Raw genomic sequence first — 142,069 nt, forward strand, 5'->3', positions numbered from 1 at the left:
TTGTTTTCTTATTTAAACTATTTGACTTTGAGCTTACATTGAGAATAAAATCACTTTTGCAAGTAAAACCTGGCCAAGAAAGGAAGCAGCACTACAATAAAACAATACACAGAATACAAAGCAGTTCCTTCAAAAGTGAAAGTGATAAAGAGTGATGTCTGTCAGTAAATTACGTTGAGATACATATTGGTTATTTTGAATTAGGAGTCCAACTTCAATAACTTCTATTAACAAGCCAAAATACAGATCAGAATTACGGGTAATTGAAAATAATATGTAGCGCCTAGGTAAGCTTGGATGTGTTCAGAGAAACACTAAAAACGGACCTTCCTCACACCCGTCTTGTTGAGGTGGACGTGGTCATACAGGTGATGTGGCTGGATGTCTCAGTGGTGTGCCAGGTGGACGTTGGGGAGGAGGGCACATCTTCGGGATACTTCTGCGTTGATGGCCTGGATGATGTGCAGGGGCACGTCTGTGCGGGGCAGCAGTGTGGAGATGGTGATTTTGGCAGTTTGGAATTCCTCTGTGGCTTTCTTTGCCACCTGTCTCAGGGCTGAGGCCACATCGCCCCTGCGGGCACTCAGGTCGTTAGTGCCGGTGTGGATGAGGATGTGTTTGACCTGGCACAGCCTCCTCTTGGAGAGCAGCTCCAGGGCTCTCTGTGCTGTCGGGCACCAAAGCTTTTTCACTTTTCGCCCAGGGAAGAGGCGCCTCTCATCCAGGAACTTCCCATTGGAGTCGCTCAGAATGACCACCTCTGTGTTGACCTGCCACTCCGGGTTTTGCGTCGGGAGTGGTGGGGGCAGCGGGTGTGTTTTAGGGGAGTGGCGTTTCAGGGGTTTGTGTATTAGTGGCAGGTCTGGTGATAGTGGGGGTGTCAGGAGTGGTGGGGAGTGTGGGTGGATCAGTGGGTGCGTCAGTGGGTGCGTCAGGGGTTGTAGGTGTTGTGGGGTCAGTGCAGTGCAGTCTCTGTGCTCCTCTCTTAGCTTCTCCAGCTGGCTCTGCAGGCTCCTCAGCTGGCTGTGCTGGGGTGTCCTGGTCAGCTCCTCCCTCGCTCTGTGCAGCTCCGTCCTCAGGGTTTGGCTCTGCTCCTCCTGGTCTCTCACTGCTGCTCTCAGCTTATGAATCTCAGCCTTGTGGTGCATCTTTAGTCCCTGAACTCCGCAAACTTCAGCTCCAGCACTGATAGGCATTCCTTTAGTGTTTTAATGTTGCTGGAGAGTTTTGGGGAGACAGGGGGGCAGTCTGTGGGAGATGGGGCACTGTCTGGCTCCGTGTGGCTGGGGGCAGACTGCAGGGTGGTCGGCTCTGGCTCGTGTTTCTCTACCTCAGTCTGCTGCTTTGAGGTGTGGAAGCCGAGAGATAATTGGTCCAGGCTGCTCTCGCTGTCCTGCACCATGATGGTCCCGTTGTGGTATACATTAAAAGTGAGCATCACACTGTCTGTGTCTTTCTCTACCAGCACTGAGATCTGCCTGCCTCTGCTAATGCCCCTCTTGTTGTTATTGGGGTATGTCTGGCACAGGGTTTTGTGAAAGGCGGTGGGGTACTGAGTGTAGAACAGTAGATTGTTCTTGACCCTGTTTTCTCCTTTACCGGTGTAGTCTAGGATGAGGGTCTCAGGAGATGCTCTCATCACAGCTTGTTTGTAGTCCTTCTTAGCCTGTGCAGAGCGAATGTCTTCAGGGTATCGGATTTCAAAAGGCAGCTCTGCAGTCAGACTGCTGTTCGATAGATTTGTATCAGTCTCAGTGGCAGTTGGGCTCTCTCCTACTGTCACTCTATTCAAATTGGAGCTCTGCATTTTCATTGGCTGAGTCAACTACTGAGAATGCTTATTTATTTTATTAATACATATTTTTTTGTTTAATTATTTGTCTCTATAGGTGAAAGGTCTTACCTCCAATTCTTGTCTTCAGCTTTTCTTTTCTGACTTTTCTTCCTGAACTGTCTCTCTGCTTTCTTCTTTTTGTGTTTCTCTTAAAATTATTATTTTTTGAATACTTTTTCTTCTGAATTTCTATTCCATGTCTTCTGTGTATGTTTATAGTGCTATATATTCATTTGTAAATGACAAATTAAATCCGCTTATGTATAAAAACAAATGTTTTTTAGGAGCTCATATTCCTCTCTCTCTCTCTCTCTCTCTCTCTCTCTCCCTCTCAATTCAATTCATTTGTATTGTCAAAGCAATTGGACATACATACATATACATACATACATACATACATACATACATACATACATACATCTACACGGAAAATAAATAATAGAATTATGAATCACAATAAGATGTAATGAAGTACAGAAAATGAAAATGTAAAAAAATGTGATCTTTAATACATACAAATAAAGAAAATAGGTTTACTATTTCCAGATTCCTTTTTTGAAATACAATGACATGCATAACAAACAAGTATTTACATTATATTTACAGCCGGTGCTCGTGTGTCACTGTGTCCCTCAGGCTGTGGTAGGCGCTGACATATTGGGCAGCCAGGGTGGCTGTGTGTCCCTCCCCCAGGAGGACTGGCGTTTTTCTTTTTTCTCAGTTTTGTCACAGGTTGGGTGGGCATCCATTATGTTGTTACAGAATTTGTCCCTTATTTTGGGCTAAAGCTTTCCGTGGAGGGGAACGTGGATCAGTTTGTACCATTTTTGGGAGAATCTGCCTTGTTGGGGCGGAGCTGTGACCAGGTGAACAGCAGATCGGGCATAGGTGGGCATGTGGGCAGAGGAGTTGGAAGGCCGGTCAAGCAAATAAGCTTGCTAAGGTACGCAGCAGCAGCAAGCATCCCCCACATCCAGCCAGCCAGCCAGTCTGGCTGGCAGTGACTGAGTGGTTGTCAGACGGCAAGCAACGGAATGTACGTGCTCTGTGATGTCATAGCAGTCAGCTGAGAGAGGCTCGTGATGTCATCGCTGAGCTGGCTGGCTGGCTGGCTCTGTGTGTGTGTGTGTATGTCTGTGTGTGTGTGTGTGTGTCTGTTTGTCTGTTTTTCAGTCTGTCTGTCTCTCTCTCTCTCTCTCTCTCTCTCTCTCTCTCTCTCTCTCTCTCTCTCTCTCCTCTCAATTCAATTCATTTGTATTGTCAAAGCAATTGGACATACATACATGCATACATGCTAGAAAGTCATTACTATGTTATCTTAAAGGCTAACTAAGCAGAACATATATCATTATAGAACAGAGTCCATAGGTCTACACATGGTTTTAGGGAACAGGCACGTAGGTCATACCGTTTGACATTGTTTCCAAGGTTCTCATCGTAAATAACAAACAGAAATCAAACTAGCTTCTGGCCTGACCTTCTAGCTTGACTCTATCTTTCCGCCTTATATACTTGGTGAATAATTGAGGAAGTAGCACCAAGTGACCACATTAGGCTGCCTGAGGGTTTCTGGGGAGTGTAGTTGTCTAGGGTCGGTTTTCTTCCCTAGAGTGCAGACCTTGCAGCAGACCTGGCCTGACATGTCTGCCATGTATGACCCTGCCCCTTGGTTTGTCCCACATCCTCCCCCCCAGCTGCGACCCCATAGGTCGAGCGACAGCCGCAAAAAAGCATGCACCCGGGACAGCCCATCAACATTCCCCATGGCCTTCCCTGGCCTGTGCTGCAGTGTGAAATGAAAATGTTGGAGACTCAAAAACCACCTCATCACACGGGCATTCCTGTCTTTCGAACGATGCATCCAAGTGAGGGGGGCATGGTCAGTGATCAGGGTGAAGTGCCTGCCCAACAAATAGTATCGAAGACTGTCCAAAGCCCACTTCACTGCCAAACATTCTTCTTCAACTACCAAATAATTTATTTCATTGGATTCCAACTTTCTGCTAAGGAACAACACCGGGTGTTCGTGATCACCCATTCTTTGGGACAAAACCACTCCGATCCCCACCTCAGAGGCGTCCGTCTGGACTATAAATTTTTTCTGAAAGTCTGGTACCATTAAAACGGGGTTGCGGCAGAGCGCCTCCTGTAGGCTCCGGAAAGCCCGGTTTGCTGTATCACCCCATCTAACCATATTGGGTTCTGTAGCCTTAGTCATATCAGTCAGAGGGGCCGCTAAGGTAGCATAGTTGGGAATAAACCTCCGGTAATACCCAGTTAACCCTAAAAATGCCCTAACCTGCTTTTTATTGACAGGCCTAGGCCAAGAGTTTATGGCTTCAACCTTGGATATTTGGGGTTTCACCATACCCCTCCCTACTGTATAGCCCAAGTATTTGGCCTCTTCCAACCCCAAATTGCATTTGGTTGGATTAGCCATCAGGCCTGCTGCATGTATTGAATCCAATACCGCTTGGAGCTGAGACAAATGTGATTCCCAATCTGGACTGTGAATGACCACATCATCTAAATATGCTGCCGCATACGTCCTGTGTGGTCTAAGTATGTGGTCCATCAACCTTTGAAAGGTGGCAGGAGCACCATGCAGGCCAAAGGGCATCACTGTGTAGTGAAACAGACCATCTGGGGTTGCAAAGGCTGTTTTTTCTTTGGCACCCGGGGTCAAGGGAATCTGCCAGTAGCCCTTGGCTAAGTCAATAGTTGAAATATAGCGAGCATTCCCAATATTCTCTAACAATTCATCTACTCGGGGCATTGGGTATGCATCAAACTTTGAAATTTCATTAACCTTTCTAAAATCATTACAGAATCTCCAGGAGCCATCAGGTTTGGAAACCATGACTATAGGGCTGGACCACTCACTGTGGGATTCTTCAATAACCCCTGCCTCCAGCATTTCCTTAACCTCATTTCTAATAGTGTTCCTGCGAGCTTCTGGTACCCTGTAAGGCCTCATATTTACCTTCTTTCCTGGGAGAGACACAATGTTGTGAGAGACTAAATGGGTACGCCCCGGTATGCCTGAGAAAACTTCCCTATTACGTATTATCAAGTCGTTCACCTCCTTCAACTGGTCAGGTGACAAGGCAGCTGCAATATTCACCTTCGGTGTCCCTAGTGGCTGAGGGGGGTAAGTCAACATCAACACTTCCCTGTCCTTCCAGGCTTTTATTAAGTTGACATGATATATTTGTTCTGGGGGTCGGCGGCCGGGTTGCTGAACCTTATAGTTCACTTCCCGTATTCGCTCTATAATCTCATAAGGTCCCATCCACGTAGCCAGAAATTTACATTCTACAGTGGGAACCAACACCAACACCCTATCACCAGGCTGGAACACCCTCAGTGTAGCCTGACGATTATAGGCGAATTGTTGGTGTTCCTGTGCCTGCCTTAGGTGCTCTCTCACAATGGGAGTGACTGTGGCTATTCTCTCTTGCATAGCATTGATGTGCTCGACTACACTCCGGAAAGGAGTGGACTCGTGTTCCCACGTTTCACGGGCTATGTCTAATATCCCCCTGGGGTGCCTCCCATATAACAGTTCAAAAGGCGAAAAGCCCAGGGAAGCCTGTGGGACTTCCCTAATGGCAGACATCAAGTAGGGCAGCATGAATTCCCAATTTTTCCCATCCTTATCGATTACCTTTCTTAGCATGGACTTCAGGGTCCTATTAAATCTCTCAACCAACCCATCTGTTTGTGGGTGGTAGACTGATGTTCTCAACTGCTTAACCTGCAACAATTTACACAGATCGGTCATAACCTTAGACATAAAGGGTGTGCCCTGATCTGTTAATATCTCCCTCGGTATCCCCACCCTACAACACATCAACATTAGCTCTTTTGCAATACCTTTTGAAGCCATGGTCCGCAGTGGAATGGCTTCTGGGTACCTGGTGGCATAATCCAAAATAACCAGTATATACTGATGCCCTCTGGCTGATTTCGGGAGAGGTCCCACCACATCCATAGCTATCCTAGCAAAGGGGGTCTCTATGATGGGCAAAGGGACCAGTGGGCTTCTGAAGGCTGGTTTAGGAGCATGTAGTTGACATTCAGGACATGAGCTACAATGTTCTGTCACGTCTGCATGTACGCCTGGCCAGTAAAACCTCCTCAGGAGTCTATCCTTGGTTTTGTCCATCCCCAGATGTCCCCCCAGGATATGCCCATGTGCCAGATTGAGAACTGTTCGTCTGAATGGGGTGGGAACTAGCAATTGCTCCACAATGTCCACCCCTATCTTATTTACACGGTACAATAGGTCATTTTTTACCATAAAATAAGGATAAGCTGTTGGCGGGTCTGCAGTAGTCATAGGGGTCCCATTTACTACCTTCACATTTTCTTTAGCATAGTGTAGAGTGAGATCTCGCACCTGTGCGCTGCCAAAATCAGTGGGGAGTCCCTCTAACACTGACACTTCTACATTGTCAGCTTCAGGGGTCTCTATGAATGGATTCTCACCCACCCTGCTAGTGCTGGGTTCCTCACCCTCCATAGGGTCATCTACGTCACTACATTCCACCCCTATGTTTTCAGTTTAATTTTCCCCAACCAAAACCTTCACTGTCGACTCAACTGGAACCAGGTCTACTTTTAGCTCTAGTTGTGGGATCGAGGCAACTTCTGGCTTACAGTTTTCAGTGTGCATTTCCAATTTACTATGTTTTCTATCTAGTTTTCCAAAATTAGGAAAATATCGTCCCAGTATCACATCATATGGCATGTTGGGTACCACACCGACTTCGTAATCTAGTTTCCCGGCCTCTGTCTGTATGTTTACAAGGGCTGTGGGATAGGGGCGTGTGTCACCATGTGTGCATGTGATACTGAGCTCCTGATGTCTATCCAGCTTGTTGGTCGCTACTAATTTTTCTGTGACCAGTGTAACCATACTGCCAGAGTCGAGTAGAGCAGCCACTTCTTTCTCATCGACTATCACTGTACACATGTGTTTTGGATTAGGTACTCCGCCTATGAAAACATCCATCCCAACAGGGCAGGCATAAAATACCGGTTTCTCTTTCCCCATATCACACACATTACATTGCATTGGTTCCTCTCTACCTGGGCAGTGGGCCGCAATATGTCCTACTTTGTCACAATTGTAGCAGACAATTGGTTGTGATGGTGACCCCCTATAACCCTTAGTCTCGGCTTTAGGCCCCACCTTTGCCCCCCCCAGTCTTGCTCTTTTCTTCCAATCCAGCGCGTCATGTTTCCCAGAGTACTTTGGAACCATCTTACCCGGTCCGCTGGTTCGTCATGGCCTGGGGAACGAGTTTTTAACCTCCGGTACATGCTCTGCTGCTCCGGCTGTATAGAACCGCTCTACAATGGCCACCAAGGTGTCAGCGGACAGCACCTCATTCTGGCCAACCCAGCGTCGAACGTCCTTGGGCAAACAGCGTTGGTAGTTGTCAAGGACTATGGCCTCCACCACCTCGGCTGATGAATGGACCTCTGGCTGTAGCCATTTCCTGGCCAGATGGATCAGATCAAACATCTGCGTTCGGATTGGTTGTCCTGGTTGGTAGGCCCACTGCTGAAACCGATGTGCCCTCACTGCGGTGGTCACGCCCAATCGGGTCATTATCTCCGCTTTCAATTTATCATAGACCTGGGCGTCCTTCAGCTCCAGATCAAAGTACGCTTTCTGTGCATCCCCTGCCAGATAAGGTGCCACAAGCCCTGCCCAGGAATCTTTTGGCCATCCCTCTCCCTGCTGTCCTCTCAAAGGTCATAAGGAAGGCCTCAACATCGTCCTGTTTTGTCATTTTCTGCAGAAAGTGATTGGTGCGGGGAGTGGAATGGGTTGCAGCCCCCTGTGGCCAAATCCTGGTTGCAAGTGCTTCAACACTCTCTTTCAGCTCTTTAGTCACCTTTTCCTGCTCTTCTCTAAACATTTTATTTGTATCATGCTGGACCTGCAGTGCTTCCTGATGCATCCGCATAGCATCCTGGTGAGCCACCTGCTGCACCCTGGTCGCTTCCTGTTGGGCTATTACAGCCTGTAGTTTTTTTTTTTTTGGATAAAAAAATTCACTCAGCCAGTCTGGGTTTCATGAGGTGCTGCCCGCATTCTACACCAAATGTGACAAAACGCCTTGGCTGTACACATGTGCGGGTCTTCTCTGTGATCTTCTTAGGAGTAAAAACCAGTCATGACCCAGGGAGGAGGTTGCAAATATAGGGCTGTGCCTGTATGTTTACTTCAAACAAAACAAATCTGAAAACAAAACCTAACTCACACTGGAGTTGTAACTAATCTTACATAATCATTCTATTTTAAACAAAGTCTGGAATAAATAAGTCTTGGCTTTCTCCTTATGAGCTACCTCTGTTTTCCAGATAACTCACCCTATTGTCTCTCACTTCTCTCTCTCTCAGGCCCGCCTTATATACCTGGTGAATAATTGAGGAAGTAACACCAAGTGACCACATTAGGTGCTAGAATGGCTGCCTGAGGGTTTCTGGGGAGTGTAGTTGCCTAGGGTCGGTATTCTACCCTAGAGTACACACCTTGCAGCAGACCTGGCCTGACATATCTGCCATGTATGACCCTGCCCCTTGGTTTGTCACAATACATACATACATACATATACACGGAAAATAAATAATAGAATTATGAATCACAATAAGATGTAATGAAGTACAGAAAAAGAAAATGTAATAAAATGTGATCTTTAATACATACAAATAAAGAAAATAGGTATACCATTTCCAGATTCCTTTTTTGAAATACAATGACATGCATTACAAACGAGTATTTACATTATATTTACAGCCGGTGCTCGTGTGTCACTGTGTCCCTCAGGCTGTGGTTGGCGCTGACATATTGGGCAGAATGTGTCCCTTATTTTGGGCTAAAGCTTTCTGTGGAGGGGAACGTGGGTGAGTTTGTACCATTCTTGGGGGGCTTTGTCAGTGGGCAAACGTACAAAATCAGCAGGGGATCAATTACTTTTTTCCCCCACTGTACATACATATATATGGAAAAGAAACATTACAAGTATAAATCACAATAAGATGTAATAAGGTACAGATAAACAAAGTGTAATAAAATGTGATCTGTTTGAAAATGCAGGGACGTCACTGGAAAAGATGATGTCTGGATGGCAGCATATGTTGCTCCAAAATGTGTACATCTCTTCTGCAAAAATGGTGCCCTCACAGATGTGCGAGTTACATGACAGACAGACAGACAGACACTCACACACACTGTCACACCCACACACACACTTTCACAGAGAGACATATACACACACACACACACACACACACACACACATACATACATACATATGGAAAAGAAACAATACTTTTATAAATCACAATAAGATGTAATAAAGTACAGAAAAACTAAATGTAAGAAAATGTGATCTTTAATACACACAAATATGTATGGCTGGTCGGATGCGTCTTGGACTCGGGTTCCTCTTCATTACGTATAACGCTTTTGCCTTTTGCTAAAGCTTTCCGTGGAGGGGATCGTGGGTGAGTTTGTACCATTCTTGGGGGGCTCTGCCTTGTTGGGGCGGAGCTGTGATCCAGGTGAACAGCAGATCGGGCATAGGTGGGCATGTGGGCAGAGGAGTAGGAAGGCCGGTCAAGCAAATAAGCTTGCTAAGGTACGCAGCAGCAGCAAGCAGCCCCCCCATCCAGCCAGCCAGCCAGTCTGGCTGGCAGTGACTGAGTGGTTGACAGACGGCAAGCAACGGAATGTACGTGCTCTGTGATGTCAAAGCAGTCAGCTGAGAGAGGCTCGTGATGTCATGGCTGAGCTGGCTGGCTGTCTGGCTGGCTGGCTCTGTGTGTGTGTGTGTGTGTGTGTGTGTGTGTGTGCGTGTGTCTGTCTGTCTGTCAATTCATTTCAATTCAATTCAAAGGTGCTTTATTGGCATGATCTATCACAATATTGCCAAAGCAGATACAAATGTTCTATCAATCAAGACAAAACATTGCAATACAAGATTCAGTGGAACAAATATAGTACACATTGAAATAAAATTAAGTAGGATATAAACCATATTTGTTGTTTGTATCAAAATTTGTGTCATGACATCAGAAAAATCACTGTTTTTATTTTGTTTTGCAAATGGAGTGCCACAGGCTGGTGTCTACACACTGTCTCGCAGGCTGTGGCAGGTGGATACATATTGCGCTGCTAAGAAGGCAGTGCGCTCCTCCTCTCCCAGCAGGACGGGGAGTTTGCAGCAATCGGGGATCATGCTGAACTCAGGGATATGCATTTTTAATATTTTAAAGTATGTCTCCCTGATTTTTGTGTATTTAGGGCAGGACAGCAGGAAATGCGCCTGTGTTTCGACCTCCCCTAGGTCACACTAGCTGCACAGCCGCTCTTCTCTGGCAACCCAGAATTTTCTGTAGCGGCCTTTTTCAATGGCGAGGCTGTGGTCACTGAGCCTGTATTTAGTTAGATTTTGTCTCTCTTTTATATTTTGGATTTTTAAGTATTCAGCCAATGTAATGTTTCTATTCAGGGCCCGGTAGCATTCCAATTTGTTTTGTAATTCTAATTCGTGTCTCTAATCTTTTGTGTATTTGCTTTTCAGGTACATGTCAATTTTCCCAATTGTTGTTGTTTTGGTCATTGTGTGTTCGGGCTCTGTGAGCCTCAGAGCCGTGGGGGCGTTTCTGTGTACGTGTAAGATGTTTTTATTAAATTCTAGGTGGAATATTTCCATGGGGCTTTTGTCCCAATTGTTGTTATTGAGGTTCATGAGGGGACCCCACACTTCGCTCCCATATAGCAGGATTGGTTGGATGATGGAGTTTAATATTTTAATCCAAATAGTTATTGGTATTGTTGTTTTCCCAAATTGTGTCTTTATGGCATAAAATGCCCGGCGTGCCTTGTCTTTTAATGCGTTTATAGCCAGGCTGAAGCTCCCTGACGCACTGATGGTCAGGCCAAGGTAGTTGTATCTGGTGCAGTGCTCTAATCCAGTGCTGCCCAGAGTGAAGCGGTACCTGTTTCCCTGAGATGGGGCTTTTTTCTGGAAAACCATAACTCTGGTCTTGTCCAGATTGACTGCCAGGGCCCATTTCTGACAGTACTGCTCTAGCAGCGCCAGGTTCTGCTGAAGCCCCTGCTCTGTGGGCGACAGCAGCACCAGGTCGTCTGCATAGAGCAGGAACTTGATCTCTGTGTCATGGAGAGTTAGGCTGCGGGCGTCAGACTGCTCCAACACTGTGGCCAACTCGATGATGTAGATGTTGAACAGTGTTGGACTCAGACTGCAGCCCTGTCTCACTCCCCGCCCCTGAGTGAAGAACTCTGTTCTTGAGTTGCCAATTTGAACTCCGCATTTGTTTTCAGAATACATTGATTTAATGATGTCATAAACTTTACCCCCTACACCACTCTGTAGAAGTTTATAAAATAATCCCTTGTGCCAGATTGAGTCAAATGCCTTTCTAAAGTCTACAAAACAGGCAAATATTTTTCCTTTATTGTTTTGGGTATATTTATTTTTGAGGGTGTGTAGAGTGTAAATATGATCGGTTGTGCTGTGTTTTGGTAGGAAGCCAATCTGACTCTTATTCAGGACACTGTGCTTGGTAAGGAAGGCCAGTATCTGGGCGTTGATGATACTGCAGAACACCTTCCCCAGGTTACTTCTCACACAGCTGCCCCAGTAGTTATTGGGGTCTAATTTGTCTCCACTTTTAAAAATCGGGGTGATCAATCCTTGATTCCCGACCTCAGGGAAACACCCGGCTCTCAGCACCAGGTTAAAGAGTTTGAGCAGAGCCTCCTGTGCTTCAGCATCTCAGGGCTGATGCTGTCGGGGCCGCTGGCTTTCCTGGGTTTGAGGATTTTGAGTTGATGTTTTAGTTCCTGTATTGTAAATGGGTTATTCAGTCATTCAGTGTTTTGGTGGCTGAGTTTATTCCGTTTTGGTTTATTTGATAGTGTGAGGATTGATATCTGTCTAACATGTTTTCAATCTCATCACTATTCAGGGCTCTTGTGTAGTTCTCTGTGCTGGGCTCTGACCATCTCTAACTGGGTGGCAGGGAGACCAGTTTTGTGGGAAGTTTGGCTCTGACTTGTGGCTGCGCTGATCTTTTTAGGTAAAGTGTTATTTGGCTGTGGTCTGATAGTGGAGATTGTTGTCTGACTATAAACGCATTGTTGGCTTGTGGGTCCAGGTCAGTTATGGCGTAGTCCACCACACTGCTGCCCAGAGCCGAGCAGTATGTGAATCTCCCCAGAGAGTACCCCCTGGTCCTGCCATTGATGATATATAGACCCAGGCTTTTACATAGGCGCACTACCTGCTTCCTGCTCTTGTTTACCACGCTGTCGTGGCTGTGTCAGTGTGGAGGTGTGTGTGTGGCACAGCGGGGAGTCTCCGAACAGGTGTGTGTTCCCCTCTGTATTGATGTAGTCCATCTCTCTGCCAGTCCTGGCATTGAGATCGCCACACAGCAGTACAGAGCCCAGGGTCTGGAAGTGGCAGATTTCGTTTTGAAGCTCATGAAAGCCTTCCTCATTATAGTAGGGGGAGTCTGCGGGTGGCATATAAATTGCACATAGGTATATATCTGTGTTATTTTGTAGGGTGTCTTTTCTGATTTTCATCCACAGGTGTGTGTCTCCTCTCTGTACTGGGCATAGGGCTGCTCGGAGCTCCTCCCTGTACCACACGATAATCCCCCACGAGGCCCTGCCACACCTGACTTTGGGTTTTTTATAGGAGGGCACAATCAGCTCCCTGTATCCATTGTATCCATCCAGTGTATAGACATATCTGCACAGCACCAAGTCTCTACAAGAATGAAAACATCTGAACTATTTACAGTGTTGATCAGTTCAGGGCCTGTGCTCTTCATTCCAAAAGTTGAGGAGCGTAAACCCTGCATATTCCAACTGCTTATTTTAAAGGACATGTTAATATATTTTATTATACTTGTCTCTTCTACATAAGAAAGTTTAATTTGTGGTCTACAACTGATATTATATTACTATTAATAATTATATATGGATATACATAATAATCACTCAAAGATTTTATCTTTGCATCAAAATATCAGAATAATTAAATCACATTTTTTCTTACTCTCCATCTCCACAACCATATATATGTGTGTTGAGGCTCAGTTAACTCAGCAGTGTGGTACAGATGACACTGAGGAGTTGCCTTATCTGGGCCAGCTGGGCAGCATCGGGCCTCCAGGCTCTGGAAGCCGCTGCTGCGTGGCTGTGTGGCTGTGCTGGTCCCCGGCTGTCCGCTCTGCTGTGCTGGACGGGCCCTCTGGGGATGGGGGGGTGGGGAATGGGGCCGCGGGGTCTCAGGGGCTGGGGCTGGGGTGGAGCCGGTGGCTGGGGATGTGGCCGGGGGCTGGGGGGTTTGCTCCTGGTCTCGAGGTGGGGGTGTGTGGGGTTTCGGCCCAGGGTTGTGTCCTTGAGGACCTTTGAGATGATCCTCACACCCGTCTTGTTGAGGTGGACGTGGTCATACAGGTGATGTGGCTGGATGTCTCAGTGGTGTGCCAGGTGGACGTTGGGGAGGAGGGCACATCTTCGGGACACTTCTGCGTTGATGGCCTGGATGATGTGCAGGGGCACGTCTGTGCGGGGCAGCAGTGTGGAGATGGAAATTTTGGCAGTTGGGAATTCCTCTGTGGCTTTCGTTGCCACCTGTCTCAGGGCTGAGGCCACATCGCCCCTGCGGGCACTCAGGTCGTTAGTGCCGGTGTGGATGAGGATGTGTTTGACTTGGCAAAGCCTCCTCTTGGAGAGCAGCTCCAGGGCTCTCTGTGCTGTGGAGCACCAAAGCTTTTTCACTTTTCGCCCAGGGAAGAGGCGCCTCTCAACCAGGAACTTCCCATTGGATTCGCTCAGAATGACCACCTCTGCGTTGACCTGCCACTCCGGGTTTGCGTCGGGAGTGGTGGGGGCAGCGGGTGTGTTTTGGGGGAGTGGCGTTTCAGGGGGTTGTGTATTAGTGGCAGGTCTGGTGATAGTGGGTGTGTCAGGAGTGGTGGGGAGTGTGGGTGGATCAGTGGGTGCGTCAGGGGTTGGAGGTGTTGTGGGGTCAGTGCAGTGCAGTCTCTGTGCTCCAGTGATGTGTAGCTCCTCTCTTAGCTCCTCCAGCTGGCTCTGCAGGCTCCTTAGCTGGCTGTGCTGGGGTGTCCTGGTCAGCTCCTCCCTCGCTCTGCGCAGCTCCGTCCTCAGGGTTTGGCTCTGCTCCTCCAGGTCTCTCACTGCTGCTCTCAGCTCATGGATCTCAGCCTTGTGCTGCATCTTTAGTCTGTGCATCTCATCCCGGAGCTGATCGCACAAGGAGGTCTGGGCCAGGGTGCTCAAGGTCTGCTCCCTGAACTCCGCAAACTCCAGCTCCAGCACTGATAGGCATTCCTTTAGTGTTTTAATGTTGCTGGAGAGTTTTGGGGAGACAGGGGGGCAGTCTGTGGGAGATGGGGCACTGTCTGGCTCCGTGTGGCTGGGGGCAGACTGCAGGGTGGCCGGCTCTGGCTCTTGTTTCTCTACCTCAGTCTGCTGCTTTGAGGTGTGGAAGCCGAGAGCTAATTGGTCCAGGCTGCTCTCGCTGCCCTGCACCATGATGGTCCCGTTGTGGTATACATTAAAAGTGAGCATCACACTGTCTGTGTCTTTCTCTACCAGCACTGAGATCTGCCTGCCTCTGCTAATGCCCCTCTTGTTGTTATTGGGGTATGTCTGGCACAGGGTTTTGTGAAAGGCGGTGTAGAACAGTAGATTGTTCTTGACCCTGTTTTCTCCTTTACCGGTGTAGTCTAGGATGAGGGTCTCAGGAGATGCTCTCATCACAGCTTGTTTGTAGTCCTTCTTAGCCTGTGCAGAGCGAATGTCTTCAGGGTATCGGATTTCAAAAGGCAGCTCTGCAGTCAGACTGCTGTTCGATAGATTTCTATCAGTCTCAGTGGCAGTTGGGCTCTCTCCTACTGTCACTCTATTCAAATCGGAGCTCTGCATTTTCATTGGCTGAGTCAACTACTGAGAATGCTTATTTATTTTATTAATACATATTTTTTTGTTTAATTATTTGTCTCTTACCTCCAATTCTTGTCTTCAGCTTTTCTTTTCTGACTTTTCTTCCTGAACTGTCTCTCTGCTTTCTTCTTTTTGTGTTTCTCTTAAAATTATTATTTTTTGAATACTTTTTCTTCTGAATTTCTATTCCATGTCTTCTGTGTATGTTTATAGTGCTATATATTCATTTGTAAATCACAAATTAAATCCGCTTATGTATAAAAACAAATGTTTTTTAGGAGCTCATATTCCTCCCTCTCTCTCTCTCTCTCTCTCTCTCTCTCTCTCTCAATTCATTTCATTTGTATTGTCAAAGCAATTGGACATACATACACATACATACATATACACTCACCTAAAGGATTATTAGGAACACCTGTTCAATTTCTCATTAATGCAATTATCTAATCAACCAATCACATGGCAGTTGCTTCAATGCATTTAGGGGTGTGGTCCTGGTCAAGACAATCTCCTGAACTCCAAACTGAATGTCTGAATGGGAATGAAAGGTGATTTAAGCAATTTTGAGCGTGGCATGGTTGTTGGTGCCAGACGGGCCGGTCTGAGTATTTCACAATCTGCTCAGTTACTGGGATTTTCACGCACAACCATTTCTAGGGTTTACAAAGAATGGTGTGAAAAGGGAAAAACATCCAGTATGCGGCAGTCCTGTGGGCGACAATGCCTTGTTGATGCTAGAGCTCAGAGGAGAATGGGCCGACTCGATTCAAGCTGATAGAAGAGCAACTTTGACTGAAATAACCACTCGCTACAACCGAGGTATGCAGCAAAGCATTTGTGATGCCACAACACGTACAACCTTGAGGCGGATGGGCTACAACAGCAGAAGACCCCACTGGGTACCACTCATCTCCACTACAAATAGGAAAAAGAGGTGAGACATTCAGATGGTAGAGTCAGAATTTGGCGTAAACAGAATGAGAACATGGATCCATCATGTCTTGTTACCACTGTGCAGGCTGGTGATGGTGGTGTAATGGTGTGGGGGATGTCTTCTTGGCACACTTTAGGCCCCTTAGTGCCAATTGGGCATCGTTTAAATGCAACGGCCTACCTGAGCATTGTTTCTGACCATGTCCATCCCTTTTTGACCACCATGTACCCATCCTCTGATGGCTACTTCCAGCAGGATAATGCACCATGTCACAAAGGTCGAATCATTTCAAATTGGTTTCTTGAACATGACAATGAGTTCACTGTACTAAACTGGCCCCCACAGTCACCAGATCTCAACCCAATAGAGCATCTTTGGGATGTGGTGGAACGGGAGCTTCGTGCCCTGGATGTGCATCCCACAAATCTCCATTAACTGCAAGATGCTATCCTATCAATATGGGCCAACATTTCTAAAGAATGCTTTCAGCACCTTGTTGAATCAATGCCACGTAGAATTAAAGCAGTTCTGAAGGCGAAAGGGGGTCAAACACAGTATTAGTATGGTGTTCCTAATAATCCTTTAGGTGAGTTCATCGTAGCTCTTAATACTCTCTTTCTGTCTGGAGGAGATATAATTGAAGTATTGTACACGTACCCGGCTACTTTCAACACCCTTTGCTGCACTGATATTTTTCCCTCCATTTTTTTTTTTTTTTTTTTTTTTTTTGCTGGAAGTTCCGTCAATACCCACCAGCCTTTAAGAGACATCATGCAGCCAGGCTTTTTGGCTTGCAGCCACACCGTCCTGAACGCGCCCGATCTCGTCAGATCTCGGAAGCTAAACGGGGCAGGGCCTGGTCAGTACTTGGATGGGTGACCTCCTGGAAATACCAGGTGCAGCAAGCTCTTTCGTCTCCTGGGTAACTTCATCGTAGCTCTTAGTACTCTCTTTCAGTATGGAGGAGATATTATTGAAGAATTCTACACGTACCCGGCTACTTTCAACACCTTTTGCTGCACTGATATTTTTCCCTCCATTTTTCTTTTTTCTTTTTTATTTTGCTGGAAGTTCCATCAATACCCTCCAGCCTTTAAGAGACATCATGCAGCCAGGCCTCTCGGCTTGTGGCCACACTGTCCTGAATGCGCCCGATCTCGTCTGATCTCGGAAGCTAAACGGGGCAGGGCCTGGTCAGTACTTTGATGGGAGACCTCCTAGAAATACCAGGTGCTGCCAGCTTTTTACGTCTCCTGGGTAACTTCATCGTAGCTCTTAATACTCTCTTTCAGTCTGCAGGAGATATAATTGAAGAATTGTACATGTACCCGGCTACTTTCAACACCCATTGCTGCACTGATATTTTTCCATCCATTTTTCTTTTTTTTTTTTTTGCTGGAAATTCCGTCAACACCCGCCAGCCTTTAAGAGACATCATGCAGCCAGACATCTCGGCTTGCGGCCACACCGTCCTGAACACGCCCGATCTCGTCAGATCTCGGAAGCTAAACGGGGCAGGACCTGGTCAGTACTTGAATGTGAGACCTCCTGGAAATACCTGGTGCTGCAAGCTTTTACGTCTCCTGGGTAACTTTATTGTAGCTCTTAATACTCTCTATCTGTCTGGAGGAGATATAATTGAAGGATTGTACACGTACCCGGCTACCTTCAACACGCTTTGCTGCACTGATATTTTTCCCTCCATTTTTCTTTTTTCTTTTGTTTTTTGCTGGAAGTTCCATCAATACCCTCCAGCCTTTAAGAGACATCATGCAGCCAGGCCTCTTGGCTTGAGGCCACACCGTCCTGAAGACGCAAGATCTCGTCAGATCTCGGAAGAAAAACTGGGCAGGGCCTGGTCAGTAATTGGATGGGTGACCTCCTGGAAATACCAGGTGCTGCAAGCCTTTTACATCTCCTGGGTAACTTCAGCGTAGCTCTTAATACTCTCATTCAGTCTGGAGGAGATATAATTGAAGAATTGTACATGTACCCGGCTACTTTCAACACCCTGTCCTGCACTGATATTTTTCCCTCCATTTTTCTATTTATTTATTTTTTATTTCTTGCTGGAAGTTCCGTCATTACCCGCCAGCCTTTAAGAGACATCATGCAGCCAGGCCTCTTGGCTTGCGGCCACACCGTCCTGAACACGCCCGATCTCGTCAGATCTCGGAAGCTAAACGGGGCAGTGCCTGGTCAGTACTTGGATGGAAGACCTCCTGGAAATACCTGGTGCTGCAAGCTTTTTACGTCTCCTGGGAATCTTCATCGTAGCTCTTAATACTCTCTATCTGTCTGGAGGAGATATAATTGAAGTATTGTACACGTACCCAGCTACTTTCAACAGCCTTTGCTGCACTGATATTTTTCCCTCCATTTTCCATTTTTTTTTTTTTTTTTTTTGCTGGAAGTTCCGTCAATACCCGCCAGCCTTAAAGAGACATCATGCAGCCGGGCCTCTCGGCTTTCGGCCACACCGTCCTGAACGCGCATGATATCGTCAGATCTCGGAAGCAAAACGGGGCAGGACCTGGTCAGTACTTGAATGTGAGACCTCCTGGAAATACCAGGTGCTGCAAGCTTTTACGTCTCCTGGGTAACTTTATCGTAGCTCTTAATACTCTCTTTCAGTCTGCAGGAGATATAATTGAAGAATTGTACACGTACCCGGCTACTTTCAACACCCTTTCCTGCACTGATATTTTTCCCTCCATTTTTCTATTTTTTTTTTATTTTTTTTTTTGCTGGAAGTTCCGTCAATACCCGCCAACCTTTAAGGGACATCATGCAGGCAGGCCTTTCGGCTTGTGGCCACACCGTCCTGAATGCGCCCGATCTCGTCAGATCTTGGAAGTTAAACGGGGCAGGGCCTGGTCAGTACTTGGATGGGAGACCTCCTAGAAATACCAGGTGCTGCAAGCTTTTTACGTCTCCTGGGTAACTTCATCGTAGCTCTTAATACTCTCTTTCTGTCTCCAGGAGATATAATTGAAGAATTAAACACATACCCGGATACTTTCAACACCCTTTCCTGCACTGATATTTTTCCCTCCATTTTTCTATTTTTTTTTTTTTTTTTTGCTGGAAATTCCGTCAATACCCGCCAGCCCTTAAGAGACATCATGCAGCCAGGCATCTCGGCTTGCGGCCACACCATCCTGAACGCGCCCGATCTCGTCAGATCTCGGAAGCTAAACGGGGCAGGACCTGGTCAGTACATGAATGTGAGACCTCCTGGAAATACCTGGTGCTGCAAGCTTTTATGTCTCCTGGGTAACTTTATCGTAGCTCTTAATACTCTATATCTGTCTGGAGGAGATATAATTGAAGTATTGTACACGTACCCAGCTACTGTCAACACCATTTGCTGCACTGATATTTTTCCATCCATTTTTCTTTTTTTTTTTTTTTTTTGCTGGAAGTTCCGTCAATACCCGCCAACCTTTAAGAGACATCATGCAGCCAGGCCTCTCGGCTTGCGGCCACACCGTCCTGAATGCGCCCGATCTCGTCAGATCTCGGAAGCGAAACGGGGCAGGGCCTGGTCAGTACTTGGATGGGAGACCTCCTAGAAATACCAGGTGCTGCAAGCTTTTTACGTCTCCTGGGTAACTTCATCGTAGCTCTTAATACTCTCTTTCTGTCTCCAGGAGATATAATTGAAGAATTGTACACGTACCCGGCTACTTTCAACACCCTTTGCTGCACTGGTATATTTCCCTCTATTTTTCTTTTTTTTTTTGCTGGCAGTTCCGTCAATACCCGCCAGCCTTTAAGAGACATCATGCAGCCAGGCATCTCGGCTTGCGGCCACACCATCCTGAACGCGCCCGATCTCGTCAGATCTCGGAAGCTAAACGGGGCAGGACCTGGTAAGTACATGAAAGTGAGACCTCCTGGAAATACCTAGTGCTGCAAGCTTTTACGTCTCATGGGTAACTTTATCGTAGCTCTTAATACTCTCTCTCTGTCTGGAGGAGATATAATTGAAGTATTGTACACGTATCCAGCTACTATCAACACCCTTTGCTGCACTGATATTTTTCCATCCATTTTTCTTTTTTCTTTTTTTATTTTTATTTTTTGCTGGAAGTTCCGTCAATACCCGCCAACCTTTAAGAGACGTCATGCAGCCAGGCCTTTCGGCTTGTGGCCACACCGTCCTGAATGCGCCCGATCTCGTCAGATCTCGGAAGCTAAACGGGGCAGGGCCTGGTCAGTACTTGGATGGGAGACCTCCTAGAAATACCAGGTGCTGCAAGCTTTTTACGTCTCCTGGGTAACTTCATCGTAGCTCTTAATACTCTCTTTCTGTCTCCAGGAGATATAATTGAAGAATTGTACACGTACCCGGCTACTTTCAACACCCTTTGCTGCACTGGTATATTTCCCTCTATTTTTCTTTTTTTTTTTTGCTGGCATTTCCGTCAATACCCACCAGCCTAAGGAGACATCATGCAGCCGGCCCTCTTGGCTTTCGGCCACACCGTCCTGAACGCGCACGATATCGTCAGATCTCTGAAGCTAAACGGGGCAGGGCCTGGTCAGTACTTAGATGGGAGACCTCCTGGAAATACCTGGTGCTGCAAGCTTTTTACGTCTCCTGTGAAACTTCATCGTAGCTCTTAATACTCTCTATCTGTCTGGAGCAGATATAATTGAAGTATTGTACACGTACCCGGCTACTTTCAACACCCTTTCCTGAACTGATATTTTTCCCTGCATTTTCCTTTTTTTTTTGTTTTTTTTTTGCTGGAAGTTCCGTCAATACCCGCCAGCCTTTAAGAGACATCATGCAGCCAGGCCTCTTGGCTTGCGGCCACACCATCCTGAACGCGCCCGATCTCGTCAGATCTCGGAAGGTAAAAGGGGCAAGGCCTGGTCAGTACTTGGATGGGTGACCTCCAGGAAATACCTGGTGCTGCAAGCTTTTTTGTCTCCTGGGTAACTTCATCGTAGCTCTTAGTACTCTCTTTCTGTCTGGAGGAGATATAATTGAAGTATTGTACACGTACACGGCTACTTTCAACAGCCTTTGCTGCACTGATATTTTTCCTTCCATTTATCTTATTTTTTTTTTTTTTTTGCTGGAAGTTCCGTCAATACCCACCAGCCTTTAAGAGACATCATGCAGCCAGGCCTCTTGGCTTGCGGCCACACCGTCCTGAATGCGCCCGATCTCGTCAGATCTCGGAAGCTAAACGGGGCAGAGCCTGGTCAGTACTTGGGTGGGAGACCTCCTAGAAATACCAGGTGCTGCAAGCCTTTTACGTCTCCTGGGTAACTTTATCGTAGCTCTTAATACTCTCATTCAGTCTGGAGGAGATATAATTGAAGAATTGTACATGTACCCGGCTACTTTCAACACCCTGTCCTGCACTGATATTTTTCCATCCATTTTTCTTTTTTCTTTTTTTTTTTTTTTTTTTTGCTGGAAGTTCCGTCAATACCCGCCAACCTTTAAGAGACATCATGCAGCCAGGCCTTTCGGCTTGTGGCCACACCGTCCTGAATGCGCCCGATCTCGTCAGATCTCGGAAGCTAAACGGGGCAGGGCCTGGTCAGTACTTGGATGGGAGACCTCCTAGAAATACCAGGTGCTGCAAGCTTTTTACGTCTCCTGGGTAACTTCATCGTAGCTCTTAATACTCTCTTTTTTTCTCCAGGAGATATAATTGAAGAATTGTACACGTACCCGGCTACTTTCAACACCCTTTGCTGCACTGGTATATTTCCCTCTATTTTTCTTTTTTTTTTTTGCTGGCAGTTCCGTCAATACCCGACAGCCTTTAAGAGACGTCATGCAGCCAGGCATCTCGGCTTGCGGCCACACCATCCTGAACGCGCCCGATCTCGTCAGATCTCGGAAGCTAACGGGGCAGGGCCTGGTCAGTACTTGGATGGGAGACCTCCTAGAAATACCAGGTGCTGCAAGCTTTTTACATCTCCTGGGTAACTTCATCATAGCTCTTAATACTCTATTTCAGTCTGTAGGAGATATTATTGAAGAATTGTACACGTACCCGGCTACTTTCAAAACCCTTTGCTGCACTGATATTTTTCCCTACATTTTTCTTTTTTCTTTTTTTTTTTTGCTGGAAGTTCCGTCAATACCCGCCAGCCTTAAAGAGACATCATGCAGCTGGGCCTCTCGGCTTGCGGCCACACCGTCCTGAATGCGCCCGATCTCGTCGGATCTCGGAAGCTAAACGGGGCAGGGCCTGGTCAGTAGTTGGATGGGAGACCTCCTAGAAATACCAGGTGCTGCAAGCCTTTTACGTCTCCTGGGTAACTTCATCGTAGCTCTTAATACTCTCTTTCTGTCTGGAGGAGATATAATTGAAGAATTGTACACGTACTAGGCTACTTTCAACACCCTTTGCTGCACTGATATTTTTCCATCCATTTTTTTTTTTTTTTGCTGGAAGTTCCGTCAATACCCGCCAACCTTTAAGAGACATCATGCAGCCAGACATCTCGGCTTGCGGCCACACCGTCCTGAACGCGCCAGATCTTGTCAGATCTCGGAAGCTAAACGGGGCAGGATCTGGTCAGTACATGAATGTGAGACCTCCTGGAAATACCTCGTGCTGCAAGCTTTTACGTCTCCTGGGTAACTTTATCGTAGCTCTTAATACTCTCTATCTGTCTGGAGGAGATATAATTGAAGTATTGTACACGTACCCAGCTACTGTCAACACCCTTTGCTGCACTGATATTTTTCCATCCATTTTTTTTTTTTTTTGCTGGAAGTTCCGTAAATACCCGCCAACCTTTAGGAGACATCATGCAGCCAGGCCTTTCGGCTTGTGGCCACACCGTCCTGAACGCGCCCGATCTCGTCAGATCTCGGAAGCTAAACGGGGCAGGGCCTGGTCAGTACTTGGATGGGTGACCTCCTAGAAATACCAGGTGCTGCAAGCTTTTTACGTCTCCTGGGTAACTTCATCCTAGCTCTTAATATTCTCTTTCTGTCTCCAGGAGATATAATTGAAGAGTTGTACACGTACCCGGCTACTTTCAACACCCTTTCCTGCACTGATATTTTTCCCTCCATTTTTCGTTTTTTTTTTTTTTTTTTTTGCTGGAAAGTCCGTCAATACCCGCCAGCCTTTAAGAGACATCATGCAGCCAGGCATCTCGGCTTGCGGCCACACCATCCTGAACTCGCCCGATCTCGTCAGATCTTGGAAGCTAAACGGGGCAGAACCTGGTCGGTACATGAATGTGAGACCTCCTGGAAATACCTGGTGCTGCAAGCTTTTACGTCTCCTGGGTAACTTTATCGTAGCTCTTAATACTCTCTATCTGTCTGGAGGAGATATAATTGAAGTATTGTACACGTACCCAGCTACTGTCAACACCCTTTTCTGCACTGATATTTTTCCATCCATTTTTCTTTTTTTTTTTTTTTTTTTTTGCTGGAAGTTCCGTCAATACCCGCCAACCTTTAAGAGACATCATGCAGCCAGGCCTCTCGGCTTGCGGCCACACCGTCCTGAATGCGCCCGATCTCGTCAGATCTCGGAAGCTAAACGGGGCAGGGCCTGGTCAGTACTTGGATGGGAGACCTCCTAGAAATACCAGGTGCTGCAAGCCTTTTACGTCTCCTGGGTAACTTCATCGTAGCTCTTAATACTCTCTTTCTGTCTCCAGGAGATATAATTGAAGAATTGTACACGTACTAGGCTACTTTCAACACCCTTTGCTGCACTGATATTTTTCCCTCCGTTTTTCTTTTTATTTTATTTTTTTGCTGGAAGTTCCGTCAATACCCGCCAGCCTTAAAGAGACATCATGCAGCCGGGCCTCTCGGCTTCCAGCCACACCGTCCTGAACGCGCATGATATCGTCAGATCTCGGAAGCTTAACGGGGCAGGACCTGGTCAGTACTTGAATGTGAGACCTCCTGGAAATACCAGGTGCTGCAAGCTTTTACGTCTCCTGGGTAACTTTATCGTTGCTCTTAATACTCTCTTTCAGTCTGCAGGAGATATAATTGAAGAATTGTACACGTACCCGGCTACTTTCAACACCCTTTCCTGCACTGATATTTTTCCCTCCATCTTTATATTTTTTTTTTTTTTTTTTTTTTGCTGGAAGTTCCGTCAATACCCGCCAACCTTTAAGAGACATCATGCAGCCAGGCCTTTCGGCTTGTGGCCACACCGTCCTGAATGCGCCCGATCTCGTCAGATCTCAGAAGCTAAACGGGGCAGGGCCTGGTCAGTACTTGGATGGGAGACCTCCTAGAAATACCAGGTGCTGCAAGCTTTTTACGTCTCCTGGGTAACTTCATGGTAGCTTTTAATACTCTCTTTCTGTCTCCAGGAGATATATTTGAAGAATTGTACACGTACCCGGCTACTTTCAACACCCTTTGCTGCACTGGTATATTTCCCTCTATTTTTCTTTTTTTTTTTGCTGGCAGTTCCGTCAATACCCGCCAGCCTTTAAGAGACATCATTCAGCCAGGCATCTTGGCTTGGGCCCACACCATCCTGAACGCGCCCGATCTCGTCAGATCTCGGAAGCTAAACGGGACAGGGCCTGGTCAGTACTTGGATGGGAGACCTCCTAGAAATACCAGGTGCTGCAAGCTTTTTACGTCTCCTGGGTAACTTCATCGTAGCTCTTAATACTCTCTTTCTGTCTCCAGGAGATATAATTGAAGAATTGTACACGTACCCGGCTACTTTCAACACCCTTTGCTGCACTGGTATATTTCCCTCTATTTTTCTTTTTTTTTTTTGCTGGCAGTTCCGTCAATACCCGCCAGCCTTTAAGAGACATCATGCAGCCAGGCATCTCGGCTTGCGGCCACACCATCCTGAACGCGCCCGATCTCGTCAGATCTCGGAAGCTAAACGGGGCAGGACCTGGTCAGTACATGAAAGTGAGACCTCCTGGAAATACCTAGTTCTGCAAGCTTTTACGTCTCCTGGGTAACTTTATCGTAGCTCTTAATACTCTCTCTCTGTCTGGAGGAGATATAATTGAAGTATTGTACACGTATCCAGCTACTGTCAGCACCCTTTGCTGCACTGATATTTTTCCATCCATTTTTCTTTTTTCTTTTTTTATTTTTTATTTTTGCTGGAAGTTCCGTCAATACCCGCCAACCTTTAAGAGACATCATGCAGCCAGGCCTTTCGGCTTGTGGCCACACCGTCCTGAATGCGCCCGATCTCGTCAGATCTCGGAAGCTAAACGGGGCAGGGCCTGGTCAGTACTTGGATGGGAGACCTCCTAGAAATACCAGGTGCTGCAAGCTTTTTACGTCTCCTGGGAAACTTCATCGTAGCTCTTAATACTCTCTTTTTTTCTCCAGGAGATATAATTGAAGAATTGTACACGTACCCGGCTACTTTCAACACCCTTTGCTGCACTGGTATATTTCCCTCTATTTTTCTTTTTTTTTTTTGCTGGCAGTTCCGTCAATACCCACCAGCCTTTAAGAGACGTCATGCAGCCAGGCATCTTGGCTTGCGGCCACACCATCCTGAACGCGCCCGATCTCGTCAGATCTCGGAAGCTAACGGGTCAGGGCCTGGTCAGTACTTGGATGGGAGACCTCCTAGAAATACCAGGTGCTGCAAGCTTTTTACGTCTCCTGGGTAACTTCATCATAGCTCTTAATACTCTCTTTCAGTCTGTAGGAGATATAATTGAAGAATTGTACACGTACCCGGCTACTTTCAACACCCTTTCCTGCACTGATATTTTTCCCTCCATCTTTATATTTTTTTTTTTTTTTTTTTTTTGCTGGAAGTTCCGTCAATACCCGCCAACCTTTAAGAGACATCATGCAGCCAGGCCTTTCGGCTTGTGGCCACACCGTCCTGAATGCGCCCGATCTCGTCAGATCTCAGAAGCTAAACGGGGCAGGGCCTGGTCAGTACTTGGATGGGAGACCTCCTAGAAATACCAGGTGCTGCAAGCTTTTTACGTCTCCTGGGTAACTTCATGGTAGCTTTTAATACTCTCTTTCTGTCTCCAGGAGATATATTTGAAGAATTGTACACGTACCCGGCTACTTTCAACACCCTTTGCTGCACTGGTATATTTCCCTCTATTTTTCTTTTTTTTTTTGCTGGCAGTTCCGTCAATACCCGCCAGCCTTTAAGAGACATCATTCAGCCAGGCATCTTGGCTTGGGCCCACACCATCCTGAACGCGCCCGATCTCGTCAGATCTCGGAAGCTAAACGGGACAGGGCCTGGTCAGTACTTGGATGGGAGACCTCCTAGAAATACCAGGTGCTGCAAGCTTTTTACGTCTCCTGGGTAACTTCATCGTAGCTCTTAATACTCTCTTTCTGTCTCCAGGAGATATAATTGAAGAATTGTACACGTACCCGGCTACTTTCAACACCCTTTGCTGCACTGGTATATTTCCCTCTATTTTTCTTTTTTTTTTTTGCTGGCAGTTCCGTCAATACCCGCCAGCCTTTAAGAGACATCATGCAGCCAGGCATCTCGGCTTGCGGCCACACCATCCTGAACGCGCCCGATCTCGTCAGATCTCGGAAGCTAAACGGGGCAGGACCTGGTCAGTACATGAAAGTGAGACCTCCTGGAAATACCTAGTTCTGCAAGCTTTTACGTCTCCTGGGTAACTTTATCGTAGCTCTTAATACTCTCTCTCTGTCTGGAGGAGATATAATTGAAGTATTGTACACGTATCCAGCTACTGTCAGCACCCTTTGCTGCACTGATATTTTTCCATCCATTTTTCTTTTTTCTTTTTTTATTTTTTATTTTTGCTGGAAGTTCCGTCAATACCCGCCAACCTTTAAGAGACATCATGCAGCCAGGCCTTTCGGCTTGTGGCCACACCGTCCTGAATGCGCCCGATCTCGTCAGATCTCGGAAGCTAAACGGGGCAGGGCCTGGTCAGTACTTGGATGGGAGACCTCCTAGAAATACCAGGTGCTGCAAGCTTTTTACGTCTCCTGGGAAACTTCATCGTAGCTCTTAATACTCTCTTTTTTTCTCCAGGAGATATAATTGAAGAATTGTACACGTACCCGGCTACTTTCAACACCCTTTGCTGCACTGGTATATTTCCCTCTATTTTTCTTTTTTTTTTTTGCTGGCAGTTCCGTCAATACCCACCAGCCTTTAAGAGACGTCATGCAGCCAGGCATCTTGGCTTGCGGCCACACCATCCTGAACGCGCCCGATCTCGTCAGATCTCGGAAGCTAACGGGTCAGGGCCTGGTCAGTACTTGGATGGGAGACCTCCTAGAAATACCAGGTGCTGCAAGCTTTTTACGTCTCCTGGGTAACTTCATCATAGCTCTTAATACTCTCTTTCAGTCTGTAGGAGATATTATTGAAGAATTGTACACGTACCCGGCTACTTTCAAAACCCTTTGCTGCACTGATATTTTTCCCTACATTTTTCTTTTTTCTTTTTTTTTTTGCTGGAAGTTCCGTCAATACCCGCCAGCCTTAAAGAGACATCATGCAGCTGGGCCTCTCGGCTTGCGGCCACACCGTCCTGAATGCGCCCGATCTTGTCAGATCTCGGAAGCTAAACGGGGCAGGGCCTGGTCAGTAGTTGGATGGGAGTCCTCCTAGAAATACCAGGTGCTGCAAGCCTTTTACGTCTCCTGGGTAACTTCATCGTAGCTCTTAATACTCTCTTTCTGTCTGGAGGAGATATAATTGAAGAATTGTACACGTACTAGGCTACTTTCAACACCCTTTGCTGCACTGATATTTTTCCATCCATTTTTTTTTTTTTTTGCTGGAAGTTCCGTCAATACCCGCCAACCTTTAGGAGACATCATGCAGCCAGGCCTCTCGGCTTGTGGCCACACCGTCCTGAATGCGCCCGATCTCGTCAGATCTCGGAAGCTAAACGGGGCAGGGCCTCGTCAGTACTTGGATGGGAGACCTCCTAGAAATACCAGGTGCTGCAAGCTTTTTACGTCTCCTGGGTAACTTCATGGTAGCTCTTAATACTCTCTATCTGTCTGGAGGAGATATAATTGAAGTATTGTACACGTACCCAGCTACTTTCAACACCCTTTGCTGCACTGATATTTTTCCCTCCATTTTTCTTTTTATTTTATTTTTTGCTGGAAGTTCCGTCAATACCCGCCAACCTTTAAGAGACATCATGCAGCCAGGCCTCTCGGCTTGTGGCCACACCGTCCTGAATGCGCCCGATCTCGTAAGATCTCGGAAGCTAAACGGGGCAGGGCCTGGTCAGTACTTGGATGGCTGACCTCCTAGAAATACCAGGTGCTGCAAGCTTTTTACGTCTCCTGGGTAACTTCATCGTAGCTCTTAATACTCTCTTTCTGTCTGCAGGAGATTTAATTGAAGAATTGTACACGTACCCGGCTACTTTCAACACCCTTTGCTGCACTGGTATTTCTCCCTCCATTTCTCTTTTTTTTTTTTGCTGGATGTTCCGTCAAAACCCGCCAACCATTAAGAGACATCATGCAGCCCAGCCTCTTGGCTTGCAGCCACACCGTCCTGAGCGCCCCCGATCTCATCAGATCTTGGAATTTAAACGGGGCAGGGCCTGGTCAGTACTTGGATGGGTGACCTCCTGGAAATGCCAGGTGCTGCAAGCTTTTTACGTCTCCTGGGTAACTTCATCGTAGCTCTAAATACTCTCTTTCTGTCTCCAGGAGATATAATTGAAGAATTGTACACGTACTAGGCTACTTTCAACACCCTTTGCTGCACTGATATTTTTCCCTCCATTTTTCTTTTTATTTTATTTTTTTTCTGGAAGTTCCGTCAATATCCGCCAGCCTTTAAGAGACATCATGCAGCCAGGCCTCCTGGCTTGTAGTCACACCGTCCTGAACGCGCCCGATCATATCAGATTTCGGAAGCTAAACGGGGCAGGGCCTGGTCAGTACTTGGATGTGTGACCTCCTGGAAATACCAGGTGCTGCAAGCTTTTTACGTCTCCTGGGTAACTTCATCGTAGCTCTTAAAACTCTCTTTCTGTCTCCAGGAGATATAATTGAAGTACTGTACACGTACCCAGCTACTGTCAACATCCTTTGCTGCACTGATATTTTTCCATCCATTTTTCTTTTTTTTTTTTTTTGCTGGAAATTCCGTCATTACCCGCCATCCTTTAAGAGACATCATGCAGCCTGGTCTCTTGGCTTGCGGCCACACCGTCCTGAACGCGCCTGATCTCATCATATCTCGGAAGCTAAACGGGGCAGGGTCTGGCCAGTACTTGGTTGGGTGACCTCCTGGAAATACCAGGTGCTGCAAGCTTTTTACGTCTCCTGGGTAACTTCATCGTAGCTCTTAATACTCTCTTTCAGTCTGGAGGAGATATTATTGAAGAATTGTACACGTACACGGCTACTTTCAACAGCCTTTGCTGCACTGATATTTTTCCCTCCATTTTTCTTTTTTTTTTTTGCTGGAAGTTCGTCAATATCCGCCAACCTTTAAGAGACATCATGCAGCCAGGCCTCTTGGCTTGTGGCCACACCGTCCTGAATGCGCCCGATCTCGTAAGATCTCGGAAGGTAAAAGGGGCAGGGCCTGGTCAGTACTTGGATGGGTGACCTCCTGGAAATGCCTGGTGCTGCAAGCTTTTTTGTCTCCTGGGTAACTTCATCGTAGCTCTTAATACTCTCTTTCTGTCTGGAGGAGACATAATTGAAGTATTGTACACGTACCCAGCTACTGTCAACACCCTTTGCTGCACTGATATTTTTCCCTCCATTTTTCTTTTTATTTTATTTTTTTGCTGGAAGTTCCGTCAATATCCGCCAGCCTTTAAGAGACATCATGCAGCCAGGCCTCTTGGCTTGTAGTCACACCGTCCTGAACGCGCCCGATCATATCAGATTTCGGAAGCTAAACGGGGCAGGGCCTGGTCAGTACTTGGATGTGTGACCTCCTGGAAATACCAGGTGCTGCAAGCTTTTACGTCTCCTGGGTAACTTCATCGTAGCTCTTAAAACTCTCTTTCTGTCTCCGGGAGATATAATTGAAGAATTGTACACGTACCCGGCTACTTTCAACACCCTTTGCTGCACTGGTATATTTCCCTCTATTTTTCTTTTTTTTTTTTGCTGGCAGTTCCGTCAATACCCGCCAGCCTTTAAGAGACATCATGCAGCCAGGCATCTTGGCTTGCGGCCACACCATCCTGAACGCGCCCGATCTCGTCAGATCTCGGAAGCTAAACGGGGCAGGACCTGGTCAGTACATGAATGTGAGACCTCCTTGAAATACCTCGTGCTGCAAGCTTTTACGTCTCCTGGGTAACTTTATCGTAGCTCTTAATACTCTCTATCTGTCTGGAGGAGATATAATTGAAGAATTGTACATGTACCCGGCTACTTTCAACACCCTTTGCTGCACTGATATTTTTCTCTCCCTTTTTCTATTTTTTTTTTTTTTTTTTTTTGCTGGAAGTTCCGTCAATACTTGCCAGCCTTTAAGAGACATCATGCAGCCAGGTCTCTTGGCTTGCGGCCACACCGTCCTGAACGCGCCTGATCTCATCATATCTCGGAAGCTAAACGGGGCAGGGTCTGGCCAGTACTTGGTTGGGTGACCTCCTGGAAATACCAGGTGCTGCAAGCTTTTTACGTCTCCTGGTTAACTTCATCGTAGCTCTTAATACTCTCTTTCAGTCTGGAGGAGATATTATTGAAGAATTGTACACGTACCCGGCTACTTTCAACAGCCTTTGCTGCTCTGATATTTCTCCCTCCATTTTTCTTTTTTTTTTTTTTTTTTTTTGCTGGAAGTTCCGTCAATACCCACCAGCCTAAAGAGACATCATGCAGCAGGGCCTCTTGGCTTTCGGCCACACCGTCCTGAACGCGCCCGATATCGTCAGATCTCGGAAGGTAAAAGGGGCAGGGCCTGGTCAGTACTTGGATGGGTGACCTCCTGGAAATACCTGGTGCTGCAAGCTTTTTTGTCTCCTGGGTAACTTCATCGTAGCTCTTTGTACTCTCTTTCTGTCTGGAGGAGATATAATTGAAGTATTGTACACGTACACGGCTACTTTCAACAGCCTTTGCTGCACTGATATTTTTCCCTCCATTTTTCTTTTTTTTTTTTGCTGGAAGTTCGTCAATATCCGCCAACCTTTAAGAGACATCATGCAGCCAGGCCTCTCGGCTTGCAGCCAAACCGTCCTGAACGCCCCCGATCTCATCAGATCTTGGAATTTAAACGGGGCAGGGCCTGGTCAGTACTTGGATGGGTGACCTCCTGGAAATGCCAGGTGCTGCAAGCTTTTTACGTCTCCTGGGTAACTTCATCGTAGCTCTTAATACTCTCTTTCTGTCTGGAGGAGATATAATTGAAGAATTGTACACGTACCCGGCTACTTTCAAAACCCATTACTGCACTGATATTTTTCCCTCCATTTTTCTTTTTCTTTTTTTTTTTTTTTTTTTTGCTGGAAGTTCCGTCAATACCCGCCAGCCATTAAGAGACATCATGCAGCCAGGCGTCTCGGCTTGCGGCCACACCATCCTGAACGCGCCCGATCTCGTCAGATCTCGGAAGCTAAACGGGGCAGGACCTGGTCAGTACTTGAATGTGAGACCTCCTGGAAATACCTGGTGCTGCAAGCTTTTACGTCTCCTGGGTAACTTCATCGTAGCTCTTAATACTCTCTTTCTGTCTGGAGGAGATATAATTCAAGTATTGTACATGTACCCGGCTACTTTCAACACCCTTTGCTGCACTGGTATTTCTCCCTCCATTTCTATTTTTTTTTATTGCTGGCAGTTCCGTCAATACCCGCCAGCCTTTAAGAGACATCATGCAGCCAGGCATCTCGGCTTGCGGCCACACCGTCCTGAACGCGTCCGATCTCGTAAGATCTCGGAAACTGAGTGGGGCAGGACCTGGTCAGTACTTGGATGGGAGACCTCCTGGAAATACCAGGTGCTGCAAGCTTCTTACGTCTGCTGGGTAAGTTCATCGTAGCTCTTAATACTCTCTTTCTGTCTGGAGGAGATATAATTGAAGTATTGTACACGTTCCCGGCTACTTTCAACACCCATTGCTGCACTGATATTTTTCCCTCCATTTTTCTATTTTTTTTTTATTTTTTTTTCTTGGATGTTCCGTCAATACCCGCCAGCCTTTTAGAGACATCATGCAGCCAGGCCTCTAGGTTTGCGGCCACACCGTCCTGAACGCGCCCGATCTCATCAGATCTCGGAAGCTAAACGGGGCAAGACCTGGTCAGTACTTGAATGTGAGACCTCCTGGAAATACCTGGTGCTGCAAGCTTTTACGTCTCCTGGGTAACTTTATCGTAGCTCTTAATACTCTCTTTCTGTCTGGAGGAGATATAATTGAAGTATTGTACACGTACCCAGCTACTGTCAACACCCTTTGCTGCACTGATATTTTTCCATCAATTTTTTTATTTTTATTATTATTTATTTTTTCTGCTGGAAGTTCCGTCAATACCCGCCAGCCTTTAAGAGACATCATGCAGCCAGGTCTCTCGGCTTGCGGCCACACCATCCTGAATGCGCCCGATCTCGTCAGATCTCGGAAGCTAGACGGGGCAGGGCCTGGTCAGTACTTGGATGGGAGACCTCCTAGAAATACCAGGTGCTGCAAGCTTTTTACGTCTCCTGGGTAACTTCATCGTAGCTCTTAATATTCTCTTTCTGTCTGCAGGAGATATAATTGAAGAATTGTACACGTACCCGGCTACTTTCAACACCCTTTGCTGCACTGGTATTTCTCCCTCCATTTCTCTTTTTTTTTTTTGCTGGATGTTCCGTCAAAACCCGCCAACCATTAAGAGACATCATGCAGCCCGGCCTCTTGGCTTGCAGCCACACCGTCCTGAACGCCCCCGATCTCATCAGATCTTGGAATTTAAACGGGGCAGGGCCTGGTCAGTACTTGGATGGGTGACCTCCTGGAAATGCCAGGTGCTGCAAGCTTTTTACGTCTCCTGGGTAACTTCATCGTAGCTCTTAATACTCTCTTTCTGTCTGGAGGAGATATAATTGAAGAATTGTACACGTACCCGGCTACTTTCAAAACCCATTACTGCACTGATATTTTTCCCTCCATTTTTCTATTTCTTTTTTTTTTTTTTTTTTTTGCTGGAAGTTCCGTCAATACCCGCCAGCCATTAAGAGACATCATGCAGCCAGGCCTCTCGGCTTGCGGCCACACCGTCCTGAACGCGCCCGATCTCGTCAGATCTCGGAAGCTAAACGGGGCAGGACCTGGTCAGTACTTGAATGTGAGACCTCCTGGAAATACCTGGTGCTGCAAGCTTTTACGTCTCCTGGGTAACTTCATCGTAGCTCTTAATACTCTCTTTCTGTCTGGAGGAGATATAATTGAAGTATTGTACATGTACCCGGCTACTTTCAACACCCATTGCTGCACTGATATTTTTCCCTCCATTTTTCTATTTTTTTTTTTTTTTTTTTCTTTGATGTTCCGTCAATACCCGCCAGCCTTTTAGAGACATCATGCAGCCAGGCCTTTAGGTTTGCGGCCACACCGTCCTGAACGCGCCCGATCTCATCAGATCTCGGAAGCTAAACGGGGCAAGACCTGGTCAGTACTTGAATGTGAGACCTCCTGGAAATACCTGGTGCTGCAAGCTTTTACGTCTCCTGGGTAACTTTATCGAAGCTCTTAATACTCTCTTTCTGTCTGGAGGAGATATAATTGAAGTATTGTACACGTACCCAGCTACTGTCAACACCCTTTGCTGCACTGATATTTTTCCATCAATTTTTTTATTTTTATTATTATTTATTTTTTCTGCTGGAAGTTCCGTCAATACCCGCCAACCTTTAAGGGACATCATGCAGCCAGGCGTCTTGGCTTGCGGCCACACCGTCCTGAACGCGCCCCATCTCGTCAGCTCTTGGAAGCTAAACTGGGCAGGACCTGGTCATTACTTGAATGTGAGACCTTCTGGAAATTCCAGGCGCTGCAAGCTTTTTTCGTCACCTGGGGAACTTCGTCGTAGCTTTTAATACTCTCTTTCTGTCTGGAGGAGATTTAATTGAAGAATTGTACACGTACCCGGCTACTTTCAACACCCTTTACTGCACAAATATTTTTCCCTCCATTTTTCTTTTTTCTTTTTTTTTTTGCTGGAAGTTCCGTCAATACCCTCCAGCCTTTAAGAGACATCATGCAGCCAGGCGTCTCGGCTTGTGGCCACACCGTCCTGAATGCGCCCGATCTCATCAGATCTCGGAAGCTAAACGGGGCAGGGCCTGGTCAGTATTTAGATGGGAGACCTCCTGGAAATACCAGGTGCTGCAAGCTTTTTACTTCTCCTGGGAAACTTTATCGTAGCTCTTAATACTCTCTTTCTGTCTGGAGGAGATATAATTGAAGTATTGTACACGTACCCGGCAACTTTCAACACCCTTTGCTGCACTGATATTTTTGCCTCCATTTTTCTTTTTCTTTTTTTTTTTTCTGCTGGAAGTTCCGTCAATACCCGCCAACCTTTAAGAGACATCATGCAGCCAGGCGTCTCGGCTTGTGGCCACACCGTCCTGAATGCGACCGATCTCGTCAGATCTCGGAAGCTAAACGGGGCAGTGCCTGGTCTGTACTTGGATGGGTGACCTCCTGGAAATACCAGGTGCTGCAAGCTTTTTACTTCTCCTGGGTAACTTTATCGTAGCTCTTAATAGTCTCTTTCTGTCTGGAGGAGATATAATTGAAGTATTGTACACATAACCGGCAACTTTCAACACCCTTTGCTGCACTGATATTTTTGCCTCCGTTTTTCTTTTTTTTTTTTTTTTGCTGGAAATTCCGTCAATACCCGCCAGCCTTTAAGAGACATCATGCAACCAGGCATCTCGGCTTGCTGCCACACCATCTTGAACGCGCCCGATCTCGTCAGATCTCGGAAGCTAAACGGGGCAGGACCTGGTCAGTACTTGAATGTGAGACCTCCTGGAAATACCTGGTGCTGCAAGCTTTTATGTCTCCTGGGTAACTTTATCGTAGCTCTTAATACTCTCTTTCAGTCTGGAGGAGATATAATTGAAGAATTGTACACGTACCCGGCTACTTTCAACACCCTTTCCTGCACTGATATTTTTCCCTCCATTTTTCTATTTTTTTATTTTTTTTTTATGCTGGAAATTCCGTCAATACCCGCCAGCCTTTAAGAGACATCATGCAGCCAGGCGTCTCGGCTTGTGGCCACACCGTCCTGAACGCGCCCGATCTCGTCAGATCTCGGAAACTAAACGGGGCAGGACCTGGTCAGTACTTGGATGGGAGACCTCCTGGAAGTACCAGGTGCTGCAAGCTTTTTACGTCACCTGGGGAACTTCGTCGTAGCTTTTAATACTCTCTTTCTGTCTGGAGGAGATATAATTGAAGAATTGTACACGTACCCGGCTACTTTCAACACCCTTTGCTGCACTGATATTTTTCCCGCCATTTTTATTTTTATTTTTTATTTTTTCTGGAAGTTCCATCAATATCCGCCAGCCTTTAAGAGACATCATGCAACCAGGCATCTCGGCTTGCGGACACACAGACCTGAACGCGCCCGATCTCGTCAGATCTCGGAAACGAAACGGGGCAGGACCTGGTCAGTACTTGGATGGGAGATCTCCTGGAAATACCAGGTGCTGCCAGCTTTTTACGTCTGCTGGGTAACTTTATCGTAGCTCTTGATACTCTCTTTCAGTCAGGAGGAGATATATTTGAAGTATTGTATACGTACCTGGCTACTTTCAACATCCTTTGCTGCACTGATATTTTTCCCTCCGTTTTCTTTTTTTTTTTTTTTGCTGGAAGTTCCGTCAATACCCGCCAACCATTAAGAGACATCATGCAGCCAGGCCTCTCGGCTTGTGTCCACACCGTCCTGAACGCGCTCGATCTCGTCAGATCGCGTAAGCTGAACGGGGCAGGTCCTGGTCAGTACTTGGATGGGTGACCTCCTGGAAATACCAGGTGCTGCAAGCTTTATACGTCTCTTGGGTAACTTCATCGTAGCTCGTAATACTCTCTTTCAGTCTGGAGGAGATATAATTGAAGAATTGTACACGTACCCGGCTACTTTCAACACTCTTTGCTGCACTGATATTTTTCCCTCCATTTTTCTTTTTTCTTTTTTTTTTTGCCGGAAGTTCCGTCAATACCCTCCAGCCTTTAAGAGACATCATGCAGCCAGCTCTCTAGGCTTGCGGCCACACTGACCTGAACGTGCCCGATCTTGTCAGATCTCGGAAGCTAAACGGGGCAGGGCCTGGTCAATACTTGGATGGGAGACCTCCTGGAAATACCTGGTGCTGCAAGCTTTTTAGTCTCCTGAGTAACTTCATTGTAGCTGTTAATACTCTCTTTCTGTCTGGAGGTGTTATAATTGAGGATTTGTACACGTACCCGGCTACTTTCAACACCATTTGCTGCACTGGTATTTTTCCCTCCATTTTTCTTTTTTTTGCTGGAAGTTCCGTCAATACCCGCCAGCCTTTAAGAGACATCATGCAGCCAGGCTTTTTGGCTTGCGGCCACACCGTCCTGAACGCGCCCGATCTTGTCAGATCTAGGAAGCAAAACGTGGCAGGACCTGGTCAGTATTTGGATTGGTGACCTCCTGGAAAAACTAGGTACTGCAAGCTTTTTACGTCTCCTGGGTAACTTCATCGTAGCTCTTAATACTCTCTTTCTGTCAGGAGAAGATACAATTGAAGAAATGTACACGTACCCGGCAACTTTCAACACCCTTTGCTGCACTGATATTTTTCCCTCCATTTTTCTTTTTTCTTTTTTTTTTTGCTGGAAGGTCCGTCAAAACCCGCCCGCCTTTAAGAGACATCATGCTGCCAGGCCTCTCGGCTTGCGGCCACGCCGTCCTGAACGCGACCGATCTCATCAGATCTCGGAAGCTAAACAGGGCAGGGCCTGGTCAGTACTTGGATGGGTGACCTCCTGGAAATACCAGGTGCTGCAAGCTTTATAAGTCTCCTGGGTAACATCATCGTAGATCTTAATACTCTTTCTGTCTGGAGGAGATATAATTGAAGAAATGTACACGTACCCGGCTACTTTCAACACCCTTTGCTGAACTGATATTTTTCCCTCCATTTTTCTTTTTTTATTTGCTGGAAGTTCCGTCAACACCCGTCAGCCTTTAAGAGACATCATGCAGCCAGGCCTCTCGGCTTGCGGCTACACCGTCCTGGACGCACCCCGTCTCGTCAGATCTCGGAAGCTAAACGGGGCATGGCCTGGTCAGTACTTGGATGGGAGATCTCCTAGAAATACCAGGTGCTGCAAGCTTTTTACGTCTCCAGGGTAACTTCATCGTAGCTCTTAATACTCTCTTTCTGTCTGGAGGAGATATAATTGAAGAATTGTACACGTTCCCGGCTACTTTCAACACCCTTTCCTGCACTGTTATTTTTCCCTCCATTTTTTTATTTTTTTATTTTTTATTTTTTGCTGGAAATTCCGTCAATACCCGCCAGCCTTTAAGAGACATCATGCAGCCAGGCATCTCGGCTTGCGGCCACACCGTCCTGAACGTGCCCGATCTCGTCAGACCTTGGAAACTAAACGGGCCAGGGCCTGGTTAGTACTTGGATGGGTGACCTCCAGGAAATACCAGGTGATGCAAGCTTTTTACATCTCCTGGGTAACTTCATCGTAGCTCTTAATACTCTTTATCTGTCTGGAGGAGATATAATTGAAGTATTGTACACTTTGTCTTAGGGACAGTCTGGCTAGCAGTGACTGAGTGGTTGACAGACGACAAGCAACGGAATGTACGTGCTCTGTGATGTCATAGCAGTCAGCTGAGAGAGGCTCGTGATGTCATCGCTGAGCTGTCTGTCTGTCTGTCTGTCTGTCTGTCTGTCTCTCTCTCTCTCTTTCTCTCTCTCTCTCTCTCTCTCTCTCTTCCTCTCAATTCAATTCATTTGTATTGTCAAAGCAATTGGACATACATACATACATATATACATGCTAGAAAGTCATTACAATGTTATCTTAAAGGCTAACTAAGCAGAACATATATCATTATAGAACAGAGTTCATAGGTCAACACATGGTTTTAGGGAACAGGCACGTAGGTCATACCGTTTGACAATGTCTCCAAGGTTCTCATCGTAAATAACAAACAGAAATCAAACTATCTTCTGGGCTGACCTTCTAGCTTGACCGTATCTTTCTTAAGTATACAAGAGAGAAAAACAGGTGTAAGAAAATAATTTCTAATTTTCCTTCTACACATATATACATACATACATACATATGTAGCGTTATGTTGGGTGTATTTGGATAAGAGCATTTGGGCTCTGAGCTGAAGCACTGATCTAAAGAAGACCTCTCCCCCCCCAAAGTTATCACATTTTCCTTAGCTCATCAGCTTGGAACTGGTTTGCATCAAAGTGACAGTTTTGGGGAGGATGGCACCGAGAAGAGGCCAAATAGTTTGGAATTCTGCTATGAGATGTCTGGAAAAAGGGGCCTGTAGGTGATAAAAACTCTTTGAAGTGGATGAGAGCCGAAATCCCGACATAGAGCTACGAACCCAGGCCAACCGGCATTTCCAAAAGATGGCATGGATTGACATCAGTCATAAATAAAGCCTCCCTCCAATAGGACACTGGGGGCTGAAACCGAAATCCAATCTCAAGAACTCAGGGACCAATCACCTACTGATCTGACAGACTATAAGGAACAGCGGACAGTCTTTCTCTCTCTCTCTCTCTCACCTGAACCAGAAACTCGCTGCCACAGCTCAACCTGTAGCTCTGTTGCCAGAACCGGAATCAGAAACCAACCAAGTCTTTGCCGGCAACAGAAGAGTTAAACTGGGAGAAGGAGATTGAGCGAAGAATTATTTTAAAGGACTTTATTAAATAAATAACTTCACAGACCCACCTGATCAGTGGAGTTTTACAGCTGGACAATTGACTAAGTCGACTGAATACGAAAGTGTCAGTCACTTAAATAGCTATTTGAGTCTTAAGAAACTTGACCCTTGGAACAAACAGGGCCCTGCTTTCCTCAAAGACTTCGTCTTCAAGTAACTACGGTGGAACCATGCTTACAAAGAAGATTTTGTGCACAACCTTGGAGCCTTCAAACCAATGGAAAATCTGTTTGGAAAAGACTCTACATTCGCGAAACCCCAACTTCCAGGTGCATCGACTGAGTGGAAGTTCTTGGACAAAGCCGAACCGGACTGCCTTTGTTCCAAACCACACGGACCTCGTGCCGTGTGCTGTTATCTGAGCCCGAAGCCAGAGAGGCCTCTCTGCGACGAAGTTCACATAAGTTTAACAGTTTGGAGTTTGTGATTCATGACATTTGAGAAATCAATTAGAAATGTTAATCTGTGATTCATAACTCTAGAATGTGTAATATCATTTAGTTTTCTTAAATATAAATGTGAGTTGCATTCAACTGTTTTGTTGATAATTTTAGAAATAAAATCTGTCAACGCCGAGAAATATCTTCTCATTCCTGTTTAACTGTTTAGTCTGAAATTGACACAAGTTAATAGACATTAGATTATTGGTGGCCCTGCCTATCCTTAATCATTGAATAATAATCAGTTAAGGGAAATTGTGGTAACAAATAGGATCTTTCTCGGCACCTAAACGTAAATGAGACTGATATATATATAACGAGAAGTTACCTGACATAAATACTAACCTGCGTAGTTATTTAATGTCTGACTAATAATACTAACGAGAGACTCACCTTCGTCTTACTAACCGGTATTGTAGTCAATGTGTTTATAACCTTTTTTGTTTAACGATTTGTTAAACGGAATGTACGTGCTCTGTGATGTCATAGCAGTAAGCTGAGAGAGGCTCGTCATGTCATCGCTGAGCTGGCTGGCTGGCTCTCTGTGTGTGTGTGTGTGTGTGTGTGTGTGTGTCTCTCTGTCTGTCTGTCTGTCTGTCTGTCTCTCTCTCTCTTACTCTCTCTCTCTCCCTCTCAATTCAATTCATTTGTATTGTCAAAGCAATTGGACATGCATACATACATACATACATATATATGGAAAATAAACAATATGTGTACATCTCTTTCTGCATTAGTGGTGCCCTCACAGATGTGCAAGTTACATGACAGACAGACAGACAGACACACACACACTTTCACACACAGACAGACAGACACAGACACACACAGACACACACACACATACTTTGACAGACAGACAGACAGACACACGCATATTATGGGTCTTTGTTGGGTAGTGAAATGGGTAGCATCAGTCGCAGTGTGGGTAATGTCAGGGAGCCAATCATAGTCCCCGTTATTTGCATATCGTGGCGCAAAGCATTCTGGGAAACGCAACTAAACACGTTTAGTCATGTATTTGTCCATAGTTTACACATGAGATGAAAGAGACAGTATGACGTGTTGAGCACCTAGGATTCCTCATGTGTATGTGAGGGGCAGAGGAACCGGATCCCAAGTGTGCGTCCCAGGTGCTATAGGTTTCAAAGCATGCAGGGGAATAGGCACCCCACCCTGACTTAAAGAAGACTGGATAGGGAGATATAAATAGCAATGGGGAGACTCTTGTACTTGGTGTGGCTCTATCCATATAGTGGGGCCAGCAGGTGCAGCAATAGAAGCTCAGCCTGGGGAGACTGGATTTAGCATTTCCTCTCCATTTTGATAACTATCCATAATCATTTCTGCAAAATACTTCTATGATACCTATGTATGTTTTTTACTTGTACTATATTATACTATCAAGTATCAGTGTACACATACAATGTGACCTGTTACATTAATACAGAGGCCACGGAAGGCCAGATCACTAATAGCCACTGTCCCCTGATATTACACTTTTTTACAATCACTTTGGCACTCATTTCAGAACCTTGATGTCATTTTTCAAAACTCTAGACACTAAACTCACACCCGATGATCAAAATGCACATTTTTCAAAACTCTAACACTTTTTTACAATTGCTTGGATACAATACACATCAACCTCAGATCATTTGTTCATTGAACTAAAATGACACAACTTAACATCAAAGTATTACCATTTCAAAATGCAATTCACACATTACATCTGAGATCACTGTCTATTCATTTCATTACAAAGATCTAACTATCAATTGATACAGCTGCTCAAAATGATAAGTGACTGTTGCATTACTCTTAATGCATAATTTTATGGAAACTGACAAACAATATTCCATGTTTCGATCATGAAAGTTTCAGGATAATGAGATCCATTGACATCAATAAACGAGGAGCATGAACCAGTTGGACTACATTATCTATGGATGTAATATTTCATCATCATTCATCATCATGTAGCACTTTTCCACACCATGTTTGCAGTGTGGAAGGAAAGTTAGAAATTTTTTCTCTAATACCTGTTTTTCTCTCTTGTATACTTAAGAAAGATAAGGTCAAGCTAGAAGGTCAGGCCAGAAGGTAGTTTGATTTCTGTTTGTTATTTACGATGAGAATCTTGGAGACAATGTCAAACAGTATGATTGAAGTGCCTGCTCCCTAATCCATGTGTTGATCTATGAACTCTGTCCTATAATGATATAAATTCTGCTTAGCTAACTTTTAAGATAACATAGTAATGACTTTCTGATTATAACCAGCTCTTTGATTTTTGTGTATAAAAGCTCTGACTGTTAAAATGAAGGCAGAGCGACTTTGGGATCTACTTGAGTCACTGTTCCTCTCCACGCTGCGTGTATTAAAGGCATTGCAACTAACGCTCCAACCTGGTTGAAGATGATTGTTCTTCCACATCAGATTTGACATTACTGTATGTATGCAGGCCCTTGTAATTGCTTTTCCAATACTGCCAACTGGTTATTGATGATTGATTTCACATTGTGGTACGAGTATCGAGTGAAATGAGTGCTATCCACCCCAGCAACACAGTGATAACATGGAGCCGGCAAGTCATCCAGGTCACAATAGAGGTCAAGCAGTGGGAGGAGGAAGACGTGGTGGTCAAAGGAATGGAAGGGGACATGCACCCCTTCTGAGAGGTGGTCGTGGGCCTCGTCATAGAGGAGGGCTTAGGCCTCACCAGAGAGGCAGCCATGGGCCTCATTTGAGAGGTGTTGGGGGAACGTGGTAGAGGACAAGGCCACGGACCAGACAGCGGCAGCAACAGCAAATAGTGTCCAGTGAAATCCGAGAAATAGTTGTAGAGCATGTTGTAAATCATGGCATGACCATGACTGAGGCAGCTACAATGATTCAATCAAACCTCAGAATCAACTCAGGATCAACTGTGGCCTCAATCATCAGAAATTTCCGTACTGAGAAGCGGCAAGTCTTCAGCATGCACTAAACATTAGGCTACTCTCAATTGTCAAATGACTGTATACTGCATACCAATGTGTAGCACAGAGTATAGTGTGCCTTTTGAAAGAAATGCAGACAGAGTGAAGCAGCTGATGACTGAGTATGTTCAGGTATGTTCAGTTTCAAGATGCCTCTTGTGAAAAATGGTTGTGAGAACCTGAACCTGAACACAGGGCTGATGGAAATTCAGAAGTACAGTAATCAATCCTTTGTTTTACACTAAGCCAGGTGAGGAACACTGCAGTTGACATTTTACTGTAGTTTTGTTCTTTTTTGTAGCTAATTATTGTTGCATGGCTTCAAAGAAACCTATGGTGTGATTTGATTGTATTGCATCAATACATTTCAGATTTTGTTCAATGATTCCACTGTGTCTGTAGTATTCTCTCTACTAGTCCTTTTACAGTGATGTATTTATGTGTAGTACCATAATGAAACATGTATCACATATTTTGTACTACAATATTTAATGATTGTACGAACAACTACACAGTGAAACTATCGGTATCTTCTGTGTGGGTGATCTAAATAAATGTTACTATGGTATTTCATGATAAATGAATTATTTGAACCAACAAGTCTGCAAGTGCAAGGTTTCTTTAAAGATATGAATGCACAATGCAATGTTTTGAACATTGGACAGCCTGTGTTACAAGTGATGACCGTTTTGAGTTTTGTGTCTAGAGTTTTGAAAAATGACATCAAGGTTCTGAAATTAGTGACAAAGTGATTGTAAAAAACTGTATATTCATCCTATTTAATGTGCTCTTTTAAAATGTACTTTTCTTTTTTATGTTGCCATTTCTGTTCTACCAATGTTTCAGTTGTTAGCCAAAGATTGACAGAGTACATCTCATACACACAGGCCAGACAGCAAGGATTTCTTTTTGAAATTCAATTACAAATGCTGCATGAACTCATCAATACGATTAGAGCTCCTGAAAGCAATATAACTAACTCACTCTACAGCATCTCATTAGCAGTGAAAAGAAACCAAGAAAGTTGGGACAGTCGACTGTTTACCACTATGTAACATCACCTTTTCTTTTAATAACACTTATTAAGCACTTGGGCACTGAAGACACCACTTGGTTAAGTTTAGCAAGTGGGATTTCCCCCCATTCATCCATTATGCATTTCCTCAGCTGCGCAACTGCACAGGGCCTTCGTTGTCTTAATTTGCACTTCATAGTGCGCCACACATTCTCAATCCGGAGACAGGTCAGGACTGCAGGCAGGCCATGCTAGCACCCGCACTCTCTGCCTACGCAACCATGCGCTTGTAATCTGGGCAGAATGTGGTTTGGCGTTATCCTGCTGAAAAATGCAGGGACGTCCCTGGAAAAGACGATGTCTGGATGGCAGCATATGTTGCTCCAAAATGTGTACATCTCTTTCTGCAAAAATGGTGCCCTCACAGATGTGCGAGTTACATGACAGACAGACACTCATACACACTGTCACACCCACACACACACACACACACTTTCACAGACAGACACACGCACACACACTCACTTTCACACAGAGACAGACACACAAACACAGAGACAGACACACACACACTCACTTTCACACAGAGACACACAAACACATACACTTTCACACAGACACACACACACATACATACATACATACATACATACATACATATATAAGGAAAAGAAACAATACATTTAAAAATCACAAAAAGATGTAATAAAGTACAGAAAATCTAAATGTAATAAAATGTGATCTTTAATACACACAAATATGTATGGCTGGTCGGATGCGTCTTGGACTCGGGTTCCTCTTCATTACGTATAATGCTTTTGCCTTTTGCTATAGCTTTCCGTGGAGGGGATCGTGGGTGAGTTTGTACCATTCTTGGGAGGCTCTGCCTTGTTGGGGCGGAGCTGTGATCCAGGTGAACAGCAGATCGGACATAGGTGGGCATGTGGGCGGAGGAGGAAGGCCGGTCAAGCAAATAAGCTTGCTAAGGTACGCAGCAGCAGCAAGCAGCCCCACCATCCAGTCAGCCAGCCAGTCTGGCTGGCAGTGACTGAGTGGTTGACAGACGGCAAGCAACGGAATGTACGTGCTCTGTGATGTCATAGGAGTCACCTGAGAGAGATGTTTGTGATGTCATCGCTGAGCTGGCTGGCTCTGTGTGTCTTGCTGGCTGTGTGTGTGTGTGTGAGAGAGAGAGAGACTTTTTGACTTTTATCAGACTTCATTGCCTGTTTGCAACACGCAATAATTCATACAAAAGAAAATAAATAAATAAATAAAAAATAGTGTTCCCCTTTGTTTGTCTCCCCCCAACAAGCATTAACTCCGCCACTGATCTGTACACTTTTAAAGAAAGCAACCCAATACACACAACAAAACAACCATCAAATACTAAACCCTATAAATGAATTACATAATAAAAACCAACTCCCCGTCATACAATTCACAAAGGGCATCATTAATACACCAGACCTGTTCAAAACTCTCCAAATCATTCATCAGCCTGTAATAGTTAAACTCTAGTCTGACTCTGCACTTGACCAGCATGGCAAACACTCTCACTGCATCCTCACTGCCCTCCCCACACACTCTGTTCTTCCTAGTCTTATAGACGGCCATTTTAGCCTGGCCCAGCAAGAAGTTTACCAGCTGGTCCACATGTTTGGTCCTTCTGGTGTATCGCGCCCCTAAAATAAAAACCTTTGTGTTAAAAATCAGGTTAAGATCAGTAAAAAGACGAGTTAAAAGACTAAAAATGGGTGACAACCGAGAGCAAGTGCTGAAACAGTGAAACACGGTCTCTCTCTGAGCACAGAATGGGCAGGCGTCGGACACAGCAGGGTTAAGAACAGTAATAAAAGAATTGACAGCAATAATGGTGTGTAACACCCTCCACTGCAGATTGCCAGCTCTCTTATTGAGGGGGGCTTGTACAGGCTTCTCCAGGCGGGCGCAGTGTCTTCCCCCAGCCCCAGCCTGTAAAGTAATTTTAGGAATCACAAAGAAACAGTTGAAAGTGCTAAATAAGTATTTTGATGCACCATATTAATTTAGGAAATTTACATGTTGTTTTTCATCAGCTTCTGTATCTGATGGCTCCACATCACTGGCTGGATTGACAGCAACGACACTCTAAAAAAAGAAGTGTTAAGTTTGAGCATTCAGGACTTGTTTTGAAGATCCTGAATATCACTGGTCCACAATTTATCTGTGAAACTATGGGTTAATCTCCATATACAAAATACTTTTCACACACACTTTAAATTTACAACTAAATTTACATGTTGATGTCTTTCGTCAGCTTCTGTATTTGATGGCTCAATATAACTGGTTGCATTAACAGCAACGGCACACTACAAGAAAATAACATTATATTTAAACATTCAGGACTGGTTTAGCATCACCTCGAATATCCCTAGCCCTTGAGGTCGATTGTTATTGTGGTCTTCAAGACCAGTGCTTCTCAACCTTAGTCCTGGAGGAGGCCCACTGTCTGCTGATTTTCATTACAACAACATTGTAGGTTATATCAGTGACTGTGGTCCTAAAGTACCCCTATGCCTGCTGTTTTTTTTCCAGTTGAGCTCTTAATTACCTAATTGGCTTAACTGAAGCCATTTAACCCTTTTCCCAGGTCTTTGGTTGTTGATGAGTTACAAAGAGCTGGATTGTGGCCCGCCATGACTGGAAGTGAAGAACACTCACTCTAGGCCTTTAACTTAATGTTCATATGTAGGGGCCTATCCATCTGATTTGTTTTTGCACATTTATTAACAGAAAAATTGATGGTACGTGAAATCATCTGAGCTGAAAAATATAATGTTCCACCAATAATAAAATAAATGTATTAATTAAAATTATAGAGATAATAGAATGTTCACAGATTATTAGTTCAGAAAACAAAATATTTTTTTATATCTTAAATAGAATTAACACTCAAATCAGTTGTAGGGTAAACAAGGTCTATTTTTTGGATTGATTTTATAATTATACATGTATGGCTGCATGAAGCTTACCTGAGAATCTGATATTTTAGTAACTTTGTTGCTTCTTGTTGGGTAGTCCACGTTTGCCGCCGTTCTTTTTCTGTAAATGTAAATCAAAAGGCAATAATTACATACTGTAATTAAAATACAAAAAGTATAAACATTGTATTATTATTTTTGTATCCTGTTTCTCCATCTCGATGCTGTTCTTTTTGGAATTGCATATCTAGGTTTACTTAAATACTGTTTATAAGATTGTAAACTCATCATCCAAATTTCTTCATTTGCCAAACTTTATGTAGTGCGCTTGCAGTTTCAGAAGAAGAAAAAAAACTGTAACAGATGGGATATGTAGTACTTTATACTCGAGTGGTCTATGCGATTACACCCTGTTGGTGTTATTAAGAACGCCAAGTACCAGAATGCAGAGCGGGACTGTTTTTTGTGCCGTGACTTGTCGGGGGAAAAACGCGCAGAAAAAACGGACGAGAAGGTGAAGGTAGTATGGCGGTGATGCACGCGTTGGTGAAGTGGGAAAGCGGGGTCGACAAAGACTCTTACAGCGTGATTCCCACTGCTTGCTTTCGCAATTTTGATTTATTCAGCATTGCTGATGATGACGAAGAGACGACTCGAAACTTCAGAGCAGAGTGGAGAGACACGAACAAACCTCCAAAAGGTGGATGGCCTGTCCATGAAGCGCAGATCATTATGACTGGTAACAATGTTTATTTAAAAAAAAAAAACATTAAAGTCTTTACATGCTATTTGATATACACTCACCTAAAGGATTATTAGGAACACCTGTTCAATTTCTCATTAATGCAATTATCTAACCAACCAATCACATGGCAGTTGCTTCAATGCATTTAGGGCTGTGGTCCTGGTCAAGACAATCTCCTGAACTCCAAACTGAATGTCTGAATGGGAAAGAAAGGTGATTTAAGCAATTTTGAGCGTGGCATGGTTGTTGGTGCCAGACGGGCCGGTCTGAGTATTTCACAATCTGCTCAGTTACTGGGATTTTCACGCACAACCATTTCTAGGGTTTACAAAGAATGGTGTGAAAAGGGAAAAACATCCAGTATGCGGCAGTCCTGTGGGCGAAAATGCCTTGTTGATGCTAGAGGTCAGAGGAGAATGGGCCGACTGATTCAAGCTGATAGAAGAGCAACTTTGACTGAAATAACCACTCGTTACAACCGAGGAATGCAGCAAAGCATTTGTGAAGCCACAACACGTACAACCTTGAGGCGGATGGGCTACAACAGCAGAAGACCCCAGCGGGTACCACTCATCTCCACTACAAATAGGAAAAAGAGGCTACAATTTGCACAAGCTCACCAAAATTGGACAGTTGAAGACTGGAAAAATGTTGCCTGGTCTGATGAGTCTCGATTTCTGTTGAGACATTCAGATGGTAGAGTCAGAATTTGGCGTAAACAGAATGAGAACATGCATCCATCATGCCTTGTTACCACTGTGCAGGCTGGTGGTGGTGGTGTAATGGTGTGGGGGATGTTTTCTTGGCACACTTTAGGCCCCTTAGTGCCAATTGGGCATCGTTTAAATGCCACGGCCTACCTGAGCATTGTTTCTGACCATGTCCATCTCTTTATGACCACCATGTACCCATCCTCTGATGGCTACTTCCAGCAGGATAATGCACCATGTCACAAAGGTCGAATCATTTCAAATTGGTTTCTTGAACATGACAATGAGTTCACTGTACTAAACTGGCCCCCACAGTCACCAGATCTCAACCCAATAGAGCATCTTTGGGATGTGGTGGAACGGGAGCTTCGTGCCCTGGATGTGCATCCCACAAATCTCCATCAACTGCAAGATGCTATCCTATCAATATGGGCCAACATTTCTAAAGAATGCTTTCAGCACCTTGTTGAATCAATGCCACGTAGAATTAAGGCAGTTCTGAAGGCGAAAGGGGCTCAAACACAGTATTAGTATGGTGTTCCTAATAATCCTTTAGGTGAGTGTATACAATCACAGTATATTTGAAATGAATGTTTAAGTTATTAATGTGTTGTACTTCTAACATACTCTTATAACATGGTAGGTGGTGGTGAGGGCACTAAAAACTCGTCATACATGACTGGCATTTGTAAGAACGATTTATTGTGTGTTGTGCTTTACAATAAAATCCCCCAAATCACAAAATAAATTAAACCAGATATAATTTAACTTCAGTTTTGATTCAGTGTTGGCTGTTCATCTTAATTTGTATGGTCAAAGCACAGTATTTTTATGACAAATAAATATAATCCCCAAATATCTGTGGACATAATGCAGGGTTTTATTTATTTTATTTTTATTTTAGGAAAAGAAGGCGAACTAAGAAGAAAACTTAATGACCTAACAAAAATGCCCTGTCCTAAAATGAAGACAGTACCTAAACCAAACAAAAAACTTCAAATTTCAGATGATAGTGACCTTGATGAACCACAGTTACCGGTGAGATAATTACTGCAAATATTAAATAAATGTATTGCAGGATTGTGTTTTTTAAATCATTTTCATATATATATATATATATATATATATATATATATTCATTTTAAACTCTTTTTCTCTCTGAATACAGCACAAAATAAGAAAGAAAACCGATGGAGCTTCAAGAATTAGATCCCGTCATATTCTACAGACATTTAAAGAGTCCAGTGAAGTTGAGCTACAGCAAAACGTTAAGCAGCTCGAAAAGGAAAACACAAGACTTAAAATTGAAAACCAATGTCTTCGAAACCGTATGGTTGATGGTAAGTTTTTTATTTATAGCAAATAATTCCTTACCTTGATAAATGTTATTCTTCAGTAATTTAGATTCCAGAGTAATGTATTATAGTTGATCATACTGAAGTAATCTAGAACCACAATACAGACTCTTAATGTGCACTGTCTAATAGTTTAATAATACTGATTATTAAATAAAGTTTTTCAACATAACTTCATAATCCTACATTAATGACTATATGCATTACATTAGACCTGGTAATTCTTGTATTTTATCTCTTTTATTTTTTTCGTAGCTAATGTTAATGACCCACAAAAAGGTCAGTTTGCCAATAACATAGAGCAAGTCTCTCAAGTATAATTGCAGGCATTGATGGTTTTGTTTTCACTTTGTATTAAATATATTACTAGAAATGATTATCATTTAATACTAAGGTTTTTTTCTCCAGAGATTCCAGACCTTTTGGACAATCTGAAAAAAATTGTAACAAAAGCCACATTGATCAGCAATGAAGACAAAAGTGTGTCACCATCAAGTGGTTCTGACAGCCCCACAGCAAATTGTTCTGAATCTGACAAAGAATCACCAAAACAGGTATAACACTCTTGGTCTACAATATTACAAAGACAAGGTAAAAATATATATATTGAAAACAAATATTGGTTGTAAACAATCTAATGATGCTACATTATCAGTTATATTCATAGTTATAGTTGATAATAAGAATGTAATTGAATTATGGGTGTCACAGATTCACTGACTTTATTATGTGTGTAAATTAATAAACTTAGAATTGAGACATACTGTGGTCTTTAATAACACATTTCTGTAACAAAATCACAGCCTTACTGATAATGTATTCCACTTAACATAATATAAGAATAGTTTGGGGATAAACTTGTTTTTTATTTACCATTGTCTTTTAGGTGGAAATATTCCCAGGCACTGGAGTTTACATTGACAAACTGTCCTGGATCCTTGCAGAGAGGTGCAGCACGAATACGTCATATGCAAGAACCCTGACGGTTGCTGTCTTTGACTTTCCAACATTACTAAAGAGCAATCTTCGTGGTGGTGGCAGCAAGAGAGATCCAACTTCGGAGACATTAAGATCCTCATTGATGTTATTGAGGATCATATACAGCTGCCTTCGGAAGGACACGACGTGTTTCAGTTGCGGGGCTTTGCAGCCCAGCGGGACCCTCTTAATGCCGGACATCAGCTGCCCGAGCCGGTGCGGATGAACGGAGGGACGTTAGACAGCGTTACCTTCCGGGCAGGAGCAGCGAGCGGCAACACCGGGGTGAAAGTGTCGTCTAACACTGTGCCATTAGCCACTAGCTGATTGAGCAGATCAGTGGTTTTTAAGAAGATAACAATGGCAGCAGACTTGATATTTTCACACCCTGCTACCTCCCCAACCGCTAACACACACTGCTCTAGGGGGCAGAACTGCACCGGAGCGATCTTGACTCCATGGCGTCGGGTCAGTTTTTCAAAAGACGCATTCAGGGGGTCCGACCCCCCGACCCGGGAAGAACTACCGGTACTCCCCCCTCCCCTCCCCTGTTCCCCCACAATAAGAAAAGCACTGAAAACAGAAGACAAAATAAACAAACTGAAAAAAGTAAAGCAACAAAAAAACGCAGCCAAAGGACAGAGCTCTCAGCAGCACTCCCGCTCACTGCAGACCCCTCCCACACACTCCCAGCTGAGAGAGAGAGAGAGAGAGAGAGAGAGAGAGAGAGAGAGTTAGTGTCTGTCTGTCTCTCTCTCTCTGTAGATGCATCATAGGGAACATATGTAACAATCTCTCTTTTTGTTTACCAAAAATGAGAATGAACGTATTTCAAGTGGGTGTTGCCTTGGTTGGAAACGTTTTAAGATTATTTATGAAGTGTAAAGTGGATTTGTCTCAGTTCTCCGTAGTTTTCAATGTATGTGCCATTCAGTAGCGTTCATGTTACAGATGTGCCCTATGCAGTGGTAGGGTCAATAAAATGTCAGTAAAACTTTATTTTAGCAATTATGGAGGGGAAGAACTGCAAATAGAGGGTCCCCACTAATTATCTAACTTACCAACAACGTTTCAAATTAGGTCTTGCGAAGCTGCCAAATAATGCTGTATAATCGTATGTGTCTTCATACACCGGCTGCTATAGTCTGATAGCTTTGATTATATATATATATTTTCTCGTGAACCACAAATGCTATTTGCTTGATTTTTACAGAGTATGTTATAAATACCATTCTTATGAAGCCTGACAAATTGTATGATTATGAATATTTTCAAATCATTTGTTTGTTTTTCCTAACATGTTACAAATGTTCCCTATGTGAAAGATGCATTATATCTTAATAACGTCTAAACAATTAAAGATATACAGATTATTATTTTCGGTAAAGTTATAACACATTGCTATTAACTATGTGTGTCAGTAAAAGTTTAAAAAATCCTAATAATTTTTTATTGATCCTGCAAAATAAGTGTTTAGGGAACATTTGTAACATTAGGGTTACGATTTGCCATAGACGCGGAATGAGTTTGATTGTGATGTTAAATGGGGTTTAAAGACGCAGTCGCCTCGGTGCTGATTACTATTGCTGTGTTTCTCCACTTCTACTCCATGCTTGGGAACGCCCACATCCAGTGACGTCAAAACCGGTGGAAAAGCGGGCCGGTTCAAAAAAGATCAGCTGGATCCCAGGCCGAGCAGCAGCTCCGGCTCCAGCACCGGCACCATGTCGCTGGAAAAGCGCTAAGTGAGCTCACAGTGAGCTCAGTGTAATGTCTGCTCTGGTGAGCTCACAGTGTGACCTAGTCGTGAGTTCACGTCTTCACTGGGTAGTCCATGACAACTTAATTGACTCAATTCTTGGGCTTAATTGGTCAAAATGACCATTGGTTGAAGGTACTCAGGGACTGATGTGTAGAGAGACTTATTAAACCTGCAGGATTGTGGTTTTCCCAGAACAGAATTAACCAGTGTAGCGTTATGTTGGGTGTATTCTGATAAGAGCATTTTAGCTCTGAGCTGAAGCACTGATCTAAAGAAGACCTCTCCCCCCCAAATTTATCAGATTTCCTTAACTCATCAGCATGTGAACTGGTTTACATCAAAGTGACAGTCTTGGGAGGATGGCACCAAGAATGGGCCAAATAGCTTGGAATCCCTGCTGTGAGATGTCTGGGGAAGGGGGCCTGTAGGAAATAAAAACTCTTTGAAATGGACGAGAGCCGAAATCCCAACACAGAGCTACGAACCCGTGCCAACCGGCATTTCCAAAAGATGGCATGGATTGACATCAGTCATAAATCAAGCCCCCCTCCAATAGGACACTGGGGGCTGAAGCCGAAATCCAATCTCACAAACTAAAGAACCAATCACCTATTGATCTGACAGGCGTATAAAGGGTAACGCACGGCATCTCTCTCTCTCTCTCACCTAAACCAGTAACTCGCTGCCACAGCTCAACTTGTATCTCTGTTGCCAGAACCGGAACCAGAAACCAACTAAGTCTTTACCAGCAACAGAAGGGTTAAACTGGGAGAAGGAGATTGAGCCGTACGAAGAATTCTTTTAAAGGACTTTATTAAATAAAGAACTTTACAGACTGCGCTGCCCGCCTGTGCCCAGCCATCCAGCTGGACAATTGACTAAGTCGACTGAATACGAAAGTCATTTAAATAGCTATTTGAGTCTTAAGAAACTTGACCCTTGGAACGAACAGGGCCCTGCTTTCCTCAAAGACTTTGTCTTCAAGTAACTACGGTGGAACCCTGCTTACAAAGAAGATTTTGTGCACAACCTTGGAGCCTTCAAACCAGTGGAAAATCTGTTTGGAAAAGACTCTACATTCGCGAAACCCCAACTTCCAGGTGCATCGACTGAGTGGAAGTTCTTGGACAAAGCCGAACCGGACTGCCTTTGTTCCAAACCACACGGACCTCGTGCCGTGTGCTGTTATCTGAGCCCGAAGCCAGAGAGGCCTCTCTGCGACGAAGTTCACATAAGTTTAACAGTTTGGAGTTTGTGATTCATGACATTTGAGAAATCAATTAGAAATGTTAATCTGTGATTCATAACTCTAGAATGTGTAATATCATTTAGTTTTCTTAAATATAAATGTGTGTTGCATTCAACTCTTTTGTTGATAATTTTAGAAATAAAATCTGTCAACGTCTGAAATTGACACAAGTTAATAGACACCAGATTATAGGTGGCCCTGCCTATCCTTAATCATTGAATAATAATCAGTTAAGGGAAATTGTGGTAACAAGTAATGATAGGATCTTTCTCTCCACCTAAACGTTAATGAGACTGATATATATATATAACGAGAAGTTACCTGACATAAATACTAACCTGCATAGTTATTGAATGTCTGACTAACAATACTAATGAGAGACTCACCTTCGTCTTACTAACCGGTATTGTAGTCAATGTGTTTATAACCTTTTTTGTTTAATGATTTGTGTGTTATCATATGCGATCCCATGGTCTTTGATTTGGTCACGGAAGTGATTTGTCTTTGATTTGTTGATCTAGAGTTGAATTTTAATTAGTTTTTCCCTTTTGTATAATTAGTGTAGTGCTACATTTAGTCTTTGTTTTTGAATAAATTTGACAATTTATATCTTTGGAATTGGTGTCTGCATCCAATTATTACAGAAAATGAGTTCTACAAGATTCCAGGATTCGTGATAAGGTGATACTATAAATTCACTTCTTTAATTGAATTTTATAAGTGTACCTTACGCTACACCTTTGACCACCACGTCTTCCTCCTCCCACTGCTTGACCTCTATTGTGACCTGGATCACCTGCCGGCTCCATGTTATCGCTGTGTTGTTGAGGTGGATAGCACGCATTTCACTCGATACTCGTACCACAATGTGAAATCAATCATCAATAACCAGTTGGCAGTATTGGAAAAGCAATTACAAGGGCCTGCATACATACAGTAATGTCAAATCTGATGTGGAAGAACAATTCCTTTATCCCTCTGTTCTCCACCAGGGTTGTGCTGATCGCCTCGATTGGCAAGTTTGCAGTGTGAGGAGTGGATCCATGTCGTCGTTCCTAGGCACTTCACAGCTGTGTGGGTGGTCAGGAGCACCTGGTAGGGCCCTGTCCACCTGGGCTGTTGGGAGGACTTTCTCTTGTGTGCTTTGATATACACAGTCATCTTGCTGGAAGGGGTGGTAAACCTGCTGGGATGGTTCAGTCTGGGCGGCTTTCATCTGTGAATGGACAGCTTCGAAAGCACGTGTTAGTCCCATACAAAAAGACAACATAGCATCATCCATCAAGTGGATGTCCATTTCCCTTACAGACAATGGAGGAGTGATGGAGAGTCTCATAAGTCATCCCATAATAATCTCACACGGAGAAAGACCTGTATTTCTCAATTTGCTGACGATTTCATTGTCATTAGGACTATAGGAAGGGGATCTGGACGTTTGAGTCCTGTTTGTTTGCATATATTAGACAGCTTATTCTTTAATATCCCATTTTGTTTCTCCACTGCTCCAGCTGACTGAGCCTGATGGGGCAGTGAAAATGTTGTTTACCTCGCAGGGCTTTGCATAGTTCCTGCACTATTGTCCCAGTGAAGTGAGTGTTCCTATCACTGGAAATTTCCCTGGAATGCGAAATCTACATATAACATCCCTTAACTGTATTTTTGCTACTTTTACTACTTCAGCCTTCCTACGGGATAGGCTTCAACCCATTTAGAACACCTATATATTATTACAAGTATATATTCATATCCACAACATTTAAGCTTTTGAACACAATCTATTTGCATATTGCAGGATTATGAGCTTGACAAATGTGGCAAGTTCTACAATATTGCTAAGCTGTTACTATAAAACCTGGGGCAAACCAATTTAAAAGACTGATGCACACATCCCCCCTTTGCCCGTGTGGCCAACACCATGCGCCACATGGGCAAACCAGGGAAAGAGTGCCTGTGAGGCAACCAATGCATTAGCAAATGTTTGAGCTCTCTTATGGAAGGTGCAGTGGCCAGTTGCAATTTCCTGGAGCTTTTACAGTGCATCTCAAATTAAATTTCATCCAGCCCCAGGTCATAAAAGTCAAACCCTAGTTACGACATACATAACACATACATTTTGTTGCTTCAAAGAGAATACAAAAGTCAGCAAAACATTCTTTTTTACAAATTCAGTTTGTAAACTGTATTGTACATATATTTGTTGCGTTTTGATTTATAAACATTATACATTGTACAAATCTTAAGTGAAGGGCAATGGACTGATTCTGACTTCATGGCTGTCATTCTATTCATTTGAATAATGTGACATCTCCACTAATAGTACATTATAAATTAAACTATCAATAGAAGAATATGTGCTACTGCGGACGTCATCTGAGCAGTTTCACAATATATTGTAGATTCCTATAATCTGGAAAACCTTTAATTATAGTATTTTAACTTATTTCTCCACTGAGTCAAGCATCACTTCAGCGTAGTGGACCTCAGCATTGGTCTGTTCAAGTTGCTGTGAGGCTGTCTTTAAAGCCGCGCCCTTGGCCTACTGTGTCTCAACAAGAACACCAGCATCTTCTCCATATGGGTCAGACATCGGTTCCTTCAGGACACGATTCATAATATGCATATCTGCCATGTGGAATAAATCAGTCTGAAGACACAATGTGTGGTTCACACAACATCAGAGATCGTCCTTATAAAAGGCATCTCTATCACATTAGTTGACATTCGCACAATCTATAAGGTTTCTAGTAAAGGGACAATTCAAAATAATAATAATCTTGATTCCAATTTATCTCATTTATCAAATTATTTCAGTACAGCACTCAGCTGTCGTCAGCAGCATCATATCTCCTGTGTTTATTGAATCAGCTTTACTTCCTAGTGTAGATACTCTTTTTGTGTGGAGTTGTCAAAGTTTCAAAACAATGTGCTTATCTTTGTCCTTTTATCTAACTTAAATACCTGAGACCATTACAATAACTATTACAGCAGCTCCTTCAACACCATAGTTAATAGTAGTTGGGTAAATGATGGCAGTTATTAATCTTTGTTTCTCAATTCATTTTTTACCAATAAACCATAATTTGAAATTATTTCCATACTCCTATTATTCCTATTTTCATTATTATTAGTTTTATGCGGTTGTCATCTAGTATGTGACGTATTCGTCTGTATCAACATCAATATTATTATCATTATTAATACAAGCAGTGTAAATTACCATTCATTACACTCTTGCTCTGTTTGTAATAAGTTATGAACCCTTACACGTACTTACAGTCTCTGCCTTGTCTCTGACTTCTCTCTCTCTCTCTCTCTCTCTCTCTCTCTCTCATCTCAGGCTGCTTGTCTGCTCAGGCGAACAGGGGGAGCAGAGGAGCACATACGGCCCTTGCCCCCTGCCCCCCTCTTCCTAATTGATAGGGTATTTCTGTTTGTGAAAGGACTATTTCCAAACAGTTTTATAACTTGCCATGACTATGTTTCATTAAATTAGTTATGTTACACCTTTAGTTATACCTGTAGTAACTTCATTATTTTCCCTCATATTCCAGTCAATCACCATCAGAGTCTCTCGTGGCAGTACATTTGTCTCACACAGAACAAACTCTCCTTTCTCAACCGCTTTCAATTTTGGATAACATCGCACTGCATCCCAACAGCTGTTCTTTCTCCTATTCCTAATTTCTTACAAGAAAATGCAAGTTATATTTGATCGATTTGTATTATTACTATTTATATACATTTCACTACATTATTGTAGTTAATGAATGTATTTAATCTTTGGAAAATAAGCCTTTTCATTGATCTCAATAATGATGTCCAGGTACTTCAGGAAAGCACATTTTCAAAAAATGTGTCCAGTCAATGATTTCCCCAACTAAGAACCTGCGTGGGCACTAAGACTGTCCTCCTGCGCGGCTCATGTCTTTATTGTGTCACTTCCTCCTATTGAAGTCCAATCTACACCAGTACAGGTTCAGAAGAACTGTTCCCGAATCCAGATTGAACTGATCAATAGTTAATTTCTTACCTACACATTGTATTTAGGGATCTATTACTAGGGATTTAAAAACTCTTCATTGTGGAACTCATAGCTTCCAAATGAGCACATCGTTAATTTCCTGGAGTATCTGGTTATCTATTTATCAATATGTAAGAAACCTTCACCGAATGTTTGTGGTTGCCTCGGATTCCTATTTCTAAATTTGGCTCTAATTCCATTTCTAACATGTTACTTTTAACTTCTGTATTCGTAAGACCTATTTAAATAACTTAATTTTGTATTATTATTTCTGTTTGCAATAGCATTCTGTGTACAGTTAAATGCTGACTTTCTTGTAGGTCTGTTATTACAACATATTTAACTGGCGTTTTTTAGCTATCATTCTGTAACTATTTGTGACTTATGACTCTCTTAGTCATATTCTGGACTATACAGTACATGAAAAAGTCAAAATATGGACATTTACCTTGCGCAAACTGAAAACGTACAAACATACAAAGAGACACATATTAATTTATATCCATAGTAAATTCAGATACCATGGTTTTGGTTGGCATGTCATATTGACCTGCAGTGTCTCAAACTACCCTTATTTATTACTTATCTAGTAATTTTCCTTCAGTATCTTGAGGACTGTCATTTATACTGAAAAACATATATATATATATATTTTTAATTTGTCTTCGGGGCATTCAGATTGAATTATGCCTGTTGTCTTTTCTTTCTTTTCTCTAACAAATGTTTTAAGATAGCTAGCTTTGGTTTCTCATTTCTTAATGCTTTGTATTCCTATTTTGCAAAACCGTTTTTAGGTGCTCAAGTCTATCTGAATCAAAAGTCCCATCTTCTGGAAACCTTAATTTTCTGTCACCTATTGTCCAGTCAAACGCACCGCTTCACTCCATAGTTATCATACATGTACCTTACATGTGTACCTTTAAGTGGCGGGTCGCCCATCTTACTAGAGCTGTTCCCACACAGTAACACGTTTTCCCATTTTCTATGTATCGTTTTGTACACAACAACCAAGGCGTGCAAGCCCGCAAAATAACAATAAACGACAGGGGAGAAAAAATAGCAAAAAACAAGAAAACACAAATAATACTAAATCCTATATAGGAATAACAACAAACATGCTTTTCAATGTTTGCATTTATAGAACTTGTATATAACTTAATGACTTTTCTTCATTTACCATAAACACTATAAACTTCTATAAACTATAAACACGTTATTTTATATTATCACCGGCGTATCAGATATTGAACAATTAATTAGCGCTCCTTTTTTTTTTTTTTTCTAATAGTAGGTCAAACCCACTTAAGCCTGCGGGAACCCAGACAGGAAAACACAGTCCTGTTCCTTCACAAACAAGAAGACACAGTCAAGTCTATGGTAACCCTAAGAAACCATGCTCCTCGGTTATTGGTGTCAATGGATCTCATTATCCTGAAACTTTCATGATCGAAACATGGAATACTGTTTGTCAGTTTCCATAAAACTATGCATTAAGAGTAATGCAACAGTCACTTATCATTTTGAGCAGCTGTATCAATTGATAGTTAGATCTTTGTAATGAAATGAATAGACAGTGATCTCAGATGTAATGTGTGAATTGCATTTTGAAATGGTAATACTTTGATGTTAAGTTGTGTCATTTTAGTTCAATGAACAAATGATCTGAGGTTGATGTGTATTGTATCCAAGCAATTGTAAAAAAGTGTTAGAGTTTTGAAAAATGTGCATTTTGATCATCGGGTGTGAGTTTAGTGTCTAGAGTTTTGAAAAATGACATCAAGGTTCTGAAATGAGTGCCAAAGTGATTGTAAAAAAGTGTAATATCAGGGGACAGTGGCTATTAGTGATCTGGCCTTCCGTGGCCTCTGTATTAATGTAACAGGTCACATTGTATGTGTACACTGATACTTGATAGTATAATATAGTACAAGTAAAAAACATACATAGGTATCATAGAAGTATTTTGCAGAAATGATTATGGATAGTTATCAAAATGGAGAGGAAATGCTAAATCCAGTCTCCCCAGGCTGAGCTTCTATTGCTGCACCTGCTAAGTGGCTGCTGGCCCCACTATATGGATAGAGCCACACCAAGTACAAGAGTCTCCCCATTGCTATTTATATCTCCCTATCCAGTCTTCTATACATGTCAGGGTGGGGTGCCTATTCCCCTGCATGCTTTGAAACCTATAGCACCTGGGATGCACACTTGGGATCCGGTTCCTCTGCCCCTCACATACACATGAGGAATCCCAGGTGCTCAATACGTCATACTGTCTCTTTCATCTCATGTGTAAACTATGGACAAATACATGACTAAACGTGTTTAGTTGCTTTTCCCAGTATGCTTTGCGCCACGATATGCAAATAACGGGGACTATGATTGGCTCCCTGACATTACCCACACTGCGACTGATGCTACCCATTTCACTACCCAACAAAGACCCATAATATGCATGTGTCTGTCTGTCTGTCTGTCTGTCAAAGTATGTGTGTCTGTGTCTGTTTGTGTGTGTTTGTGTGTCTGTCTCTGTGTGAAAATGTGCCTGTCTCTGTGTGAAAGTGAGTGTGTCTGTGTCTGTGTCTGTCTGTCTGTGAAAGTGAGTGTGTGAAAGTGTGTGTGAGTGTCTGTCTGCCTGTCTGTCTTTGAAAGTGTGTGTGAGTGTCTGTCTGTCATGTAACTTGCACATCTGTTAGGGCACCATATGCAGAGATGTACACATATTGTTCCTTTTCCATATACACTCACCTAAAGGATTATTAGGAACACCATACTAATACTGTGTTTGAGCCCCTTTCGCCTTCAGAACTGCCTTAATTCTACGTGGCATTGATTCAACAAGGTGCTGAAAGCATTCTTTAGAAATGTTGGCCCATATTGATAGGATAGCATCTTGCAGTTGATGGAGATTTGTGGGATGCACATCCAGGGCACGAAGCTCCCGTTCCACCTGTAGCGTAAGGTACTCTTATAAATTTCAATTAAAGAAGTGAATTTATAGTATCACCTTATCACGAATCCTGGAATCTTGTAGAACTCAATTTCTGTAATAATTGGACGCAGACACCAATTCCAAAGATATAAATTGTCAAATTTATTCAAAACAAAGACTAAATGTAGCACTACACTAATTATACAAAAGGGAAAAACTAATTAAAATTCAACTCTATATCAACAAATCAAAGACAAATCACTTCCGTGACCAAATCAAAGACCATGGGATCGCATATGATAACACAAATCGTTAAACAAAAGAGGTTATAAACACATTGACTACAATACCAGTTAGTAACATGAAGGTGAGTCTCTTGTTAGTATTATTAGTCAGACATTAAATAACTACGCAGGTTAGTATTTATGTCAGGTAACTTCTCGTTATATATATATCAGTCTCATTAACGTTTAGGTGGAGAGAAAGATCCTATCATTACTTGTTACCACAATTTCCCTTAACTGATTATTATTCAATGATTAAGGATAGGCAGGCAGGCCACCTATAATCTGGTGTCTATTAACTTGTGTCAATTTCAGACTAAACAGTTAAACAGGAATGAGAAGATATTTCTCGGCGTTGACAGATTTTATTTCTAAAATTATCAACAAAACAGTTTAATGCAACACACATTTATATTTAAGAAAACTAAATGATATTACACATTCTAGAGTTATGAATCACAGATTAACATTTCTTATTGATTTCTCAAATGTCATGAATCATGAACTCCAAACTGTTAAACTTATCTGAACTTCGTCGCAGAGAGGCCTCTCTGCCTTCGGGCTCAGATAACAGCACACGGCACGAGGTCCGTGTGGTTTGGAACAAAGGCAGTCCGGTTCGGCTTTGTCCAAGAACTTCCACTCAGTCGATGCACCTGGAAGTTGGGGTTTCGCGAAAGTAGAGTCGTTTCCAAACAGATTTTCCACTGGTTTGAAGGCTCCAAGGTTGTGCACAAAATCTTCTTTGTAAGCAGGGTTCCACCGTAGTTACTTGAAGACAAAGTCTTTGAGGAAAGCAGGGCCCTGTTCGTTCCAAGGGTCAAGTTTCTTAAAACTCAAATAGCTATTTAAATGACTGACACTTTCGTATTCAGTCGACTTAGTCAATTGTCCAGCTGTAAAACTCCACTGATCAGGTGGGTCTGTAAAGTTATTTATTTAATAAAGTCCTTTAAAAGAATTCTTCGCTCAATCTCCTTCTCCCAGTTTAACTCTTCTGTTGCCGGCAAAGACTTGGTTGGTTTCTGGTTCCGGTTCGGGCAACAGAGCTACAGGTTGAGCTGTGGCAGCGAGTTACTGGTTCAGGTGAGAGAGAGAGAGAAAGAAAGGCCGTGTTTGTCCTTTATAGTCTGTCAGATCAATAGGTGATTGGTTCCTGCGTTCTTGAGATTGGATTTCGGTTTCAGCCCCCAGTGTCCTATTGGAGGGGGGCTTGATTTATGACTGATGTCAATCCATGCCATCTTTTGGAAATGCCGGTTGGCCTGGGTTCGTAGCTCTATGTCGGGATTTCGGTTCTCATCCACTTCAAAGAGTTTTTATCACCCACAGGCCCCTTTCTCCAGACATCTCATAGCAGAATAACAAACTATTTGGCCTCTTCTCGGTGCCATCCTCCCCAAAACTGTCACTTTGATGCAAACCAGTTCCAAGCTGATGAGCAAAGGAAATCTGATAACTTTGGGGGGGAGAGGTCTTCTTTAGATCCGTGCTTCAGCTCAGAGCCCAAATACTCTTATCCAAATACACCCAACATAACGCTACACACCCCATCCCAAAGATGCTCTATTGGGTTGAGATCTGGTGACTGTGGGGGCCAGTTTAGTACAGTGAACTCATTGTCATGTTCAAGAAACCAATTTGAAATAATTCGACCTTTGTGACATGGTGCATTATCCTGCTGGAAGTAGCCATCAGAGGATGGGTACATGGTGGTCATAAAGGGATGGACATGGTCAGAAACAACGGGCCGTGGCATTTAAACGATGCCCAATTGGCACTAAGGGGCCTAAAGTGTGCCAAGAAAACATCCCCCACACCATTACACCACCACCACCAGCCTGCACAGTGGTAACAAGGCATGATGGATCCATGTTCTCATTCTGTTTACGCCAAATTCTGACTCTGAAATCGAGACTCATCGGACCAGGCAACATTTTTCCAGTCTTCAACTGTCCAATTTTGGTGAGCTTGTGCAAATTGTAGCCTCTTTTTCCTATTTGTAGTGGAGATGAGTGGTACCCAGTGGGGTCTTCTGCTGTTGTAGCCCATCCGCCTCAAGGTTGTACGTGTTGTGGCATAACAAATGCTTTGCTGCATACCTCGGTTGTAGCGAGTGGTTATTTCAGTCAAAGTTGCTCTTCTATCAGCTTGAATCGAGTCGGCCCATTCTCCTCTGAGCTCTAGCATCAACAAGGCATTTTCGCCCACAGGACTGCCGCATACTGGATGTTTTTCCCTTTTCACACCATTCTTTGTAAACCCTAGAAATGGTTGTGCGTGAAAATCCCAGTAACTGAGCAGATTGTGAAATACTCAGACCGGCCCGTCTGGCACCAACAACCATGCCACGCTCAAAATTGCTTAAATCACCTTTCATTCCCATTCAGACATTCAGTTTGGAGTTCAGGAGATTGTCTTGACCAGGACCACACCCCTAAATGCATTGAAGCAACTGCCATGTGATTGGTTGATTAGATAATTGCATTAATGAGAAATTGAACAGGTGTTCCTAATAATCCTTTAGGTGAGTGTATATGTATGTATGTATGTATGCATGTCCAATTGCTTTGACAATTCAAATGCACTGAATTGAGAGAGAGAGAGAGAGAGAGAGAGAGAGAGAGAGAGAGAGAGAGAGAGAGAGAGAGAGAGAGTTGTAGTCCAGACCACTGCAAAATTCCTGCTGAAGTGATCTGGATCACCACCCAATGGCCCAAGGACCACTGCAAACTTGGATTTCAATGTATTTGTGTAATCTGTGTTGCAATAGCACCTACCATGTTCCTTTGTGGTGATCTGGTTAATTCTGATCTGGGAAAACCACAATCCTGCAGGTTTAATAAGTCTCTCTACACATCAGTCCCTGAGTACCTTCAACCAATGGTCATTTTGACCAATTAAGCCCAAGATTTGAGTCAATTAAGTTGTCAAGGACTACCCAGTGAAGACGTGAACTCACGACTAGGTCACACTGTGAGCTCACCAGAGCAGACATTACACTGAGCTCACTGTGAGCTCACTTAGCGCTTTTCCAGCGACATGGTGACGGTGCTGGAGCCGGAGCCGCTGCCCTTAGCCGGTGGCTAACCCACCTCTATGTTACAAATGTTCCCTAAACACTTATTTTGCAAGATCAATAAAAATCCTTTAGGAAATTTAAACTTTTACTGACACACATAGTTAATAGCAATGTATTATAACTTTACCAAAAATAATAATCTGTATATCTTTAATTGTTTAGACGTTATTAAGATATAATGCATCTTTCACATAGGGAACATTTGTAACATGTTAGGAAAAACAAACAAATGATTTGAAAATATTCATAATTACAGCATACAATTTGTCAGGCTTCATAAGAATGGTATTTATAACATACTCTGTAAAAATCAAGCAAATAGCATTTGTGGTTCACGAGAAAATATATATATATAATCAAAGCTATCAGACTATAGCAGCCGGTGTATGAAGACACATACGATTATACAGCATTATTTGGCAGCTTCGCAAGACCTAATTTGAAACGTTGTTGGTAAGTTAGATAATTAGTGGGGACCCTCTATTTGCAGTTCTTCCCCTCCATAATTGCTAAAATAAAGTTTTACTGACATTTTATTGACCCTACCACTGCATAGGGCACATCTGTAACATGAACGCTACTGAATGGCACATACATTGAAAACTACGGAGAACTGAGACAAATCCACTTTACACTTCATAAATAATCTTAAAACGTTTCCAACCAAGGCAACACCCACTTGAAATACGTTCATTCTCATTTTTGGTAAACAAAAAGAGAGATTGTTACATATGTTCCCTATGATGCATCTACAGAGAGAGAGAGACAGACAGACACTAACTCTCTCTCTCTCTCTCTCTCTCTCTCTCTCTCTCTCTCAGCTGGGAGTGTGTGGGAGGGGTCTGCAGTGAGCGGGAGTGCTGCTGAGAGCTCTGTCCTTTGGCTGCGTTTTTTTGTTGCTTTACTTTTTTCAGTTTGTTTATTTTGTCTTCTGTTTTCAGTGCTTTTCTTATTGTGGGGGAACAGGGGAGGGGAGGGGGGAGTACCGGTAGTTCTTCCCGGGTCGGGGGGTCGGACCCCCTGAATGCGTCTTTTGAAAAACTGACCCGACGCCATGGAGTCAAGATCGCTCCGGTGCAGTTCTGCCCCCTAGAGCAGTGTGTGTTAGCGGTTGGGGAGGTAGCAGGGTGTGAAAATATCAAGTCTGCTGCCATTGTTATCTTCTTAAAAACCACTGATCTGCTCAATCAGCTAGTGGCTAATGGCACAGTGTTAGACGACACTTTCACCCCGGTGTTGCCGCTCGCTGCTCCTGCCCGGAAGGTAACGCTGTCTAACGTCCCTCCGTTCATCCGCACCGGCTCGGGCAGCTGATGTCCGGCATTAAGAGGGTCCCGCTGGGCTGCAAAGCCCCGCAACTGAAACACGTCGTGTCCTTCCGAAGGCAGCTGTATATGATCCTCAATAACATCAATGAGGATCTTAATGTCATTTTTAAATTTAAGATCGACAATACCGACTACGTCGTGTTCGCTACTTCGGAGTCCATGAAGTGTTTCAGGTGTGGGAGCGAGGGGCATGTCGTGAGGAACTGTCCCGAGCAGGACAGGGAGCGGGAGGAGGAGCGGGGCGACGCGGGGAGGAATAGAGACACCGGCCCGCAGCCACAGATGCAGCGGGCAGACAGAGATCGAGCCCCGGCGGAGGAGACAGTCGCCGGTCGGACCGATGGTACCACTGATGCCGTGACGGGGGAAGAGCTGCCCGGAGGCGATGACGCACAGCTGGGGGACGGGGTCGAGGCAGCGGGGGATAGTGACGACCGAGACGCCGGGGGGAGATGGTGTTGAGGCGGTGCACGGGGCGCTGGTTAGTGACGAGGAACAACCTCAGCAGCCAGCAGACGGGCGGACAGACACACAGGGTGTAGCCGAGGAGGAGGCAGGGCCAGGCTCGGCGGTACAAGCCGAGGCGCCGGGTGGAAAAAACGCACTAAGAAGGTGCTGGGAGGGAGCACGGACGGTGTTGGTAAATAGTGGCAGTAAAAGAAGTGGTGGCACAGTAGTGAAGCTGGGGTAGCGAGCGGCTTGGTGGGGAAAGGTCCGGGCTACACGCTGGAGCATCGCAGCTCGGAGTGACAGTGAGGGCGGCTTCACGGATTCCTCTCTCGCCTCCTCGTCCTCGGTGAGTCAGAGCTGCAGTGAAGGATATCAGGAGGTTTTTAGAGAAAACGAAGGGAAAGAGGTCTGTTGTAGTGGAGCAGTTTTTCCCAGATCGTGCACGCCTGCTGGCCTCTATTAAGTTTTTACAGAAACCCTGACCTATCAATTTGTACAACACTCACTGAAAACCATGGTTGGGGTCAATTCCTGTTTTTCAATTCCAATTCCTCCTACAAATCAATTCAAAATTGCAATTACTTTTTGCATTCACATAATATTCTTTATTGGAATTGAATTGAAAAGGGAATTAAAAATTGAATTGGAATTGACCCCAACCCTGTTGAAAACAAAACAAAAAATACAGATCTGGTTCTTCAAATCTTCACTCTGGTTTCATTCTGTGTCGTAGTTCATTTATCTTGCTGTTAATTGCACCACCAATTACACTCTTTGGGGTACTGGGCAATTTTTTCAAGGTAGCCCCTAAAAAACATGTATCACATAGATTTAATGACTTGCACATAGATATATAAAAATCTTTTAATAAACATACCACATATCTTTGAGAAGGGTTCATTAGTTACATATTGCCACAGTAAATCAACATTTTTGTGTGTGGGTGTATTTAAATGTTTTGGTGTATGCTCTTAAACTTGTCTTACACTAGTTCATAGTAAAATCTGTACTTGGCGAAGCAGCTATGCAAAGGCAGTCTTTTCTCCATTAATACCTTGCTTAAGCATTACATTGATGTGGCACAACTGGACTGAAATGTGAAGTATTTGCTCAAAAGTCAAATTTAAATGAGACATGAAAGTTTATATTGTCAAGGATCCCATGGCACTATTCATTATTATTATGTATTAATATGTCTGAAGCATTAATCCAAGGTGATTTACAAGGTGTTGTTGAAAGAGTGACGTGGCTGAATTCTAAGTCAGGCTTCCCTCAATCAGGTCTAACAAATTTGTTATGACTCCACCTTTACTGCTGTGTAGTAATCTGCTGGTACAAAATGGCTGCACCCCAGAGGGTGGTGGGTGAAGTGAGTCTGTAGAGCACTTTGGGATCTTTCCAGCTGCTACATGTAAGGTATTATTATTTATTAATAAATTAACTCTAGTCTCTGAAACTAAAACAAAGGCCAAAGGAACATTTCAAATGCTAACCCTTTGTGTTCTATACAGTTAAAAAGGAGAGTTAGAAATTTTGTACAACAGCATTTACATACCATATATGGCTTCCACCTTTAAGCGATCCAGAGGTGTCTTTTTCTCCGAAGTTGGATCTCTCTTGCTGCCACCACCACGAAGATTGCTCTTTAGTAATGTTGGAAAGTCAAAGACAGCAACCGTCAGGGTTCTTGCATATGACGTATTCGTGCTGCACCTCTCTGCAAGGATCCAGGACAGTTTGTCAATGTAAACTCCAGTGCCTGGGAATATTTCCACCTAAAAGACAATGGTAAATAAAAAACAAGTTTATCCCCAAACTATTCTTATATTATGTTAAGTGGAATACATTATCAGTAAGGCTGTGATTTTGTTACAGAAATGTGTTATTAAAGACCACAGTATGTCTCAATTCTAAGTTTATTAATTTACAGACATAATAAAGTCAGTGAATCTGTGACACCCATAATTCAATTACATTCTTATTATCAACTATAACTATGAATATAACTGATAATGTAGCATCATTAGATTGTTTACAACCAATATTTGTTTTCAATATATATATTTTTACCTTGTCTTTGTAATATTGTAGACCAAGAGTGTTATACCTGTTTTGGTGATTCTTTGTCAGATTCAGAACAATTTGCTGTGGGGCTGTCAGAACCACTTGATGGTGACACACTTTTGTCTTCATTGCTGATAAATGTGGCTTTTGTTACAATTTTTTTCAGATTGTCCAAAAGGTCTGGAATCTCTGGAGAAAAAAACCTTAGTATTAAATGATAATCATTTCTAGTAATATATTTAATGCAAAGTGAAAACAAAACCATCAATGCCTGCAATTATACTTGAGAGACTTGCTCTATGTTATTGGCAAACTGACCTTTTTGTGGGTCATTAACATTAGCTACAAAAAAAATAAAAAAGATAAAATACAACAATTACCAGATCTAATGTAATGCATATAGTCATTAATGTAGGATTATGAAGTTATGTTGAAAAACTTTATTTAATAATCAGTATTATTAAACTATTAGACAGTGCACATTAAGAGTCTGTATTGTGGTTCTAGATTACTTCAGTATGATCAACTATAATACATTACTCTGGAATCTAAATTACTGAAGAATAACATTTATCAAGGTAAGGAATTATTTGCTATAAATAAAAAAACTTACCATCAACCATACGGTTTCGAAGACATTGGTTTTCATTTTTAAGTCTTGTGTTTTCCTTTTCGAGCTGCTTAACTTTTTGCTGTAGCTCAACTTCACTGGACTCTTTAAATGTCTGTAGAATATGACGGGATCTAATTCTTGAAGCTCCATCGGTTTTCTTTCTTATTTTGTGCTGTATTCAGAGAGGAAAAGAGTTTAAAATGAAAATATATATATATATGAATATGATTAAAAAAAAACAATCCTGCAATACATTTATTTAATATTTGCAGTAATTATCTCACCGGTAACTGTGGTTCATCAAGGTCACTATCATCTGAAATTTGAAGTTTTTTGTTTGGTTTAGGTACTCTCTTCATTTTAGGACAGGGCATTTTTGTTAGGTCATTAAGTTTTCTTCTTAGTTCGCCTTCTTTTCCTAAAATAAAAATAAAATAAATAAAACCCTGCATTATGTCCACAGATATTTGGGGATTATATTTATTTGTCATAAAAATACTGTGCTTTGACCATACAAATTAAGATGAACAGCCAACACTGAATCAAAACTGAAGTTAAATTATATCTGGTTTAATTTATTTTGTGATTTGGGGGATTTTATTGTAAAGCACAACACACAATAAATCTTTCTTACAAATGCCAGTCAAATATGACGAGTTTTTAGCGCCCTCACCACCACCTACCATGTTATAAGAGTATGTTAGACGTACAACACATTAATAACTTAAACATTCATTTCAAATATACTGTGATTGTATATATCAAATAGCATGTAAAGACTTTAATGTTTTTTTTTTAAATAAACATTGTTACCAGTCATAATGATCTGCGCTTCATGGACAGGCCATCCACCTTTTGGAGGTTTGTTCGTGTCTCTCCACTCTGCTCTGAAGTTTCGAGTCGTCTCTTCGTCATCATCAGCAATGCTGAATAAATCAAAATTGCGAAAGCAAGCAGTGGGAATCACGCTGTAAGAGTCTTTGTCGACCCCGCTTTCCCACTTCACCAACGCGTGCATCACCGCCATACTACCTTCACCTTCTCGTCCGTTTTTTCTGCGCCTTTTTCCCCCGACAAGTCACGGCACAAAAAACAGTCCCGCTCTGCATTCTGGTACTTGGCGTTCTTAATAACACCAACAGGGTGTAATCGCATAGACCACTCGAGTATAAAGTACTACATATCCCATCAGTTACAGTTTTTTTTCATCTTCTGAAACTGCAATTTAGCACTTTCAACTGTTTCTTAGTGATTCCTAGAATTACTAACCAGTATTGTAGTCAATGTGTTTATAACCTTTTTTGTTTAACGATTTGTGTGTTATCCTATGGGATCCCATGGTCTTTGATTTGGTCACAGAAGTGATTTGTCTTTGATTTGTTGATCTAGAGTTGAATTTTAATTAGTTTTTCCCTTTTGTATAATTAGTGTAGTGCTACATTTAGTCTTTGTTTTTAAATAAATTTGACAATTTATATCTTTGGAATTGGTGTCTGCGTCCAATTATTACAGAAATTGAGTTCTACAAGACTCCAGGATTCGTGATAAGGTGATACTATGAATTCACTTCTTTAATTGAAATTTAAAAGTGTACCTTACGCTACATATATATATATATATATATATATATATATATATATATATATATATATATATATATATGTATGTATGTATGTATGTCCAATTGCTTTGACAATACAAATGAATAGAATTGAGAGGGAGAGAGAGAGAGACAGACAGACAGACTGACAAACAGAAAAACAGACAGACATAGACACACACACACACACACACACACACAGAGCCAGCCAGCCAGCCAGCTCAGCGATGACATCACGAGCCTCTCTCAGCTGACTGCTATGACATCACAGAGCACGTACATTCCGTTGCTTGCCGTCTGTCAACCACTCAGTCACTGCCAGCCAGACTGGCTGGCTGGCTGGATGGGGGGGCTGCTTGCTGCTGCTGCGTACCTTAGCAAGCTTATTTGCTTGACCGGCCTTCCTACTCCTCTGCCCACATGCCCACCTATGCCCGATCTGCTGTTCACCTGGATCACAGCTCCCCCCCAACAAGGCAGATCCTCCCAAAAATGGTACAAACTCACCCACGATCCCCTCCACGGAAAGCTTTAGCAAAAGGCAAAAGCGTTATACGTAATGAAGAGGAACCCGAGTCCAAGACGCATCCGACCAGCCATACATATTTGTGTGTATTAAAGATCACATTTTCTTACATTTAGTTTTTCTGTACTTTATTACATCTTATTGTGATTTATAAATGTATTGTTTCTTTTCCATATGTATGTATGTATGTATGTGTGTGTGTGTGCCTGTCTCTGTGTGAAAGTGAGTGTGTGTGTGTGTGTGTATGTCTGTCTGTCTGTGAAAGTGTGTGTGTGTGGGTGTGAGTGTCTGTCTGTCTGTCTGTCATGTAACTCGCACATCTGTGAGGGCACCATTTTTGCAGAAGAGATGTACACATTTTGGAGCAACATATGCTGCCATCCAGACATCATCTTTTCCAGTGACGTCCCTGCATTTGCAAAAAGATCACATTTTATTACATTTTGTTTATCTGTACTTTATTACATCTTATTGTGATTTATACTTGTAATGTTTCTTTTCCATATATATGTATGTACAGTGGGGGAAAAAAGTATTTGATCCCCTGCTGTTTTTGTACGTTTGCCTTGAGATCATTAACAAGATCCTCCCATGTAGTTCTGGGCTGATTCCTCACCGTTCTCATGATCATTGAAACTCCACGAGGTGAGATCTTGCATGGAGCCCCAGACTGAGGGAGACTGACAGTTATTTTGTGTTTCTTCCATTTGCGAATAATCGCACCAACTGTTGTCACCTTCTCACCAAGCTGCTTGGTGATGGTCTTGTAGCCCATTCCAGCCTTGTGTAGGTCTACAATCTTGTCCCTGACATCCTTGGACAGCTCTTTGGTCTTGGCCATGGTGGAGAGTTTGGAATCTGATTGATTGATTGCTTCTGTGGACAGGTGTCTTTTATACAGGTAACGAGCTGAGATTAGGAGCACTCCCTTTAAGAGAGTGCTCCTAATCTCAGCTCGTTACCTGTATGAAAGACACCTGGGAGCCAGAAATCTTGCTGATTGATAGGGGATCAAATACTTATTTCCCTCATTAACATGCAAATCAATTTATAACTTTTTTGAAATGCGTTTTTCTGGATTTTTTGGCTGTTATTCTGTCTCTCACTGTTAAAATACACCTACCATTAAAATTATAGACTGATCATTTCTTTGTGAGTGGGCAAACGCACAAAATCAGCAGGGGATCAAATACTTTTTTCCCTCACTGTATGTATGTATGTATGTATGTATGTATGTATGTAAGTGTGTGTGTGTCTGTCTCTGTGAAAGTGTGTGTGTGTGTGTGTGTGTCTGTGAAAGTGTGTGTGTGTGTGCATGTGTCTGTCTGTGAAAGTGTGTGTGTGTGTGTGGGTGTGACAGTGTGTATGAGTGTCTGTCTGTCATGTAACTCGCACATCTGTGAGGGCACCATTTTTGCAGAAAGAGATGTACACATTTTGGAGCAACATATGCTGCCATCCAGACATCATCTTTTCCAGGGACGTCCCTGCATTTTTCAGCAGGATAACGCCAAACCACATTCTGCCCAGATTTCAAGCGCATGGTTGCGTAGGCAGAGAGTGCGGGTGCTAGCATGGCCTGCCTGCAGTCCTGACCTGTCTCCGAATTGAGAATGTGTGGCGCACTATGAAGTGCAAATTAAGACAACGAAGGCCCTGTGCAGTTGCGCAGCTGAGGAAATGCATAATGGATGAATGGGGGAAAATCCCGCTTGCTAAACTTAACCAAGTGGTGTCTTCAGTGCCCAAGTGCTTAATAAGTGTTATTAAAAGAAAAGGTGATGTTACATAGTGGTAAACAGTCGACTGTCCCAACTTTCTTGGTTTCTTTTCACTGCTAATGAGATGCTGTAAAGTGAGTTTTCAGGAGCTCTAATCGTATTGATGAATTCATGCAGCATTTGTAATTGAATTTCAAAAAGAAATCCTTGCTGTCTGGCCTGTGTGTATGAGATGTACTCTGTCAATCTTTGGCTAACAACTGAAACATTGGTAGAACAGAAATGGCAACATAAAAAAGAAAAGTACATTTTAAAAGAGCACATTAAATAGGATGAATATACAGTTTTTTACAATCACTTTGTCACTAATTTCAGAACCTTGATGTCATTTTTCAAAACTCTAGACACAAAACTCAAAACGGTCATCACTTGTAACACTGCACAATACAATGTTTTGAACATTGGACAGCCTTTCATATCTTTAAAGAAACCTTGCACTTGCAGACTTGTTGGTTCAAATAACTAATTTATCATGAAATACCATAGTAACATAGTAACACAGAAGATACCGATAGTTTCACTGTGTAGTTGTTCGTACAATCATTAAATATTGTAGTACAAAATATGTGATACATGTTTCATTATGGTACTACACATAAATACATCACTGTAAAAGGACTAGTAGAGAGAATACTACAGACACAGTGGAATCATTGAACAAAATCTGAAATGTATTGATGCAATACAATCAAATCACACCATAGGTTTCTTTGAATCCATGCAACAATAATTAGCTACAAAAAAGAACAAAACTACAGTAAAATGTCAACTGCAGTGTTCCTCACCTGGCTTAGTGTAAAAAGCAAAACAAAGGATTGATTACTGTACTTCTAAATTTCCATCAGCCCTGTGTTCTGGTTCAGGTTCTCACAACCATTTTTCACAAGAGGCATCTTGAAACTGAACATACCTGAACATACTCAGTCATCAGCTGCTTCACTCTGTCTGCATTTCTTTCAAAAGGCACACTATACTCTGTGCTACACATTGGTATGCAGTATACAGTCATTTGACAATTGAGAGTAGCCTAATGTTTAGTGCATGCTGAAGACTTGCCGCTTCTCAGTACGGAAATTTCTGATGATTGAGGCCACAGTTGATCCTGAGTTGATTCTGAGGTTTGATTGAATCATTGTAGCTGCCTCAGTCATGGTCATGCCATGATTTACAACATGCTCTACAACTATTTCTCGGATTTCACTGGACACTATTTGCTGTTGCTGCCGCTGTCTGGTCCGTGGCCTTGTCCTCTACCACGTTCCCCCAACACCTCTCAAACGAGGCCCATGGCTGCCTCTCTGGTGAGGCCTAAGCCCTCCTCTATGACGAGGCCCACGACCACCTCTCAGAAGGGGTGCATGTCCCCTTCCATTCCTTTGACCACCACGTCTTCCTCCTCCCACTGCTTGACCTCTATTGTGACCTGGATGACTTGCCGGCTCCATGTTATCACTGTGTTGCTGGGGTGGATAGCACTCATTTCACTCGATACTCGTACCACAATGTGAAATCAATCATCAATAACCAGTTGGCAGTATTGGAAAAGCAATTACAAGGGCCTGCATACATACAGTAATGTCAAATCTGATGTGGAAGAACAATCATCTTCAACCAGGTTGGAGCGTTAGTTGCAATGCCTTTAATACACGCAGCGTGGAGAGGAACAGTGACTCAAGTAGATCCCAAAGTCGCTCTGCCTTCATTTTAACAGTCAGAGCTTTTATACACAAAAATCAAAGAGCTGGTTATAATCAGAAAGTCATTACTATGTTATCTTAAAAGTTAGCTAAGCAGAATTTATATCATTATAGGACAGAGTTCATAGATCAACACATGGATTAGGGAGCAGGCACTTCAATCATACTGTTTGACATTGTCTCCAAGATTCTCATCGTAAATAACAAACAGAAATCAAACTACCTTCTGGCCTGACCTTCTAGCTTGACCTTATCTTTCTTAAGTATACAAGAGAGAAAAACAGGTATTAGAGAAAGAATTTCTAACTTTCCTTCCACACTGAAAACATGGTGTGGAAAAGTGCTACATGATGATGAATGATGATGAAATATTACATCCATAGATAATGTAGTCCAACTGGTTCATGCTCCTCGGTTATTGGTGTCAATGGATCTCATTATCCTGAAACTTTCATGATCGAAACATGGAATATTGTTTGTCAGTTTCCATAAAATTATGCATTAAGAGTAATGCAACAGTCACTTATCATTTTGAGCAGCTGTATCAATTGATAGTTAGATCTTTGTAATGAAATGAATAGACAGTGATCTCAGATGTAATGTGTGAATTGCATTTTGAAATGGTAATACTTTGATGTAAGTTGTGTCATTTTAGTTCAATGAACAAATGATCTGAGGTTGATGTGTATTGTATCCAAGCAATTGTAAAAAAGTGTTAGAGTTTTGAAAAATGTGCATTTTGATCATCGGGTGTGAGTTTAGTGTCTAGAGTTTTGAAAAATGACATCAAGGTTCTGAAATGAGTGCCAAAGTGATTGTAAAAAAGTGTAATATCAGGGGACAGTGGCTATTAGTGATCTGGCCTTCCGTGGCCTCTGTATTAATGTAACAGGTCACATTGTATGTGTACACTGATACTTGATAGTATAATATAGTACAAGTAAAAAACATACATAGGTATCATAGAAGTATTTTGCAGAAATGATTATGGATAGTTATCAAAATGGAGAGGAAATGCTAAATCCAGTCTCCCCAGGCTGAGCTTCTATTGCTGCACCTGCTAAGTGGCTGCTGGCCCCACTATATGGATAGAGCCACACCAAGTACAAGAGTCTCCCCATTGCTATTTATATCTCCCTATCCAGTCTTCTATAGGTGTCAGGGTGGGGTGCCTATTCCCCTGCATGCTTTGAAACCTATAGCACCTGGGACGCACACTTGGGATCCGGTTCCTCTGCCCCTCACATACACATGAGGAATCCCAGGTGCTCAATACGTCATACTGTCTCTTTCATCTCATGTGTAAACTATGGACAAATACATGACTAAACGTGTTAAGTTGCTTTTCCCAGAATGCTTTGCGCCACGATATGCAAATAACGGGGACTATGATTGGCTCCCTGACATTACCCACACTGCGACTGATGCTACCCATTTCACTACCCAACAAAGACCCATAATATGCGTGTGTCTGTCTGTCTGTCTGTCTGTCTGTGTGTGAAAGTGTGTGTGTGTCTGTCTGTCTGTCTGTCATGTAACTTGCACATCTGTGAGGGCACCACTAATGCCGAAAGAGATGTACACATATTGTTTATTTTCCATATATATGTATGTATGTATGTATGCATGTCCAATTGCTTTGACAATACAAATGAATTTAATTGAGAGGGAGAGAGAGAGAGAGAGAGACAGACAGACAGACAGACAGAGAGACACACACACACACACACACAGAGAGCCAGCCAGCCAGCCAGCCAGCTCAGCGATGACATGACGAGCCTCTCTCAGCTTACTGCTATGACAGCACAGAGCACGTACATTCCGTTTAACAAATCGTTAAACAAAAAAGGTTATAAACACATTGACTACAATACCGGTTAGTAAGACGAAGGTGAGTCTCTCGTTAGTATTATTAGTCAGACATTAAATAACTACGCAGGTTAGTATTTATGTCAGGTAACTTCTCGTTATATATATATCAGTCTCATTTACGTTTAGGTGCCGAGAAAGATCCTATTTGTTACCACAATTTCCCTTAACTGATTATTATTCAATGATTAAGGATAGGCAGGGCCACCAATAATCTAATGTCTATTAACTTGTGTCAATTTCAGACTAAACAGTTAAACAGGAATGAGAAGATATTTCTCGGCGTTGACAGATTTTATTTCTAAAATTATCAACAAAACAGTTTAATGCAACACACATTTATATTTAAGAAAACTAAATGATATTACACATTCTAGAGTTATGAATCACAGATTAACATTTCTAATTGATTTCTCAAATGTCATGAATCACAAACTCCAAACTGTTAAACTTATGTGAACTTCGTCGCAGAGAGGCCTCTCTGGCTTCGGGCTCAGATAACAGCACACGGCACGAGGTCCGTGTGGTTTGGAACAAAGGCAGTCCGGTTCGGCTTTGTCCAAGAACTTCCACTCAGTCGATGCACCTGGAAGTTGGGGTTTCGCGAATGTAGAGTCTTTTCCAAACAGATTTTCCACTGGTTTGAAGGCTCCAAGGTTGTGCACAAAATCTTCTTTGTAAGCAGGGTTCCACCGTAGTTACTTGAAGACAAAGTCTTTGAGGAAAGCAGGGCCCTGTTTGTTCCAAGGGTCAAGTTTCTTAAGACTCAAATAGCTATTTAAATGACTGACACTTTCGTATTCAGTCGACTTAGTCAATTGTCCAGCTGTAAAACTCCACTGATCAGGTGGGTCTGTAAAGTTATTTATTTAATAAAGTCCTTTAAAAGAATTCTTCGTACGGCTCAATCTCCTTCTCCCAGTTTAACTCTTCTGTTGCCGGCAAAGACTTGGTTGGTTTCTGATTCCGGTTCTGGCAACAGAGCTACAGGTTGAGCTGTGGCAGCGAGTTTCTGGTTCAGGTGAGAGAAAGAGAGAGAGAAAGACTGTTCCTTAAAGTCTGTCAGATCAGTAGGTGATTGGTCCCTGAGTTCTTGAGATAGGATTTCGGTTTCAGCCCCCAGTGTCCTATTGGAGGGGGGCTTGATTTATGACTGATGTCAATCCATGCCATCTTTTGGAAATGCCGGTTGGCCCGGGTTCGTAGCTCTATGTCGGGATTTCGGCTCTCGTCCACTTCAAAGAGTTTTTATCACCTACAGGCCCCTTTCTCCAGACATCTCATAGCAGAATAACAAACTATTTGGCCTCTTCTCGGTGCCATCCTCCCCAAAACTGTCACTTTTAAGCAAACCAGTTCCAAGCTGATGAGCTAAGGAAATCTGATAACTTTGGGGGGGGGAGAGGTCTTCTTTAGATCCGTGCTTCAGCTCAGAGCCCAAATACTCTTATCCAAATACACCCAACATAACGCTACATATGTATGTATGTATGTATATATGTGTAGAAGGAAAATTAGAAATTATTTTCTTACACCTGTTTTTCTCTCTTGTATACTTAAGAAAGATACGGTCAAACTAGAAGGTCAGCGCAGAAGATAGTTTGATTTCTGTTTGTTATTTACGATGAGAACCTTGGAGACAATGTCAAACGGTATGACCTACGAGCCTGTTCCCTAAAACCATGTGTTGACCTATGAACTCTGTTCTATAATGATATATGTTCTGCTTAGTTAGCCTTTAAGATAACATAGTAATGACTTTCTAGCATGTATGGATGTATGTATGTATGTATATATATATATATATATATATATATATATATGTATGTATGTATGTATGTATGTATGTCCAATTGCTTTGACAATACAAATGAATTGAATTGAGAGGAAGAGAGAGAGAGAGAGAGAGAGAGAGAGAGAGAGAGAGAGAGACAGACAGACAGACAGACAGCTCGGCGATGACATCACGAGCCTCTCTCAGCTGACTGCTATGACATCACAGAGCACGTACATTCCGTTGCTTGCCGTCTGTCAACCACTCAGTCACTGCTAGCCAGACTGGCTGGCTGGCTGGATGGGGGGGCTGCTTGCTGCTGCTGCGTACCTTAGCAAGCTTATTTGCTTGACCGGCCTTCCTACTCCTCTGCCCACATGCCCACCTATGCCCGATCTGCTGTTCACCTGGATCACAGCTCCGCCCCAACAAGGCAGATCTTCCCAAAAATGGTACAAACTGATCCACGTTCCCCTCCACGGAAAGCTTTAGCCCAAAATAAGGGACCCATTCTGTAACAACATAATGGATGCCCACCCAACCTGTGACAAAACTTAGAAAAAAGAAAAACGGTCAGTCCTCCTGGGGGAGGGACACACAGCCACCCTGGCTGCCCAATATGTCAGCGCCTACCACAGCCTGAGGGACACAGTGACACACGAGCACCGGCTGTAAATATAATGTAAATACTCATTTGTAATGCATGTCATTGTATTTCAAAAAAGGAATCTGGAAATAGTAAACCAATTTTCTTTATTTGTATGTATTTAAGATCACATTTTATTACATTTTCTTTTTCTGTACTTGATAACATCTTATTGTGATTCAAAATTCTATTATTTATTTTCCGTATGTATGTATGTATGTATGTATGTATGTGTGGAAGGAAAGTTAGAAATTCTTTTCTCACACCTGTTAATCTCTCTTGTATACTTAAGAAAGATAAGGTCAAGCTGGAAGGTCAGGCCAGAAGGTAGTTTGATTTCTGTTTGTTATTTACGATGAGAACCTTGGAGACTGTCACGGTCTCCCCTGCTTCTACCTTAGTTCACCACCAGAGGTCTCCCTCTCCCAAATACTAGTTTAGTGCTTCTCTTGTCCTTTGTCCAGTCAAACCAGTCTTTCCACATTCTTCCCTACCAGGTGCACCTGTTCTGTCCTCCTCTCCTATCATTGGTCAATCCTTCATTCACCTCGTTCAATCCCTCTCTCCTTCACAGTACACAGTACCCCTCTGTTTCCTAGATTCATCGCGAAGTCTTGCATTCTCTCCTGAATCAATTCTAAGCCTTGTTTCTTGATTGCCTTCCCGTGTATTTTTGACCTCTTGCTTCCTTCTCTCGTTTACCCCTTTCGGATCTCTCTACTAGCCTGTTCGCTTGATCGTTTGACCTGGACTGTCCCTGTTTATGCTCTCTCGTTTTGCCCTTATTGGATTATCTGCTTCAACTCTAAAGCCTGCACTTGGATCCTTTCCTTTTCCTAAAAAAACCTGTGATTCTTATATGTTCAAACTGAATATTGTAAGGGACATATATGCTGCAAAAAACACATATATAAATTGCATAATATTAATGTATTTTTAATCATATATGTCCTACATACAACTAAAGGCATATAGTTTTTGATGAAGTAAAAACATAGGAAAATAGTGCAAATTTAATATGAATGTCCAGCATATGAAGACATGTATAAAACACAGTGCAGTTTAGCAGTATAAGGCTGTACTTAACTCATGCTCTTGCCTTGTCCTAAGTGGAGCCCTATGCCTATAATCAAACATGGTCATATACTGTATAATCAACCTTAGATCAACTGCTCTTTCAAATCCTGTAGGAAAATGAACAGTCCGCATAAAGGTCAGTGATATTTTGACAGCAGATCCTCGAACCAGTTTCTGCACTGTACAATTTCCAAATTTGCCAACTGCATATAAGTGATATTGGTCATCACTGACACAGAGAAAGTGTGAAACCGTGAAAATACTGCCATCTTTCAATATCACAACCGAGTTGTTCCTTTTCTTTGTCTTTGTGTATGTTTGGCTTTGAATGACCTCTCCGTTGATAACTATTCTGTTGTAGTACCTGCCAATAGAGGTCCCAGGTACATCTAGCAATGCATGCAATGCATTCATATTATTTTCAGACACTGGCCTAATCTTTGGCACTCCAAGTGCAAGTCATATCTAGTATAATTCTTTACATGACGTTTACCAGAGGTCATTTCTGTGTAGAATGATTTAATTTCAGGTGAAACATCATTGGATGAGCAGGCCTTAGCTATGCGTGGCAATGCCCGAGACCATGCTACTCTTTTGCAAAGCTGCTGAGGCACTGCATTACTGCTTTTGACTTGCTTGAGCAAGTAGCCATTATAGCTCTCAAACATGAAAGCAGACTGGGCCCAGAGAGGACCCAAATTCTCAACACTCTTAGTCAAATGCAGAAGTGAATGCATATTGTAGGTCACCTGATCTTCGCCATACAAAGACTGAACTGATTTAACATAAAGCTCAAGAGCCTCATGAGCATGGTCAATATCCTCTTGGCTAATGTCTGAACCTAGCAAAATGCTCACACCCTCCACAAGTAGAGCCCAGTGGCAAAGATACCTGTTTGGAAGTATCCCCTCCAGGACTGGCAAACTGTAATATAAAAGCCAGTTCTGTCATTCGTGAGCTTTCCAAAACCTTAGCTCAACAATAGACCGTGGGATTCTGGAAAAAATGCTTAGAGGCTTGATTGCTAAAAGATTTACATCCACTGTTACAGTGTTCAAACCAACATACCATGGTTTACTATAGCTTTTGGAATCAAACCATAAAGTGGCTATTTGCCGGCAAACCCCCAGCAACACACAATGCATGTAATCAGGGACCATGCCATTGATCAGGTCAAAATCTGGCAAGTCCACAATTGGAGATGGCCCTTTTATGCCCAAAATGCTCTGTTCATTATTTTTGGCAATCTCACCTATTTGCACAGTTGTGTCATGATCTCTAAGGAACACCTGGATGAAGACAGTGCCCACACCCATACTCTCCATTAAACTGCTTGAAATTTTGCAGTAAAGGTCGTGCAACAGCATCACATATGGCACATAATGCATAGACCTTTGTCGTTTTGATTGAGTGATCTACTGGATCCTGCCACTGAAGACCTGTTTGTCCAAGACTTTTGCATTCCTCCACAAAAGGTTTGAGGAAGCTAGTCATTTGTGGTTTTGATGACCCAAACCACAAGGCACATAGTATGACATTTGTATCTCTTTCCTCTGGGGGTAATTCATTAACAGAGCATAGTAAGGGCCATATGCTGTATTTAGATGACTGGAACACTGGCACTCCATCACAATTGAAAGACAGGGAAAAGAATGAATCACTAACTGATTTCAGATATTTGTACAACTTCCCATCTGAAAAATCTGTTATTCCATCTGTTTTGGTCATTGTAAATATTTGGAATAGGCTCATTCTCCAAAAGAGCTTGAAGTTGATTCCTCAAAGGTATACAAATAAAAAATTGACCCAGCTCTAAACTTTGTCTCACAGATGGTATTCTGATTTGTCTACATAATCTTTAAACTCCTTCTCTAGCATGTACTTGCTACTTGGGATGCTTGCAGCATCCCCACTACATAACCTTAACAGCTTCAGTAGGTCCTCCATTAAAGCCTCTGTTACATTGTGCTTCATGGAAAATGCGAGGATGTTCAGCCAACTGGCATCTGTGACATGGTCATTTGAGGGACCTGAAGACACCAGGTTTGATTGGTTGGTATTCTGTAACAAATGGGAAAGAATCCAAATTTGAGTGATCATAAGCAAAGTGTGTACCAAAAGAAACCTGTTTTACTCTAAATGTTGATATTCTTGTTCAACAATATGGCAAGCTGTTTTGACTGTTATTAATTCCCAGGATGTTCATCAAGATTAAAGCTAGTGTTCACAACCCACCCCACCATCTACCTGTATGCTCCTTTCACTTTTACAGACACAATAATACATTACATTTTAGCATTGCTGTTGTGCTTAGATTTATATTGGTGTCTTGAGATGGAAGCCATCTCCATAGGCTACAGATGAATATATTATTATGACATAAAATTATTAGCCATGCATAATATTTTACTGACAGTACTAATGCCAGGCTGCTAATTTATAGAATGTCTGTAAACCTAAAATGGGCGACATATCCTGCTGAGGGACACTAACATTGAGACGCTATGGCGAGCAGTGAAAGCATTGCTCTCATTTCTTGGTTTCATGTCGAAAGGGTGTTTGTTGTGAATATTTAGATATGGTGACTTCGTTCATTGTTCAGTTCACGGGCAGCATTTAAAAACAACATGACCAGCTGTAGTGGGAAATCTACTCGCCTTCAGATATGTTTGTCAATGCATTTTACAACATTTTAAACACATTTTTAAAACCTTAAAACTTAACATAACTTAAACTAAACATTATTTGTACAATTATGTTCAACAATAAGTATAATGCCTATTTATGAATATATTATAGTTTATCATATTTAATACACACATTTCTAGGGCCTATAAATTATCAATATGACCAAAACTTTGCTGGAAAAACAAGTTTTGCCTTGTTTTCCACCTGGTCCGAGTACGACGAGGAATCATTCTTTCTTCTTGGCAACTGTTAAAGCAACACAATTTTCGTTTCGCCATTTTGCATAATAGAAAACATCGCTACATGTAGGCAAGTGCATTAGGGCCATAAGACCATACAATATGCCGATTGGTTGATGTTTGAACTGCTGCGCGGGATCCAATAGAAATCCAGATCACTGACTCATTGAAGCAGCCAGACAGCGGTAAAACGGGCCGTTGCTTTAAGTTTCAACAGAGGTTTCAGATCGATTAAACATGGATTTCTAACGTCACCCCGAAGGAAAGAATAATTGTATCTTGTTGTAATTATTACTCAGGGATTTGTGTTGATTCAGGTTGGTTCATTTAGTAATTTATAAGCAAAGTAGTTGGTTTGTTCAATAAGACAACAGTTGCAAGAGTTAAGGTTACCTTGCTAGGAGCTAACTGAGCCAGCAACAACTTTGATATTGCCCTTGCTTCGTGTATTTAGGTAACGTGAACTGGATTCATGTATTTGTTGGTTTATGTTGAATGGGTATTATACCGTTAACATTAGACTACATTTACTTTTTTACTGTCAAGCGATTCAGTTTTGAATCTATTTCATTACACAAATCTACCTACGTTGGTCAGGGGCGGGTGGGTTAATTGAGTTAAAATATTTGAATCGCGTTAGTTTCTCACAACTAACGTCAATGAATCAGATTACCGCGTTAAATCGACAGCCCTCATTATCGATTGTACTAATCTTTCACAGATCTGCAGCTAACTTGCATGCAGCTGACATTTAGCTGGCCTAGCATTATGTCTGTGTCTGGCAAACTGGTCTTACAAAGCAAAAATGATGCCCATGACGCTACAATCAGACTCACAAGACACAAAACTGTGACCTTCCCATGTGAGATCTGATGAAACAGCCGTGATCTAAATTCACTAAAAGCCAAACTCTTCTAAAGCCCAAGGTGTGATGAGAAAGTTTGCAGTGGTCCAATGGGTCAGTGGGGAGGATGCTGGGATGTATAGCGAGGTGGAAACCGAAGCCATACGTAAATATGATGACACCAAGATGGATGACGATGGATACCCGCAAACTGACTGTTCAGCTGCTGTGGGATGGCAGAAAGGGAAAAAGCCAAAACATGGCTGGCCAGTGTACGCTGCCTCTATCAAGTTTGTGAGCAGTAAGTAGACCTATCTAATGCATTTAATTTGTTTTTACACTGTCGGGGCCAATAAATAATGTGAAGCTGTTATGATACACGGATATACGGATTCAGATGAAACTGATGTTGAGAATACACCGGTAAGACTGTTTGTATTCCACTGTCACCGAATGAATGTCATGCATATAATCACACACCATTTACTTAAGTACCAATTCACATAATAATACATTTGAACTTAAAAAACAAAGAAATCTGGTATTAAATCTAGGCTAAGTCCTACTGTTATTTAGAACAGTAAAACCAGCAGTGACAAAAAGTCTATGCAAGGGAAGTCAATCACCTTCATTTATATAGCGCTTTTAACAATATGAATTGTTTGAAAGCAGCTTTCCAGTGATAAGAAATGAAAGTGACAGAGATTGTTTTGGCTTTACAGCAGCTCTAGAATAAAGTTATTGTCCAGCTCAAGTTAGTTTTGATTGATTGACTTGCATGCGAAGATCATTAGTTATTAACGACAACGTTGTAACAGAAAACCCTTAACGCGCTCCGGCCGCCCATCCGCACAAAACAGAGCCTGGTGGCTCAACAACGCGCTCCCGGAAATAGGTTCCAAGGTGCGAGCGATTATCCGCTATCTGTGCGCAAACATACGCAACCTCTGCGCAAACACCGACAACAAAGTAACCTTCTTGTTTTTGCACCTGACTATGTCCAAAATATGCATGTCATTAAGAACTGTGATAACACTTTATTTGAATAGTCCAGAATGATGCATTAGTTAAGCATAAGTACACTAGTAATTCTGATTAGTAAGGACATATTACCCATTATTTAACTTGTATTAAACATTTGAAGGATCAACATTCTTTCATATTAACAACTTAGCAAACCATATTATTTGTGTGTAGTAATGTACCTCACCATCTATTATGTTAACTGGACTATGTTTAGTTATCTTCTACTCATTGATTAGCATATTCTGTCTTGATAATCTCTGAATTGTGTTCAGGGGACGGGGTTTATGTCAATTCTAGGGTTAGTGATGTCACTAACCCAGCCGTTTGTTGTAGTCCTTAAAAAACGATTTCTTTAACAGCAAATATCTCCCTTTGCTTTGAACTTTGAGCTTCGTAACTTTGCAGATGTTGTTTATGCTCAAACAGCAACATTACACACTAACTAAAGTTAGAAAAGTGAAATCATATTCAAGCACCCCGTTAAAGCTCTGATTTCAGAGAGAAGCGCAGAGAGCTGCTATTTGATTTGCGCTCATTTCATTCCTAAAGTTTACACACATTCATTTCACACGGACATTATTGCCTAGTGATTTCAGACATTTAAGTTTCGTGATATGATCCCCTGGCTCACCTGTTATCCATCAAACACAAGCTGTGACTGTCTCAGCCTTAGCCGCATATTATTCGGCAAAATTATTCGTTATTGGTTTTGAAGCCATTATCCGTGCCTTTCCGAATAAGGTATTGTGCTTCGGGACACCCCTAGTGTAAATCTTTACAACAGGGAGTCCAATTCTCTTTAGTACTGTGTTGTTGGCAGTTTAGCCATAATTATTGCCTTATTCTAGGCCAATAAACATAAATATCACTGAATTAGTGCAATAATTAATGTGAATATAACTTTCACTTTAGAACAGGCGGTCAAATTGTCTTTCTTACAATATTTGAGCAATTTATAACTGTAAAACCAGCACTAATTAAACATAGATACTAGCTTCATATTGTTCAGTTAATTTAATAGATACATTATGTATAAGGTACACTTATAAATTTCAATTAAAGAAGTGAATTTATAGTATTACCTTATCACGAATCCTGGAGTCTTGTAGAACTCAATTTCTGTAATAATTGGACGCAGACAGATATAAATTGTCAAATTTATTCAAAAACAAAGACTAAATGTAGCACTACACTAATTATACAAAAGGGAAAAACTAATTAAAATTCAACTCTAGATCAACAAATCAAAGACAAATCACTTCCGTGACCAAATCAAAGACCATGGGATCGCATATGATAACACACAAATCTTTAAACAAAAAAGGTTATAAACACATTGACTACAATACCGGTTAGTAAGACGAAGGTGAGTCTCTCATTAGTATTGTTAGTCAGACATTAAATAACTACGCAGGTTAGTATTTATGTCAGGTAACTTCTCGTTATATATATATATATATATATCAGTCTCATTAACGTTTAGGTACAGAGAAAGATCCTATCATTACTTGTTACCACAATTTCCCTTAACTGATTATTATTCAATGATTAAGGATAGGCAGGGCCACCAATAATCTAATGTCTATTCACTTGTGTCAATTTCAGACTAAACAGTTAAACAGGAATGAGAAGATATTTCTCGGCGTTGACAGATTTTATTTCTAAAATTATCAACAAAACAGTTGAATGCAACACACATTTATATTTAAGAAAACTAAATGATATTACACATTCTAGAGTTATGAATCACAGATTAACATTTCTAATTGATTTCTTAAATGTCATGAATCACAAACTCCAAACTGTTAAACTTATCTGAACTTCGTCGCAGAGAGGCCTCTCTGCCTTCGGGCTCAGATAACAGCACACGGCACGAGGTCCGTGTGGTTTGGAACAAAGGCAGTCCGGTTCGGCTTTGTCCAAGAACTTCCACTCAGTCGATGCACCTGGAAGTTGGGGTTTCGCGAATGTAGAGTCTTTTCCAAACAGATTTTCCATTGGTTTGAAGGCTCCAAGGTTGTGCACAAAATCTTCTTTGTAAGCAGGGTTCCACCGTAGTTACTTGAAGACAAAGTCTTTGAGGAAAGCAGGGCCCTGTTCGTTCCAAGGGTCAAGTTTCTTAAGACTCAAATAGCTATTTAAATGACTGACACTTTCGTATTCAGTCGACTTAGTCAATTGTCCAGCTGTAAAACTCCACTGATCAGGTGGGTCTGTAAAGTTATTTATTAAATAAAGTCCTTTAAAAGAATTCTTCGTACGGCTCAATCTCCTTCTCCCAGTTTAATTCTTCTGTTGCCGGCAAAGACTTGGTTGGTTTCTGGTTCCGGTTCTGGCAACAGAGCTACAGGTTGCGAGTTTCTAAGAGAGAGAGACCGTGTGCTGTTCTTTATAGTCTGTCAGATCAATAGGTGATTGGTTCTTGATTTTTTTAGATTGGATTTCGGTTTCAGCCCCCAGTGTCCTATTGGAGGGGGGCTTGATTTATGACTGATGTCAATCCATGCCATCTTTTGGAAATGCCGGTTGGCCCGGGTTCGTAGCTCTATGTCGGGATTTCGGCTCTCGTCCACTTCAAAGAGTTTTTATTACCTACAGGCCCCTTTCTCCTATCTCATAGCAGGATTCCAAACTATTTGGCCTATTCTCGGTGCCATCCTCCCCAAAACTGTCACTTTGATGTAAACCAGTTCCAAGCTGATGAGTTAAGGAACTCTGATAACTTTTGGTGGGGGGAGAAGTCTTCTTTAGATCAGTGCTTCAGCTCAGAGCTAAAATGCTCTTATCAAAATACACCCAACATAACACTACAATAATATATGGTTTGCTAAGTTGTAAATAATGGCTAAAATGCATTTACTGTGCATTCGGTTAATCATTAATTACTAGGTTTATGTTTATTCATTGCATGAATGTGGATCCTTCAAATGTTTAATAAATAATGACTAATATGTAAAGTTAAAAATTAATTACGAGTGTGTTTGTGCTTAACTAATGCATACTTCTGGCCCCTTAAAATAAAGTGTTATCAGATCTCCTTTGAGATATGACTCCCTCCCCTTCAGGTTCTGCAACGTTGAATAAATAAACTTAGATAGCCGCGACTGTTTCCCAAAAATGTATTGTTTCAAATATGCCGTTTAACAGCATTTGTTAGGGGTGTAACGTTACGGTACACAAAACTGACAGTTCGGTACGTACCTCGGTTTTGAAGTCTCGGTTCGTTATGGGTTCGGTACAGCGGGGGGGGGGAACTAAACATTAATTCCGTTGTGCATGTTTCTAAGCTATGCAAAAGAGATTTCACTTCTTTCTCAGTCTGTCTGGTGATGCATAGCCCACATAGGGCACGTGCAACACATAACACAACATTTAGAAAGTGGGTGACACTTATTTTGTTACATATAAGAGCGACACTACTCCAGACACTCCCTTGCTCGTGATCTAAAGTTAGACAGAGATGCTGTGCTTGGCTGGAGTCACCTATCAGACAGGCCTCACACTTATCAACTAATTCACGGCCAATACAATGTTGTAACACTAGCGCAATAATGCCCTTTATGGTGTGTGTCATCACTAGTGTTACATGATCATCATAGTTTTTACAATTATATCTCGGAACTTCCCTGTCTGAATCAAAACTCTTGTGGGTTCTAGCAAGGCAAGAACAGAAGCATGCAATGTTCAATCTTGTTCGGGGTCTTAAAGAGTTGACAGAGGAATCCATATCACTGGTGTCTGGTACTCCACTATTCTAATGAAGAGAAAAGAAAATAACACTTAAAACTGTAATGTGTGTCGGTCAGTAAAGAAGTACACAACTATACACAGTTGTAGGACCTCTATATTTACCTCTCTTTCCATTGATGGTCCAACTCCATCATCAGTGTCTGAGGTTTTATCCTCCCTGCCATGTTCATGGTCCTTGTCATCATCTTCAGACTCATCACCAGTGTTGACACCTTCGTCTTCATCAGACATTGGGAGAGCATCCCTGGGGCTCGGAGGAGGAGCGCTGACACTATTCTTTTGATAAACATACAAAGAAGAAAACATGCATTTAAATTCACTTTGCATTGAAATTTATATATACACACATACGGCCTAACAGCATGTAAACACCGGCATACGTTTAAAATTAATAATATTATTCTAAACACGTTTTAAAATAAAGTGTTACCTCTTTTGGGTCCCTGTCTTCCGACCATCTTAATTTTGTGTTAGGTGCCCCCGCATCTTCATCAGCAGCGTGGTCGCTATGGGGTGTCTTCTTAGCTGGTGTAGCCATAGTGCGCTATGGGGGTTTCCACCAGTTACCGCAGACCTGTTCTGTCCCGAACGGGTGACATGTTTTCTGTGTTTACCAGCATGCTCTTTATACTGTAAATGGTGGCCGGCGGCTCTACAGAGGAGGCGGGGTGTGGGTGGGGTTGGGGGCGTGTGTGGGGACACGTGGGTAAATGGGGGGCAGTGGCTCTACAGAGGAGGAGGAGTGTGGGCGGAGTTGGGTGCGTGTATGGGTGCCACGTGGGTACAGTCATTTGTACCCATTAGGCTCGTGTCCATAACAAATATGTGATAACAATTTATCTCTCCAAATGGTCACCTCACCCAGTGTGTACACGTTGTTTTGAACGTGAGACCATGACCATAGCACGCATAGATACAGATGTCTGTTGGAGATCAACTTTATCGGAGTGAAATAGACACCCCAACATACCGCCCCAACTGAATTCTGTAATAAGAACAACATTTTTGGCGGTTTCCTGGTATGTTATGTGGAATACAATTTTGTGTGATTCTTAGAAAAATTATGAAATACCATTTTGCCCCCCCATAAATAAGCCGCTCCAAGCAGTTAATTTTACACATCCAATATAATATATGAAGGGACACACTCTTCATAATGGCATCTGACTGGGGTCCATTTGATGAGGAAGAGCTAGTAAATGCGTTATCATGTATTGATGGTAAGAATGTTTTTTATAGTAATAGAGTTGGGTTTAAAAGTGTTAGTATATCATGCATAGTTCATGGTTTGTATAATTTAAGGTGAGAGAGAACCGAGATATTACAGCACAGAATAACAGAGCCGAGACTGTCGGGCCGAGCACCCCGCAGGGGACCACGGAGAGTGGAACTCACAACCCCCAACGCCTACGTCCCGAACAGCGCCTTCCAAACCGCAGGAGACACGTGTTCTGAAGGTGGGCCAAAGCAATGTGTTTAATGGCCAGTTTTATTCAGATTTCATGGTATGCCATAGAACAAGTTGTTACATATTATGAATTAATTACATCTTCTAAAACATAATATCGTGTACATTTATGTGACCAATGTTTGTTTTTTGATTTGACAGTTGTTTAACCCACATAACTACACACTCCCCCACCCACCCCAAGTCACAGAGCAAACTTTGAATGGAGGTGTGTAACATTCACCGTTTTTACCAATGTTATTAATAATAATAATAATAATAATATTATATTTTGTATTTGTTCGAAATGTAGTGAAAAGTCACTGTATAAAGTGTAATTGACATGTTTGTTTTATTATAGCTAAAAATGCGGCACAGCCTGCATTGCCCTGCTTGAGAGGCGTGTCAAGTGGAAAACAGGTGAAGAGATCCGATCGTGCTGATAAAGGGAGGTCCGTTCTACAGCGGGGGAGACAGCCACCAGTCACACAAAGGGGAAACACAGCGCCCAGAAAAGCCCTGAGTAAGACAAACCGGGTGGCACACGACACCACCGATGTGGGGGTGCAATGTGTGAAAGTGAACCGACCGAGCTCCGCTACTGTAAAAAGAGGTAAACGGGGTAAAAGCACGGTTAAAGCCACCACTAGTGGGGATACTGAGATGAAATGTGATCAATCACCCTGTGTTGACATACAGACCCCTGGTGATTGTAGGGCCCTGGTGTTTAGCAAGATATGCAGTCAGCTTGTGGAGGCGTTAAACACCGCTCAGTGCATAATACATGTTTTGACAAATTTGTTAAAACAAATAGGGAATTGACCCGTTTCTGATGAGAGTTTGATGAATCTGTAATTCACACTGTGAATCAATCAGTCTCTGCAAGATCGAGAAGGGTTGTTACAAAAAACAACCAATTCTGAAAACAACAATTGACAAACAATGAAAAAGGAGAAGCACAAAATCTGTCAGTCTGCTTGTGTAATTAGGGGGGTAATGCGAAATAAAATTAATGCTGCGAAAAGAATGCTGCGTAGGCTTAAATTTAGAACAAATGTGTCACAATTAGCACGGTCACAGACACTGTTGCACACTCTCCAGACGGGAGGCCATCCGGTAAACTTGGAAATTCAGGAATATATAGATCAGGATGTATCTAAGGAACTAGCATCGGTAGCTAATAACAATGATAATCAGATCGGGGGTGGTGATGCTGCAATGTTAGAGATGAATAATGAAAATGATGAACAAATGGCTGAGGGTGGCGTTGGCGGGGACCCTCCTCGGGGGTTTTTGGAGATTATTCGTCGCTATGACCGAGAAATTAATAGGTTTCGGGCTATGGAGTTTTATGAAGAATTCAGGTTTGTGAACCTGGATCTGGTACAATCTTATATGAATGCTGTCCGTATTGAGCATGGAGCTGTGCAAGGATTGCTAAATGAAATATCACACAATGTGGGTCCTAATGATTTTGTACAGCTGAGACCGAGCTCGGGGTCATTAAATAATCTTTTCTAATCGAGGAGGCGAAATGTGGGGGAGCTGGACGCTGCAGATTTCTTAGAGAGCATAGCTAATTTACTACAAAGTCACAACAAAATTCTATCACATTTGAGTTTGCGAATAACGGTCACTGTGATTAGAAATATGCAAGGTGGTGGTGGTGCGCGGAGGCGCTTAAAAGGTATTTTATTTAGTAAAATAATAGACATAAACCAAGGTAACAATTTATGTTTTGCTGCCAGTGTGTACCGCCTGTGGAAGGGTAAAGAATGCACAGATTCCGAAATGTTAGATGGTGCCAAACGAATGCATAGCCAGCTGGGGTTTTCAATTCAGAAAAAAAAAATGTTTTTCAGATATTCAGGCATTTGAAAGACTATTGGGGGTCATTATCAAAGTATTGTACCATGAAAACGGATGGGAATATTTTACTACGGGGCCTACACCTATAAATTCTAAGTATCCGTTGCTCTTATCCTGTATCAAGTGTTGCTCATTGCTTCGCTGTCCTCGTCCTGTACCCTCAGTGTTTTCAGAGCCCGTTCTTGATCTTGTAGAAATATATTGCAGAAGAGCAGAACTACAATCACACTTTTTCAATGCTATTGCTTTTTTCTACCTCCCTGGTGAGGTACCAATGCGGGAAGTTTGAGAGAGTATTTCTAAAATGTGTATGATCCAATACACACAGTTATTTAAAAAGCTGACGTCTTGTACATGCTCACCAGAACCAAGCCTAATTAAATAACACATTTAATATTAAATAAGTACATGTGCAGTAGCCACTTGGACAATTACAGATCCCCAGGTCAAAACACAACAGAAAGACATGGAAGATCGTATTTTCAAATCACACCTGTGGCCCCCCTAACTGTAATTTGGTATTAGTGGGTCAAAGGATTTATTTAGTTCAAGTCATAATAAGATTATATTTTGAAAGGAAACACTACAGGATGTAATATTTAAAATGACTGTGAGTACCTTTCATTAACATTGTTTTAAAGGCTGGGACCAATATGGTGGAATATCTCCAACACACGGACATTGAGAGACTCGACCCCTTTGTGCTGCTGCTCAGAGACCAACTCTCAGTTGTCTCTGAGTAGGCTATGGATCAACTTCCTTTCCTAATATGAAGGAGACAATGGATACAAAACCTATAGGCAACTATGAAAAACAGGCGATTATTGTTATTCTTCTCATTATAAACTACTTAATACATCTCTCGCATAAAGTACAACAGGATAGTGGTGACGTCATTCAGGATTGGATTGCCATTGGTCAAAAGCCCTCTGAGAGAAATTGTGTGGCGACACTCCACACTCTTAGAAGAAATTGTTCTGCACAGAACCATAAAGGGTTCCTCGAGTAATCGCTCTGGTGGATCCCTTTATGGTTCTATGTAGAACCCCTTCAAAGGGGTTACATGAAGAACCCCCAAACATAGCGTTCTACACAGAACCATTCGTTTTAAAATGTTATATATAGAACCCATTCAAAAGGGGGACACGTGCTATACCTGAATTTGTTTTCCAAATACAATCTTTAAAAAATGTATGAGTTCATATATACAAACACACATACACAACGTAGAAATCGCACTACTAGTGAAGTAACTTCATTTACATTATATGCCACAACTCCTCAATTTGGAAAGCAAAAACAAGACATCTGATGTAAAAGTGTAAACTAATTACGAACAGCACTTTTGATTTTTATCTTCAATTCAGGGGCTACTTATTCGAACAGTAAACTGTATTCTCTCTTCAGAGTGACTGGAATGTTTTTGCCTACATTCAACTTAAATATGAAAGTTTCCAAAAACGGCATAGTTTTCTTTAAGGCTATTCAATGCCAAACACAAAATTCTCTCTGCTTTCAGTGCTTGTCCTTCAGCACAATTACACAGGTTCATGATGTTCTCATTTCAATACATTGTTTTCTTATTTAAACTATTTGACTTTGAGCTTACATTGAGAATAAAATCACGTTTGCAAGTAAAACCTGGCCAAGAAAGGAAGCAGCACTACAATAAAACAATACACAGAATACAAAGCAGTTCCTTCAAAAGTGAAAGTGATAAAGAGTGATGTCTGTCAGTAAATTACGTTGAGATCTATTGCATAATCTACAACACCTTATACATCAAACCCAATTTACTAATATTATTGTTATGCATTAATTTGTCACATCTGCCTTTGTTGGTTAGGATAACAGTACAGGATCATCAATATGTACTGAAACGAAACCTGTCCTAGTAAGGTCGTGTCCTAACTGGATTTGACAGAGGAGCATGTAGCTGCCACCACCTTTGGTTTACCGGACGGTCCGGTCGAATAACCCTGGAAGCTAAAATTAGTGATGTTAAAGGGAGAGTGAAAAGCCAAGAGGAAGTATATAACCAAGTCTTTTTAATAACCAATTTAATACGCTGGGTACACAATGTGCAATTTAGGCAAATAGAATAACAATCACAGTATCACTAAACAATCCATAAAAAGTCAATATCCATTAAACAGTTAAGTTAATTTCTCCCTCAAATACATACGACCAATTATTATAATAAAACCGCAATTGACCTTCATTAAAGAAATACTAAAATAAACCATACAATAAACACCAATGTAAGTGAAAAGAAACCACAGTATAAACATCAGATAAACCATACAATAAACACACCAATATAAGTTACCACAATTACAACAGCAATTTCAACTATAAAAGCAAAATACAAACTCTTCAATGTAAAGCCAAAATTCACAACAAGCCAAAAAAAAAAAAAAAAACGGGTTAATTGCTGTTTTAGATCAATTGATTGGAATATAGCTAATAGGATCAGCAAAATCCAATCAATCAATCACTCACTTGGCCCTGTTACACAGACTGATTAATAGCAGTATGTTTAAGTCTAACCATAAATTCATAAATTAAAGCAAAGAAACTGTTACTATGGGCAAGGACTTGTATAAAACCAAGTTTAAACAATGAAAACATGTAATCAAATACACATAATCCCACAAACAAACACATATAGATTTAAAATAGAGTCAGAGAGCTCCCGTCAACTGAACAGCTCCCCAGTGGCTCCAGAGGTTCAGCTCCAGGCTGGATCTAAACATTTAACTGTATATAGAGTGCATATAGAGTGCATAAGGCATCACAAATTATAAATAAATTATATATTCTATTATGAGAATAATGTTAAAGTAATACATAATATACACTAAATAATAAAAATAAAGTAATAATGAAGTAAATAAATAGTAATGGTGTCGTCTAAGACCCAGAAGGACAAGGGTTTGTTTGTTAAAAATCATATTATGGACAAATTCTATAAAGTCAAATTAAAGGGAAATGAAAGGCTGACATCCACAGGAGCAGCACTCTGGTGCAGCCCTGACAGCCTGATGTAAAATCCAGGCAGGAGAATGTAAACAGAATAGTGATATATTATAGTCTTATTTTCAGAAAATGTTTGGGGCCAGCATAAAATACCTGAAATAAATTAGACCTTGGATTTAAGATGAGTGAAGTAGTCAAAGGGTACGAATTTGAAGGATACTATAGAAATATACACTCACCTAAAGGATTATTAGGAACACCATACTAATACTGTGTTTGACCCCCTTTCGCCTTCAGAACTGCCTTAATTCTACGTGGCATTGATTCAACAAGGTGCTGAAAGCATTCTTTAGAAATGTTGGCCCATATTGATAGGATAGCATCTTGCAGTTGATGGAGATTTGTGGGATGCACATCCAGGGCACGAAGCTCCCGTTCAACCACATCCCAAAGATGCTCTATTGGGTTGAGATCTGGTGACTGTGGGGGCCAGTTTAGTACAGTGAACTCATTGTCATGTTCAAGAAACCAATTTGAAATGATTCGACCTTTGTGACATGGTGCATTATCCTGCTGGAAGTCGCCATCAGAGGATGGGTACATGGTGGTCATAAAGGGATGGACATGGTCAGAAACAATGCTCAGGTAGGCCGTGGCATTTAAACGATGCCCAATTGGCACTAAGGGGCCTAAAGTGTGCCAAGAAGACATCCCCCACACCATTACACCACCACCACCAGCCTGCACAGTGGTAACAAGGCATGATGGATCCATGTTCTCATTCTGTTTACGCCAAATTCTGACTCTACCATCTGAATGTCTCAACAGAAATCGAGACTCATCAGACCAGGCAATATTTTTCCAGTCTTCAACTGTCCAATTTTGGTGAGCTTGTGCAAATTGTAGCCTCTTTTTCCTATTTGTAGTGGAGATGAGTGGTACCCGGTGGGGTCTTCTGCTGTTGTAGCCCATCCGCCTCAAGGTTGTACGTGTTGTGGCTTCACAAATGCTTTGCTGCATACCTCGGTTGTAACGAGTGGTTATTTCAGTCAAAGTTGCTCTTCTATCAGCTTGAATCAGTCGGCCCATTCTCCTCTGACCTCTAGCATCAACAAGGCATTTTCGCCCACAGGACTGCCGCATACTGGATGTTTTTCCCTTTTCACACCATTCTTTGTAAACCCTAGAAATGGTTGTGCGTGAAAATCCCAGTAACTGAGCAGATTGTGAAATACTCAGACCGGCCCGTCTGGCACCAACAACCATGCCACGCTCAAAATTGCTTAAATCACCTTTCTTTCCCATTCAGACATTCAGTTTGGAGTTCAGGAGATTGTCTTGACCAGGACCACACCCCTAAATGCATTGAAGCAACTGCCATGTGATTGGTTGGTTAGATAATTGCATTAATGAGAAATTGAACAGGTGTTCCTAATAATCCTTTAGGTGAGTGTAAAATGACAAGCATTGAAGAAGTGAGCTAAATTAACATTGAACCATTTAAAGGAGAAAATTAAAATAAAATACTATTTTACAACCCAGAAATACAAAATAAAATGTTGAAAATTGAATTTGAGCTAATTTCTGAAATGGGAATCTGAGGAAACAGTAAAATATGGTGAAGATATGAATACATAGATATAGAACCGTCTCGGAAATCAGTGGAGAAATCGTGGAGATAAAGCAAATAGAACTTTAATCAAGCCGCTCGGAAGCCCCACGTCAGGAATAATTCCTTCAGTGAGAACTTAATGTTTACCAACATGAGTGCAGCTTTATAGGAAAATGACGTAACATCTTATGGCCGTTCATCCAATCAGAAGATACAGGTCCGGGTCCGTTTTATGATCTGTCCTCCCGTGAAGAGGTGATGGATCCAAAGCAGATGTCCGTCTTTGATGTGCACTAGGAAGATGCGATCCCACGGTCGTCATTTACCTAGTGTCAATCGCTCGTTAACAGAAACAATTCCTGCCTATCTGGAGAAACGATTAAGTCATAAACAAATTCTCAGCAGACATCTGTAGGCTATTTCGGCACTGTGTGATCTTTCATTTCTGACAGGAGTTTCTAACAAACCAACCTTGTTGACCCTTTACTTGTGCTGCTAAATCTAATCTGCTCAGTCTGTATACAAACTACTTCTAATGCTAGTATTAATATAAAACATTATATAATTATCACAAAACACTTTCTTCAACTTCCTATACAGAGTCTTCAATAGATAACCAGATACTCCAGGAAATTAAAGGGTCGTTTGGTAGCTGTGAGTTCCACAATGAAGAGTTTTTGAAATTCCCAGATATAAGATCCCTAAATACAATGTGTAGGTAAGAAATTAACTATTGATCAGTTCAACCTAGTTTCGGGAACAGTTCTTCTGAACATGTACCGGTGTAGATTGGACTTCAATAGGAGGAAGTTGACACAATAAGGACATATGAGCCGCGCAGGTGGACAGTCTTAGTGCCCACGCAAACTCTTCATTGGGGAAATCATTGACTGGACACATTTTTTGAAACTTTGTTTTCCTGAGGTACCTGGGAATCATTATTGAAATCAATTAAAAGGCTTATTTTCTAAAAGATATTTTGTTAAGTAAATATTTTAGTTAAAATAATGGAGTGAAATGTGTGTATAAATAGTAATAATACATGTCAATAAATATAACTTGAATTTTCTTGTAAGAAATTAGGAAAAGGAGAAAGAACAGCTGTTAGGATACAGAGCAATTTAGTGGGTCTGAGCGATGTTGAGGAAGGTTTGAGGAAGTTGACGAGGGGTTTAAGAGTTGATGAGGCTTGGGAAGCTGGAAAAAGGGAGTTTGATATGTGTGAAAGACATGTGCTGCCACTTTCAGCATGAGAGTTGTGAAGGTGGTTGAATGGAATATGAGGGAAAATAAGGAAGTTACTGAAGGTATAACTTAATGTAAAATAAATAAATCATTGAATGAGATATAGTTTAAAGTCTAAAGTCATGATATTGTATGGAAATAGTCCTTTCACTAACAGAAATACCCTATCAATTAGGAAGGGATTCACCCCCCAGGAAGGAGGGGGGGGTCAGTGAAAGTGTCTGTGAGCTCAGCTGGGAAATTGAGAATAGTTACATTACTAATGCTAATAATATTGATGTTGATAGTCTTTGGCAAGATGGGCAAGATGGGCACTGCCTGTGGTATCTGTTCCAACAGAGCTCTCGATTGCTTAATTGAACCTTAATCAGAGCATTTTCATTATTTTTAACTGTAGAGGGTTTAAGTTAAGCATAGAATTGTATGAATAACATATTAAAGAACCAACTATTTTTTACACAATTTGAAAAGTACAATCTAAGCCGGTTGTTCATTCAATGGAGTCATTGAGTGTCCGGTTGAACAGAAAGCAGCAGGTCGGGGCCTAACCGATGAGCCGCTGCCCTCTGCTCAAACCTGCAGCTCGCCAGGCAGGCGAGTAGATCCAACACAATTCATATTAAAGATGCGACTCGGGTCCGAGACCGGCAGCAGCCAATGAGAGTCGAGCACATCCACGAAAACAAGTTACATTATTTTGAGTTTTTGATTTTGACTTTCATAAGTATTGATTCAAATACCTCAAATAACAATAGTTGTTTTGGGGCATCATGATGCAAAAGACCTAAATTCCGTGAAATCCTGCCTGTCGTTAAATGTGAGCAGCCCACCATTTTAAATATCGTCTGGGATTTAAAGAATCGCGTTAGCGTGGGTCTAGCTTTAATTTCAACACTTGTCAAGACACTTTTGGACTTTTGCACTTTTTTTACACAACATGAAATGAAAGCTTTTACTTTGCAGAACAATCTGAAGCAGAGTGACCATGATTTCACTTTGCTGTAAAATCATGGTTGCTCTGCGTCAGATTGTTGTGCAGAGTAAAAGTGTGGAAGTGGAAACAGTGTAGCTCATTGCCAGAGCCAGGGATCGGACCTGGGGCTTCATACCTTCAGTCTGACGCGCTCCCGACTGAGCTACTCGGGCAACTCCGGAAAGACCCGGAAGAGCGCTATTAACTGTGCGCTGTTTCTGCTGTCACTCATCTCCTGCAACAGGCCCGTAGCCAGCCTAGTGGAAGGGGGGTTCTTTTTTCAAAAAGTGGACCTTTTTGCAGTTTTTCCCCTCATTTTGTATTCAATTATGAGGTTTAAATACTTCATTTTGGTTACTTTTTATGCACTAATTTGTGCTGGATTAGCTTGTCTGCTGGTATCTTAACGAGGACGCTTTTTGATGCACCGAAAATATTTACTACAATGTTGTCAAATTGCTTACCAAGATCATGTACCACCTTTTTCAGTCCAAACACACGCATGCACGCACGCAGACACACAGACACATGCGCACACACACACACACACACACACACACACACACACACACACGTGAATGGAGCGCCGACACATCACACATATTCAGGGTAAAAATCTTCTGAATCGGTCACTGTAGCTAGCTAGTCCCACTGGATGGATAATGGTCAGAATTTACTGTGTTCTTCCTTGACCCATGCTACACCCCTCCACTGAGTTTCGTGAAAATCGGTCTTGTAGTTTTTGTGTAATCTGACAGACACAGACACACACGAGTAAAAACATTAGCTACCTTCTGCGTGGAGTTGACGACTGTTTGCTAGCACGTAGTTAGCGTTATCTATCTCAACTGTTAGATTAGGTAGTAAATATAACAACCTTACCCTGTTTGGCAGTGTTTTTGAACATATGTTCAATATTCTGCGACAATGACGCTGCTGCCTGCTTTCTCTCCCGTCTCTCCTGCTCTTTTCACCCCATACTCACTATCCAGCTGGATGTCGTTTGCATAACGTCAGTTGCTGCGCACAGGGCCAATTTGGTGCCCTAGGCAAGATTTTAAGTGGTGCCCCCTGCATCGCAGGGTCATTGTGTTCATACACTCACAGACTGCATAGCTTTATGTCTTTGAGATCTTCTTTATTTTAGAAACAAAACCCCCACACAAACAGTATAAAAACAGTATTAAAGAAACAAGTGACATAAAATGAATTATAAATACAGTATTATAAAAGTATTGCACGAAAAAACGATATTACAGACACCTTAGTGCAATATGCATAATGTAGCAATGTTCTACAGCAGGGGTAGTCAATTATGTTGTGTCAGGGTCCACATTTCTTGGTCAAGGTATAGTCAAGGTCCAGACATGGACTAAATCTGTGAATTAGTCATTTACCCCGTTGCTTATATTTAGTACATTCATTTCACAAAGTACAAAAATCAACTGGTTAAATAAATGTATATATTTGTATTAAAACGGTTTCAGACCACTTACATTTTAATTTGTTAAAGATTATTGTAGTCATATAGATAAACATAATAGAAACTTTCAAGCATTTTGTGTTTTATTAGATTAAAGTCTGTACCATTTCCCTTTGTCCCACTGTGCACTGCACAAAATTAGTGTTGAAAAATGAGGGCGAAGACGATTGAGTAATTCAGGGTGCGGGTTCTGGGGAAGATTTTAACAACTGGAGACAAGTCAAAAAACAGCTCAAAATCTCCATGAAATCAGGCAGATTTGGACTCAAACATATCTTTGCTTCACAACCACACATCAGCAGCGGAAAATCCCATATCAAGCAACATTATATATGCAAACTGGACGCGGTGCCGGTGGGTGTGATGGAAACGTGTCGCTGCTGAAACGCGTCTGCACTGAAATCCGCTGCGTCCGCCGCTGCCGGACGAGTTTCTAGGTGAACACAAGCTATGGCACCGTGACCCCCGGTCGTGTGCGCACTTTTATATTTTAGAGGCGAGGTTGACAATGTCCAATTTTAGCTGCTTATGTATAGAAATCAGCAAAACCCAATAGCTGTGTTTGTGTTGTTTTTGACAGTACAAAGTGCCGCTGTTGCCCAGTGCAACTCACTGACTGACTCCCTAACAGCAGCTCTATACAGGACATCCCATATTAACACTCACATCCTATTGGCTAATAACCAGGAATTGCTGTGACTTGGTTCCACACAATAACAAGCACTGAGTGCAACAAACCTCCGTACAAATGTTCACTCTTTCGGGCGCCCCTAGCATTTGCCTGTTCCGATAGGGCCGGCCTTGGCTTCGCATGTAATACTCCTGTAAAGGATCATTTTAATGAAGACAAAAAAACGGACTTTGGCTACAGGCATGTGCAATGCCGTGTTTATGTGAGAGCTGTGACGCGCTGTAGCAGCAACTACATGTTTTCTACATCTCATCTCTAATGTGAGACAATAAATACATGCATGTGCAAATAGTGCTACATGTTCAATGAATCGCCAACATTGGAATCGGCAGGGACATGTATCTATGTATTTAATATTGGTTTAGTTATTTATTCCTGTAGTGTAAAATAAAAACCGCAAGAGTAGAAAAAGCATTTTTGCACGACCACGGTGTATTTCTGCGCTCGATCATTGTAGCAGTGAATGACGTCATACAAGCCCGCTGTGTCAATCACAGCCAGTGGGCGGTGTCCAGTGCGCTTATTGGCCGACATTATACTTCAGCGTTTAGTGTCACCGTCTCACAAACACTGAAACCCCAGAGGAGATGAGATGTAGTAAACATGTAGTTGCTGCTACAGCGCGTCACAGCTCTCACATAAACACGGCATTGCAGGAGATGAGTGACGGCAGAAACAGCGCACAGTTAATAGCGCCCTTCCGCGCCGATGCTCCGTTGCCGGAGTAGCTCAGCTGGAGAGCAGCAGGGTGACGATCCGGAGGATCCGGGTTCGAGGTCTGGCCCGGCAATGTGTGACTTGACATCCAGCCAATGTTTTTTTATTTGCAGGACGATGTCAAGCAGCGACCATGATTGCACTGCGCTGTATAAGTCATGCTCGCACTGTCCCGGGCCTTTGCTTTTGTATGCAGGATAATCCATGCCAGAATTAAAAATGAATACACAGAGAAAATCATCAATGAATCAATACATGTTGAAAGAAATAAATGAATACATCAATAAATAAATAGACATTTAGACAATAGACATAGGTCAATATGCAGCGGCTCGTTTGGAAAACCGAGCTCAACATCCTTCCCCAACAAATAGGCCACGACTTGCCGCAGCCCTGTAGACGGGGCGTCCATTTTCCACATGAATTTACTAGCTAAGAGTTGTATTGTTGTGCAGAAGCTATTTTTGACTTTGTTCTGAATCGCACTGTCTGTTACACGTGGCTCGAAGCCCAATGTTTGCGCTACAATGTTAACGTTCATATTTCACACTTTCTATTTTTGTCTTTTTTTTAGCCCAAGTGTCCAGGCTTTTCGCGCATGTAGACGATGTGCAAAAAGAAGCGCACTTTCCCGCTCCAGCGCCGCGCTGTTATGTCATGCTGTAAATATAGTAGTACTGTGATGAGCCAGTCGGCTCTGTCACTGATTGAATTGGCTCTTATTAACCCTAATTGGACTGAGCATTGCGACCAATCACGGGATGTCATACCGGGAGCAGATGGGGATATAAGCAGTGCTCAGAAGACACAAGAGAGACTCTTTCTACGGCTAGCATTGCTTGTGTTGGTTTGTGTGCAGATAATAGGGGGCTGCTTGTTTTTACATGTGCAGTGTGCAGTGTGCAGTGTGCAGTGTGCAGTGTGCAGTGTGCAGTGTGCAGTGTGCAGTGTGCGCCAAATGCTGGGGAGCTGTTCAGTTGACGGGAGCTCTCTGACTCTATTTTAAATCTATATGTGTTTGTTTGTGGGATTATGTGTATTTGATTACATGTTTTCATTGGGCAAGGACTTGTATAAAACCAAGTTTAAACATAGTAACAGTTTCTTTGCTCTAATTTATGAATTTATGGTTAGACTTAAACATACTGCTATTAATCAGTCTGTGTAACAGGGCCAAGTGAGTGATTGATTGATTGGATTGTGCTGATCCTATTAGCTATATTCCAATCAATTGATCTAAAACAACAATTAACCCGTTTTTTTGTTTTTTTTTGGCTTTACATTGAAGAGTTTGTATTTTGCTTTTATAGTTGAAATTGCTGTTGTAATTGTGGTAACTTATATTGGTGTGTTTATTGTATGGTTTATCTGATGTTTATATTGTGGTTTCTTTTCACTTACATTGGTGTTTATTGTATGGTTTATTTTAGTATTTCTTTAATGAAGGTCAATTGCGGTTTTATTATATTAATTGGTCGTATGTATTTGAGGGAGAAATTAACTTAACTGTTTAATGGATATTTACTTTTTATGGATTGTTTAGTGATACTGTGATTGTTATTCTATTTGCCTAAATTGCACATTGTGTACCCAGCGTATTAAATTGGTTATTAAAAAGACTTGGTTATATACTTCCTCTTGGCTTTTCACTCTCCCTTTAACATCACTAATTTTAGCTTCCAGGGTTATTCGACCAGACCGTCCGGTAAACCAAAGGTGGTGGCAGCTACACGCTCCTCTGTCAAATCCAGTTAGGACACGACCTTACTAGGACAGGTTTCGTTACAGTACATATTGATGATCCTGTACTGTTATCCTTACCAGCAAAGGCAGATGTGACAAATGAATGCATAACAATAATATTAGTAAATTGGGTTTGATGTATAAGGTGTTGTAGATTATGCAATGGAGGGCGGTGACGTGCACTAGGAGACTATACTATTTTGTGCATATGGCTCTCCTAATATTTTCGGTCAGCTTATTACCCAAAATATCAAATACTCTTCAGGATTGCATTCCACAAATAAAGCCAATCCGTTTTTAGTGTTTCTCTGAACACATCCAAGCTTACCTAGGCGCTACATATTCTTTTCAATTACCCGTAATTCTGATCTGTATTTTGGCTTGTTAATAGAAGATATTGAAGTTGGACTCCTAATTCAAAATAACCAATATGTATCTCAACGTAATTTACTGACAGACATCACTCTTTATCACTTTCACTTTTGAAGGAACTGCTTTGTATTCTGTGTATTGTTTTATTGTAGTGCTGCTTCCTTTCTTGGCCAGGTTTTACTTGCAAAAGTGATTTTATTCTCAATGTAAGCTCAAAGTCAAATAGTTTAAATAAGAAAACAATGTATTGAAATGAGAACATCATGAACCTGTGTAATTGTGCTGAAGGACAAGCACTGAAAGCAGAGAGAATTTTGTGTTTGGCATTGAATAGCCTTAAAGAAAACTATGCCGTTTTTGGAAACTTTCATATTTAAGTTGAATGTAGGCAAAAACATTCCAGTCACTCTGAAGAGAGAATACAGTTTACTGTTCGAATAAGTAGCCCCTGAATTGAAGATAAAAATCAAAAGTGCTGTTCGTAATTAGTTTACACTTTTACATCAGATGTCTTGTTTTTGCTTTCCAAATTGAGGAGTTGTGGCATATAATGTAAATGAAGTTAGTTCACTAGTAGTGCGATTTCTACGTTGTGTATGTGTGTTTGTATATATGAACTCATACATTTTTTTAAGATTGTATTTGGAAAACAAATTCAGGTATAGCACGTGTCCCCCTTTTGAATGGGTTCTATATATAACATTTTAAAACGAATGGTTCTGTATAGAACGCTATGTTTGGGGGTTCTTCATGTAACCCCTTTGAAGGGGTTCTACATAGAACCATAAAGGGATCCACCAGAGCGATTACTCGAGGAACCCTTTATGGTTCTGTGCAGAACAATTTCTTCTAAGAGTGTGGAGTGTCGCCACACAATTTCTCTCAGAGGGCTTTTGACCAATGGCAATCCAATCCTGAATGACGTCACCACTATCCTGTTGTACTTTATGCGAGAGATGTATTAAGTAGTTTATAATGAGAAGAATAACAATAATCGCCTGTTTTTCATAGTTGCCTATAGGTTTTGTATCCATTGTCTCCTTCATATTAGGAAAGGAAGTTGATCCATAGCCTACTCAGAGACAACTGAGAGTTGGTCTCTGAGCAGCAGCACAAAGGGGTCGAGTCTCTCAATGTCCGTGTGTTGGAGATATTCCACCATATTGGTCCCAGCCTTTAAAACAATGTTAAAGAAGATGTTAAAGATCTTGTAGAAATATATTGCAGAAGAGCAGAACTACAATCACACTTTTTCAATGCTATTGCTGTTTTCTACCTCCCTGGTGAGGTACCAATGCGGGAAGTTTGAGAGAGTATTTCTAAAATGTGTATGATCCAATACACACAGTTATTTAAAAAGCTGACGTCTTGTACATGCTCACCAGAACCAAGCCTAATTAAATAACACATTTAATATTAAATAAGTACATGTGCAGTAGCCACTTGGACAATTACAGATCCCCAGGTCAAAACACAACAGAAAGACATGGAAGATCGTATTTTCAAATCACACCTGTGGCCCCCCTAACTGTAATTTGGTATTAGTGGGTCAAAGGATTTATTTGGTTCAAGTGATAATAAGATCATATTTTGAAATGAAGCACTACAGGATGTCATATTTAAAATGACTGTGAGTACCTTTCTTTAGTGACGGTTCTGAGGGGGGCAGGGATTAGTTGAGTGTGCTAATTGGAGCTGTGAAGTGTGCAGAGAAAATACAAATGTTTTCTTTTAATATGAAAACAAAGATTTTTTTTTTAACACCGACCTGGGATTGTGTTTCTTTCCAAGTTTCCTTATTGTTTCTGAGAAGAGACTGTTCACTTGCAAAGTGAACTGGACCCGTGTGACTCGCAGGTAAGGAGAGCCTGTGTTGAACTAAGATGGCTACAGTGAGTTTTCCTGGACAAAGCTCGGGCAAAGGATAGCGCAGAGTGCACCTGCACCTGAGATTGTGTTGAGAAGCTTTGTGATAAGAGCAGGTAAAGAGGGAAAAGAAACACAAGTCAGCAGCAATAGTATTTTCTTTCTTTGAAGCACACATTTTGTTTTAACTGAAACGGGACTACAACTTTTGAAAGGGAAATAGTTGCTAGTGCACTGTATTTGTATTGAGTTTATTAGAAGAAAAAAAGCTTATATTTTGGACAGAACGAACTCGTTTGGCATGCAACTAGCAGCAAACGATGAGAAGCAAACAAAACAGCAAGTTAGCAAGTTACAGGCTGTCCTAGGTCCGGGGGTGCTTATGGTTGTTTATGGGTTCCCTTACCTTAGCCAGTGTCATGTACGGGTGTCCGTACCTTACTAGAGTGTTTGTTTTTATTATATATATATATATATATATATATATATATATAATATATAATAATGTAATATTTCAGATAAATCGTCACAATGAGTGACACCAGCATTATTGGTTTTTTGAGAAATAAAAAAACAGAATGTAGAGAAGAAAATGTTGGAAGGAAGTTGGGAGAAAGACTGGTCTTCGAAGGAGCACCGGGACTGGTGGAAGCAACAACAACCAGATAAGACAGAGAAAGGAATTGTGATATTGTGTCAGGTTGGTGAGAATCAAGAAAAGAAAATAACAGAAATGGAAGATCATCATAAACAGTAATGTGAATTGAGAGCAGAAGTTGTGAAAAATACGATAGAATTAATAGAACTACAAGGCAAATTAGAAGGGCAAGAAAAGTGGTCAGAAAAGGTGAAGGTGTAGGTGCGCGATGTGCTGCCGTGTTAGGAGCGCGTCGCGACACAGATCACTCCGAGGACGACAGGCCCGATTGGGATGGTTTAGATCGCAAAGCATGGGAATATGAAAAAGGAGGTTTTGCTAGCGCTCCTCCCCCATATAATCCGGAATATAAATCAATCACTGATTTTGGTTATAATAATACATTGTATCCAGATCTGACCGCTCTGAAAACGGTCCCAGCTGCACCCATGCAAGTCAAAACTAGACAGAGTAAAGAGGAAGGTCAATCAATAGTCTATACGACTAAAACCCATGTCCCCTTCTCCCCAGGAGAAAAAGAAATGATATGGGCGTCCCTCCCAAAATTAAAACCAAACCAGGGTAACACAACTTTTTGGGATATTCTAGATGAAAAGATGGTTATTCACCTCCTTCACCCGCACGATGTACACATCATCGTGAAGGCTAAATGTCCGCCCAACATTTGGATACAGTTACTACGAGAATATCAGACCGGGGAGTGGGCTAATGTAGCCTCTACAGATGAGGAGGAAATAACAGAACTTTTTCACAATGGATCAAGAAAACTGAGATAGTGAAATAATGAAATAATCGAGTGGGATTATTTGACATTTTATTCTAAATAATCATAAGCTTAAATAATAAGTTATAAGGGCTGTTTGAGACACTGCAGGGTCAATAAAACATGCCACAGATCGGATATCTGAATTATCTTTAGATATCAATGTGTATGTGCTTTGTGTGTTTATGAATATGTATAGTTTGAAGGTGATATAAGGTAAATGTCTATGTTTTGGCAATCATTTTAGAATTATATTTAAAAATGTAACAACAGATTTATCATATTCATGAGGATCTTTGGCTCTATACAGAGTGCCTCAAGCATCAGAAATCAGAAAGAAAGACTATTATAAGAAAAGTAATCCAAAATATACATTGAATAAACAGATGGATAATAATAGTAATACATAAATAGTCATGGTGTCTCCACAAGAAGAACCAGAATTTGTTTGTTAAACATCATGTTATGGACAAGCTCTGTCAAAAGTCAAATTCAAGGAAACGAAAGGCTAGAAGAGAGCCTGGTGCAGCCCTGACAGCCTGTGAAAGCAGGAGAATGTAAACAGTCTGGTGACATGTTACAGTCTTTCAGAAAATGTTTGGTTATTGGTGCCTAGCATATAATACCTGAAATGAAAGTCAAAGTAGACCATGGTTTTAAGATGAGTGATGTAGGAAAAGGGTAAGATACCGCAGAAGTATAAGATTACAACTATAGAATAAGTAAGCTCAAGTAATATAAAATGCTTTACAGGAGAAAAGGAAGAATGGAAAGGAAGAGTAAAAGAGAAGGTGTCCTAGGATTATGGGAATCATTATTGAGATCAATGGCCTATTGGCTAATATTTTGTTAGGTACATATATGACTTCAATAAACGAATAATGGAGTGACATCTGTATAAATATAAATAAAACATATTGATAAAAAAACCTGAATACATTTCTTGTAAGAAATTAAGAATAGGAGAAAGAATAGCTGTTAGAATGCAGAGCAATGTTGACCAAAGTTGAAGAGGGTTTGAGTAAGTTGACGAGGGTCTGAGTAAGTTGATAAGGCTTGGGAAGCAGGAAAAGGTGAGTTTGATGTGTGTGAGACAAATGTGCTGCCACTTTTAGCACAGAGAGCTTCTGATGGTGATTGAATGAAACGTGGGAAAATACGGACGTTACTGAAGATATAACTTGATGTAGAATAAATGAATAAATAATTGAATGAGATATGAGTTAGTTTAAAGTCTAATGTCATGAAACTTTGACTGTATGTAAATAGTTCTTTCACAAACAGTAATACCCTATCAATTAGGCAGGAAGTCCATAAATAAACCAGTGTAAGGGATTGAGATTAGGGAACTGCCTTATGAGTAAATGCAAGTGTTCTACTACAAACGGTGCAACAGTGTCTATAAACTAATGTCCTGGGATATAAGGAATGGTTACATTACTAGATGCAACACCACTTTTGCAACAGGGCCTAACCATCCTCACTGCTCCCTGGACAAGTCGGTGGCTCCCCCTGTCCAGTCCACGGTCCCTGTCACCCCCTGTGTCTGGACCGGACGGACCCCCACTTCTACCATGTCTGGATATCGGAACTGGAATGTCGCCTCATCCTCAGTGATAATGTCCTGCTGGTCTATACGGGAGAGTCTAGCCAGTGGGCAGCGCTGGGGCACATCTACAGGGTAGGGGAAAAGATTTAACACTGGCAACGGGACCCTACCCTGGCATACCCACGTGATGGTCCGTGCCACCTGCCGCTCTCGCTCCTCATCCCAAGCCTCGATCAGGACACAGTATTCCGCTATGTGGGGGAACTCTGGCACCTGTGCCCACAGCACCATCTCACTGCAGGGCGGAATCTGGACAGTGGACTGCCGGGTCAGCCTCGTTAACGTTAATGTTAACCCTCTTCTCGCTTTCTCTGTTTGCCGGTTTCCCTGTTTGCTGGTTTCCAGCTGCCCTGCCCACTGCATGGAGGAATACCCAAGCAACACAGCGCCCAGGTTAGTAGGTCCAGTATGTAAACAGACACTGTAATGTTCAATGTCTTTCCTCGATCGCTTATAATCCAAGGAGGGGAGAGGGGTGGGCACAGCAGGAAATCACTCGCAGCTTGGCGTCTTAAACTTCTCTACGTTTCCACACTCCATGGAAATCAGCGAAACCAAAGGTGCACTCACTGTAGCCTCCAGAGGAATCCATCTCTCTCTGCTTCTGTCCTAGTGATGGGAATTCCGGCTGGTTTCAGTGAGCCAGACCATTTGGCTCAATTCAGCAATAAGAGCCGGCTCTTTCAGCTCCCAAATGGCTCTTCATTTAGTACCACTTCTGGCTTTTATGATTCAGGCAAATTTAGCAATGTTTGGACCTATGATTGGTATGTGTGCACATACATCACTTATTCAATGTAATTATACTTAATCTTATAATTTCCAGAATACCATAATTTACATGTTTTGTATTAAAAAAAAAACGTAAATCATGTGAAAACATCAAACACTATTACACATGTGTATTGAACGTTTTATTTATATTGAACTATCCAAAACACAAACCATTCCAAGCAAACCACACTCAAAATGGAACCATATAACAAATAAAAAATGAATTACAATGCGCATAACGGCAGCATCCAACAGTTCTAGATGTATATATTACCAGTGACCTTGTCTTTAGTGCAGACTGGCATTAAGAAAGTCTAAGTGCCTCAGCTTACAGGGGCTGATCCGGTTTCTGTTATTATCTGCCCTGTTTTGGAGAAGATTCTTTCTGAAGGGACTGATGTTGCTACGATGCAGAGTCTCCCTGCCATCACCTTGACCAGTCGTGGGTAGACTGAAGCCTCGGTCTCCCACCAGCTCAGCGGGTCTGTGGCTCTTTGGATAAGGGGCTCTTCAAGATAGGATCTTACTTCCAGTATAGCATCTGCTGTGGGATTCCTTCTTGCAGTGTCTCCTGTTGCTCTTTCATCAAAGAACCTCCAAACAGCAGACGTTTGTGGCTCCACTTCTAGTGCCCCTGCTCCCTCTTCTCCCTCTTGGCCTCCTAGTGGTGTAGCCTGCTGGCTGCTGGGGCTGCATCTTGCTGCTGCTGTTACTCTTTGAGGTGCCTCATCAACAGCTCTGTTGTCATTGAAGGACATCTGTTTGAACCTTGGGTCCATTATGGTGGTTTCTGAGAGAACGGTATTGTATTCCATTCTGTGGAACTTTCTTTCCATAGATGCACAGAGAGCAGTCACCAACTCTCTCTCTTTCCCTTTGGTTACTGTTCCTCCTGTCTGGTGGTGGGCTGTTATTCTCTGCAGACCCTTGCACAGGAGTAGCATTTTGGAGGCTGTCACGTAGCTGAAAAAAAAGAGAAAACTCAGAATTATGCTTTGTTTTATTATGTGGTATATGGACTTTGTTCAGTTTATTCTTGTCTATTATTACTGCCATTCCCCTCTAATATGCACCTCAAATATGCAATTATGTAATACTAATGTAAAAACAGTTGTCCATTGTACCTGTCTGCACTGATCTCCACAGTGACTGCTCAAAGGGTTCCTGAACAGTGCATGTCTCTCGCACTTCCTCCCACTCTTCTTGGCTCAGAGCATCAACAGGTGCATTGATAATGGCCAAGGTAGAGATGATTGCATCCTTGGACTCCAGAACCCGTTTCAGCATATGAAATGTTGAATTCCACCTTCTTGTTTGGACCTCAGCTCAGGCATACCCATCTGGCGTTGAGAAGACTTCAGCTTCTCTGTGGCTCGTGTGCTCTTATGGAAGAATTCCCGCATCGCCTTCACTTTGTTCACAGTGGGCTTCATCACCTTCAGGGCATCTCTTACAACCAGGTTGATTGTGTGCACGAGACATGGGTGGTGGGTCCATTTCAAGATGTTAAAAAGCTTTGGTGATGTTAGCTGCGTTGTCAGTAACACAGCAATCCACTTTGTTTTCTACTTGCCACCCTTTTTTTGCACTCTTAGCAGTCCCTCTGCCAAGTTATCTGAAGTGTGTCTGCCACTAAACTCAAAACAGTCCAGAAGATTGGACACCATTTTTTATAATTTTCAATGAAGTGACATGTAGCAGACATGAAGGAAGTGGTGGCTCTGGATGTCCAGCAGTCAGTTGTCAGGCAAACTGCTGTAGCCTTTTTAACCCTTTCTTGCAGTGAAGCACATTGTCTGTCATACAGTCTTGGAATAGTTGTTTGGGAGAGTGTTTTCCTGCTTGGAAGAACATACATTGGATTGAGAGCATGGGTGTAGCTTCTAAATCCCTTGTCCTCCACGACTGAGAATGGTTGGAATTCCCTTGCAATAATTTTAGCCAATACCTCATCAATTGTGTTTGGTCTTGCTGGGGTCATGGCCTTTGGCATAAATTGGCTTATAGAACTATGGGTTGCAATAGGTCGCAGTACCTGATGCCTGAGGGGTGGCTGTGAGCACTGCAGCAGCAATGGTTCCAGTAATCGCACAGGTATTTTCATTTTCAGTAGCAGGCATGCTAGCTTGCCTGTTTTCTTCCAACTGCATTGATGGATTTATAATTCTAATGTGTCAGTGAAGGTTGTTAGTAGACCCTGCTTGATATGATACTTTACAATTTTTACATTCTGCCTTTGTTTTTTATATTATCAAAATGCATCCAAATGCTACTTTGTTTGTGCCTGTCACTCATCTTGTTTTCTGACCCGTAATTAAAGATGAACTTTTCGCCACACTGCTCGGCCGCACCACTCGCACTGACTGAATGTTGTGTTGAGGTGTGTGTGCTGCACCAAACGGGAGCACCGGGACAATGTCATCATACGCAGCACATCAACACAACATTCATACTTTTATTCTGTCTTGTATTCATTTATAAGAAATAAAAACATAAGAACAGACATCCTTTCTCAGACGGGACCCGGCACATTCGCGAACGACATCACTATTCTGTCCCTGTGCGCCGTGTTGATCTGGGTCCTGCTCCCAGGTCTGCCACCTCCCCTCCTGTCTGCTGAAGTCCACTTTCCAATGTGGGAGGTCTCTGCGGCTCGTATCAGACGCTCCCTCCTCTCCTCTCCCAGGGCAGGGTGATTAAGTGGGGACGCGTGTGAAGAGTGCAGGTGGACCCAGGTGAGTTGTGCGGTGGTGATTGGCTCAAAGAAACACAAATAATAAGGCACGCGTGCAAACAATCAAAATAATACTAAGTGAATAACAAATTAAACAATAAAGTGAAAGATAATCAACACACAAAATAATGGCAATATAGAACCAAACAAAATACACAAGCCATATTGCATAAAGTGAAGTGAAATATAAATATAATAAGTAATGGTGATTAAGGAGCTAATTAACACCGTCCGTGACATTTACATTGGTTGGGTGTGTGGATACCAGTAATTATTTTTGTTTTATTGAAATACAAAATAATTCTATTTTTCCGAAGTGCTGAACTTTAATACAGTCTAGAAAGATTAATATTTTTTGTCTTGGGCTATATTATTATTACCATAGTTTTTCTATTGTATAAGTATCTTGGAGTAGGGGCATCTCACCTGTCCTGTAAGATTTGGGAGGGTAGGAATAGTGTAGTTATTTTCTCTGTTTACTTGTTGTGTGCCCCATTACTGTTAGTTCAGGTAGCCACTGTGAATTTAAATCCTGAACCCTACTTTGCCAAATAAGGTCACAGCTTTACTTTGGTATGTAAAAAAAAAAAGAAATAAGAAAGAAAAGAAAACGCAGGATAGGCACATACCTCAAATTTGGCACATACCCCCTGTGGCCCCCCTAACTGGCACCGTGGACAAAACACTGTCAGCACCCCCCCCACCACTAACATCATGGACAATACACCCCCCCGATGATGGCCCCGCTACGATTACAACTGGCCCCAGCCATGCCCCCCGAGATGAAAGGGGCTAGAACCACCGCTGAATGGCTTGTTAGTGAGTTTGACTTAGGATCATGTTTTTAGTTGTTTAATATCTGCAATATGAATAGCCTACAATCATTACACATAAGTTTGATTTAAAATAACTAATTAAAGGTTAGATATACTGTATAACTTTGAATACTATTCTATACGGAGACATTATGTATTCTTACCATGGCAACTTCGATATTCTTGTTTCTATTAACTTTTGCATGTAAAGATTACATATTGTGGTTATGGGATACTTCGTTGCATTTTTTGGCATGTTGTTGTTTTCTTTTATGTGTGACTTTTAACTTTATACCCTATAGGATCCAATAACTTTAAACAGTATAACAATAATAATATTATAAGAGAAGACCAGCTAATGTATTGTTTACATGCAAAACCTTGGAAAAACATACTATAGTAAGCAAATGTAAACTATGAGGAAATATAATATTTGCACCCACAGTATAATGGACTGGGGGATAATCAGTATTTAAAAACTTTAAACTTTCAATATTTCCTTAAGTGACATTACGTGTACATCTAGATTGGTGATTGTTTCGTTACTCTGTAGTATTTCCTTCTTTGCGTCATCCTGCCGAGCTCATGAATTCTTGCCAAGGATGTTTTTCCTTGACTCCTTTGTCTCCGCAGTGAGGCTGACTGGGACGAAGTATGGCTGTGGAGATGGGGGTGTGGGGCCTGCACGGTCATGGTCTCGCAATACCAGCCCCAGTCCAAGAGGATACTGTATATTTTCTGTGACATCTTCCGAGGAACAGTGCCTTCATTGAAACTGTGGCGACATAGAAACTAAAGCAATCTTCTGTCCTGTCTCGAAGCAGTACAAGGAGAAGATGACATGGGAGACGTCAAACAGCAGTTAGATTATTTATTATTATTTGTAAACCTAATAAACTGCCTGGCTTGAAATGTCTCTATGGTGACATAGTGAAAAAAGGTGTTACCAGTTGGACGCCATGGCGTAACAAACTGAAAAAAACAGTTTTCGGCTAGAGAACATTTGACAGTACCTGATATTATGGCAACTGCCCTGTTTTGGAAATTACAACATTTAATATATTTGGTTTATATTTACAATAGGGCTATTTTGAAACATTAAGGCAGATTGCATGCTTCTCCTGAAACCTCCGAAGTTTTCCTGTCCTGTCTTCCTGTCATGCGATATGTTTATATTGTATATTGTTCAGCTCGGCTACTCTTTCTGATTAGCCAGCTATGTATTATATTGTATTTTTCTCATTGGGTCTGTGACCCGCTCCTATTGGATCAGGGGTCCACTGCCATGATATTGCGCGGAGGCCGCACAAGTGCTTGATTGCCTACACCAGACATTGTGCAAGTAGATTACGGCCTCGCTCCTAGCTGCACTAGTAGAGCAGCCGGCCTTGTTCTTGTAAGTGGAGGGCATAAGAGTTAACCTCTGTAGCCCCGCTTTGTATATGCTGATAGCAGACAGCTCCCGGTAGAGCGTGACTATGGTCCTCGCTCCTGGATGGCTCAGGTGCGGCCCTACGGGATCCCTGAGGTAACTGTCTGGAGTTGTGTTGCCTAGGCACCCTTGCGGTGCACCTCGTGGCAGGCTCCCTTATCAGCTCGCTGCCTCCGCCCCTGCGACGGCTTTGTTATACAGCAACCCCTCCCCCTTGGGCAGTGCTTCCGACTTGAAAGATAACGATAGGTTGCGTATGCAATACAGTACACACAAACCATTATTTGAATAGGCACACAAAGCGCCAACTAAGCATGAATGATAGTATAAATGAAAAACACTTGTGGCTTTTGCTTTTTCATGTACAGGGCATAGCAGTTTGCAATAAAGTTTATTCATACATGTAGTAAACACACATACACACAGGCATCCAAATGTGTAAAGTATGCTTCCAACAAGGCCGACTTCATCTCCGCCTTCGCCTCCCACCACTCTCTGGATTTCCTCGCTCTCACTGAGACATGGATCTCCCCGGAGAACTCATCCACCCCTGCTGCCTTATCCTCTGTGTTTGTCCTGTCCCACTCCCCCTGTCTTACTGGGTGGGGGGGGAATAGGGCTCCTGCTCTCCCCTTCTCTGCTATTCTCTGTGCCACCCCCCTCTCTCTCCTCTATCGCCTCCAACAGCTTTGAATTCCCTCTCACCTCTTTCTTCTAGTTCTCTACTGTCCTCCTGGTCCACTCACCACCTTCCTGGATGAACTCGACTTTCTTCTCTCCTCCCTCCCCTCGCTGTCCTCACCTACCATCCTCTCCAAACCCTCCCACTCTGCCGGATTTCTTCCTCTCTTTTACTCCTTTAACTTCTCTCTCTCCGTCTCCACCCACTCACAGAGTAGGCTGCCAGTTAGACCTCATCTTGTCTAGAGGCTGTTCCCCTTCGCAACTCTTCGTGACACCCCTGGACATCTCAGACTCAGAATCACCACCGAGACGGCTCTCCTGGCAGTCACTGACTCCCCCCGGTGTGCTCGGGCGGCCTCCCTCTCCTCAGTCCTCATCCTCCTTGATCTCTCTGCAGCATTTGACACTGTCGATCACTCCATCCTCCTCTCCTACCTCGCTGACCTCGGTATCTCTGGAACTGCTCTCACCTGGATCTCCTCCTACCTCAACGACTGGACCTACCAAGTGACATGGCAAGGTTCCTCATCCACCCCCCAACCTCTCCTCATAGACGTACCCCAAGGCTCCATCCTGGGCCCGCTCCTGTTCTCTCTCTACACTCGCTCCCTGGGCCCCCTCATCGCATCCCATGGTTTCTCCTACCACTTCTATGCAGATGATGCCCAGATCTTCCTGTCTTTTCCCTCTTCTGACCCTCTCATCCCTTCTCGCATCTCTTCCTGTTTGTCTGCTATCTCCGCCTGGATGCAGTCACACCACCTCAAGCTCAACCTCTCTAAATCGGATCTCCTCTTTTTCCCCCACTCTTCCTCACCTTCTGCTGATCTCCCCATCTCAATCCCCTTGGAATCCACCACACTTTCTCCTGCTTCTTCCGCTAAAAATCTAGGAGTCATTCTTGATCCTGCGCTCTCCTACACCCAGCACATCACCACACTGACAGGCACCTGCAGATTCTTCCTGAGCAACATACGCCGAATCCGTCCCTTCCGCACCAACTTCTTGACTCAGCTGCTCGTCCAGTCACTGGTCCTCTCCCGCCTGGACTACTGCAACTCCCTCCTGGCCGGCCTGCCTGCAACTACTACCCGCCGCTCCAGCTCATCCAGAACTCTGCGGCTCGCCTGGTAATCTCTTTCCCTCGCACACACTACTCCACTGCTCCGCTCCCGCCACTGGCTCCCGATACCGACACAATATTATTATTTTTTTTTTTATTTCTTGGCAGACGCCCTTATCCAGGGCGACTTATAAAATAAGTGCAATACAAAGTGCAAGAATACAGTTAAATACAAGGCATCAAACATTACAGATTCAAATTTACATTAAACAAAGCAATTCAAGATATAATACATTTTACAACTTCCAATTTATACAGTTAAGTGCAGTAAGTGCGGACATACATCCTGGAAAGTAAAGCTAAGTGCTTTCAAGATGTAAGGTACAGTCAAGGGTTACAGGAAAGGGAGCAAGGAGGAAAATCAATCAATAATCCAAGAAGCATGACAAAATGCTATGAAGTGCTATCTAACGGGGATTAAAGGGACTAATATTACAAGTACTGTCTGAAAAGATGTCTTGAGTTAGCGCCGGAAGGATATATTAGTTGTAATATTAGTCCCTTTACTCTCCTGTAAGGTAGCACTTCACAACATTTTACCATGCTTCTTGCCTTGTATTACTAATACTTGTATTATTGATTTCCCCCTTGCTCCCTTTCCCGTAGCCCTTGACTGGGACCTAACATCTTGACAGCACTTAGCTTTCACTTTCCAGGATGTATGACTTTACTTATTGTATTTACTTGTGTAAATTGGAAGTTGTAAAATGTATTATGTTTTGAATTGCCTTGTATAATGTAAATTTGAATTTGTAATGTTTGATGCCTTGTACTGAATTGTATTCTTGCACTTTGTATTGCGCTTCTATTTTGTAAGTCGCCCTGGATAAGAGCGTCTGCCAAGAAATAAAAATAATACTAATAATGTGTATTCCCGAACATACAGTGAGGGGAAAAAAGTATTTGATCCCCTGCTGATTTTGTACGTTTGCCCACTGACAAAAAAATGATCAGTCTATAATTTTAATGGTAGGTGTATTTTAACAGTGAGAGACAGAATAACAACAAAAAAATCCAGAAAAACGCATTTCAAAAAAGTTATAAATTGATTTGCATGTTAATGAGGGAAATAAGTATTTGATCCCCTATCAATCAGCAAGATTTCTGGCTCCCAGGTGTCTTTAATACAGGTAATGAGCTGAGGTTAGGAGCACTCTCTTAAAGGGAGCACTCTCTTAAACGTACAAAATCAGCAGGGAATCAAATACTTTTTTCCCTCACTGTAACCCATTATCAATACAAATAAGGGGAATGTTTTTTTTTCTTTCTCTCAATGTTCTAACACTCCTCAAACAACAAAAATGCAGTAGAAGAAAAGACATTTGTGCTAGGAAAAAGAACAGAAAAAATTAGGCTACATCTCACCTTCTTTGTGGGTCTGGCCATAAGACTTCATCCACATCACATGCGATGTTGTCTTGAGCCAGGCAGCATGGAAAGTATCGCTTGGAGTGCCATATCCAGGCCTGGCATGACCCCTGATCGATGTCTCCACAAGCCTCCTCCATTGCCTGTAGAAGGGGTATGCGTTGGTGGGGCTGGCGATCATACACCTTCCAACGTCATACAGAGAAGAATTCTTCAATAGGATTCAAGAACGCAGATTATGGGGGCGATTGAGTTTGATGAAAAGTGGGTGACCTGTGAACCAATTGCGGACCACAGCAGCCCGGTGGAAACTAACATTGTCCCAGATGATAACGTACCTGGGCTTTTCTGGCACCCAGTCATTAGGGATTAGTCTGTTTGTGGAGGGTGTCCAGAAATGTGATGATGTGTGCAGTGTTGTATGGGCCAAGGATTGCATGATGGTGAAGGACCGCACACATTGTTACGTTGCCACCACGTTGTCCTGGGATGTTGATGATTGCACGGTGTCCGATGATATTTCTGCCGTGGCCGCTTGTTTTTGCAAGATTGAAACCTGCCTCGTCCACATATATTAGCTCACGATGCACTGAATCTGCTTCTAGCTCCATGACAAAACAATGTAGCACAGTATGAAAAGACAGGGATCAGTCAATATGATGTAGCACCGTGCACTTCCAGATCCAGTACCAATGATAGGATAGTATAGCTTACGTGCAGATATTCATATCTCAGTTGTTTTACACGGTCTGAGTTTTGTTCGAAAGGAACTCTGTATAGCTGCTTCATCCCAATTCTATTAAGTTTCAGTAGACGAGAGAGTGCCGAGAGACTCACTCTGTTGATGTTGTGGAATGTGTGTTATCTGCCATTATGTGGTCCTGCAGTTCTCTGAGTGTGATGCAGTTATTTTATATTTACAATGTGCGTTTCCTGCTCTGGGGTGAACAGTCGACCAGATACTGGTTTTCTTGCAGTTCTCTAAAAACATTTGAATGGTTTTATAGTTTTTCCCAATTGCATACACACTATTATACCACAATACTCCTAAACTGTTAACACAATGCCCATAATAAAAAGTCACATCTGCTAAACACACACAGGGGAAAATTCTGGCCTAAAAACTATATACACAGCCCTCAAAATCAAAGAATTGGGTCAGAATCACACACACATACATCATATCTGTTTCTCACACTGAGCATTAAGAATACACTGTGTTTAGAAAAATAAAACTCTCTCCTCAAAATGGAAGATTCATGTAGGAAAACAAAAAGAATCCATCAACACAGACAGTAAAGAACTTTATATTATACAATGTTTGATCCTGGCCAGTCGTGGCACAGTGGTGTGTTGCCTTACAGCTCTAGGGGTCCCAGGTTCAAGACCCAGCTTGGGTTGCCTGTCTGTATGGAGTTTGCATGTTTTCCCCGTGTACATGTGGGTTTCCTCCCACCGTCCAACGACATGTGGGTTAGCTTAATTGGCCATACTAAATTGCCCTGTATGTGTGTGTGTGTGTTGCCCAGTGCTGGCCTGGCATCCTGCCCTGGGTGTGTTCCTGCCTTGCACCCTATGCGTGCTAGGATCAGCTCCAGCTTCCCTGCGACCCTAAGTGGTTTTGAAAATGGATGGATGCATGGATGATCCTGCCTACCCAAAAATTATCAATGTATTTATATATAACAAGCAACAAAATGCAATGACTGATAGCAGCCCACATGGTTATGTTTCCACCCCTTTGGCCAGGGACCTGCTCGCTGGCCAATGATGTTCCTTCCCCAGCACCGCCTCTTGAATCCTACCTCGTCCACATAGATGAACTCAATGTGGTCATCGCTGGCATCAAGCTTGAGTATTCTCTGACCATGTAGGAACAGTGATTAGAACATGGTGCATTACTGCACTTCCTGGACCTCTGTCTCTTCCAAGTGCACAATAGTACTGGAAACAGTTTCATACTCACTTGCATGTAAAAGTAGCACATCTCTTTCACACGATCAGAGTTCCTCTCAAATGGTACACGATATATTTGCTTCATGCTCATCCTGTGCCTTCTCAGCAAACGATCAATAGTGGATATTGAAACATGGTCTATGTTCTGAAACATCCCATTATCCTCTATTATACACGTTTGGATTTCTCTGAGTCTAATCGCATTATTTGCCATGTGCCGTGTGGGTTTTCTCCAGGCTCTGCAGTTTCCTCCCACTGTCCAAAGACATGCAGTTTAGGTTATGTTAAATTGCTGTGTATATGTTGCCCAGCGATGGCCTGGCATCCTGTCCTGGTTGTATTCCTGCCTTGTGCCCTATCACTGCCGGGATCGGCTCTGGCTGCCCCGCGACCCTCACAGGAATTGTGTGTTTTGAAAATGGATGGATGGGTTTGCAGACGTGAAGTGTGTTGTAGTACATTAGCACTTTGAGTTTTGTCTGATGACTCATGTATTGCACAAAAGGTACAGGTGTTTTCTCAATGACAATTGTGCCAACACATTGAGAGTTGCGAGTAATGTTTTGCAACATGAGTGAACTGGACTCACCAATTGAGTTGAAGCAAGGTGAAGGTGTGCATAGTCCTGCAGAAGTGGTTCTGGGATGTTAGCTTGAACCTCGGATCACTCTGTGCATGCTTTCGGTCACAGTGTATAAACGACTGAGAAACTGTAGTGAGAGATCCTTCTCATTATGAAAGTACAGTACATATTACTGTACCAGTAAGACTACAGCACTTACCGGTTTCCATCTCAAAATATCCCAATTATACCTGCAACAGTATAACAGCTCATATTTGATTGAACCCATTGCTCACTTGTTAAATACATTGCCTAAAAGTGTTAATTATTTCAGAGATAGTACTTCAAGAATCACTGTTAGTGTTTAAGCATTCAGAAAAACCTGAAAATTGTCACGAGTGGCAGTGAACAGTGGGTCCAGGGGTGTCGCAAATGGGAAACCCCACCATGCTCTCCCTGGCTTCACCATCAGGATTTATTTTGCCTGGGGCCCCCACATACCCTAGAATCACCTCTGACTGGGTCGCATGAAGTCTGAGTTACGCGAGGTGGGGACTCGCTCCCACTCACTTATTTCCCCCTGCAGGTAAGGTCCCAGGACAGACGTCACCAGTAAATAAGAAAGGTCTTATTCTAGTCCATTAAATAAAATTCACCATGTACAATACAACAGGGGCAACTAGCAGGGCACGAAATCTGACCGTTCTCTCAATGTTTTTTTTACAATTAAAATTGCCTTTAATCACCTGGGCAAAAATAAAAATACAGAAACCTATACAAAAGCTGAAAATATAATAAACTATACTAAATTCCCAAATAAAACTAAGCCCAGACAATACCCCCTATATTCACAATCAAAAAACGTATGTATGAAACGATGGAGAATGGCGAGAGAATGGTCTCAATTACACAGTCCCAACCCGGCTCGGCCTCCGGTTCCGTCCCAGGCTAGAGATCCTCACAAACGAGCAGCTCGTCCGCACAAGCAGCCCCAATCCAGGACAAAGAGCAGTCTCAGGAGGAGGACACGCTCGCTCACTGGCAAGTGCTGCGATCACAAGCTCACAGGGATATTGAGCGCGTCCCTCTCACCCGTCCGCTATGTGCTTCTCCCTCCGGCTGCTGGTCCGGAGCCCCAAAGTGCCGTCTATCGCCGAGAAGCTGGAAACCGCAGAGCCAAGAAGGCAAGTCCAGGAATACAGTCTTGTAGAAGCCAAGTCAATGTCTCTGGCCAGTAATAGTCCCTTAGATCCTCTTGTCGCTGTCGAGTCACTGCGTCCAGCGGCTAATGTTTCTCCAGGCAGCTCCCGATCTGCAGGGACCCGCTCCGACCCTGCGAGGAGTTAGTGCCTACCGGCTGGCACCCTCACAGCCGATATCCTCTCCTCTGTAACCCGTCCCGCAGTCACTGTCCCTGCTGGTGCTCCGCCGTGCCCCTTTGTTCTGGCAGGGCAGCCTTTATCTCCAGCTGAGTGTCCACAGGTATAGTGGCCATGAGGGAAGGCGGCCGCTGCTCAGTGATACAGGTGCGCCGCATTGGGGATCAAAGCTTCTGCCTGTTCAATAATAGTGAATATCAATTAATGTCAATCAATCAGTGAATACAATCAATGAAAACAAACAATTTGAGAACACGACTCAATCAGTGAATAATTAAAATTAAATCAAATAAACAATAATAACAGTATAAGTGCAATAAAGAATCACATGGAGCCTTGGTACAGTCTGTGATTAATGCAACACTGTGGAGTAGTGCTTAGGGCTCTGGACTCATATTGTGGGTTTTGGGTTCAAATCCCAGGTGGGGCAGTGCTGTTGTACCCTTGAGCAAGGTACTTCACTTAGATTGCTCCAGTAAAATACCCAGTTGTATAGACCAACTCTGCCTCCTCCAGAACCGCTCCTTCTCATCCCTGGCACCTAAATGGTGGAACGACCTGCCCACCGAAGTCAAAACAGCAGAGTCCTTGACCTCATTCCGGCACTTACTCAAGACGCATCTCTTCCGACAGCACTTGTAATATTAGTCCTCTATCCCTGCTAGATAGCACTTCACAGTTGTATTATGCTTCTCGCGTTCTTGATTGTTTTCCTCCTTGCTCCCTTTCCCGTAGCCCTTGACTGTGACCCTACATCTTGACAGCACTTAGCTTTCACTGTCAAGGATGTAGGATGTCACTTACTGTACTTGTGTAAATTGTAAATTGAAAATTGTAAAATGTATTATTTTGAATTGCTGTTTTAGCTAAATTTAATTTGTAATGATTGATTGCCTTGTAGGAGGAGTAGAATTAGACACACGGAAAGGAACATAGAAACTCGCTGCCTAAATCCCACTGCTATTCATAAATTCACTACCCTGTTGCCAAATGCTAGCTTTATCAAAAGAAGGATCTGCAGATGAATTATTAAATAATTTCAACAATACACTAAGCACTGCTTTAGTAGCCCCATTAAGGACACGACAAATAAAAACCAACAAAACACTCACCGTGGTTTGACGAACACACTCGCTCACTTAAAACAGAATGCCGTAGATGTGAGCGTAAATGGAGAGAATCAAAACTAGAGGTCTTCACATGGCATGGAATGACAGTATAATAAGATACAAGCAGGCCCTGTCCTCTGCTAGGTCTGCCTACTACTCCAATTTAATAGAGACGCATAAGAATAACCCGCGTTTTCTTTCTAATACAATAGCGACACTTACTAACCAGAAGGTAAAGCCTTCAGAGGTCATCCCCCCCAATTTCACCTGTAGTGACTTCATGGATCATTTCAATAGCAAAGTTAACAGCATTAGAAAACAGATAGAACAGGAAACATACACAGATACTATAGCTGACACATGCAGTCCTTCACAGCCCCTGCCTACCTTGGACTCATTTAACGTAGTAAATCACCAGGAATTGGTCTCCTTAATTACTAAAATGAAAACAACAACCTGCGCACTAGACCCTATACGCACTAAACTGCTAAAACAATCTCTGCCATGAATTATTCACAGAATACACAATATTATCAATGTCTCTTTATTCTCAGGATCTGTTCCTGAATCATTTAAAATAGCTGTAATTAAACCACTTCTTAAGAAACCCAGTGTCGACCCTAACCAACTTAAACACTATCGACCTATCTCAAACCTTCCCTTCCTTTCTAAGGTTCTAGAGAAAGTAGTTGAAAACCAACTGCAAGCTTTTTTAACCGATAATCATCTTTATGAAGAATTTCAATCAGGCTTCCGTTCCGGCCTTAGTACAGAAACGGCCCTGTTAAAAGTATTGAATGACGTGTTTCAGTCCTCCAATGTAGGGCACACCAGTGTTATTATTTTATTAGACTTAAGTGCTGCTTTTGACACAATCGACCACAAAATCTTGATACACCGCTTAGAAAACAGTATTGGCCTATCTCGCAATGTGCTTTCATGGTTTAAATCATATCTGTCAAACAGACTCCAATATGCACAGATTAACGAGAACCACTCAAATTTAACTGAGGTTAAGTACGGAGTCCCACAGGGCTCAGTCCTCGGACCTATACTTTTTTCATTGTACATGCTCCCTTTAGGTGATATCATTCGACGACATAATATTAACTTTCACAGTTACGCAGACGACACACAATTATATCTGTCAGTAAATCCTAACAACACCATAGACCTAGAAAAACGAATCTGCTGTCTGTCTGAGATTAAAACATGGATGAGAAAAAAAATTCTTATGCTTAATTCTGACAAAACAGAAGTCATAATTTTAGGAGACAAAAATCGAACTGTTCATCATTCACTAACAAAACTGAGTAATGATATCTTTAATTTCTCCCCTAAGGGGATGGCATGAAACCTGGGTGTCATCTGTGATCATAATCTATCTTTTGAATCACACATTCAGAATGTGTCGAGATCTTCCTTCCTCCAGCTTAGAAACATTGCTAGACTAAGACAATTCCTCTCGTTACAGGACACTGAGAAATTGATACACGCATTTGTTACATCTAGATTGGACTACTGTAATGCCATTCTGTCAGGCAGCACAAACAGAGCTATTTGTGCACTTCAGTCCAAAATGCTGCTGCAAGAATCCTAACAAAAACATAAAAACATGAACACATCACTCCAGTATTGGCTTCTCTTCACTGGCTGCCCGTGCACTACAGGATAGACTTTAAAGTGCTCTTATTAACATTTAAAGCACTAAAGGGACTGGCACCTCCCTACCCGTCTGATGAGGCACAACCCATCCCAGAAGCACCTCACAATGGAGGGTCAACGGGGCATCCACACCCAAGGTTTGATGAGCCATCGCAACCCAAAGCCTATTGATGGTCCAAACCCTCCACCCCCGATGGCCAGCGAGAGGCCTCCTCCACAGGGAAGACCACAGCCAGCAGCACCGATAAAGAACTTTCTGATCTCCTTGCTGCTGTAATAAGTATACTGCCTGGAGGGGAGGCAACCATTAGGCCTAGGCCCTAGGCCGTGGACCCCCAGAGATTCATTTTCTCCTACATGCCATCCTTAGGAGTTTTCTTGTTTTTCTCTCCTCCGTTCCTAAATGCTTTATTTACTTAAATGTTCACTCACTTTATTCTAGATCATGTAAAATGTTTACAGGTCTATATTTGATTTTATTGTATTTATGTTTTTTATTTTGCTGTACGTTTGTTGTATGTTTACCAGTCTGTAAAGCACTCTGTGGCTACCCTGCGAAGGGCGCTATACAAATAAAAATGGATTGATTGATTGATTGTACTTCACTGTATTTTTGCAGTTATGTTGTAAGTCGCCCTGGATAAGGGCGTCTGCCAAGAAATAAAAATATTAATAATAATAATAATAATAATAATAATAATAATAATAATAAATGGGTACAAATGTAAGTCACCCTGGATAAGAGCGTCTGCTAAATGACAAATAATGTAATGTAAACTCTGCCACCTACTGTTTGACATGTTAAATAGATAAATTCTGTGATCAAATTGCATTTCAACGATACAAACCAAGACCAGTTAGGGGAATTAAGAATTAAATATTTGAGACCCAAAGAAAGTAGAGATTAACTTTAAAGCTTTCCTTTTATACAAGTTAAAATGGTATTTCCACAACACAGTCCTAAATTCCTGTCATTTCTTTGGGGATTGTGTGCTGGAAATATATCACATTGACCATTTATAATGTGCTCTTTTTAGGGGTTTTAACAACTGGTACAGAAAACATTGTCAATAATGTATAATATCCTTACAAAAATGAATTATCTATAGCTGTACTTTAAGATTTACTTGCTTATTTATTTGGTGATCCTATTTTTTAACCCAGAAACATTGTGGAAATATCTCAGGTTCATGTTTAACTTACAGTTTCTCTGCTGTTCCTATGGATGTTTTACACCATCCCCCTTAAAGTATTCTTTATTTATTAATATGCTGTAAATGCATTGTTTGCTAGGGCTGTTAAGAGGGACATGAAGTCTTTGAAAATTGATATGTTTCACTGACTATTCAAAATGTATCAACACTATTTTCCTGGAAATTACACACAATTAAAGGTGAAAAATGCACGTTACTGAGACTAATGTGTTAATATATTTCTATATTGGATAATAATAATCATAGTAATGCAGTAAACTAGGTATTTTGAATAGATGAGTAATGCATTACATGCATTTGCTGGCAGTTTGTAATAGCAGGACTTTCTTTATGTTTGTACACTTATGTCCTCATTACTGGCATATTCCACTGAGGAGCTGTTTCCAATTGTCAACGGTGACTGTTGGGGTAAAATTGCCTCCTATGTATTGTATATACCCACTGTATAACTGTTAGAAAATATAGGAAACTTTCCAGTAAGTTACTAGTTAGGAACTGTGAGTTATTCATAACTTTACTTATTATCTATGTCTTATGCACACTGCTGAAATAGCTTGCAGAACTGCTTGTAATCCAAGCAGCTGTGGCAGACACAAAACATGTTGTTCGTACAGTATGTGCTACATTTTCCCCTTCCCGAAACACAAATATATTATGGGTTACACACATCCTCGGACAATAACATTCCCACGAGGCATGACATGTGTACCTGCTTGTGGGAACACTGCAAAATCAGTACTATTATGGTGTGTAACTACATATCGGGACTGCCCCGTAACTATCACTGAAGATGTTTGTTAGACTGTATAAAGGCTGTGTGAAACTTTAAATAAACTGAAGATAAACGAACGGACTACTTCTGTGTCTGTGCATTTTTCTTCCCGAGCGCTCGTCTCCTGCTGAAAAGTCTCCCCTGTAGCTGAAACGCTGACTGGCCTGACTGCCCGATTCACTGGGATCCGAAGGGCTGCTTCAACTGAAGCGTTGTACCTTAACAGTGACCTTGACAGATTTCCCTTCAAATAACCGAGATGTTAGATAGAGTCAGAGGGACATTAGTTATAGAATCAATAGCAAACTGTGATCACAATATGGTCATCTTTGAGGCATTCTTTCTAGAAACAAGGCCCAAGTCTAAAGCAATGGTCTACAATTTTAGAAAAGCAAACCTTGAAGGTATGAGGCGACACTTGGAAGAGGTAGACTGGAGCACACTGGATCAGATTCAGTTGAAAATGGATGGGTATATTTAAGAATATACTACTTGAGGCTCAGGAGAAATTTATACCAAAACTTAGCAAATTGAGGACCAAAAAACATTGGCCAAAATGGTTTAATGGAAGTATGCAAAAAAATTTGAAGAGAGAGAAAATGTGGTATAGCGCATACAAAAGGGATAGAGACTAAACAAAATACAAAGAATATGGTGAACTGCAAATAGATCTTAAGAAAGGGATCAGGAAAGCAAAGAGGGAAATAGAAAGAAACATAGCTCTATAACGAATGCAAAGAGCTTTTTTCAATACTACAACAGCAAGAGGTCAATAAAGGATGAAGTGAAACAGATAGAGGGCAAAAATTGAAGTATTTTGGAAAATGAACAAGATATGGGGTGGGGGTGTGTGGGGTTTCGGCCCAGGGTTGTGTCCTTGAGGACCTTTGCGAAGATCCTCACACCCGTCTTGTTGAGGTGGACGTGGTCATACAGGTGATGTGGCTGGATGTCTCAGTGGTGTGCCAGGTGTACGTTGGGGAGGAGGGCACATCTTCGGGACACTTCTGCGTTGATGGCCTGGATGATGTGCAGGGGCACGTCTGTGCGGGGCAGCAGTGTGGAGATGGTGATTTTGGCAGTTGGGAATTCCTCTGTGGCTTTCGTTGCCACCTGCCTCAGGGCTGAGGCCGCATCGCCCCTGCGGGCACTCAGGTCGTTAGTGCCGGTGTGGATGAGGATGTGTTTGACCTGGCACAGCCTCCTCTTGGAGAGCAGCTCCAGGGCTCTCTGTGCTGTCGGGCACCAAAGCTTTTTCACTTTTCACCCAGGGAAGAGGCGCCTCTCATCCAGGAACTTCCCATTGGAGTCGCTCAGAATGACCACCTCTGTGTTGACCTGCCACTCCGGGTTTGCGTCGGGAGTGGTGGGGGCAGCGGGTGTGTTTTGGGGGAGTGGCGTTTCAGGGGGTTGTGTATTAGTGGCAGGTCTGGTGATAGTGGGGGTGTCAGGAGTGGTGGGGAGTGTGGGTGGATCAGTGGGTGCATCAGTGTTGGAGGTGTCAGGGGTTGGAGGTGTTGTGGGTTCAGTGCAGTGCAGTCTCTGTGCTCCAGTGATGTGTAGCTCCTCTCTTAGCTCCTCCAGCTGGCTCTGCAGGCTCCTTAGCTGGCTGTGCTGGGGTGTCCTGGTCAGCTCCTCCCTCGCTCTGCGCAGCTCCGTCCTCAGGGTTTGTCTCTGCTCCTCCAGGTCTCTCACTGCTGCTCTCAGCTCATGGATCTCAGCCTTGTGCTGCATCTTTAGTCCCTGAACTCCGCAAACTCCAGCTCCAGCACTGATAGGCATTCCTTTAGTGTTTTAATGTTGCTGGAGAGTTTTGGGGAGACAGGGGGGCAGTCTGTGGGAGATGGGGCACTGTCTGGCTCCGTGTGGCTGGGGGCAGACTGCAGGGTGGCTGGCTCTGGCACGTTTCTCTACCTCAGTCTGCTGCTTTGAGGTGTGGAAGCCGAGAGATAATTGGTCCAGGCTACTCTCGCTGCCCTGCACCATGATGGTCCCGTTGTGGTATACATTAAAAGTGAGCATCACACTGTCTGTGTCTTTCTCTACCAGCACTGAGATCTGCCTGCCTCTGCTAATGCCCCTCTTGTTGTTATTGGGGTATGTCTGGCACAGGGTTTTGTGAAAGGCGGTGTAGAACAGTAGATTGTTCTTGACCCTGTTTTCTCCTTTACCGGTGTAGTCTAGGATGAGGGTCTCAGGAGATGCTCTCATCACAGCTTGTTTGTAGTCCTTCTTAGCCTGTGCAGAGCGAATGTCTTCAGGGTATCGGATTTCAAAAGGCAGCTCTGCAGTCAGACTGCTGTTCGATAGATTTGTATCAGTCTCAGTGGCAGTTGGGCTCTCTCCTACTGTCACTCTATTCAAATTGGAGCTCTGCATTTTCATTGGCTGAGTCAACTACTGAGAATGCTTATTTATTTTATTAATATATATTGTTTTGTTTAATAATTTGTCTCTATAGGTGAAAGGTCTTACCTCCAATTCTTGTCTTCAGCTTTTCTTTTCTCACTTTTCTTCCAGAACTGTCTCTCTGCTTTCTTCTTTTTGTGTTTTTCTTAAAATTATTATTTTTTGAATACTTTTTCTTCTGAATTTCTATTCCATGTCTTCTGTGTATGTTTATAGTGCTATATATTCATTTGTAAATGACAAATTAAATCTGCTTATGTATAAAAACAAATGTTTTTAGGAGCTCATATTCCTCTCTCTCTCTCTCTATTTCTCTCTCTCCCTCTCAATTCAATTAATTTGTATTGTCAAAGCAATTGGACATACATACATATACATATATATATATATATATATATATATACACACACATACATACATATATACATATACACGGAAAATGAATAATAGAATTATGAATCATGTAATCAAGTACAGAAAAAGAAAATGTAATAAAATGTGATCTTTAATCTTTATTCTTTAATATCTTTAATACATACAAATAAAGAAAATAGGTTTACTATTTCCAGATTCCTTTTTTGAAATACAACGACATGCATTACAAACGAGTATTTACATTATATTTACAGCCGGTGCTCGTGTGTCACTGTGTCCCTCAGGCTGTGGTAGGCGCTGACATATTGGGCAGCCAGGGTGACTGTGTGTCCCTCCCCCAGGAGGACTGAGTGTTTTTCTTTTTTCTCAGTTTTGTCACAGGTTGGGTGGGCATCCATTATGTTGTTACAGAATGTGTCCCTTATTTTGGGCTAAAGTTTTCCGTGGAGGGGAACGTGGATCAGTTTGTACCATTTTTGGGAGGATCTGCCTTGTTGGGGCGGAGCTGTGATCCAGGTGAACAGCAGATCGGGCATAGGTGGGCATGTGGGCAGAGGAGTAGGAAGGCCGGTCAAGCAAATAAGCTAGCTAAGGTACGCAGCAGCAGCAAGCAGCCCCCCCATCCAGACAGCCAGCCAGTCTGGCTGGCAGTGACTGAGTGGTTGACAGACGGCAAGCAACGGAATGTACGTGCTCTGTGATGTCATAGCAGTCAGCTGAGAGAGGCTCGTGATGTCATGGCTGAGCTGGCTGGCTGGCTGGCTGGCGGGCTGGCTGGCTCTGTGTGTGTGTGTGTTTGTGTGTGTGTCTGTTTTTCTGTTTGTCAGTCTGTCTGTCTGTCTCTCTCTCTCTCTCTCTCCCTCTCAATTCATTTGTATTGTCAAAGCAATTGGACATACATACATTCATACATATATATATATACATACATGCTAGAAAGTCATTACTATGTTATCTTAAAGGCTAACTAAGCAGAACATATATCATTATAGAACAGAGTTCATAGGTCTACACATGGTATTAGGGAACAGGCACATAGGTCATTCTGTTTGACATTGTCCTGACCTTCTAGCTTGACCTTATCTTTCTTAAGTATACAAGAAAGAAAAACAGTTGTGAGAAAAGAATTTCTAACTTTCCTTCCACACATACATACATACACACATACATACATACATACAAACCAGAGGCATGCAAAAAAATATAAAGAGGAAGAAAATGTTGTATAGCACATACAAAAGGGATGGTGATGAAACAAAATACATAGAATATGTTGAGCTGCAAAGAGATCTTAAGAAAGGGATCAGGAAAGCAAAGAGGGAAATAGAAAGAAACATAGCTCTTGGAGCTACAACCAATGCAATGAGCTTTTTTCAAAATTACAACAGCAAGCGGTCAATTAAGGAGGAGGTGAAACAGATAAAGGGCAAAAATGGAGGTATCTTGGAAAACGAACAAGATGTGGCAAATATTCTAAATGAGTATTTCACAGAGGTTTTTACAAAAGAAAAAACAGATGACATGCCACAGGTTGACAATCAGTCCAGTCAAACCCTAAGAGAGATGAGGATAAATAAGGAGGAGGTACTAAAGGGACTAGCAGAATTAAAATCAAACAAATCACCTGGGCCAGATGGGATATTTCCAACAGTACTTAAAGAAATGAGGGAAATTATGTATAGGCCGCTAACTCGATTATTCCAAATGACACTTAGAACAGGGGATGTTCCCACTGACTGGAAGACAGCAAATTTCATACCAATCCACAAGAAAGTGGAGAAAATAGAGGAGCATCTCAATGAAAAACATATTCTTGGAGATAGTCAACATGGGTTTAGACGAGGCAGATCATGTCTTACTAACTTAATAAATTTTTTTGAACATGCAACTGCAGCTGTAGATCACGTGAAAGCATATGATATGATATACTTAGATTTCCAAAAAGCTTTTGATAAGGTTCCACACCAAAGACTGATCCTCAAATTGGAAGCTGTAGGCATTCAGGGTCATGTAAGTAGATGGATTATGAACTGGTTGATGTATAGGAAACAGATTAGAGGAGTCACTTCTAACTGGAGTGAGGTTGTTAGTGGAGTTCCACAGGGATCAGTACTAGGGCCTTTGCTTTTTCTAATCTATATTAATGATCTGGACTCTGGGATACTTAGCAACCTTGTCAAATTTGCAGATGATACTAAAATAGGTGGCTTAGCAGATACAATCTTGGCAGCACATGCTATTCAGAGGAACTTAGATAAATTCAGTTGTGGGCTGACACCTGGCAAATGAAATTCAATGTGGACAAGTGCAAGGTAATACATGCAGGAAACAAAAATGTCCACTATAATTACACTATGGGAGGTACAGATCTAGATGAAGTAATGCATGAGAAAGACCTAGGAATCTATGTGGATTCACTTTCTCCATCCAAACAATGTGGGGAAGCAATACAAAAGGCATACAGAATGCTAGGGTATATCGTCAAAAGTGTAGAATTTAAAACAAGGGAAGTAATGTTAAGACTGTACAATGCGCTAGACCTCATCTGGAATACTGTGTACAGTTCTGGGCACCACACTTCAAGAAGGATATTGCTGCTTTAGAGACAGTTCAGAGGAGAGCAACCAGACTTATTCCAGGTCTGAAGGGAAAGTCCTACTCGGAGAGACTGAGGGAACTGAACCTTTTCACCCTGGAACAGAGGAGATTACGTGGGGACTTGATCCAAGTCTTCAAAATCATGAAAGGTTCCTCAAACCAGAGGAGCTTTTCCAGATCAGCAGGGACACACGAACCAGGGGACACAAATGGAAATTGGGCTTCAAGGCATTCAAGATGGAAAGTGGTAGAAGCTGAAAGTTTGGGAACATTTAAAAATAGACTGGATAGGATCCATGGATCACTTAGATATTAATGGACACCAAACGAGCATGATGGGTCGAATGGCCTCCTCTCGTTTGTAAACTTTCTTATGTTCTTATGTTCTTATGTTCTTATGTTCTTATGAATGTTCCCTAAGCATGTTTCAAATATTCCCTAATTTATGTTACAAATGTGCCTTAGCACCACTCTCTCTCTCTCTCTCTCTCTCTCTCTCTCTCTCTCTCTCTGTAGATGCATCATAGGGAACATATGTAACAGTCTCTCTTTTTGTTTACCAAAAATGAGAATGAACGTATTTCAAGTGGGTGTTGCCTTGGTTGGAAACGTTTTAAGATTATTTATGAAGTGTAAAGTGGATTTGTCTCAGTTCTCCGTAGTTTTCAATGTATGTGCCATTCAGTAGCGTTCATGTTACAGATGTGCCCTATGCAGTGGTAGGGTCAATAAAATGTCAGTAAAACTTTATTTTAGCAATTATGGAGGGGAAGAACTGCAAATAGAGGGTCCCCACTAATTATCTAACTTACCAACAACGTTTCAAATTAGGTCTTGCGAAGCTGCCAAATAATGCTGTATAATCGTATGTGTCTTCATACACCGGCTGCTAATAGCTTTGATTATATATATATATTTTCTCGTGAACCACAAATGCTATTTGCTTGATTTTTACAGAGTATGTTATAAATACCATTCTTATGAAGCCTGACAAATTGTATGATTATGAATATTTTCAAATCATTTGTTTGTTTTTCCTAACATGTTACAAATGTTCCCTATGTGAAAGATGCATTATATCTTAATAACGTCTAAACAATTAAAGATATACAGATTATTATTTTCGGTGAAGTTATAACACATTGCTATTAACTATGTGTGTCAGTAAAAGTTTAAAAAATCCTAACAATTTTTTATTGATCCTGCAAAATAAGTGTTTAGGGAACATTTGTAACATAGTTAGGGTTAGCCACTGGGTAAGGGTTACATCTTCAGCAGTAAGTTTATTCATGTTAATTATTCTCATCAATGTTAAAGAACAATAAGTTCTATCATGTGTGTCGATAAAATGCTGATATTCCATAACGTTTGCTTGTGTATTCTGCAAAACACATATTTAGGGAACATTTGTAACATTAGGGTTACGATTTGCCATAGACGTGGAATGAGTTTGATTGTGATGTTAAATGGGGTTTAAAGACGCAGTCGCCTCAGTGCTGATTACTATTGCTGTGTTTCTCCACTTCTACTCCATGCTTGGGAACGCCCACATCCAGTGACGTCAAAACCGGTGGAAAAGCGGGCCGGTTCAAAAAAGATCAGCTGGATCCCAGGCCGAGCAGCAGCTCCGGCTCCAGCACCGGCACCATGTCGCTGGAAAAGCGCTAAGTGAGCTCACAGTGAGCTCAGTGTAATGTCTGCTCTGGTGAGCTCACAGTGTGACCTAGTCGTGAGTTCACGTCTTCACTGGGTAGTCCTTGACAACTTAATTGACTCAATTCTTGGGCTTAATTGGTCAAAATGACCATTGCAAATCGATTCTGAAAAGCAGAAGTCAGGCCAGCAACACACAGACACAGCCCGGTAAGCTGTACAACCTTAATTAAACATACAGATGGGCTCCAAACAGCACAGAGGAATTGAACAAAGCAATCAGTTCTACAGAAGTAACCAACATCATCAACTCTTTCCTCAGCTCACAGTATCAGCCTGACATCTCAGGACTAAATCTGGCCATAAATGATATCAATCAAATATTTCAAATTGCAGCCACAATGGCAAATCTTAAAAAGACAAAGAAAAAGATAAACCAGAATCACACACACACACAGACATGGTTTGATGATGAGTGTAAATCAATACGAACAAATTTAAGGCACCTATCCAATCAAAAACATCCAGTTCTGGGAAATGTGGAACAATTTAAATTCAACAAAACAACAAGAATTGGCAATACAAAATGGAACCATTTGGAAAAAATACTTTGAAAAGCTTTATAAAGATATCCAACAAAATGATCTGACACACAAACAAATTGAACCCAGGGAAAAACTGAAATTACTCGAACAATCAATTAAAAATAATCAAAACCCAACTGATGCTCCAATCACCCTACAGGAAATATCTAAAAAGCTCCAGGCACTTCCACCCAGAAAAGCCTGCATCCCGGACAGCATCAGCACTGAGATGCTCAAACACAGCAGCGCACAACTGCAGGAGGCTGAGCTTAAATTGTTCAACATGGTCCTCAGCACCCCTGACTTTAACCTGGCAGTGAAGGCACTCAAAGACAAAACAAGAAGAGCTTTCTACACAATCAGAAGAAGAACACACCAAACCACGCATGCAGGGCAGAATAAGGCCGCTACCCAACTCTCATTAATATAAAGAAAAGAGCACTGCAATTCTGGTGCACCTGAAGAAAAGTGAGTCAGACTCACTGCAGTACAAGGTCCTCCAAACCCAAGAGTTCAGCCCTGAAAAGAGTCCCCTGAGTCAGCTGGCCCTGAAGCTCACGGCACTGACCCCCGCTAATACTGCGAACAGAGACCAGCTTCAGGTCAGCACTGCTTACCTGCCCCCAATTAGAGTCAACCAAATCATAAAGATAATCAAAACCTCCTATCTGGAACATTGGAACAATGAAACCAAATTCCCAAAGTAAACTGGATTGCTATCGGGCCCTAAACAGAGAAAACACCCTGACAGAGTATCTCTTCACTGTCAGAGATACGAAGCAGAGACGCATCCTGACCAAGTACAGGCTCAGTGACCACAGCCTGGCCATAGAGACAGGCCGACACAGGCAGAGCTGGCTGCCCAGAGAGGAGCGGCGCTGCGGTCACTGCGAGACAGGAGAGGTCCAGACAGAGATGCACTTCCTCCTCCACTGCAATAAATATGCCAAAATAAGGGACACATTCTTTAATAAATTCATAAATATTGTAAAATCATTTTCTGAATTGATACATGAAAAACAAATAGCTATCCTCCTGGGGGAGGGACACACTGCCCCCCTGGCCGCCCAATATGTAGCCGCCTGCCACAGCCTGAGGGGCTCACTGTGAAAACATACAGGAGCACCAGCTGTAAACTTGTTAAGTATAAATAAAGTAAATGTACATGTCTATTAAGATTTTATTTATACATTATTTTTCTTACCTTTTATTATTTTTCAATTTATGTATATAATATTAACTGCTTTGGCAACACTACGAAACTGTTTGTCATGCTAATAAAGCACCCTTGAATTGAATTGAATTGAATTGAATTGAATTGAGAGAGAGAGAGAGAGAGAGATTGTGTGAACAGAGCACTGCTGTAATACAGCATGAAAAGAGCCGGTGCAGTGAAGCGATGATTACAATAATGATTATTAAAAGAGTTATATATGATATTAATGATTTAATTGAGGTTATAATGGACAAGTCAAAAGGTTAAAATGTTTGGCTCTATGTAGGTTTCGAGCCGCGCTGTTTGGGGGCCCAGTGCTGCTCCGACGCCGCCGCTCTGATGCTCTGGGCGTTTAACCCGCAGCGCAACCAGAGCAGCACCGTAAAACAACTAGAAGACAGATCTTATAAAGTGTTATTTAGTTGTACATATACTGCACAGCACAAGAAACATTGGGAAAACAAGACAGCTATATGAGTGACATGTAATGTTATATGTACCTTGGATATTTTAGACGTTTTATTAAAGCACTGTCCTGTGCTACTGAAATATCATCAACTATTACAATTTGAAAGCTCCCCAAATCCTTTCAGATGCCTCTCCTAATGAAATGTGTGGAATTCAGATCGGGAATATTTGCCCGTTTGTGATCCATTCGCTTGTTCTACGTGCACATGCTATACAAATGAATAGAATAGAAACCTATTGTGAATCCAAGGTTGTCTATTAGTGAGTAAGATGTTCATTAGATTCACATTTGAGTTGTATTTCATGTCAGGATGTGAGCGCAGTTGTGAAGGATTCAGAAATCAGTTCTTGGAATCGTATCCTAAACTGAGTGAGGGGCTGGATTTGAACTCATGAAGATTTCAGGATCTTGGATGTTATTCCTTGCCCTGATGAGGGGTACTCATGAAATATTGAAGGGACCCAGAAATCCACATTGGCTCTGCCATGATCTATGTAAGGCCACTACAAAGAGATCTTAATATGGATAAGGTACGAGCTTATTGTTTTTTGTTTTCATGTGTTTCCTAGTGCCAGTACATGATTATTCACCAGTCTTCTGTGCTGGGTTTTGAGGGTTTCACATGAAGCTGTATTGTAACATTTTTTTTGCTGTGAATCATGTGACTGCTGCAGTGCATGTTTTAGGTTCCTGTACTGTCCTTATCAACTGGGCCCCTGATGACGTGCCTCTTGTGACGGAGAGAGAATCACAGTGATGGCTGTAGCAGCGGGTATACAGTACTACATGATCTATTTTTAAAGTCTTACTTGTAGCAAAATGTATAAATGTGTTTAGTTGGTTACAGGAAATATGCATTCTAATTTAGTCTTACCAAAATAAATGTAATGCTCTCATTAAATGATTTCAAAATGAAGAAAAGCTGATTGGCTGCGATTTGATTTAATATCGTTTAAACTGTGATTATATGGTGTAGAACCGTGTGGGAAATAAGTGGAGAAATCGTGGAGATAAAGCAAATAGAACTTTAATCGAGCCGCTCGGAAGCCCCACGTCAGGAATAATTCCTTCAGTGAGACTTAATGTTTACCAACATGAGTGCAGCTTTATAGGAAAATGACGTAACATCTTATGGCCGTTCATCCAATCAGAAGATACAGGTCCGGGTCCGTTTTATGATCTGTCCTCCCGTGAAGAGGTGATGGATCCAAAGCAGATGTCCGTCTTTGATGTGCACTAGGAAGATGCGATCCCACGGTCGTCATTTACCTAGTGTCAATCGCTCGTTAACAGAAACAATTCCTGCCTATCTGGAGAAACGATTAAGTCATAAACAAATTCTCAGCAGACATCTGTAGGCTATTTCGGCACTGTGTGATCTTTCATTACTGACAGGAGTTTCTAACAAACCAACCTTGTTGACCCTTTACTTGTGCTGCTAAATCTAATCTGCTCAGTCTGTATACAAACTACTTCTAATGCTAGTATTAATATAAAACATTATATAGTTATCACAAAACACTTTCTTCAACTTCCTATACAGAGTCTTCATTCTCTGCTGTTTGGCAATAGAGCAAAGCAGAAAGAAGCCAAAAAGTTATGTTTGTCAGTTACAAGCAAATCCCCTTAGGGGTTAGGAAGATTTGACGCTGCGTTTTCAGCTCCTTCATCCCAACCCTTCCCCGTGGGGTGTATATGTGTGTACGGCGAGTGTAAGGGTGTCCCTGCTGTCTGGGAGAGCGATAAGTGTGTGTCCCTAAATGTGAATGTACAGAATGTCCTGAAGGTGTCTCATGGAGCAGAGTGACCTTTGTAATAGTATCTTTCCAATGCATCCTTTGGTTTTCCTTGAGTCATGAGGTTTATTGCCTTTGATACTAAATCCATTTGTCCTCAGTCACATGGAGCCTCCAGAACCAAGGGGATAGAATAAGATTTGTGTCAATGGGTGTGTGAGTTTTGCTCCTCCCGAGTGAGGGACGGTGTCGTTTAGTAGAAATTTAGAGAAAGTCTGCCAACGAGGGTGTTTTAATTGCAGCTGTAACCATAGTAGATACATTATGAGGTTTACAAAGTTGTTGAGATGCTCTTTGAACAGTGTATTTAAGACATAAAAAAGAAACATACAGACATAGCAGAATAGTAACTACCGATATCAATCCATGTAACACAATCATACCCAGATTACCAAAGGTATCAGCAAGCCATCCCCAGAGGGTTTTTCCTCCGGAGGACTGGTGTATCTTTGTAGTTGCTTTGATTATTCTGATCCATCTTCGGTCTAAAGTACCATTCTCCTGTGATGCCTAAGGCATAATCATATGCATACCGTACATTAGAGGCAACTCTAAGTTGTGAATAATCAGAAAATCCTGGAATTGGAATGGGGATCATTGGAACCCCTTTCTTAGTGTCGTGTGGAATGTGGGAACAAACCCAACATTTTGTTTTATTAAGGGCATTTGCATAGGTGCGTGTCATTTGGATACATTTGTTATCTGTCCATGATTCAACTAAGGACATACTCATAATTTTTGATTACTTCTCCTGCTGTTGTTATAAACCCTCTACGTTCCCAGGTTGCCATATAGTCGTGTACTACTCCAAATGCATAGTGACTGTCAGTGAAAATGTTAACTTTAATGTCTTTCGCTATTTTTAATGACTCAGTCAGCGCCACGAGTTCTGCCACTTGGGCTGAACAGTGTCCTGGCAGGGATCCTGTTTTTACGACGGTGCTATCATCCAATACCACCGCCCACCCAGTGTGGGGAATTCCATCTTTTATTTTCCTGGATCCATCAACATATAGTTCCAAGTCAGGGTCTGTGAGGGGGTTTTCTAGGAAGCGACTGTGGTCCTCCTGGAGAACCAGCTCAGAGCATGTATGCTCTTCTCCCTCCCCTAACATCCCATCTGCTGGGTTTACTCGTGTGTCTTTTATTATTTGTATGGATTTATCTCTGGGGAGCAAAACAGCTTCCCATCTAGCTCGTCTACTATCGGAGACTGAACGCAATTTGCCGGTGTGTAATAATTCAACTAACGTGTGTCCTGTGTGCAGAATCAACTGTGTGTTCATTACAATCGAATCGCATGCCTGCACTGCCCAAGAGGCGCAGTCTACTGCTGCCATACAGCGATGCATGCCTGCTGCTACCGTAGGTTGCTTTGTGGAGTAATAGGCGACGGGACGTGTCGGAACTGCTGTATAATAGATCCCATCTTGGGAACAGTAGAGGTGAAATGGTTTAGTATGATCTGGTAACCCGAGGGCGGGGGCATTGCTGAGAGCCTGTTTTATTACACGATAGGCTATTTCCTGTTCATGTCCCCAGTCTATGGGGTCCAAGGGAGCCGGGCTCCCTTTGATTAACGCCTGTATCGGACCTGTGGCTTGTGTGAAATTAGGGATGAAAGTGCGGCAATCATTAAGGAGCCCCATAACTTTACGCACAGCCCTAACATTATGTGGTTTTGGCATATTTAGAATGGCTTCTTGCCTATTATGCGTCATAGATTTTTGTCCTTGTGAAATGTTGTGTCCGAGATATTGAACCTTAGTTAAGCCTATTTGTGCTTTCTTAGGGCTTGCTTTAAATCCTGCCTTTTGTAAGACACCGAGGACTCATCAGGAGACGCAATCAAAAGATCATCCACGTACTGGATGATTAAACTATTCCAGGGTGTCAGATCCATTCCTTCTAAGGTCTTGGCCATTGCCTGGTGAAAGAGTGTCGGACTGTTGTGAAATCCCTGTGGCACTCTAGTCCATGTGTACTGTTTGTCACATACAGTAAACGCAAATTTATCTTGGGAATCAGAGTGGAGTGGCAGGCTCCAAAATCCATTGCTAATATCCAGGACGGTAAAAATAGAGTGTTCAGGTTTCAAATCATTTAATATAGTGTTGGGATTGGCTACAATCGGGTGTAACCGGGGTGTAACTTTATTCAATTGTGTGTAATCAATTGTGAGTCACCATGAGCCGTCTGGTTTTGCCACTGGCCAGATTGGAGAATTAGTGGTTGAATGCGTTTCGCGTATTATTCCTTCATTTTGCAATGTTTGAATAATTGTCTGAACTGCTGTAAAAGCTTCTGGTTTAATAGGATACTGTTTATGTGCTTTGTGTACTGGACCTGGGATTACTATAGGTTCAATTTGTGCCAGACCACAATCTAGTTTATGTGTTGCCCAAACATCAGGAAATTCCTGACATACGTGTCCAAGTGGTGTGTCTGGCCATATATGAGGTGTTGACGGTGTGAGTGAGATACTAGCACAATTTGTTGCGTATCTTTGTGTATTCTTTTTATTCCCGTGTGTATTGGTCCATATTATGCAATTATTATTAGCATCCACTAGTGCGCCGGCTTCTCTAAGGATATCTATACCTAATATTGTCCCCTTTTATACAGGTAACGAGCTGAGATTAGGAGCACTCCCTTTAAGAGAGTGCTCCTAATCTCAGCTCATTACCTGTATAAAAGACACCTGTCCACAGAAGCAATCAATCAATCAGATTCCAAACTCTCCACCATGGCCAAAGAGCTGTCCAAGGATGTCAGGGACAAGATTGTAGACCTACACAAGGCTACACAATTCCCTCCATATCGGAAGTCCTGCAATGATCCATGTGCTGCTTGGAGGTGCACCAGAAACGGCCAGTCTTGATATTTATGATTGTCCAGATATTGATGTCCGTGAAACAATCAAATTAGTAAGTATTTCAATGGTTGAAACTTGTGTTTGCTCTGTATTCTAAGTTTCTGTGCCTTAGGGAACCTTTGTGACATACTAAAAGGACATACTGGTAAGATGTTGGGCACTTTTCAAACAACAAAAATGGCATTTGGTTAGTTATAAGGGACATTTATACCAGTCTGTGCAAATATCTATGCATATTCCAATGTTTGCTGCAGGATTTACAGATTGAGTGAGGGGGTCAATATGTTTGATTCAGAACTAACCACTGCTTCTTCAATTTTGTTTTAAACATAATTTAAAAGAAAAGTGGGCTATACATTGGTCTTGATAAAAGGAGCAGTGGTCCCTGAAGCAATTATTTTAGTTTTTTGGTCACAATTCCTAAAACCCATTTTCTGTAAAATATGTTATCAACTTGCATTAATATATTATCCAAAGTACAATCATACTAATCATGAAGATGTTCGTATTATTATATTCTAAGGGTTCTAGTCTATTGTGTATTGTGTTTATTATTAGGCCCTTCTCTTATGTTTTACAGTTGTTATTATTATTCCATACAATACAGGGATTAAATTAAGTATTTTAACCACAAACTTGAAGACAAAGTCTTTGAGGAAAGCAGGGCCCTGTTCGTTCCAAGGGTCAAGTTTCTTAAGACTCAAATCAGACTCAGTCTGTAAAGTTCTTTATTTAATAAAGTCCTTTAAAAGAATTCTTCCTACGGCTCAATCTCCTTCTCCCAGTTTAACCCTTCTGTTGCTGGCAAAGACTTAGTTGGTTTCTGGTTCCGGTTCTGGCAACAGAGATACAAGTTCAGCTGTGGCAGCGAGTTACTGGTTTAGGTGAGAGAGAGATAGAGATGCCGTGCGTTATCCTTTATAGGCCTGTCAGATCAATAGGTGATTGGTTCTTTAGTTTGTGAGATTGGATTTCGGTTTCAGCCCCCAGTGTCCTATTGGAGGGGGGCTTGATTTATGACTGATGTCAATCCATGCCATCTTTTGGAAATGCCGGTTGGCACGGGTTCGTAGCTCTGTGTCGGGATTTCGGCTCTCGTCCATTTCAAAGAGTTTTTATTTCCTACAGGCCCCCTTCCCCAGACATCTCACAGCAGGGATTCCAAGCTATTTGGCCCATTCTTGGTGCCATCCTCCCAAGACTGTCACTTTGATGTAAACCAGTTCACATGCTGATGAGTTAAGGAAATCTGATAAATTTGGGGGGGAGAGGTCTTCTTTAGATCAGTGCTTCAGCTCAGAGCTAAAATGCTCTTATCAGAATACACCCAACATAACGCTACACTGGTTAATTCTGTTCTGGGAAAACCACAATCCTGCAGGTTTAATAAGTCTCTCTACACATCAGTCCCTGAGTACCTTCAACCAATGGTCATTTTGACCAATTAAGCCCAAGAATTGAGTCAATTAAGTTGTCAAGGACTACCCAGTGAAGACGTGAACTCACGACTAGGTCACACTGTGAGCTCACCAGAGCAGACATTACACTGAGCTCACTGTGAGCTCACTTAGCGCTTTTCCAGCGACATGGTGCCGGTGCTGGAGCCGGAGCTGCTGCTCGGCCTGGGATCCAGCTGATCTTTTTTGAACCGGCCCGCTTTTCCACCGGTTTTGACGTCACTGGATGTGGGCGTTCCCAAGCATGGAGTAGAAGTGGAGAAACACAGCAATAGTAATCAGCACCGAGGCGACTGCGTCTTTAAACCCCATTTAACATCACAATCAAACTCATTCCGCGTCTATGGCAAATCGTAACCCTAATGTTACAAATGTTCCCTAAATATGTGTTTTGCAGAATACACAAGCAAACGTTATGGAATATCAGCATTTTATCGACACACATGATAGAACTTATTGTTCTTTAACATTGATGAGAATAATTAACATGAATAAACTTACTGCTGAAGATGTAACCCTTACCCAGTGGCTAACCCTAACTATGTTACAAATGTTCCCTAAACACTTATTTTGCAGGATCAATAAAAAATTGTTAGGATTTTTTAAACTTTTACTGACACACATAGTTAATAGCAATGTGTTATAACTTTACCGAAAATAATAATCTGTATATCTTTAATTGTTTAGACGTTATTAAGATATAATGCATCTTTCACATAGGGAACATTTGTAACATGTTAGGAAAAACAAACAAATGATTTGAAAATATTCATAATTACAGCATACAATTTGTCAGGCTTCATAAGAATGGTATTTATAACATACTCTGTAAAAATCAAGCAAATAGCATTTGTGGTTCACGAGAAAATATATATATATAATCAAAGCTATCAGACTATAGCAGCCGGTGTATGAAGACACATACGATTATACAGCATTATTTGGCAGCTTCGCAAGACCTAATTTGAAACGTTGTTGGTAAGTTAGATAATTAGTGGGGACCCTCTATTTGCAGTTCTTCCCCTCCATAATTGCTAAAATAAAGTTTTACTGACATTTTATTGACCCTACCACTGCATAGGGCACATCTGTAACATGAACGCTACTGAATGGCACATACATTGAAAACTACGGAGAACTGAGACAAATCCACTTTACACTTCATAAATAATCTTAAAACGTTTCCAACCAAGGCAACACCCACTTGAAATACGTTCATTCTCATTTTTGGTAAACAAAAAGAGAGATTGTTACATATGTTCCCTATGATGCATCTACAGAGAGAGAGAGACAGACAGACACTAACACTCTCTCTCTCTCTCTCTCTCTCTCTCTCTCTCTCTCTCTCAGCTGGGAGTGTGTGGGAGGGGTCTGCAGTGAGCGGGAGTGCTGCTGAGAGCTCTGTCCTTTGGCTGCGTTTTTTTGTTGCTTTACTTTTTTCAGTTTGTTTATTTTGTCTTCTGTTTTCAGTGCTTTTCTTATTGTGGGGGAACAGGGGAGGGGAGGGGGGAGTACCGGTAGTTCTTCCCGGGTCGGGGGGTCGGACCCCCTGAATGCGTCTTTTGAAAAACTGACCCGACGCCATGGAGTCAAGATCGCTCCGGTGCAGTTCTGCCCCCTAGAGCAGTGTGTGTTAGCGGTTGGGGAGGTAGCAGGGTGTGAAAATATCAAGTCTGCTGCCATTGTTATCTTCTTAAAAACCACTGATCTGCTCAATCAGCTAGTGGCTAATGGCACAGTGTTAGACGACACTTTCACCCCGGTGTTGCCGCTCGCTGCTCCTGCCCGGAAGGTAACGCTGTCTAACGTCCCTCCGTTCATCCGCACCGGCTCGGGCAGCTGATGT

The 142,069-nt window shown here is 42.2% G+C and overlaps 19 non-coding genes and 46 pseudogenes across 19 annotated transcripts; 64 read left to right on the forward strand and 1 right to left on the reverse strand.

Annotated features, from left to right (window-relative positions):
* Positions 1-9,286: 9,286 nt before the first annotated feature.
* Positions 9,287-9,401, forward strand: LOC136728219 (U5 spliceosomal RNA). Its single transcript, XR_010808585.1, has one exon. It is a non-coding gene; the product is annotated as a U5 spliceosomal RNA (small nuclear RNA).
* Positions 9,402-16,590: 7,189 nt separating this feature from the next.
* Positions 16,591-16,709, forward strand: LOC136728064 (5S ribosomal RNA). The gene has a single exon (XR_010808565.1). It is a non-coding gene; the product is annotated as a 5S ribosomal RNA (ribosomal RNA).
* Positions 16,710-16,924: 215 nt separating this feature from the next.
* On the forward strand, positions 16,925-17,043 carry LOC136728503 (uncharacterized; annotated as a pseudogene).
* Positions 17,044-17,255: 212 nt separating this feature from the next.
* On the forward strand, positions 17,256-17,374 carry LOC136728505 (uncharacterized; annotated as a pseudogene).
* Positions 17,375-17,589: 215 nt separating this feature from the next.
* LOC136727927 (uncharacterized) lies at positions 17,590-17,708 on the forward strand (annotated as a pseudogene).
* A 221-nt stretch (positions 17,709-17,929) lies between these two features.
* LOC136728445 (uncharacterized) lies at positions 17,930-18,048 on the forward strand (annotated as a pseudogene).
* A 219-nt stretch (positions 18,049-18,267) lies between these two features.
* LOC136728210 (uncharacterized) lies at positions 18,268-18,386 on the forward strand (annotated as a pseudogene).
* A 221-nt stretch (positions 18,387-18,607) lies between these two features.
* Positions 18,608-18,726, forward strand: LOC136728307 (5S ribosomal RNA). The gene has a single exon (XR_010808664.1). It is a non-coding gene; the product is annotated as a 5S ribosomal RNA (ribosomal RNA).
* Positions 18,727-18,944: 218 nt separating this feature from the next.
* On the forward strand, positions 18,945-19,063 carry LOC136728621 (uncharacterized; annotated as a pseudogene).
* Positions 19,064-19,278: 215 nt separating this feature from the next.
* On the forward strand, positions 19,279-19,397 carry LOC136728262 (5S ribosomal RNA). The gene has a single exon (XR_010808624.1). It is a non-coding gene; the product is annotated as a 5S ribosomal RNA (ribosomal RNA).
* A 209-nt stretch (positions 19,398-19,606) lies between these two features.
* LOC136727889 (uncharacterized) lies at positions 19,607-19,725 on the forward strand (annotated as a pseudogene).
* Positions 19,726-19,949: 224 nt separating this feature from the next.
* On the forward strand, positions 19,950-20,068 carry LOC136728076 (5S ribosomal RNA). Its single transcript, XR_010808566.1, has one exon. It is a non-coding gene; the product is annotated as a 5S ribosomal RNA (ribosomal RNA).
* Positions 20,069-20,277: 209 nt separating this feature from the next.
* On the forward strand, positions 20,278-20,396 carry LOC136727982 (uncharacterized; annotated as a pseudogene).
* Positions 20,397-20,615: 219 nt separating this feature from the next.
* On the forward strand, positions 20,616-20,734 carry LOC136728567 (uncharacterized; annotated as a pseudogene).
* Positions 20,735-20,950: 216 nt separating this feature from the next.
* LOC136728338 (5S ribosomal RNA) lies at positions 20,951-21,069 on the forward strand. The gene has a single exon (XR_010808692.1). It is a non-coding gene; the product is annotated as a 5S ribosomal RNA (ribosomal RNA).
* A 225-nt stretch (positions 21,070-21,294) lies between these two features.
* LOC136728088 (5S ribosomal RNA) lies at positions 21,295-21,413 on the forward strand. Its single transcript, XR_010808567.1, has one exon. It is a non-coding gene; the product is annotated as a 5S ribosomal RNA (ribosomal RNA).
* Positions 21,414-21,623: 210 nt separating this feature from the next.
* LOC136728398 (uncharacterized) lies at positions 21,624-21,741 on the forward strand (annotated as a pseudogene).
* Positions 21,742-21,958: 217 nt separating this feature from the next.
* On the forward strand, positions 21,959-22,077 carry LOC136728274 (5S ribosomal RNA). Its single transcript, XR_010808635.1, has one exon. It is a non-coding gene; the product is annotated as a 5S ribosomal RNA (ribosomal RNA).
* Positions 22,078-22,284: 207 nt separating this feature from the next.
* Positions 22,285-22,403, forward strand: LOC136728194 (uncharacterized; annotated as a pseudogene).
* A 206-nt stretch (positions 22,404-22,609) lies between these two features.
* Positions 22,610-22,728, forward strand: LOC136727942 (5S ribosomal RNA). The gene has a single exon (XR_010808554.1). It is a non-coding gene; the product is annotated as a 5S ribosomal RNA (ribosomal RNA).
* Positions 22,729-22,947: 219 nt separating this feature from the next.
* On the forward strand, positions 22,948-23,066 carry LOC136728108 (uncharacterized; annotated as a pseudogene).
* A 218-nt stretch (positions 23,067-23,284) lies between these two features.
* Positions 23,285-23,403, forward strand: LOC136728310 (5S ribosomal RNA). The gene has a single exon (XR_010808667.1). It is a non-coding gene; the product is annotated as a 5S ribosomal RNA (ribosomal RNA).
* A 556-nt stretch (positions 23,404-23,959) lies between these two features.
* Positions 23,960-24,078, forward strand: LOC136728373 (5S ribosomal RNA). Its single transcript, XR_010808724.1, has one exon. It is a non-coding gene; the product is annotated as a 5S ribosomal RNA (ribosomal RNA).
* Positions 24,079-24,287: 209 nt separating this feature from the next.
* On the forward strand, positions 24,288-24,406 carry LOC136728419 (uncharacterized; annotated as a pseudogene).
* A 210-nt stretch (positions 24,407-24,616) lies between these two features.
* On the forward strand, positions 24,617-24,735 carry LOC136728071 (uncharacterized; annotated as a pseudogene).
* A 224-nt stretch (positions 24,736-24,959) lies between these two features.
* LOC136728100 (5S ribosomal RNA) lies at positions 24,960-25,078 on the forward strand. Its single transcript, XR_010808568.1, has one exon. It is a non-coding gene; the product is annotated as a 5S ribosomal RNA (ribosomal RNA).
* Positions 25,079-25,288: 210 nt separating this feature from the next.
* LOC136728447 (uncharacterized) lies at positions 25,289-25,406 on the forward strand (annotated as a pseudogene).
* A 222-nt stretch (positions 25,407-25,628) lies between these two features.
* Positions 25,629-25,747, forward strand: LOC136728374 (5S ribosomal RNA). Its single transcript, XR_010808725.1, has one exon. It is a non-coding gene; the product is annotated as a 5S ribosomal RNA (ribosomal RNA).
* A 209-nt stretch (positions 25,748-25,956) lies between these two features.
* LOC136728421 (uncharacterized) lies at positions 25,957-26,075 on the forward strand (annotated as a pseudogene).
* Positions 26,076-26,285: 210 nt separating this feature from the next.
* LOC136728072 (uncharacterized) lies at positions 26,286-26,404 on the forward strand (annotated as a pseudogene).
* Positions 26,405-26,628: 224 nt separating this feature from the next.
* On the forward strand, positions 26,629-26,747 carry LOC136728114 (5S ribosomal RNA). Its single transcript, XR_010808569.1, has one exon. It is a non-coding gene; the product is annotated as a 5S ribosomal RNA (ribosomal RNA).
* A 210-nt stretch (positions 26,748-26,957) lies between these two features.
* On the forward strand, positions 26,958-27,075 carry LOC136728448 (uncharacterized; annotated as a pseudogene).
* A 216-nt stretch (positions 27,076-27,291) lies between these two features.
* On the forward strand, positions 27,292-27,410 carry LOC136728443 (uncharacterized; annotated as a pseudogene).
* Positions 27,411-27,617: 207 nt separating this feature from the next.
* On the forward strand, positions 27,618-27,736 carry LOC136728495 (uncharacterized; annotated as a pseudogene).
* Positions 27,737-27,951: 215 nt separating this feature from the next.
* On the forward strand, positions 27,952-28,070 carry LOC136728402 (uncharacterized; annotated as a pseudogene).
* A 210-nt stretch (positions 28,071-28,280) lies between these two features.
* LOC136728522 (uncharacterized) lies at positions 28,281-28,399 on the forward strand (annotated as a pseudogene).
* A 216-nt stretch (positions 28,400-28,615) lies between these two features.
* LOC136728688 (uncharacterized) lies at positions 28,616-28,734 on the forward strand (annotated as a pseudogene).
* A 213-nt stretch (positions 28,735-28,947) lies between these two features.
* Positions 28,948-29,066, forward strand: LOC136728611 (uncharacterized; annotated as a pseudogene).
* Positions 29,067-29,275: 209 nt separating this feature from the next.
* On the forward strand, positions 29,276-29,394 carry LOC136728517 (uncharacterized; annotated as a pseudogene).
* Positions 29,395-29,609: 215 nt separating this feature from the next.
* LOC136728689 (uncharacterized) lies at positions 29,610-29,728 on the forward strand (annotated as a pseudogene).
* A 209-nt stretch (positions 29,729-29,937) lies between these two features.
* On the forward strand, positions 29,938-30,056 carry LOC136727945 (uncharacterized; annotated as a pseudogene).
* A 220-nt stretch (positions 30,057-30,276) lies between these two features.
* On the forward strand, positions 30,277-30,395 carry LOC136728612 (uncharacterized; annotated as a pseudogene).
* Positions 30,396-30,613: 218 nt separating this feature from the next.
* Positions 30,614-30,732, forward strand: LOC136727823 (uncharacterized; annotated as a pseudogene).
* A 208-nt stretch (positions 30,733-30,940) lies between these two features.
* LOC136728418 (uncharacterized) lies at positions 30,941-31,059 on the forward strand (annotated as a pseudogene).
* A 224-nt stretch (positions 31,060-31,283) lies between these two features.
* On the forward strand, positions 31,284-31,402 carry LOC136728456 (uncharacterized; annotated as a pseudogene).
* A 209-nt stretch (positions 31,403-31,611) lies between these two features.
* On the forward strand, positions 31,612-31,730 carry LOC136727786 (uncharacterized; annotated as a pseudogene).
* A 220-nt stretch (positions 31,731-31,950) lies between these two features.
* On the forward strand, positions 31,951-32,069 carry LOC136728657 (uncharacterized; annotated as a pseudogene).
* Positions 32,070-32,292: 223 nt separating this feature from the next.
* Positions 32,293-32,411, forward strand: LOC136728333 (5S ribosomal RNA). Its single transcript, XR_010808688.1, has one exon. It is a non-coding gene; the product is annotated as a 5S ribosomal RNA (ribosomal RNA).
* Positions 32,412-32,621: 210 nt separating this feature from the next.
* Positions 32,622-32,740, forward strand: LOC136728407 (uncharacterized; annotated as a pseudogene).
* A 224-nt stretch (positions 32,741-32,964) lies between these two features.
* On the forward strand, positions 32,965-33,083 carry LOC136728474 (uncharacterized; annotated as a pseudogene).
* Positions 33,084-33,301: 218 nt separating this feature from the next.
* Positions 33,302-33,420, forward strand: LOC136728658 (uncharacterized; annotated as a pseudogene).
* A 223-nt stretch (positions 33,421-33,643) lies between these two features.
* On the forward strand, positions 33,644-33,762 carry LOC136728134 (uncharacterized; annotated as a pseudogene).
* A 216-nt stretch (positions 33,763-33,978) lies between these two features.
* LOC136728317 (5S ribosomal RNA) lies at positions 33,979-34,097 on the forward strand. Its single transcript, XR_010808673.1, has one exon. It is a non-coding gene; the product is annotated as a 5S ribosomal RNA (ribosomal RNA).
* A 218-nt stretch (positions 34,098-34,315) lies between these two features.
* Positions 34,316-34,434, forward strand: LOC136728584 (uncharacterized; annotated as a pseudogene).
* Positions 34,435-34,648: 214 nt separating this feature from the next.
* On the forward strand, positions 34,649-34,767 carry LOC136728663 (uncharacterized; annotated as a pseudogene).
* Positions 34,768-34,986: 219 nt separating this feature from the next.
* On the forward strand, positions 34,987-35,105 carry LOC136728462 (uncharacterized; annotated as a pseudogene).
* A 216-nt stretch (positions 35,106-35,321) lies between these two features.
* Positions 35,322-35,440, forward strand: LOC136728109 (uncharacterized; annotated as a pseudogene).
* A 212-nt stretch (positions 35,441-35,652) lies between these two features.
* On the forward strand, positions 35,653-35,771 carry LOC136727989 (uncharacterized; annotated as a pseudogene).
* Positions 35,772-35,987: 216 nt separating this feature from the next.
* On the forward strand, positions 35,988-36,106 carry LOC136728667 (uncharacterized; annotated as a pseudogene).
* A 205-nt stretch (positions 36,107-36,311) lies between these two features.
* Positions 36,312-36,430, forward strand: LOC136728131 (uncharacterized; annotated as a pseudogene).
* Positions 36,431-36,646: 216 nt separating this feature from the next.
* On the forward strand, positions 36,647-36,765 carry LOC136728003 (5S ribosomal RNA). The gene has a single exon (XR_010808559.1). It is a non-coding gene; the product is annotated as a 5S ribosomal RNA (ribosomal RNA).
* Positions 36,766-36,972: 207 nt separating this feature from the next.
* LOC136727908 (uncharacterized) lies at positions 36,973-37,091 on the forward strand (annotated as a pseudogene).
* Positions 37,092-37,312: 221 nt separating this feature from the next.
* Positions 37,313-37,431, forward strand: LOC136728560 (uncharacterized; annotated as a pseudogene).
* A 6,477-nt stretch (positions 37,432-43,908) lies between these two features.
* Positions 43,909-44,023, forward strand: LOC136728238 (U5 spliceosomal RNA). Its single transcript, XR_010808602.1, has one exon. It is a non-coding gene; the product is annotated as a U5 spliceosomal RNA (small nuclear RNA).
* A 25,699-nt stretch (positions 44,024-69,722) lies between these two features.
* On the reverse strand, positions 69,723-69,839 carry LOC136728236 (U5 spliceosomal RNA). Its single transcript, XR_010808600.1, has one exon. It is a non-coding gene; the product is annotated as a U5 spliceosomal RNA (small nuclear RNA).
* Between the last annotated feature and the right edge of the window lie 72,230 nt (positions 69,840-142,069).

The sequence above is a fragment of the Amia ocellicauda genome, unplaced genomic scaffold (assembly GCF_036373705.1).
Source record: "Amia ocellicauda isolate fAmiCal2 unplaced genomic scaffold, fAmiCal2.hap1 HAP1_SCAFFOLD_29, whole genome shotgun sequence".
NCBI lineage: Eukaryota > Metazoa > Chordata > Actinopteri > Amiiformes > Amiidae > Amia > Amia ocellicauda.